General features: G+C 42.4%; 1 protein-coding gene and 1 long non-coding RNA gene across 2 annotated transcripts; one reads left to right on the top strand and one right to left on the bottom strand.

Annotated features, from left to right (window-relative positions):
- The first annotated feature begins 38227 nt into the window (after positions 1-38227).
- On the top strand, positions 38228-124821 carry HUNK (hormonally up-regulated Neu-associated kinase). Its single transcript, XM_075133151.1, has 10 exons — positions 38228-38993; positions 69596-69888; positions 79550-79605; positions 85382-85517; positions 90392-90519; positions 103979-104114; positions 109588-109756; positions 111994-112077; positions 118938-119118; positions 121413-124821. The coding sequence occupies exons 1-10, from the start codon at positions 38736-38738 to the stop codon at positions 122078-122080; spliced, it is 2109 nt and encodes a 702-aa protein (XP_074989252.1). The 5' UTR covers positions 38228-38735; the 3' UTR covers positions 122081-124821.
- On the bottom strand, positions 98413-115612 carry LOC142073410 (uncharacterized). The gene is made up of 4 exons (XR_012670284.1): positions 115526-115612; positions 114867-114981; positions 103905-104017; positions 98413-98597 (listed from the first exon to the last, which is right to left on the bottom strand). It is a non-coding gene; the product is annotated as an uncharacterized LOC142073410 (long non-coding RNA).
- Positions 124822-144179: the final 19358 nt, after the last annotated feature.

The following is a 144179-nucleotide window of genomic DNA, read 5'->3' as shown; positions in this document are numbered from 1 at the left end:
ATGTTTTTTCTTGATTCTCCATATTTGCCTTTGATTGTTACTCTGATGAATCATTAGATAAAGAGCAGTTATCACTTGAGGTATTGTCATCACTGTCATATTCTCATTTACGGGTGTAATTGATGGGGTATGGAGTTCTTGAGCAGGATTTCCTGAAATCCTATCTTCTAAAGTAAATGTCAAAATCAGTATGCATGCAATGTTGCTTTCAAGTTCTGTTCCAAGTATTTAGTCCTACTTTAAAGCCCTGGGTTCTAATCCATAAAGCTTTGTAAGCTGGCTACCCTATAGAGGGCCTCTTTCCCTGTGCACCATTACTATGACTGAGATCAGAGAAGTTGTTTTTGTGGACAGACCCTAGATCTGTGATGTTGTCACGTAAGGTTCTCCAACTGCAAAACTTACTGTCTCTAGTGGTCTCCCAAAGACTGCTTGCTTGCAAAGTGTATGGAGCAAAGTGTGTCTTTTTTGGTCAAGGATTTAGTCCCTCTGTGTTGGGTTTTACAGTTGGTTGAGACAGTGGGGACTTAGTGCTGTTTGTGTTGTCTGTTGTGAGCACTATAAATTATGTTGTGTGCCTAGATAATGCTATAATGGATATATAAAAAGTATTAAATAAGTAGCTTGATTTCTTTCTAGCTGTTGAAGAGACTTTGGGTCTCCTGAACTCAGCTAATGTGTATCTAATCATTGAGCATGTAGCTTACATATATCCAATGTTTAGTTTACCGGTTCATTTTAAACTTTGCAACCACGGTTGAGCCTCTGATCTTTCCTCACATAGATGTCACACCATCAAGATTACCAATAAATAGTATGAATTCACAGTCTTAAACCACATCTACGCTACAGAGTTAAGTCAACTTAAATTAAGTCAACAATCATAAACCACTGTGCATATTCACACAACACTCCTTGTGTTGGCAGAGCATGTCTACATTTGGTACTTTAGCACCAATAGAGCAGTGCATTATGGGTAGCTATCCCATTGTGCAAATCGCCACCTTCTCTCACTAGGAGTTCTGGGAATGGATTGCAGTGCACCATGGGGACAGGATCACTGCCCCAGGAGGCAGTGTTCTCCGTCCCATAATTCCAAAGGCTTTCAACTATGTTTTGTGCCATTTTTCAACTGCCCCTGTAAACTCTGAGCCCACCATCTGTGCCTGAAAGCATGGATCCTGCATTGATCACCTGTCTTGTGATGAGTGTTATGAACACAACACGACTGATCCTGCAGCATTTCATGAGCTGCAAATCTGAAGAGGAATCCATGCTGCCTGCCCTGCTGTGTGTCATAGTAAGGAAGAATTCAAGACTGATGTTGGCATTCATGGAGCAGCTGCACGCAGTGGACCATCGCTATTGGGCTCGGGAGGCAAGCACTGAGTGGTGGAATCGGATTATGATGCAGGTATGGGATGATGAGCAGTGGCTGCAGAACTTCTTTATGCACAAAGTCACCTTCCATGAATTGTGTGTGGCACTCATCACCACCTTGAGGCACAAGGACACCAGAATCAGAGCTGTCCTAACTGTGGGAAAGCATGTGGTGATTGCTTTCTGGAAGCTGGCAGACTGCTACCAGTCAGTCACAGATTAGTTTGGAGTTGGGAAGTCCACATGGGAGTTGCGATGATGCAAGCATGCAGGGCCATTAATCACCTCCTGCTACGAAGGGCTGTGACTCTGGGCAATGTGCAGGAAATGGTGGCTGTGCAGCAATGGGATTCCCTAACTGTGGTGGGGCGATAGATGGCATGCGTATCCCAATTCTGGCCCCAGACCATCTTGTGATGGAGTACGTCAACCGAAAGGGCTTTTTCTCTATGGTATTGCAGATGCTGGTGGATCAATGATGTCATTTCACTGACATCAATGCAAGGTGGTTAGGGAAGGTGTATGACACCTGCATCTTCAGGAACACTCGCCTGTATAGAAAGTTTCATGCAGGGACTTTCTTTCCAGACCAGAAGATTCCAATAGGGGATGTGGAAAGGCCGCTACTGATCTTGAGACCCAGCCTACCTCTTACTCCAGCCTTACACTGGAAGCCTTGCCAGCAGCAAGGAGCACTTCAACAGGCTCAGCAGGTGTAGAATGTGCATTTTGTAGATTAAAGGGTTGCTGGTGTTGCCTTTTCGGCCAGTTAGACCTCAGTGAGGAAAATATTCCCCTGGTCGTAGCAGCCTTATGTGCTTTGCATAACATTTGTGAAGCCAAGGGGGAAATGTTTCCTTAGGGGTGGAGCATCAAGATGGATCCACCTGGTGGCTGATTTTGAAGAGCCAGAGCTGTTAGAGGGGCTCAACTGGGGGCTATTCAAATCAGGGAGGCTTTGAAGCAGCATTTTGACAATGAGTGCCAGTAATGCGTCTTTCTGTAATGCATTCAGCCAGGCATTGTTTACTTGCCACCTTGAATGACCCTTGTAATGATTCCTGCCTGAGCATTAATTGTAGTTGGCAAATGTGCCAGTTGCCATTATATATGAATTTCTGCTGCAACCAAATGTGTGTAGGTCACAATAAAGAATCACTGTCTTTGCAAGACTAAATTTTTATTAAAAACCTCCAATACCCAGATTAACCTTTCTTACAAGGGACATGACAGTGAGCAGCACTCTTTGAAATGAAGAAAAGGAGTACTTGTGGCACCTTAGGAGACTAACAAATTTTATTTGAGCATAAGCTTTCATGAGCTACAGCTCACTTCATCAAAAGCTTATGCTCAAATAAATTTGTTAGTCTCTAAGGTGCCACAAGTCCTCCTTTTCTTTTTTGTGGATATAGACTAACATGGCTGCTACTCTGAAACCTCTCTGAAATGAGGATCTCACAGCTGAGTGTAAGTCTAGCTGTCGTCATGCAAAATATCCCCATGTCCGGGAACGTGCAAGGAATGTGTGTGGGGAGTTTGGGGAGAGCAAGGAATGCAGTTTTGTATGGGCTGCAGAGGGCGTCAAGCATGCATTTATTCCGACTACAGTGCAGTCAGAGACCCGAGCATCTCTGATTCATCCCCTCCTGCCCCTGTCTCCTCTCCTAGCTATCTATTTTCATAGGCACCGGTCAGCACCCACCGGCAGCTCCCCGCAGCCCCCCCAGCTCACCTCTGCTCCACCTCTGCCTCCTCCTTTGAGCGCGCCTCCGCTCCGCTTCTCCCCCCTCCCTCCTGCTCCAATGCCACGGCAAGCCTGGGAGCAGGAGGGAAGGGGGAGAAGCGGAGCGGCAGCAATGCGCTCAGGGGACGAGGCGGAGGTGAGCTGGGGCGGGGAGCGGTTCCTGTGTCCCCCCCAAGGGGTACTTCTTGAACACCCCCACCGTCTCACCTCTGTTTCGGCTCCTCCCCTGAGTGCACTGCCGCTCTACTTCTCCCCCCTCCCTCCCAGGCTTGCTGGGGAGGAGGGGAAATGCGGCACGCCCGGGGGAGGAGGCAAGAGGACCCACTGGCGCCAGCTAAAGTCGGCGCCTATGTCCAGTTCTAGTTTTTCGTGTCTTTCCATGTTCTATGCTTGCTATCGGCCTGATCTAATGATTGCAGCACTTCGCAAAACATGTCCTCCTTGTTCACTTCCTTATCTGATGGAGGCGTTCCACTGATGTGTAGTCCCTCAAGGGCACAGCTGCAGAAAGAAGCCAAAGAAACAATACACAGAGTCAGTATTGTCTGTGTGCACTCAGTCCTGAATTATAAAAGTTACATACATCTCTTTCTCACTTTCCCTTGGCAAGCACGCACCACAGAGAGAGTACTAAACATGGTGAGTTCAGCCCGTGTGTGTGTGTGCACGCTTGCAAAGTGTCAGGGTGGTTTCAGAAGTGGATCAGTAAAAGCGCCTAGGCCACTATTCTGAACACTGGCACCATTTTCCACAGGCAGGGGCAACTGAAGCTGAAATCTCACCACTGAGAGTAACCGAAGATGCAAGGGCATCTTCCGCATGTGTGCGGCTTCAGATCAGGCCTGTGTGCTGCTTGCCTGTGTGCTGCTTTGGTTCCTGCAGAAGTAATTGCCAATTGGCACAGCAAAGATTCCTACAACGGGGAAGAGAAACAAAGCAGCTCTGCCCAGGAATCTTCAGCAGAGGATTGCAGAGTATCTGCAGGAAAGTTTCCTAGTGATCTCTATGGAGGATTCCCAGGAGATCTTGGTGTGCATTAACAAACTTTTCCGCAGTGCCCCTATTGCGTAGCTGCACAGGGGAGTGAGAAGCAGATGCAAACAATACCTAGTTTTAATTTCAATCCCTTCTCCCATGTGCACCATGTAACAAAATAAAGGGCACCTCTGTCTCATGTATCTGTGCACTATCAAAGCAAATGAGTACTTACTGGAGCTCCCCTCTCCTGCTTCAGGCACACCAGAGCTGGACTGCTGGGACTGGCTAGACCCTTCTGGAATCAAAAAGAGGTCCTGTCTCACCACACCACTGGACGGGCCTGTCATCTGTCCAACATCCTCCTCCAAGTCGACCTCCTTGTCCACTGCTTCGTCCTCGGGGTTGACTCTAGTGGCTGCTATCTCCAATCCCCCCAAAGTATCTACGGGGCTCTTGGCGGCGGTGGAGGTGGGGTTGCTGCCAAGGATGGCATGCAGCTCCTCATAGAAGCGGCATGTCTTTAGCACTGCACCAGAGCGATAGTTGGCTTCCCTTGCCTTCTGGTATGCCTGCGTCAGCTCCTTGATCTTAGAATGGCACTGCTGTGTGTCCCTTGTGTACCTCTTGAGCAATCTGGCCGTAGGTATCAGAGTTCTTTGCTAATCTCCCTCCTTCCTGAGAAGTTTCCTGGGATGCTGCTTTGACGCTGCAGGGTCAGGTGATCATGTCACCGGGTGCTGGACACCATCTTGGACTTCTAGTATTTTTCCGTTAAAAGGGGGTGGGGGTCAAGCTGGGAAACAAATAGGATTTGCATATGGCGCGAATCCTTTAAGTTTGGGGAATGAGTTAATCTAGGCTCTTCTCCACTGTCTTCCCACCCAAGAAGGAAGACTGCTGAAAACACCTGAAGAAACAAAGGAACTAAACTGGGGGGAGAGGCTGAGTCCAGGTGATAAAGGTCTAGCCTGTGAAAGGAATATCTGGAGATTTAAGCTGCTGGCAGTGCAGCTTACCTTCAAGAAACTCTGCAACCTGTATAAAAGACATTTAGGGTAAGAATTTGTTACTATTAACCAGTTAATTTAGTGTATTAAGCTTAGTTTGCATGCTTTGTTTTATTTGCTGAGTAATGTGCTGTCAAAGTTCCTTTCCCACTCTGAACTCTAGGGTACAGATGTGGGGACCTGCATGAAAACCTCCTAAGCTTACTTTTACCAGCTTAGGTTAAAACTTCCCCAAGGTACAAACTATTTTACTGTTTGCCCTTGGACTTTTGCTGCCACCACCAAATGTTTAACCAGTATTATTATTATTATGAAAGAGTCCATTTGGAAACGTCTTTCCCCCCCCAAATCCTCCCAAATCTTACACTGCCTTTCCTGGGGAAGGTTTGATAAAAATCCTCACCAATTTGCATAGGTGACCACAGACCCAAACCCTTGGATCTTAAGAACAATGAAAAAGCATTCAGTTTCTTAAAAGAAGAATTTTAATAGAAATAAAAAGAATCACCTCTGTAAAATCAGGATGGTAAATACCTTACAGGGTAATTAGATTCAAAACATAGAGAATCCCTCTAGGCAAAACCTTAAGTTACAGAAAGACACAAAAACAGGAATATCCATTCCATTCAGCACAGCTTATTTTCTCAGCCATTTAAACAAACAGAATCTAATACATATCTAGCTAGATTACTTACTAAGTTCTAAGACTCCATTCCTGTTATGTCCCCAGCAACAGCATCACACAGACAGAGAGAGAGGCTTTGTTTTTTCCCTCCCCCCAGCTTTTGAAAGTGTCTTGTCTCCTCACTGGTCATTTTGGTCAGGTGCCAGCAAGGTTATCCTAGTTTCTTAACCCTTTACAGGTGAAAGGGTTTTTCCTCTGGCCAGGAGGGATTTTAAAGGTGTTTACCCTTCCCTTTATATTTATGACATGTGCTTTGATCTGTTTGCTATTCCTTATAATCAGTCAAAATCTATCCTTTGTAGTTTATAACCTTGCTTTTTGTTTATTCTAAAACCAGTTTGTGTAATTCATAACTTGGGAGAGGGGGGGAAAAACCTGTGTATATCTTCCTCCACATTGAGGGAGGGAGCGAATTTCATGAGCTTATGCTGTATAGACTTCTGTGCAGTGCAAGGCAATACAGTTTTGGCTTTACTCTCCAGAGGGGGTGTGGACTTGAATGCTGAGCAATTTCCTAGCTGAGTCTTCCCATGGAGAGCTGATTGAGGACTCTGTGATTCTACATCTGGGTGTGTCCCTACCTGTGTGTGTGTACTGGAGGATGCCGTAGAGCCTGGCTCAACAAAACAGTGTAAGGGAGCACAGGCTGGTGGAGCAGGCAGGCTCAGTGAAACCCTAGTATATCAGGTGGCACCCCAGAATGGGTGACAACCCCTCACAGTGATTATCATGAACAATAACTAAAGAGAGTCATGTTTCAGGTCTAGATGTGAATTACACAGAATGTTCTACTTAAAAACAATAACGAACACACACCATTTTCTGGGGCAAAACGGTTGGAGACTTTTGAAGTGATTTTGTTTGTGTGTAATTTATGTACATGGTTGGTTGTTGTACTGGAACTGTGTTTAAAAACTCCCCTACTCAGCATTACCAATCCCAGGCATTCAAAATTCATGAGTCAGGTCCTCCCCACAATCACAAGAATGGCTTAAAATAATTAAAAATAATAACTTTGGGGTTCTTTTTATTTGCCTTCTGGCTTTTGAGCCTTTAGAGATCATATATTCCAGCTTTTCCTCTTAATGAGGGAGACTAGAAATTTAAATATTTTTTTAAAAATGGTAGCTGAGATTCTCACATAATCCTAAAACTCCAGATGCTGGGACTTTAAGAAAAACACCAAATATTATGAGATTTGCAATAAAATCATGAGAGTAGCAACTATGCTGGATTTGTTATGGGAACATGGCCATCCAGTATTAAAGACGAAGGGAGAATGTCCAATTAATTAACTTTTGAATTGGTTACATAAAGATTTTGCAATTCAGTAGAACAAAGCTCTTCCTGTAACCGTCACTTAGAATCATAGAATCACAGAATATCAGGGTTGGAAGGGACCTCAGGAGGTCATCTAGTCCAACCCCCTGCTCAAAGCAGGACCAATCCCCAATTAAATCATCCCAGCCAGGGCTTTGTCAAGCCTGACCTTAAAAACTTCTAAGGAAGGAGATTCCACCACCTCCCTAGGTAACGCATTCCAGTGTTTCACCACCCTCCTAGTGAAAAAGTTTTTCCTAATATCCAACCTAAACCTCCCCCACTGCAACTTGAGACCATTACTCCTTGTCCTGTCCTCTTCTACCACTGAGGATAGTCTAGAACCATCCTCTCTGGAACTACCTCTCAGGTAGTTGAAAGCAGCTATCAAATCCCCCCTCATTCTTCTCTTCTGCAGACTTGGGTGGTATCAGCAAGGTTCTATGAAAATCAAGTTGCACACAGTATGCTGTATTTAAAATGATGTCATAACTGGGGAAAAAAGGATAATTGACAATGATTCTTCTCTGTTTTGGGCATATAAAATAAGTGTTATGTTATCATATAGACTCCGATCCTGCAGTGGACTGTATGTGGGCAGACTGCTGTCCTCGGTGTAGCCCTGTCAGGTTTCACGCAGCGGTAGCAGTCTGTCCACATGGTCTATACTACAGAGTTAGGTCGATGTAAGGCAGTTTACATCATCTACACTACAATGTTGCTCTGTCTGATGTAAGGTGCCCACTACACTGACCTAGTAACTCTCCCTAGCACTTAGGTCGATGCAATTAAGTTGACAAAGTGTCTGTGCCAGTGCGTTGACTGTTCCAGCTGTCAGCTGCCAGGGGCTAGCAGTTGGAGCCCCGCCACCTGTGTCTGACAGCCGGAAGCCGTCTGGGCTGACACCTGGAGCCTGGCTGCCTGGGGCTGACACTGAGGCTTGGGGCTGTCAGCCCTGGGTGGTGGGGCTCTGGGTGTCAGAGCCCCAAGCGTTCCTGGTGAGGAAGCATACCACAGACAGAAGAGTGTAGTGTGGATGTGAAGAGCCAATTTAATTACTGCAGTGGGTAATTTAAGTCTACTTAATTTTGTAGCGTGATCTGTTGCCGCATCAGGGCGACAGCATAGCAAATGAAACGTCAGATTTTCTGAAATTCCACTTATCAGAGTAACTGCCATGAAAGGGACTTTAACATTTGCTTTGGTTTCTACAGGGAAACAACACTGGCACAATAATTCTTGTCATTACATTAGTTTAACTTTTCATAATTAAATTCTATAAACTAATGAAGAGTTGTGCTTATGTGTTTAAACTTCATTTTTCCACTTCTGTGTACTGAGGCAATTCCCCCTGGTGACCAGTAGATGGCACTTGAGTACACACTGAAAAGGAGACACGAAGGTTTAAATAAATTGGTTAGTCTCTAAGGTGCCACAAGTACTCCTTTTCTTTTTACGAAGGTTTAAGTAATTTATTTCAGATTGAAATTTTATATCTGTGCAAAAATAACTTTTTGAACAGGAACACAAGTATAAACTATATTATACACATGTGCATTAAATCCCAAACCGGCAAGCTAATCTGTGCAAGCCTGCCCTTTGCACCGCATGAAGTGCCATTGAAGGTTAGGGAGTCTGAAGAAGTGCAAAAGTCTACCACACTGGATCTAATTGTAGGATCGTGGCCTAAAACATGATCCACTTGTGTGAACATAAACATGTGTACTACTTGCACTGTGAGTCTGGTAAGTATACTTATTCATTTTACAGATAGATACACTTCAGGCATACAGTGAAATACAAGATAAAATATCACTTCTGCCTGTAGTACGTTGGTCAGATGGCTAAATCCCTGCTTTCAAAGTCCAGGAATGTGTTATTCCACATAGAAACTTGTATTTTCCTTTCTACAGTAAGGTTTATTCTTTTAAAATAATGAAATTATCATATAGGAGACTGTCAGTTCAAAATTTTGTCAATAAAAAATAGAATTTAAAAGCTGTTTCCAGTGCTTTCACCACCCTGGGTAAGGTTCTGGGCTGCAACTGTAAGGCCTAGTCTAAACACAGATTTTGGACTGGTACAACTAAGTCAGTTAGGGGTGTAGTTTTTCCCCACCCAAATAATTATGCTGGTACAGTCCTTACTGTGGACATAGTTATACCAGCATAGTTTATTTGTCTTGGCTTATGGAAAGAAGACAGGAGGCTGGTATTGCTTTAACTATACTGGGATAGTTAAAGCAATGCTATTGTATATAGACCAGCAGTAAGAGGCCCAGTACAGAGCCCACAACCTAGGAACAGTGGGGGGCTAAGGTATGGTGGCAGTCACCTTTCCATCCTCTCAATCCTGGTCTGATCCAGGGCTCACAGCATACGTTAGGCAACCAGGGATTCCTGCCTAAATTACAATAGCCTGCCCAGACTGTGCTGTGGGCTGCAGTGCTGCCTGGAATCTCTGAAATGTTGCAGTACCATCTTGGCATGCCCCTCTCACCTCCTACACCAGGGCTAGCCCCAGGGTGGTGGCAGGACAGATTTATTACTTTCTATCACAGTGGTGTGCCAGAAGAATTCTCCCCTGGTAGGAACCAAGGTGTTTAGGGCCCCTTAGCACTGCTCTGGCCCTTTCACCTGGTTTACAGGATCCAGGATGGGGTGACCCATGCTGTTGCCCCCACACATGTTTTTTTAACACTGATTTATTTTCAAAGACTTCCTTCAGCCCAACTGCATCATTTTTTATAAGAACAGCAAAGATGGAGCACTTTGTACTGAAGTGAAAGTGTCAAATTGCTGTCAAGCCATCAAGATCCTTCAGTCCTCAAGTCTGCTATAATTAATGCAGTCCTGGAATGAGCTCAGATACTACAGTGATGAGGGTGGTATAAGAACCAGAATAGAATAGAATTATGAGTTTAGCATAGATTGTGGGACAGGAGACCTGATTTCTGTACACAGCCCTGCCACATACTCCCTGCTGCAGTGCCCCTTCCATAAAATGTGATTAGTAGATTACCTCTTTGAGGTTATGTATTGTTAAATTCACCAATGTTCATAAAGTATTTTGAGAACCCCAGCTAGAAGGTGCTAAATGACTGCAAAGTTTTATAATCTTTCTCTGGACCTGTTAACCTAAGGATCAGAATATATACCTTTCAGTGCAAAACAGCCAATAAAGTATAAAACATTAATGAACACCAATACATACTGAAAGCCCAGGTTTAGGGTATATTTTCATCTCAGAGGGTAGGATGGACAAGTGTAACTTCCAGTTCCATTAACTGGAAATAGGCATGTCAAAGTGACAATATGCTCTTGAGCTGAATTTTTTAATTAGTGACATAGCCTTCTACAAAATATATGCAGACGGTCTTCAGTTGAAAAAAAAAATTGTGTGCATATGAATTGAATGCTCGTGCAGGATGCCAGATAGACACTGCTATAGAGTGATATCCTATATTTTTTCCACAGAAAAGCTAAAATATAGTCAGGAGAAGTGCACAGTTTCTTCCAGTGTACCACACATCTGACCTAGAAGGCCCATCAGCACAGGTGAGATGGTAGTTCAGTCTCTGAGCCTTTTGTGAGATTGCCAGTAGTGTGCCAATTATAGCAGTGGCAGTTTTTTGTTTTGAAGACAAATTTTTCAAAGCTCCTAAATCAGTTAGGTGCCAAAATCCCATTTTCAAAAGAGCCACAAATTCAGATTTTCAAAGTGACTAAAGATGCATTTAAGTGCCCAATGGAATTTTCAAAAGTGCCTTTCAATAGGAGGAATCTAACCTGCTTAGTTGCTTTTGAAAATCCCACTAGCCACTGAACTGCAACTTTAGGTACCTCAATGCCTTTGAAAAATCTGGTCCTAAAGCACTCAATCCCACTGACTTTCAATGAGACATAGGCTCATAAGTGCTTAGGTGCTTTTGAAATTTTTTCCTGAGGACACTTGGACTGAGACCACATGGACCACCAAATAGCCATCAGATAAGTAACATTTTTTGGTAACTGTTGACCTGGGGCCTGATCTGGCATTGCTTATGCTAAACACCTCCATAACTAGAATTAAAATTCTGAATGTTCAAGAAATGCAGAACAGGGCTCCTGGATTAGATTTGAACAAAGATCTGGAAGTGAGAAGCTCAATAATCCCATTTCCTCTCACCTAAAGCATCTAGCTCCCCCTAACCTCAGCTTTGTGTCTAATGAAAATACAGTAATTTTGATTTTTCAGGAGTTTTACATTTTAAAATGAGTAATAATTGTATATTTTGTCTTTTTATTTTGCAGTGCTCTGTCTTTTGAGAGCTCACTATAGTAGTATAGCAATATTTTGTTTTCTGTAGCCACTCTGCTGTTGCCAGGCAACTAAATACTAATACCAATTTCCATAACCCATTGTTTGGATTATATTAATATGCAGGCATTGGTGTGGTCATGTAACCAATCACAAACAAGGATCTCCTGAATGGCTGCCTCATTTCCTAATGCTGCTTGAAGCTGCTGCTGAGTGAGCTACTGCAAATTATCTAGTATTAAATGAGATGTAGAAATGTTAGCACCAAGAAAAATATGACTTTACATACCCTGAGATCATCTTGATTTACTGAAGACAGAAGAGCATTCAAGGGTAGAGAAGGGAGTGTGGTTAGAGGTTTAGTGTGACAGATACGTTATTATGAGCAATAATTTTAAATATAGGATGCCATGTTAAAAATGATCTTTGTGATAACGTGTGCCCTAGTAATTTTACAATCCCACTGCTAAATCTAAAAGTGTTTGGCCACCTGTACGGAAACTATTTCTGGGAAAGATTCCAAAGCTGTGGTGACCATCTTCTTTCTGATAGTATTGAGGCAGATTTTCAGAGGCATAGATGGCAGTTAGGCACCTAACTCACGCTGATTTCCAATGGCAATTAACAGTTATTTGTGCCTTTGAAAATCTCCCTCATATAAAATAATTTAATGCAGATTTTTTTTTAAATCAGAAAGCTTCTTTGAAAAAGGCTAGGATACGTTACACTGATATAGGAAATATGGTTAGAATAGGGGATTGGCAATCAATAAACAAAATAGGGAAATACAACCTAGATGGAGCTACTATAAGGTGGGTGCATCACTGGTTGGAAAACCATTCCCAGAGAATAGTTATCAATGGTTCACAGTCAAGTTGGAAGGCTGAATCAAGTGGAGTCCCGCAAGGATCAGTTCTGGGTCTGGGTTCTGTTCAATATCTTCATCAATGATTTAGATAATGGCACAGAAAGTACACTTACAAAGTTTGTGGATGATCCCAAGCTGGGAGGGGTTGCAAGTGCCTTGGAGGACAGGATTAAAATTCAAAATGGTCTGGACAAACTGGAGAAATGGTCTGGAGAAAGTAGCATGAAATTCAGTAAGGAAAAATGCAAAGTACTCCACTTAGGAAGGAACAATCAGTTGCACACATACAAAATGGGAAATGACTGCCTAGGAAGGAGTATTGCGGAAAGGGATGTGAGGGTCATAGTGGATCACAAGAAAAATGAGTCAACAGTGTAATGCTGTTGCAAAAAAAAGCAAACATCATTCTGGGATGTATTAGTAGGAGTATTGTAAGCAAGACACGAGAAGTAATTCTTCCATTCTACTCTGCGCTGATTAGGCATCAACTGGAGTATTGTGTCTAGTTCTGGGTGCCACATTTTGGGAAAGATGTGGACAAATTGGAGAAAGTCCAGAGAAGAGCAACAAAAATGATTAAAGGTCTAGAAAACATGATCTGTGAGGGAAGATTGAAAAAACTGGGTTTGTTTAGTTTGGAGAAGAGAAGACCAACAGGGGACATGATAACAGTTTTCAAGTACATAAAAGTTTGTTACAAGGAGGAGAGAGAAAAACTATTCTCCTTAACCTCTGAGGATAGGACAAGAAGCAATCGGCTTAAATGGCAGCAAGGGTGGTTTAGGTTGGACATGAGGAATAATTTCCTAGCGGTCAGGATGGTTAAGCAATGAAGTAAATTACACAGGGAGATTGTGGAATCTCCATCATTGGAGATTTTAAAGAGCAGATTAGACAAACACCTGTCAGGGATGGTCTAGATAATACTTAGTCCTGTCATGAGTGCAGGGGACTGGACTAGTTCCTTGCAGTCCTATGATTCTATGGGTCTATGATTCCTACGTTCTATTCCCAATGTTGCCACTTGCTCTGTGAACTTGGGCCCATATTTTCAAGTGGGCTCTAATATTGTGTGTCTTTATTTTTATGTGCCGAACTTGAGACACTAGATTTTCAGAGATGTAATATTGTATTTCAAGGAACAATTAAGAAGTCTATATGTCAGAGGTGGTGTTAGGATATCCTCCTAAAATCTGTCATTAATTCAAGATTAATTGCATTATTTTGTGTAGGAATATCATAGATGTAGATGTGAAAATCGTAGTATAAAATCTGAAATATAAAGTTCTTAAAATTCATGAAACAAATGTAAATCAGATACTTCTATCTTTTAATTTGTTATACATTTATGTAGAGCATTTCTTGTAGCTAAAATAATTATTTTGGCCCCAATCCTGAAAACACTTAGAGACATGCTTGACTTTACTACTATTAGTATTTATAAAATTCTGGCCATGGTGTGGTGTTTATTTATATAATATATATTTTCAGTAAGAAATGTTTACATATGGATTTGAGAGATGATGTAAAATTATGATTATGAACGTAAAGTTCTTCAGAAAAGGTGTCATGTAAGCATATCAAACATAGTTATATGTACTGGGAAGTTGAACTCATATTGTGGTCAGAGTTAAAGATTGCTATGTAATTTTTTGGTTTCTTATTTGTACTTAAGTGTATTGATAGAAATAATATACGCTTACATAATATTTCAAAAGTTTGGGAGATAAACTTATCTCAGGATTTCCTTTATTTTTAGTAATGTGTTATTTAGAAATGGATGACAACCTTAACTCCAAGTTAATGCAGGGTTGTTTTTTGTTGTTGTTGTGTTTGTTGTTGTTGTGCTGACTGTGAAACTTTGCTGGAATCTCTTTTTATATTCCTTATTAATTAGAAACATTGGTGAAATCCTGGCCTCGTTGAAGCCAGCGGCCTAACTCCCATTGAATTCAATGGATTTCACACATAGAGTTGGATCCTTTAAACTTTTACAGCAGTAGTCCTTATGCACACAAGTACTGTGGTCCCATTACTTCAACAGGGCTACTTACGTGAGTAAGGGTTTGTAGAATTTGGCCCATTTTGAACATCAGCCTTTAAATATAATCATATTTGCTTTTGACCCCTTTAAGAATACTTACTCTGTTTATTTCTAGACAAAACTCTATTTTTTTTAATCTGTATGTGTTCTTAAGGTAGGCTATTATAATAGTTCAGGGGACTTGCTTTTCCATAAAATGCTTACGTATACTAACTGAAAACTGTAAGTGATTGAAAATGCTGCAGTGTATTTAATAAATAGATATTTCCTCATAATCTTTCTACATAATCTTTCCTGGCTCTGTCAGACAGGTGATTGGTTTTTCATTCTAATTTTGACTGTCATGTAGAGTCTTCCTATTTATGTGAGGGGCTTTCAGGTTTGCTGGAACTGTATACCTGTTCATGATGTTGAATATGCATGTGCACACATTGTACCATATCTCCATGTTCCAATCCAACTCCATTTTTATGGGCCAGCAGGGCACTAAAATTGCCAAGAATCATGCATTTGAGCGTTCCTTATAAACTCAGCCAGCTAGGTCATGGTGATGACGCTTTTCATCAACAGTGATTTTAAAGCTTGGGCAACTCTAGGCCTGAAGGGCTAATAGTTTTGCATGATACAATGCATTTATCTGGAAGCATCTGCCTTGAAAAACAGGACCTGCCTCACACCATGGCCAGCCATCACTCCTTCTGGTCTGTTTATAAACTGATGATCATCATATTGCACGTTCAACTAAAATTTTACTTGCTCTGATGATTTGTATTACAGAATGCATTGCACCTAAGAATGTGTGAAATTTGAATTACTTGGCTGAGGTGGTGAGCAGAAATTCCACCAAATCTGCTCGGCTCCTTCAGTTGCCATGTGAGCAGTGTGCATATGGGGTGAAGGGTTGTGGGAAGGAGGATTAGAACGGTTATCTTTCATATATCTTCCTTCTTTCAGAAGAAGCCAGGCTGATCTAGCCTTCCCCACTTTTCCCCAAATATCTATTCAAAGTTTCACACACTTATAACGGCTCATCATATTTTGGGTCATCTAGAACAAGAACTTGTGTACCTATTGACTGGATATTCAAATACACCAATATGTTCAGACCAATCTGTGATGGTTCTCAGGGTGCCCAGGCCTGTGAGTCACCTTGTTGCCCCCCTGCCTCCTGCAAAAGAGACTTGCTGATGCTTAACTGGTTGTCTGCTCCCTGATAACACCAGCCTATTAGCCACTATGACCGAATGCACCCCTACAATCAAACCCTACACATTATTGTAATAATCTTAGTGCAAAATATGCCTTGAGAGGTGTCATTTGAAAACTAATCATTCACTGGTCAATAATATCATGATGAAATGTATGTAGCAACATTATATGTAAAATTTTGAATGTTCCCTGAATGATGTTGATGGCACATGTTCAAACCCATCTAGTACCGATTAGGCAGAACTGGTTAAGCAGGTCTTGAGCAAAGGAATGTGTGTTTACCTCAGTTTACATATAAGTTGTAAACAGGGTCCTCAGATAGCTAACGGGGGAAGACAAGAGAAAAATAAAATCTTTACTTCAGCAAACAGAGGTGAGAAGAAACAGCGCACATCCTTTTTCACTACCAGACAACATTGCCTTCTTTATTGTTTGAATAAACTTTGCTTTGAGGGGTAACCTTCAGGAAAACATATCTCAAAGGGGGACTGGGCTATAAATGTGAGGGGCAAAAACACCCCAAGTTATCTCTCCCTATCCTCTTCTCTCTCTTTTCAACTAAAAAGATACAAGAAATAGCCCTGGGACTTGAGAATTTGTTCAGCAGTGTTACTAGAAATATGGTATGTGACTTCATCTTAAACCAAGTATGGTTTGTTAAGTAGAAAGCAGGGAGCTAGGGGTAATGAGTTTGTCAGACCTGTCAGTGAACCCATTGCCAGTTGGCACTGAGGGGTTCTTAGCGTCATACCATCAAAGAAACCCAACCGCACCCCACTTGCCCTCACTACAGTTACCAACCTCTTCTTACAGTACCAACTTCTTAACTTCAATTACAAGACTGATTCCCTCCCTCTGTAAATCTATTGATGGGACCATGACCAGCCTCCTAATCCCTTTCCATCATAAGCCACCCTCCTGACTTCCCCTCTTGTCTTCACTACAGCAAATAAAATAGAGTTAGCTTGAGTTAAGAACATGCTTTTTTGCAGTGATGACAAAGCCAAAGGTTTTGTGGCTAATACCTCTCATCTGCCAAACTTTTCATGATACCTCAGAGCCCACCCATCCATCAGTGCTTTTGCCTGGGGAAGAGTACATTTTCTACAGGATCAGGTGCAGGAATTATAATAATACCCTTATCTATGGGCATTATAACAACCAACCGGTTGTCTCCACATATTCAAATATGCCTTTGTGTGATATTGCAGTCAAATACATACACAAACACAGCACAGTTCTCTTCTCCTTCTCTCTTTTATTCTGCCTCTCTCCTGTTTTGTGGCTCTTATTTTTTTAAAAAAGGCAAATCAAATTTTAAAAAGTCTCCTTGTAATAATTAGGTTGACAATTTAAGGGCCTTATTCAATGCCAGTTGGAGTCTTTCCACTGACTTCTGTGGGCTTTGGGTCATGACTTGAATGTACAGAAGTCAGGAAATTTAGAAATTAAGGTTCCACATTAACATTAATTTGGTCATACTGTACATATTTAGGGCCTGATTTTGCAAAACCTCACTCACATGAATAGCGCAATTAAGTTTGACAGGCATACTCATGAGTAAGGACTTATGTGAACAAATGTTTGCAGGATCATATGTATTATGGACCACATTTAATGGCATAAACAACAATCCAAATACTACATATGACATATGTGCAATGGGTCAGAAGTAAATTTTCTGTGAGAACTTTATCTTTTTGTTTCCTGATTTTTCTGCATTTAAATCCCCAACTTTAAGCTGCATTCATGTAAATTTTTGCATTTAATTATTTAATTATTTAAACTTCTAATGTAAATAACAGACATAATATTTTAATGCTGGAAAATGAGTATTTTTTGACAAGTTACTGAATCACAGAATCATTGGATTGTAAGGGACCTTGAGAGGTCATCTAGTCCAGTCCCCGGCACTCATGGCAGGACTAAGTATTACCTAGACCATTCCTAACAGGTGTTTGTCTAACCTGTTCTTAAAAGGAGAATCCACATGAATCAGATCTATTGAACATAGGTGTAGTTAGAAAAGATGTAAATTTGTCACCAGCTGATTTGATGTAATATGTAGAATCAGATGGGCATACAAATTCAGACATAGAAAACTCATTCATATCCTCTTTGTTTTTAATATGTTAATTCATTGCTTTGGACTGTGCCCTGGGATGTTTCAAGAGATAAGAGGCTGTGTAATCAAATATTATTCTGTACAATGACCTTTTACCCTAAAATGAAGAGAAAAAATTTTATAGGGTCATTGACTCATAGCAAATGTAGGTTTCTAAACATGGAGACACTGCAGTTAATGCAAGGAAATTAACTTTCTTTCTGAACGTTGAGTATCTAACCCTGAGATATGAAACAATAGGAGGGCTAGGGACTATTGCCAATATTCACAATATTGTTGCAAGTTTTGTGTTATTTGGTGGTTTTCTCAAAGCTTCATTTCCACATGCATACTTCTTTCTTTTCTTTTTCTTTTCTTTTTCTTTCCTTTCTAGTTTCTTGCCACAAACCCAAGTGTACCTTAAATGCTCAGAAATCAAATAAAAACAACCCAACATTTATAATTTTTTAAACATCTACAGCTTTAAGCCAATCCCATGATTTTGGGAGCCCTGACTCATGATTTTTGAATGCGTGCAGCTGGCAATGCAAGGTAGTGTTAATATGAAGCATTTTTCATGGCATTACAGTGGGAGGAGGCTAGGTGGCCACAATAGAATGCCAGAGGAAGACATGCCACAGATCAGCACTGGAGGAATGTGGCGGAAGGTGATGCAGAACCTCCTGGACCCATGAGGTTTTTGGGATGAGGACCATGGAGCTTTACCATTTGCTATGACCTGTCTCAGTGACTTCTGACTCAGGAATGTTTTGGAGTTCTTTTGCAAACTCCTGCATTTTCCATGAGAAGTGGTAAGCTCCTTTACACACTCTTTTTCAATAAGGTGATTTATTTCATGTGATCATCCTATCAGCGCCAAAAGCACAGTGCAAAAGTTTTGCCATTAATTGGACAGTCTTGGCTTTCTGCTCAGGGATTAGATTTTCTCCTACTATCAGAGCAGTAGTTATTTCTAACCCCAACTCCTGTTTGGCTGGGGAAGGATCTATAAACATAGCTTCCCCCACTTTCCAAGGTGATGTTTGCTTGCTTGATGCCTGTGGATCCAGTCACTTCCTCTTGATGGAAATAATCCATGTGAACCATTATTCCACCGTAATCACTTCTGCATGCTCAGGTGTTAGCAAGCACCAACATAGTTTCTGTGGTAAAAATTTCAAAAGCACCTAAGTCCCATTTTCAAAAGTCAGTTAGGTACGTGGGAGCCTCATTTGTATGGATTTCCAGTGAGAGTCAGGCTACAATGTACCGGTCACTTTTGAAAATGGGGAGTTTGATGGTTCTGAACATTTTACCTTGTAGCTTCTGGGCCACCACATAGCAACAGACTCTAGGCAGATATTTCTGCTTGCAAAAACATCTCAGTACATTTCTTCATTGATATTTGGCGGTCCAGAATAGCAACAGCAGCTTCCAAGCCTGGGCTACCCCATCAGATATGAAGCCTGCTGGATTGCCCGCTGTTTAAGTGGTCAGCAAGACACATCTGGTAGTACTTATGGGTCTGTGGCATCTAGGACTGCAGCCTGCCCTTGCGGCAGCCGCTTGCTGTACCAGCTGTTTTCCATGGCTGCTGCTGCAATTGGCTGCTGCTGTTGCAGCTGGGCAGCCAACCATTGAAGAAACTGTTGTTGCTTCTGCTGAGTCTGGTTTTCTGCCATCCATTTTAATGTCCATTCAACTTCCATGTTGCCAGCATTGAGTGACTCTTCCTCACCCTCTCCTAGGAGCATTCAGCAGAAATCCCGCTCTTGCCCCATGTGAGTAGGAAAGGGCCGAGTGGCCACACAGGGGACAAAAAGGAAGACAAGGTTAGGAAAACCCATCTCTTTCTACTTGTAAAAATGAGAGAGATGCTAACAAAACCTTGGGGAAAGGGTTCCTTAATCAACCTTGGGTTATGGAGGTGGAGACAGTGGCCAAACATTCTAAATTGTATATTGTCCCACAGGTTTTAATTTCTGGTGCCATTGGTGTCTCTAAAAACTGAATGGGATAATTACAGTATTTGAGAATTTCTGGATTTCTACAGAGAATGAAGTTTATAGCTACTACTTCAGGGGATAAAATAAAAAACAAACAACCTGACGAGAGCCAGAGCGCAGATGGGAGTAAACTTTCTGCTGAGTAAGCGGCAAACAAGGGATGAGTTAAAGTGGTTTTGGCCAGGTTTTGCTGTAGTAAAATCCTGAGTAGCTTCACAATCTTGCTGCTACCACACTGTGGCAGTCTTAGTCACTGATGCCAGAAAGCTAGAGTTTGAGTAGACTGGTGGCTGTATATAAAAGAAAATCATCAAACGTTAAAAGATCCCAATGCAGACCACAATGTGACTTGACCATTGGCAGCTCGGAGCAGGATGCCAACAAGCTCTGTGAGAAAGTACTTTAAACGGTCTGTCTGAGCTATTGTAAAAAAAGGGATACTTTAAAAAAGGATTTTCATACTGGAGAAAACTTTCAGATATATCAAATTTGTATCTAAATGGAGTTACCCAGGAGCACCACTTCTAAGCTATATATATATAGTGCAGAATGCAGATACCCTGTTTATTTAGTAATGCTAGCCACAGAGAGTACATTAAAATTTTCCTCCAAAATCTACCTTGACTTCCTGTTTGGTTCTGGGAGCAATTTTGGGTACTGATTTTGACTGATGAACCCCCATGCGATTTGAGTCCTATCTGCCTAAGGAATTGCCCCTGCCATTGTGGACAATCATGACAGCTGAGACCAGTCAGGGTGCTTTTGTTGACATGCCCTGCATTTGAACATCTGGTGAATGAAAGCAGTGCATTCTTGGTGGAGAATACTCAGCTCTGGAATTTACTTCCCCCCTTGGTTTATTGACTGTCAGGGCACAGTATAAGGCCTATCTGTTTTCTCAGGGCTTTGCCTGAGGGGCTGGCAGAGATGCTTATATGTAGCTTGTTCTGGGGGAGTCTATTTAAGACTGACTTTGGTCAGTACATTGTGTATCTTATTTTTAAACTATGTACAGGTACTCAGAGTGTCTGAGAAATACATTTAAAAATAAAATTATTTTACCTTACGTTTCACAATGATTTTAGTGTGTATGCTAATTATCCTGGTGTTGTTTATACTTAGACAAGAATTTTGATTCCTCTTAGACCATCTTCTCTTGATGCTGCAGAGAAACCATCTCACAATCACTTCCATGACAACAGACTGTGATATAGTATATGCTCAGGATTATACCATCACTGAATCATTAAACAGAAGAGTTTGCCTCTGTGGTAGGAAGTCCTTAGTAAAACAAAATATAATTTTAAGGGAATATAGAAGCACATTGGCCAAATAAAGGACTTCTTGTCAAACGTTTTTTCTCTTTTCAAGGTCATTCTAGTTAGTCTCCCTTTAAGGCAATGGGTAGATGTCATAAATATAAAGGGAAGGGTAAACCCCTTTGAAATCCTTCCTGGCCAGGGGAAAGCTCCTCTCACCTGTAAAGGGTTAAGAAGCTAAAGGTAACCTCGCTGGCACCTGACCAAAATGACCAATGAGGAGACAAGATACTTTCAAAAGCTGGGAGGAGGGAGAGAAACAAAGGGTCTGTGTGTCTGTCTATATGCTGGTCTTTACCGGGGATAGACCAGGAATGGAGTCTTAGAACTTTTAGTAAGTAATCTAGCTAGGTATGTGTTAGATTATGATTTCTTTAAATGGCTGAGAAAATAATTGTGCTGAATAGAATAACTATTTCGGTCTGTGTATCTTTTTTGTAACTTAAGGTTTTGCCTAGAGGGGTTCTCTATGTTTTTGAATCTAATTACCCTGTAAGATATCTACCATCCTGATTTTACAGGGGGGATTTCTTCATTTCTATTTACTTCTATTTTTATTAAAAGTCTTCTTGTAAGAAACAATGTTTTTTCATTGTTCTCAGATCCAAGGGTTTGGGTCTGTGGTCACCTATGCAAATTGGTGAGGCTTTTTATCCAACATTTCCCAGGAAAGGGGGGGTGCAAGTGTTGGGAGGATTGTTCATTGTTCTTAAGATCCAAGGGTCTGGGTCTGTAGTCACCTAGGCAAATTGGTGAGGCTTTTTACCAAACCTTGTCCAGGAAGTGGGGTGCAAGGTTTTGGGAAGTATTTTGGGGGGAAGGACGCGTCCAAACAGCTCTTCCCCAGTAACCAGTATTAGTTTGGTGGTGGTAGCGGCCAGTCCAAGGACAACGGGTGGAATATTTTGTACCTTGGGGAAGTTTTGACCTAAGCTGGTAAAGATAAGCTTAGGAGGTTTTTCATGCAGGTCCCCACATCTGTACCCTAGAGTTCAGAGTGGGGGAGGAACCTTGACAATAGAGAAAACAGCAAGCCTGGTATCAAGATGTCCCCACACATGGGCTCTCAATAATATGAATGGAAGGTGATGGAATAAACAGATATCACTTCACTATTGGAAACATTTTTAATGGACCCAAAGTCTCTTCGGAATGTGGAGGATGTCTTTCTGCTCTCAGAACATCTCCAAGAGGAACTCCAGATCCTATAGGAAGCTCACTGTGGCCCATCCTGAAAGCTGTTACAGATCCTTGGAGATCTATTTGTCTACTTCCTCTGCTCTTGTCTTCGTGCCTTCCTTCATGTCACCCCCTGTACTTGGCACAGCCTCCTTCTTCCTGTGTGGCATCTCTCTTTCATCAAATCCTCTTTTAAAATGTACTACATTTGTCCACACTTCCACTGCTGATCAACTATGCCTCTGCCTGCTCCTGCTTTCCTCCTTTAATTCCTCCTTGCATAACTACTTGGAGCAGGGAACAGAGGCCAAAACTTTTCCCTTTTACTTGCACAATAACTCTATGAAAGCCAGTAAGAATAATCTCATTAATAAAGAAATTGAGATTTGGCCCCACATCTAACTTTATATTTGTAAAGCACCATACACTCCTGTGTTTGTTTTTATATATATATATATATATATATATATATAATAATTAATAATAGTCCCCTACTGTCATGTTTGTTAACTGTAAATTATTAGGAACATAAACTGAATATACCAAATCCCACCTAAATTAAACTATTTCAGCACTTAGTTGAATCACATGGAAATGATTCATATTTTAAACCTTGCCTTACATTCTTTGTTAATAAGCCAATGTCATTTGTAAAATATGGCTTCAAAGCAGGCAGAGTCCCATGTGCATGCAGAAATGTTCACATCTGAAAATCAACCGTGCACTTCATAATTGAATCCCTCATCTCCAAATTTTTCTCGTGGTTTCAGTACCTGGGAGAATTGCATAGAGAGACATGACTGCAGCAAGTTAACCGTGACTTGCAAATGAGATTTAACAATAATCGTGCAGCAAGTCTATCTGTATACAAAAGAAGACACAGAGAAAATTAATGTTTTCTGTTTCAAAGCACCAAGATGAATTTTCATAGCTTAGAACAAGATTGCATTCCTTTCAAGGGCTATAATCTGATTAAAAACTATAATGTGTCCTAAATTCTCACTTAACACTGAATTTATTAATAGGATTTGTATAGATATATATTATATTTTGGAATTTGTGCAAAACAATCAAACCAATGATTAGCTAAATATTATTTGCTGTTTTTTCATACCAGATAGAAATCTGTAGTGTTAGTTGATTTAAATATAATTTCATGGATAAGGTGCTGTCTTCCTGGCTGACAGACAACAAATCTGATTTATTATGAGCCAACAAGAATCCAAATGTCTGTTGGGTAAACAGTGAATAAATGGCACTCCTGCACCACTATAAAACTTGGGGAGAGCCCAGTCCTGCACAGGGACATGCAGACCGACTTGCTGTGCGCCCTAGTGATCTCTTGGTCCATAATTCCCAATATGAAAGCAGGCAACCAACTATAGCACACTGGCTATGCTACATTCTGCCCTAGGTTGGATAGCACCTGTTCACTCCTGTACGCTCCTGGTACAGCAACCTATATGGAATTTGAATGGAAGAGCACAGGAGGGAAGTGTTTGGATTAGGCACCAGGAAGTTAGTCTGTATGCACATGGCACAAGTTGCAGCCTCTGTGTAAATAGTTCTCTTAATAAAGAGCCAGCTTAGTTTTACAGGCATGCGGTACATGAATCACCTGGCTGCTATTGCCTGCAGAAAAGGAAACAGGTAGAGAAGGGTATGCAGCAGGGCTAAAGTGGAAATACTCCAGACCAGCTGTCATGCATCCATTTTTGAGTTAAGCATTTAATTCTACATACCCACCGCCGAAGTAACTGCCTTTACACAGTTCAAATATACTAGGATCTAGCTGCAATTCCATTATAAAACTCTGTTTTCCAAGAGTTTATAATTCAGTTACAAAAGTTTGCTTCAGGCTTTAAATGAAGCATGTAGCTCCTTAGCCCAGGAACGAATCACTTGGTTTGCTTATAGATTTTTTTTTCCCCCCCTATGTAAACAATGGGTTTGGGAAATTTGTTAGAAAAAGTATTTAAATGGCTGAAGTACTGAAATTCAAAGATCAGCTGTGGCTGTGGGTACAGGCATATGAAAGATGCCTCCTGGTTGTGGCTCAGCCCAAATACTGAGTCAACAAACCCAAACTAGGTCCTGAAAAGGTATATTAGGCTGGGATCCTTTTTTGATTTACAAATCAAAGCAAACAAACAAACAAAAAAACTGCAGGCATTCATGTTCCAGTGACACTGTGTTGTGGTGGGTCTGCCACTTGCATGTCCTCTGACCCATGAATATATTTTTAAGAGATAAGTTGTACAGAACCACTTAGACTTCAGTTCAGCACCAGCATTAAACCCAAAGCTTTTTTTCAAATATCTGCTCCTCCTTAGCTTTATGGTGTGTTTAAATATGCCCATATATCTATATTAGTAATGTACTCCTATACATAGGCGCTGACTTCCCCTCTTTTCCCTGGGTGCTTGCCCCTGCCCTGCCCCCGTCTTGCCCCCACTCCACCCCTTCCATGAGGCTCCGCTCCTGCCCCACCTCTTCTCACCCGTTCCCCACCCCCATTCCAACCCCTTCCCCATAGTCCCTGCCCCAACTCCGCCCCCTCCCAGCCCCTATTCCAACTCCTTCCCCAAATCCCCATCCTGGCCCCGCCTCTTCCCCACCTCCTCCCCTGGCACGCCATGTTCCCACTCGTCCCCTCCACCTCCGGAGCTTGCTAATGCTGCCAAACAGGTGTTTGGCAGGCTGGGCGGGAAATGCTGGGAGGTAGGCAGAGGAGGGGGGATGTGGCGCACTGGGGGGAGGAGAAGGTGGGGCGGGGGGAGGGGAGCTTGGCTGCAGGTGGGTGCAGAGCACCCACTAATTTTCCCCTTGGGTGCCCCAGCACTTGCGCAACCACAGAGTCAGCGCCTATGCTCCTATATCTACATTACCAATGTGTAAGTACCACAACATGAACTGACCCAGAAAATAAACTGGAATGGCTTTGTCTGCATACATAACACTGCCCAAACACTCCTCACGCTTTTCCCAGCGCAACTCCATTGACTTCAGCAAGGTCACTGTGTGACTGAGAGCAGAATTTGCCCATCCATGTTTTTAAATTTCTGATATTTATGTCAGATTAGTTTTTGTGTCAACTTTCCTGGATTTGAGTGAGATATTTTTCTTTAATATTGTTATAAAACTTATAATAAGTTAAATATAAAAATTTCTAATGAGCCATAACATTTAAGGTCTCCTTTGTTTCTCATATTGTTTCCAATATGTAAGGGCTTTCCAAAATCATGAAATGTACACATATATGCATAATTATACAAATTACTCTCTGGCTAATGGAACTTAAATTCAAGGTCCTTGTATTCTATGATACTCTGATGCATCAGACTAGAGGTTTTGCAGCAGCTTAATTTAAATGTTTACATAGATACTTTAACTTAATGAAATATGAAAATTAATAATGCAATCAGCAGCCCCCTGCTATTTACTTTGATATTAAATTTGATTTGTTTTTATAGTGTCTCCATGTTTTCAACATACTGTTGTCTTTTGTACTGACAATGCATAATTGCACCATTGAAGTTATTGGGCTGTGGGTGTGGGAGAGCTGGAGGTTTTGGTGGCTGCATAAGGACAGTTGGGGCTTTTGCCACCTGGGCAGGTTGTGTGGAATTGTGGGGTAAACCCATTACCTAGACATTTCTGTTAAAATCATCATCAAATGGTTTAAAATGTTTACATTTAATGTTATCTTGAGATTTCGGAATGAACAAACCATGGAGATGAATAGGTCATTTCATACCTCTCAGGTATTTTTTTCCAAGCTATTTGCAAACTCAGAAAGGAAACAGTGTATCTTTTTACACTCTGTGTGCTCAAGGTTTTCTTCATAACCATAAGGGTTAGAAACACAGGGCCTGATTTTTCCTTTCATTTTTTAGCCTGGTGTAAATACACTTTGTGACGTTGGACCCCATAATGCTTTATGGGAATATGCTTATGAATGCATATATGACATAACTGGGATATGTTTGATGCTACATATGCCATGTAACATATTTCTGTAAAGGTTATGATCTACTGAATATATTCATCCTATTTGTATGCATGTGTCATTTTTGTACTCAAAGTTATGAATATTGGCTGTGTACTTGCTTGATTTTAAGTAGCCTTAGTAAAACATTTGGTCAGCTTCTTGAGAAAGGAATGTGTAAATTAAGTGCTCAATCAAGAAACACTTAACGGACAATGGATCTCGGAAGGCTCCAATCCACATAAGAAGTCTACTTGAGGACATTCAAGGAAGCATGTGAACAATGGCTGCTATCTGTAAGTTCTGAGTCATGCATGGACATGTGACTTGCCCATGTGACTCCAAAACTCCATTTTGTAGCTGGATTCTAAACAGGGGGAGGGAGGGGTGTCCACCCACAAAAGAAAGTCTATTTAAACCCCTGGAAAACCCCTCCGTTTTGTCTTCAGCTGGCTCAAGAGATAGCCTCTCCACCCCCCAAAGGATACCTGAAAGAAACTGGAACAAAGGACAGTAGCCACAGGGGGTGTGAGTGTGATTGCTGAACCCAGACTAGAAGGAGACTAGTCTGTAAAAGGAAGCTTACTGGAACACCTCTGAGGGTGAGGTTTTATCTGTATACAGCTTTCTTACTGTATTAGGCATAGACTTGCATGTTCTATTTTGTTTTGCTTGGTAATTCACTTTGTTCTGTCTGTTATCACTTGGAACCACTTAAATCCTACTTTTTGTATTTAATAAAATCACTTTTTACTTATTAATTAACCCAGAGTATGTATTAATACCTGGGGGGGAGGGCAAACAGCTGTGCATATCTCTCTATCAGCGTTATAGAGGGCGAACATTTTATGAGTTTACCCTGTATAAGCTTTATACAGGGTAAAATGGATTTATTTTGGGTTTGGACCCCATTGGGAGTTCGGCATCTGAGTGTTAGAGACAGGAACACTTCTTACACTGCTTTCAGTTAAGCCTGTCGTTTGTGGGATGTGGTTCTGACCTAGGTCTGTGTTTGTAGCCGGCAAGTGTGTCTGGCACAACCAGGCAGGACTCTGGAGTCCCAAATTGGCAGGGAAAGCAGGGTCAGAAGTAGTCCAGTAGTTGGTAGCCCCAAAGGGGTTTCTATGATCCAACCCATCTCACAGTTCATATGGAATTTCTTCAGATTTACACTGGCATAAATGGGATTAGAATCTGGTTGATAACATTTTTCAAATTAAAATTTCACTTCTGGAGCACAGTTCTGTGACAAGGAGTAAACAAGAATGGATTCTGAAGCTATAGATTACATGTGGCTGTGTGTGTGAATCTGCAGGACAGATTCTAATACCCTTACTTACAGTAAGTTCCTTATTCCTTATGTATTAGCACTGAAATCAAGGAGTGAGGTACTATTCAATTTGAGTAAGGGTATTCAAAGCTGCCTCTTTGTAAATATATCATATCAAATGTCAGAGGACTGTTGTCATATGCATTTCTGTATGAGCATACAGGTAATACCATTATCTTATATTGCACATCAATAAAATACCAAAAGAGCTAAATTCTTCATTGCTGTCCTCATTAGGCACAATATGCAGGGCAAAAATACCTCTGGTGCTGCACCATGCACCTAGTATGTCACTGAGGAAGTGTCAATAAGTTGAGGATCCTATGAACTTAAACTTGGACCAGAGATCAGAATTTAAATGCTGTAAAAACAAGCTTTTATAAAACCTAAACCCAAACAAAAATATTTCCAAAATTGTTTTTTAAAATTCAAGAAAACAGTTGTTCCAAAACAAATAAACATTCCCCCTGCAGTGTTTGAAGCCCAAACAGTACGGCACTGAAAAGTTGAAAGAAAAATTAGCAATAAACAAAAATGACTTTATTGATTTTCATTGTCCATGCTGAAAGAAATAAGAGACAGCAAACAACGACAACTTGACTTTAATTTCTTTCCTCTTTTAATAATATAAGATGTTAGTAATATCAGTAAAGTTTTCAGCATATAGTTTTTAATTTGACAATGTCTCTAATAATATACTGTGGAGAATTGACGGCAAGTGGAGGGTAGACAGAGTGTGCATGGAAGAAATTAGAGGGAAAATGAACTTGGTACTCTCAGTGATAGAAAGGCTGGAGAGAGCATGTTTCAGGCACGCTGGACATATGATAAAAATGGGGAAAGAATGGCTAGCAAAGAAAAGCATAGGAGGAAGAAGACAGCAAGAAAGGATGTGGAAGGAAACAATGGAAACACTCTGTCAAGAGAAGTTTGAAGAGCAAAGAACTGGATCTCAAAGATCTATGAACCTGTCCATGGACCAGAGGAGTGGTGAAGAATGTGGGCACGTCTGCCCCCATGTAAATGGGAAAAGGAGTCAAGAAGTGAAGTGAGTGTCTCTTTAATAATACTTGGGGTGAAATCTTAGTCCCATTGAAGTCAATGGCTAAATTCCCATTGACTTCCATAGGGCCAGGATTTCACTGTCTGCACTCACAGGCACAGATCCTCAAAGGGATTTAGGTATTTGGTTCCTTCACTCTCAGATCTCAAAGCAGATTAGAAAGGCAAGTAAGAGCTATTATTGTATGCCTTGTCTACAGATGGGGAAACTGAAGGTATATCTACACTGCAATGCAAGCTCTGAGTTAATGGGATTTGAATCTGAAGACCCTGGATTTGAAAGCCTAGGACTTGAGCATCCACACTCATTGGTGACTCTCGGATAAGTATTTTCAAGTCCGCACCCCACACTGGTGCTTCAGCATCCCCACTGCAGTATGCAGACCCAAGTTCAACTAACCATATCCCAGACTGCCTATTGCCCTCCCAAAATGTGGTGATGTAGGCGCCCTTTGCTTGTGGTTCAATGTGGCAGAACCAACACATTCTGCTGAGACATCATTTTGGTCTGAACACTCCCAGCAATCGGAGCCAGCAACATGGAGGAAGAACTTCCCTTGCTTGGGCTTTTGCTCCTGTTTCAGGAATCGGGGAGAGATTCCATGAGATACTGGTGGACACTTTGGCAGTGTTTTCTGACCCACCGAGTCCGTGATGGCTAATGATGAAACAGAAAGAGGAGGAGGAAGATGATACAGATGGAAGACTTGAACTGGCTGATGTGTCTCATGACTCTCAATATAGCTGCTGATGTCCCCTACATTGACTGGCACTTCTGGAACAGGGTCATAAGTGTAGGCTGATGGGATCACATTGTCATACGGACCTAGGATGACCATCCATGGGTCCAGAACCTGCCTTGCTTGCCCCAACCTTCCAGCATCACAGCATACACATGAGGGTGGCCATATCAGTTAAGAATAAGGTTGCTATAACTGTCTGGAAGCTAGCTATCCCAGACTGTTGCAGGTCCGTTGCTAATCAGTTCGGTGTTGGAAAGTCAACTGTGGATAAAGTGGTGGAAAGGATGGAAGTGGTCAGGTGTGGGATGTACCCAGTGGTGGGGGGCATAAATAATATTCCTGAAGTAATTGCTGCTTTTGAGAAAATGGGCTTTCCAAACTACACCAGGGCCACTGGTGGGACTCATGTGCCCATAGTTTGCCCTCCTCAGGGAGCAAATGAGTACATGGACCATAAAGGATATGCCATTATTATGCAGGTCCTTGTGGATGATTTACGGATATCAGTGTGGGCTGCACTGGAAAGGTTCATGATGCCGAAGTTTTCCATTGGTTGGCAGTCCACATTCATGGATAGGCTGGGGAAACTATTCCCACCAAATGACATGGTCATAAATGGAGTTATTGTCCCCATCGTTATTCTGGGGATCCCATGTACCCCCTTTTGCTTTGTCTTTTGAAACTACATCCTGAGCTCAAAGGCCCTGGCAAAAGAAGGTGCAGAATGGTGGGTGAATGTGCGTTTGGCAGATTGAAATCCCACTGGGATTCCAGCGTTATCAGTGCTGTCTGCATTATTGTGGCTTGCAGTGCTCTTTGCAATCTTTGTGAAGCCAAGGATGAGCCATTTGCCCCTGAATCATCCTATGACAGTAGTGGATTGCTGAACTACTGATCATAAAGAGCCAGAAAGAGCACTGATCATAGCTGGAACAGGATGCACCTGGGCAACAGACATCAAGGATGCTCTGTGCTCCCACAGTATGGACTGGAATGGGCCAATGGAAGAGGGAGAATAGTATGTTTGTCAATGTTTTTGTACAGCAATGTTTACAGTAAATGAGGTATTGTCACATCATGCAATGAAATGGGAAGGGTACTGTCAGTGTACGTAGAGACTAGGGGGGTAGTGACTGTCCCACATTTTTATTTTGGATGATATGACTGTTAATGTAATGAGGGTGGGGGACCAGTGCACTTTCATTAGTGACTGATGTACACAGATGTACTGAAAAAAGAACAGGAGGACTTGTGGCACCTTAGAGACTAACAAATTTATTTGAGCATGAGCTTTCATGAGCTACAGCCCACTTCATGCTCCTTTTCTTTTTGCGAATATAGATGTACTGAGGTATTGTGGTTGAATACAACTTGCCAATTGTGCCTTATCCTGTGTTTATCTTCATTATTCAAAGTACACATTATAAGATGTGATGCAGAGATGGCAATAAATTTTCTTAATAAAATAAAAGCTTTTACTTGTATTACAAAAATAAAGATATTAAAGTATTGCCAGGCAAGCCAGCTGCCACTAAAACACTGGAATAGCAGTAACAAACCAACTTCACAACTAGTAATAAAACAAAATGCAGAAACCAAACACTGAACAGGGCAAACAATGCAATCAAAAAATCCCCTAATTTTAGGTGTGTCCCCTGGCATGTTCTCCTTTCCCTTTCTTGTGTGTTTAGCATGCACTTACCGCTGCTGCATGGGTCTGGAGGCCTGCAGGGGGGTTGTGGACTGCACAGGGGAGGGGTCTGTGCCGGGGCGGATGCATGCAGTTGGGTGTGGGGGACAGCATGGGATAGAAGTATGCAGAAGAGTGGGGGTCATTGCAGGGGTAGAAGTATGCAGGGGGGTAGATATGCCCTGTCCAGCTGCTAAGTCCCAGTTGCGTAGGCCACCTAAACATGGAATTGTCCAGAGTGTTCCTGGTATGCAGCACATGGTACCACGGAGGTGACTCAGTCTCAGGCCACAGTGTGGGGGCAGCTGGAGCCTGCACTCTTGTGGCCATTAGCAAAAGCAGCTGTTCAAACAGGTCTTTCTGCTGCACTATGTCATCTTCCCTCAACCGACATTCCTCGAATGGCAATGGAAGTGTCTGTTCCCACACTGCAATTCTGTCCTCAGGCTTTGCAGCCTGCCTGTGCCTCTCTACTTGCCTCTCCCCTTGCCATGAATCCTTCTCTTTCTGGCATTGTACATGCTTGTTGGCCATGTTCAGAATGTCAACCCTAAGTTCATCACGGAAATCACTTCTTCTTGGACTGGTCCATAGCTCTATGGTGACCCAGGCTTGGCTGGAGTCTGTGCGATAGAGCTCAAGCAGACATAAAACAGAGCATTATTGTCTCCGTTATTTAGAAATGGTTCAGTGCAAGAGCACAACCCGCTTTCACCCGACCAAACAAAAAACAACAAGCCAATCCTTGTAGAATCTCAGGGACAAAAAATGATACTTTGCAAACCTGAATGTCAGTGTATTGTCAGAGGAATGCTTCAGATCCCAAAAACTCCGCGAACAGAACTGGGTTAATCACAACGAAAAGAGTGCCCACAGAATGGTAAGTTAAAAATCACAATTTTGTTTAAAAATTGCGACCACTCTGGGGGAAGTGGGTGGCTGTGGTGTCGTATGTAAGCCTTCTCTATCATTTCAGGCATTCCACATTTTGGAGGACAAAACAATTCTTGTGGTTCCTGAATGACAAAGAGAGACTTTATTCCCAGCTTCTGGCGGCAAGCTAGCCCCATGTATGCCACCAAAATATTCAAACTTATGGTAACTGAAAAGCACAACTACAGTGGAGAGGGCTGTCCAGCTACCACAGTGGCCTTGGAAAATACACCCTTCCCTAAAATGTGACTATCTCTCTGTAGTTCCCGCTAGGGGCATATGTTTGCAGTTGTCAGCACCCAGGATTGGGATAAAGTTTCTAGAGGAATCAGCAGAATGCTCTGTTAGTGTCCACATGGATTACTGCCTCCCCATGGCTTCTGACAGAGCCTTTTATGACTGCATGCAAACACACACACTAATGTGGACTTGCAAAGAACTCCACAGCGACAGGATTGGCCTGGAGTCCCCAGGAGTAAAGATTAATCTTTAATTAAAGATTATGTCATGTGATGAAGTCTCCAGGAATACATCCAACCAAAATTGGCAGCCCGAGCACGGTAGCCAACACCCAGTCAAACGCTGCATAAAAGGGGCAGGATGCTGGTGAGTTTCTAGAGGTGCAGTTCTCATCTCTAACTTTCCAGTAGTCAGTCTTGAGTCACTTAATCCTCTTCCTGCACTGGTCCAGTGAATCGCCAACACTGCCAGCTTCTTTGCTGTCTCTTGGTATGTGTAGTCATTCCTGGTGCTCTTAGTAAAATCACGCTTGTTGCTTGCCTCGCACCAGAGATACACCATAACCCCCATGACCAGGAAGCAGCACACTTGGCAAAGGTCTTCCTCTGGTAGGTGGACATTTCAAACGCAGGAGAAGGTTCATTGTGTTTGCAGTTCAGAGGTCAGAATAAAATGGACGCTACTGTACTTGAACAAGGGGGGGGCGGGGTTTGCTACCATTTCTTGGGAGTTGATTGACTACCCTTGCAATAGAGAGGACAAACAACACCATCAGTACGATTGTAGGATAGCATTGGCAGACTCTTAGGGCCCGAGTCCAGAGGACATAGACCCAAGCTGCATCCACACTGCAAAATAATGGAGTTTGGGCCTGAGTCCTAGCAGGACCCATGCTTGAACCCACCCATCCTGCGCGTTGTTGAGGTCAGGGTCTAAGTCATACAGAGCTCTGTGTAGCTAGAAGGGCGGGTTTGGGCTCAAGCCTGTGTTTGAGCCTGTGCTTATATTGCAGTGTAGACATACCCTGAGGCACAGAAAGCCTACATATCTCAGCCAAAGTCATGGAAAGAACCAGTGGCAGAGTTGGGAATAGAATCTAGATGTCCCAGCATCCAATCTACTGCTTCAACTGCTAGATAAAAGTGCTTAGAATGCTGCTTTTACAAGTGTAGCAAAATGAAGTAGCTAAGAGGTTAATGATTAAACTTTGTGCTAAGGCTCCCATGGGGTTTGACCCTGCAGCGGTGTCTGCTCTGACCCATGCAGTTCCTTTTGCAGGACTGAGGCCTAAATGACCCAGTTGTTCCTAGCTGTTATAAAGATCTCATAGCACTGACTGAGGCATATTCTACTGCAATATTGTAGAACAATGAAGTTAGTGAAGGACAAAACAACTTTGAATTTCTTTGCATTTGTGGGAAGAAATCTGGATCTTACTTATTTTTAGTAGCTGGTTATAACACCTTTTTCAACCTGTAACTACGCTGGTACCTTTAATTCATTAGTAATTTCAACAGTTAGTCAGAAAATGTCATTACCTAGGACAACTACAGCTCAGATTGAAGCACACAGGAGTTAAATTTAAATTAAAGCACTGACAGAAATAAATGCAGCCTTTGATCCCAGCAATCCCCTTACATCCAGACTGCACCCTGATGGGCACAGCTGGATAGGATAAAAACCAGAGAGAGGTGAGAGGCTTGCTTGTTTAAAAAGAGACTGTCAAGCTATTTAGTTCCCAAGTTTAGTAAAATTTAAAAACAGTCACCAGGCCCTTTCAGGGTTCCTCTCATGGTCTCTGCAACATTCATTTAAAAAAAATATTTTTGAAAGTTTAAATGACTGTATATGCTTAACATCTATTGAACTCTCTATCCACAGTGACCAAAACTACATTTGTTAGCTACATACATGTTAGCTGACATGTATCTTTATCTTGTGTGTACAAACACAGTAATATATGCCCCTCCCTTAAAGTGTATCCCAATGGCCAGATGGGTTTTCCACCTGTTATGCTCCTGACTAAACCTGGGTGAAATTTTTTGGCTGAAACCTTTTTTGCCAAAAAAATGCAGATTCACGTCAACTGAAACATTTTGCAATTTCTTGTTGATTTTGGCAAATTGTTTCAATCAAAACAAAAAAAAATTCAGAAATGTTGATGCATTTCCAAAACTAAATGCTTTGATTTTCTAGGCTACAGTCACAAAGGGGTTTAGGTTTCAGAGTGGTAGCCGTGTTAGTCTGTATCAGCAAAAATAACGTGGAGTCCTTGTGGCACCTTAGAGCCATGGTTCTTAACCTAGGGTGCATGCACCCCCAGGGGTGCAAGATGCCCTTTCTGTGGGTGCGAGACATGCTAGATTTTTTTAGAAGGTAAATCATCGAAAACACAAATTAAGCACAGGCACGTAAGTACAACTACTTGGTTTAATCACACCTATGTATTTATTAACATTATACATTTTTTAACGATTACTGCAATATACAAACAAAAATATATCTAGGTTTAAAGAACTGACCTACTTCAACGATTTTTGATAAGGGACACAAGAACAAATTTGGTTTTTGATAAGGGGTGCGAGAACATATTTTGAGAACCAAAGGGGTGCAGGCTGCAGTAAAGGTTAAGAACCACTGCCTTAGAGACTAACAAATTGATTTAGGTGCCATTTACAAAACTGAGGAGGAAGGAGAGGTTCTACCCTTATTATCTTTAGCTTAGTGGTTAGGGCACTCACCTGGGATGTAGACCCAGGTTCAAATCCCCATTCTGGAGCAGGGCTTAGGTCTTCACCTTTCCAGGTAAGTGCTCTAAACACCTGGCAATTGCCTGTTTCTGGCCCAATGACTACTCCACTATTCAAGTGGAACGGCTGCCCCAAGAGAGACTGAGCCTCACTCTGGAATACCCTCTAGCCTGGTAGTAAGAGTATTCACTTGGTAGTAGTAAGATCTAGGTTCTGCTTCCTGCTCTGGGTTGGGTCTGTGACAATCTCAGGTGAGTACTCTAACGACTGGGCTAGAAGTTAGGAGGGAGGTTCTTCATCCTCTTCCAATTCTGTGTGTGTAGTTGTTCGTTGCCTTTGCCTATGTTAAAAATGCCTGAAACAAAATGTTTTCTATGACCCCAAATGAAAAATTTCTGACATTTCAATTTGCTGAAAATTCAGAAAGGTTTCAATTCGACCCAAACGGAACCACTTTTTTTAGATGTTTCAGAACGGCCAGAAAACTAAAAAATCAGTTATTTGGTCAGCTGTACTCCTCACATGTTCAGATAGTGGGTAGTTCTCCTAATGCCTGCTGTCAGCTGGGAAGTGGTTTCCTAAGGCCATTTCCCTGAACACAGCAAGTCCCTAAGGCCTTGTCTAACCTCATCTACACTGGACTGCTTTTGCTGGTAAACCTTATTACAGCTGCCCAAATAAAATGAGCTGTGCTGCAAAAGCACTTCTATGCCAGCATAACCACATCCACATTGGCTTTTGCCAATATAAAAATGTCACAAAAAAAATCACAGCTCCAGCCAACATTGCTATACGTGCAAAAGTTTCTAGTGTAGACCTGGTGTCAGTCACGGAAGGTGTCCCTCCTCCTGACAATCTGTTCCCAATGGTGGAGCAATCAGGGCTTAACACTTTTGGTGTGAATGAAGAGGATGGTCCTGAAGCATTCCCACTTTCTGCTCCAAGTCAGGGAATAGCTACAACACTTATATCTGAAGTGGGGGAGGGGGAAAGGGAGGGGAGAGTTTATCAGCTCCATGTGATTTGCTAGGGTTGGGTGGAACTGGGAGTGCTGTGTGGTTTGTCTGAAGTGTGGAAAGTTGGTCAGGGCCAGATTATTTGCATGGGCAGAGAATATCAATCTTCCTTGTTTTTAAAACCCTCCATGAATTTACTGCTGCCTGTTCCATGGACTTTATCTTTCTCTCTACTCCCTTTCTGCTCCTCTGCTCATCTTGCACTGACACCTTCTGTGGACTGTCACACAGATTCTCTCCTATTTCATACCACCACAGTTGAGCTAACTAGCTGCATTCAAGATATCGTCTCTCTTGGTTTAACTGAAAGGGGGCATGAGCAGGTCAATCTTGGTGAGATATCATCTGCAGTGGAATTTGTTCCCTGGTTTGGCATGCCAGAGCCTGAAAGTGTTAAACTTCAGGACAAGCTGAAAGAGCCATTTGTTCTCCCAGACTTTTCCTTAAGGGAAGGATATAGTTCTGGAAAAGGGGTGGGAATTGAGAGCTGGTGGGTAATTTGGTTGTTATTTTCTGTTCGGGTATATTGTAATACTGTAAATGTATCCAGAGCATGGATGTGTGTATATTTTAAAACCAAAAGGAAACCATCAAAATAAGCTCTATTGGTGTTAGACCCTTCTGTTCAGTTCCTGTCCATATTTCCCCTCATTACTTTTCCATCTCATTTGAAATCTCAGCTGAAAACTTATCTTTTCACCAATAATATAATATCTGATGTAGCCTTGTTGGGGGAATGACTCTACCCTGCACACAGAGGGGGAAGGGTTTTCTCAGTATTCATTATTTCACAGTCTCTAATACTATGCTAAATTGGGGCAGTTTCTTATTTGTACTCTGAGGCAAAGAGCTTACAAATCAGTTTCAGACACATAACACAACATAGGGGGCAGCAAAACAGCAGGGTGTAAATGGATTGGAGGAAGCACTGGGGTAACAACTAAAAGATTATTCAGTTACTTAGCAAAGGTTAGTGTACATGGTGGAGCAAAGCTATTTTGACTTTTTAAGTGTAAATAAAGAGAAACATCTTTGATTTCTTGTGGGTGTCATGGTACAGGGAAGGTTTAGGTAAGAATTTAAATGAGAAGAGGTCAGTGACCTTCTGGGCCAGCTCAGGAAGGGCTTTTATGTGTACACAGGAATTCAGCCCCTGAGTGAGGTACTGAATGTCCTCAACTCCCAGGGACTTCAGTGTAAGTTGAGGGGTGCTTAGCTTTAGGATCAGGACCTCAGTGCATTGCTGATCCAATAGGTCTTTTAAATCTCTAGATTCTATTATCCTCCCTTGTATATGTCCCTGATTGCCTCTGTAAATACCTGCACATACTGTGTACAAAAGAGGGGAAGGGAGGAGAATGGAACAGTCTGATTCGTTTTCTCCCTTTGCCTGGGATGGGGAAGATCTCTACAGAAAGGATTGCCCTCTCTCCACGCTCCACTAAGGGGGCAGGGGATCAGAACCTATGCCTCCATGTCTGTCTGCCCTCTTGTTTTACCTAATACTGCAGGCAGGTGTATTATGAAGCACTGAAAAACATTTTAGGATACAGTTTATAGGAAAGAAACTATACCAAATAAAGTTATGTTGTAAAATGCAACTTTGAATTAATTGGTAAAAACAAAATCAGGGTAGAGAACTTAGAAATGTAGAACCCACCTGTAAATAAAGTAATAATTTGAACTGAAGCAAAAGGGTGGTACATCGAAAAGCTGCATAGGAACTACATTGGCACTCTCAGAATTTTTTAACAATTCGTGGGTGGGGGGGGGGTATTCATGCACTCAATAGCAGAGCTGTCACGATCTCAGCTCTGGAGCACATTCCACCAACAAAGGAGTGAAAAACACACCCACCCTGAAGTGTTCACAAGTAGAAAGGTGGGGAAAGCGGCGCAGGATACAAATATTCTCAAGCAAGAATAAAACATAACGAGAAAACAAAACCACACACATACATGTCCAGAAAAAGAACCACGTCGAATGTCTGTATCCGGCTGGGAGCTGGGATTTGTAGTCTAATTATCCAGAGAGAGGTGCACTGTCATGACTTTCAGGTGGCTTTTCTCTCTGGGAGAGGGGTTTGGGGGTGTTCTGTTTTGAGAGCCCTGCACTAGCAGAGGGGGAAGGAGGGGCGACCAGGGTTTGAAAATGTTCAGGCTGCTGTGCTGAGTTTAGATCACATCTGTTCCCGCCGCGTGTGATCGGATTAAATTACTGCACATTCAAACGGAATTAGGCTCCCCCCCCTCCCCCATCCGAGAGGGCGCCTCAAGCAAAGAGAAAGCACCTCTCTCGGCACAGAGCGAGGGAGGGAGACACACACAGACAGAGGGGAGGGGTAAAGCGAGACAGACCCAATAGGGAAACCGGCTTGCACGGGGACTGGAGACAATTGATCTGCGGGAGCTGGCTCTCGCTTGCTCTTCAACGTGATGCGCTGTGTGCCAGCCTTGCACGCTCGCCTTCAGTAGCTGCTGGGCTGGCTGCACGTTGCATTGTTGCCGGCGCTCTCCGGAGAGGATCGTGCTGGAGCGGCCGCCCCACCTACCCCCCAATCCAGCCCGCGGCTGGTCGGAGGAACTTTTCTCTTTGCCTCAAGCAGGCGCCTGAGCGGCCCCCTCCCCTCCCAGCATCCCGCCAGCCCCACGTGCGCTCGGGAGGCGAGCGCCTGGCCGCAGCCTCTCCGCGGGGCTCGCAGAGCTGGGAGCGGGCGCCCGCCGCCGCTGGCCGCGGGGGGACTCTGCAGGGGCGGGACTGGCCCCGATGCCGAGGGAAGGTGCCCGGCGGCGGCGGCGGCGGCAGTAGCGGGCAGGGCAGAAGCGGAGCCGGGGCGGGAGGATGCCGGCGGCGGCGGGCGACGGGCTGCTGAGCGAGCCGCCGGCGGCGGGGTTCGGCGATGGCGGGGAGCCGAGGAAGCCGCCGCTGGGCTCGGAGGGAAGTTTCCTGCCCGCCTGGGTCAGCGCAGCGGGGGCGCGGGAGCGGCTCCGCGATTTCCAGCACACCAAGCGCGTCGGCAACTACCTCATCGGCAGGAAGCTGGGAGAGGGGTCCTTCGCCAAAGTGCGCGAGGGGCTGCATGTGGTGACCGGCGAGAAGGTACCGACCGCTCCGCTCCCCCGCCACTTCCCTCCAGCTACCCATCCTTCCCAGCCCCGGCCGCTCCCCCGCCATGCACCCCGGCCCCGCTCCCCGGGGGGGCAGCTCCCCCCGCCATGCACCCCGATCCCGGGGGGAGCTCCCCCACTATGCACCCCCGACCCCGCTCCCCGGAGGGCAGCTCCGTCCATGCACCTCGACCCCGCTCCCCGCGGGGCAGCTTCCCCCCCGTGCACCCCCGACCCCGCTCCCCGGCGGGCAGCTCCCCCCGCCATGCAGCCCGATCCCGGGGGGAGTTCTCCCACTATGCACCCCCGACCCCGCTCCCCAGGGTGCAGCTCCCCCCCGCCATGCACCCCGATCCCGGGGGGAGCTACCCCACACTATGCACCCCCGGTCCCGGATGCAGCTCCCACTATCCATCCACCACACTCACCCTAACCACTGGGTAGCTCCCCACTGTGCACCACCACCACGGGTCAACTCACCGCTGAACACCCCATCCCAACCACAGGGGCAGCTCCCCACTGTCCCTCCCCAGCCACACCCACCCTGGGCATAGGCACAGCTCCCTTCTGTGCACCCCAACCAACTAGACTCCCGAGGGCAACTCCCCACTCTCATCTCATTCCAGTGTGCTCAAAGGGCTGGCGCCACTCCATTCCCCGCAGTCTTACTAGAAGGGGCAGCTCCGCCAGTTTACTCTCCCCCTCCCCCTCCAGAGGAGATCCCTCTTAAACCAGCCCCTCTTCTGGCAAGGGGTATTGCAGTCTCCCTATAGCTATGGCCCCAAAGGCTTCCATTTACAGTTGTGATACCGCAGTGTTACTTATTTGTGTTTAAATTCTCCTCCCCTCACTCCCCCCTCCACCTCGCCCATGGGCAGCTTCCCTCCACACTTGGAGAGCAGCTCTCCTGCTAGCCGCTCACAAGGAGAATGCACTTTTCCATTTGAGTTTTGGGTCAACTCCACTTATTTAAGGGCGAACTGAGGCAACTTCCCCCTCTCCTTGTTGCTTGCATGTTTGTGGACAGCTCTCTTGCAGATTGTATTTGTTCCTGGGATTTGGTTGCGGTATGTGAAATGAATTTGGTATTCCCAGTTCTGCAGGGAGCAGATAAGGGTCTGCCACGCCATTCCCTCCCCACATCCCAATTGGTATAATTGCTGGCAATCTGAGCAGAGAGATGCTCCCACTAGGACTGAAGTTACCTGTGATTGAAAGGACAGCAATTGATTAAACTGTCCTTTTTGCTAGAGGCAGTCTCTCTATCTGGATTGAGGCTCATTGGCTGGGCATTATGCCTGTGCTCTACTATTTAGATAGATGGGTACTTGTGTCTGCAGGAGGGCTATTAATCCAGCACCCAGAGGTGCAAAACCTCTGAGGGGTCACTTCCATTGATAGATAGCATTTTATGCCTAAGAAAAAATAAATGTGGTTCTATATGACAGTGAAAAGAAAATATCTGAATTTATAGTATACTGAACTTTGTGACTAGTTTGACTCTCTAAACATTCAACACAAAAATAGTATTTTCAGTTTGTCAATAAACTAAGAGCTTTGATAATTATAGATTTTGGGTTTTTTTAATGTCTTAATCACTATAATACAGTATAGATTATTCAATTCTCTGTCTTCCCCTTTTGCTTTTAGTTATAAATATGCTTTAAACATTGTGGTAAAGAACACAGCCTCTTAAACTGTTGCAATATTGGCCGCTCTGTGTAATTTCGTGTGTCTGCAAGCAAGACAGATACTATTTGCTTATTGAAATGAGAGCTAGGGTTTTTTGGGTGGACTGTATTTATGATTAGAAGTTGTTGACATTGTCACACACTGGAAGGTGTAGCAGTTTAGTTTTTAGAGGACATTAGTAAGAGATGAAGTCATCTCATGGAGACTCACTTTTGTTTGTTTATTACTATCTTATACAGAATCTTTTAGCATAAGAATATAAGAATGGCCTTCATAACATTCTCTGGCAATGAGTTCCACAGGTTGACTGTGTGTTGTGTGAAAAAGTACTTCCTTTTGTTTGTTTTTAAAGCTGTTGCCTACTAATTTCATTGGGTGAACGCTGGTTCTTATGTTATGGGAAGGGGTAAACTTCCTTATTCATTTTCTTCACACCATACATGATTTTATTGACCTCTATCATATCCCCCCTTATTCATCTCTTTTTCATGCTGAATGGTCCCAGTCTTTTGAATTTTTCCTCATATGGAAGCACTTGCATACACTGAATAATTTTTGTTGCCTTTCTTTGTACTTTTTCCAATTCCAGATCCTACAGCGATCAAACATGTAGTTACTTTCTTAATAATATTAGTGACCTCTTGGTTTGTCAGTACTAGGAGCATTGGAGAAAAACTAGCTTGTTGACAAAGTGCAATACAATTAGTCTGCCCTTTTCTGAGCCCATAAGTCTCTGCCTTTTTCTCGCCAGTTTGTCAATGGAGAACACCCAGACTTGTCTAATGCAGGACACTTTGTGATAACCCTCATTGGACTTATTGAGCTGAATTTATTCCTGACGTAACTCCATGAAGCCAAAGGAATTATTCATCATAGGTGTATTGGGCTATTGCATAAAATGTGTCCTGATAAAATGGATATGGCGGCAAACACCCAAAAAAGGAGCACCTTCCAGCTAATGCAAAACTATTAATTTTGATATAATCTGGCCTTTCTAGTTATGTGCAACAAGTGATGAAAAAATGACTGTTGGTGTCCCACACCGACCTGAAACATCTTTCGAAGGAAGGTTTTCACATAAGCCTTTTAAAATCTTTTTAATTTTTACAAGCAGCCTGTAGAAATATAGTTAAGTAACAAAAATGGAGGCTTACTTTGGAGACACAGTGGTCTAATGCAGTGGTTCTCAACCCATGGCCCAATCAGCACACAGCTGCGACCCGTGTGACATCCTCAGGGCCATACAGGTATAATATACATTGTGTGGATGTGGCCCCCATAATACACAGAGAGCCGCATATGCGGCCCATACTGGTAAATGGGTTGAGAATTAGTGGCTAACATACTACATGGAGTTTCAGGAGTCTTGGGTTTTAGTCCCAGCATTGCTACTGGGGGTTGTGGGCAAGTCACTTCATCTCAGTAAGCCTCTTTTTCACTTCCTAGCCTTCGACTGTCTATTGAGACTGTATACTCTTTTGGGGCAATGGCTGTTTTACTGTGTATGGTGCTTCATGCAATGGGGCCCCAACCTGCATTGGTGCCTCTTAGTGCTACTGTAATGAAAACAAATACAAACAATAATAAAATGGATTAAAAAATCCTAAAAAGGGTTTTCTCTACAGTTGTTCAGAGTGGGTTTGACAGCTTATTTTAACCAGTTAGATCACGGTAAGCAAATGACAAGAGTATAATGTACTCTAATTTTAGTGGCACTGTAAATGCAGCTATCATTAAGATTGTCATAATTTCCATTATAAATTCCTGTGCTCAAGTTTTTAACTCCAGTTGTAAAAGAAATTTGTTATGGGCTGAAATTTAACATGAGACTTGCCCTGAAACTCACCATGGGAACAATAATAGGGTTAGTGATTATGATATTATAGGAGTGCAAAAAAAATTCCTTCCCTGCTCTCTTCTGTTACCAACCTCATGCTTCTCCTCAGTAACAAATTTATCAACCAGAGGATTAGATGTAAGACACCTACACATGCATGCCCTTCCCACCTCCCCTTTTCTGGATTGCTATATTTACTTTAGTCTGTTAACAAAAAAAAGAAGAAGAAAAAAAAAAAGAGAGAGACCCACCATTGGCCACGCTGTCTCAGTTTCCAGACCCACAGTTTCTTTATTGTCTTGAATAACAGAAATTATAACAAAAGAAACAAACAGTGAAAAGTGTTGGAGAAACAGCTTTTTCAGTTATGTGGGCTAGTGTCCTTATTTGTGGACAGGCAAGTTGCTTTACACCTGTCAGGGCCCCCAACCTTGAGTCCCCAAGTTGTTTTCTGGGATCAGCATCTTTCATACAGTGGAGAACTAGATGTGACTTTCTTCTGAGCCTGTCAGTGTTGCCCTCAGATTGGACAGAAGCATTGGTGTTGAGTGTTCAAGACATCCATCTTTCTTTAGAGGCTGAGCATTCCACCTCCCTGGCATTCTAAGCCCTGGCTGGCTTGTGTCAAGTAAGCCTCTAAAGTTATTATCCAAAACTGACGCGAACCTCTTTGCCTGAGTAATTGGAATGTTTTGATGAGAATTGGAGTACATTTTGGAATACTGGAGTTGGAAGTACAGGGAAAATTCCTGTGATATTTAGCATTTCCACTTTTTATTTCTGGCTGAAACTAAGGAAGAGCAGGAGTGTATGGAAATAATAAAAATGATAGTTACTTGAACTTCTCTGAACCCCCAAAAGGTTGAACTTTAGCCAGATCAGTTTTCTCATATCTACTGTTTGCCCTGGGAACAAAGAGCCGCAACACTGTTCCCTTTCAGGTGCACACATGACCCCAGACCTGAACTTCAGCCCCTATATGGAGCTGATGAACACGCAGCTCTCCTGTTCATACTCCTCTACTGAACTTCTGATGTAGCCTCCAGCCAGCTTACACAGTGCCCAGCCTGCAGCATGAGGTGGGAGAGACAAACATCTGCTTTCCTGGACTCCTTTGCTTGGTGTGTGGGGTTTTGGGGAGGAGATTAGAGCAAACACCTCCATGAATGAGATTGGAAGAGAGTATCACTTGGGGAGGAGAAATAAAAGTGGGAAGGGAATGACACCAGTGCACAGGAGATGGGTTAGTAAAAAGGGAAGTTTTACTTAAGTAGTTTGTTGCTATGTCAATGTCCTTCCCCACCTGCCTGGTAATATATTAAGAGGCAGATTAATTTATTCATTCATCAAGCCTTAATTTTTTAGGGCTGGAATCTACCAGCCTTATATTGAGTAGTTCCTTGAGAATTCTCAGTAACTGCAGTGGGGCAAATTGAGGAGCAATATACTACTCAACATAAGGGTACCAGAATCTTGCCCTAAACGACTAAGGGTTCAATACTGCACTCCTTACACAGATCAGACAGCCAAAGCCACATTGAAGTTAATAGGAGCTCTATTTTAAGGCACATATGACCAGCCTCTATATGACAGTTACTTTATTGATTTCCCCTTGCCCCTCCAAATTGCATTTCTGATTGCTTAGCAAGAAATGTTCACTAGGTGTGACATCTTACTTGTCTCATTGTACAGTTAAGAGGGAATGTTGAGCTGGGGTCTGGAGTCTGGACTAATATCCAGATATTCTACCTGGCAGTGCACAGCCCTCTCACTCGGCCAGAAGACCATTGTGTAAAACCTTTTAGCCCATGTAGATTTAAAAAAGAAATAATTTAGGGCTCAAAGCTGTAAGCTGATCTGTGTGGGCAGACATGTGTGCCTGTAGATGGAGTCCCACTGACTTCAGAGAGGCTCCTGCTGGAATAAAGGTCTTCTCATGTGGAACAGTTTGCAGGATCATGGTAGTTGCTGTATTTTTCTAAACTGACATTTTTCAGGCCTATGATTCCATGATGCTGATTAGTGCCCTTAATATATTTTAGAAAAAGGAAAAATAAATTGACAGTCGATTTTGTTTTTTAAAGCAGTTATTGAGCAAGGGCACTGACTTAATTTCAATAAAAATGCCATAAAAATGTGAACGCTTAGTGCTAATATTTGGTGGCTGCATTGGCACAACCTGAGCCTATTACAGTCTTTCAAATTCCAAGTAAATTAAGGTACCCAAAGAGGCACGATGCAGGAGACCCAATAGCTCTGGAGGAGTTAATACATATTATTGTTTCATAAATGTATGTACTTAGGCATTACATTTTTGAATTAATGAGGCCCCAACTAGGTTCAGATGCAATTGTGTTATAGCACAAGATCAAGGCAATACAAAGTAAATGCCAAAACTCTGCGGTTACCTCACCCCATCATCGGTAGGTGTTGCAGGGACCTTCAGGATTTGGCCCAAAGTAATAAAATATCACAGGCTGTCTGGTTACCCTACTCCCTAGAGTAGTCTTGCTGAAACTAATGGGACTACACTTATGAGTAAAATAACCTGGATTTGGTCCTGTACTTCTTGCAAATGCCTAGGCACAACAGGGTGAATTAAGGTTAAATTTTACAGCTTTAGCTATGAATGTCTTTACTTTTTGAGGGTTTTAGGTCAAACCTTTTACTGTTCTTTTTGTGGTTTAAGGTTTCCATAATAACAGGCATGTGATTACTTTCTGGTCTTGAAAAAGGAGTGGTTATGCTTAATGCAAGTAAATGCATTTAAGCTGAGCACAGGAGAATACTGAACAGATTATTTTTTTCCATTGCTGTTTAGATGAAAATATCACAGCCTACAATCTGAAAATTTTTTGGGAAAGGATTGATTTGTAAGATTCCTCAGTTCTGACAATCTTTCTTGCTACTTCTAAGGAAGCAGTCTCTCTTTTGGTAGCGTGCTAATTTAGATTTATTCTTAAATTGTGATGATGAAATCCTTGTTGAGTTAGCTCTTTTGTCATTCAGTGAATGATAGGAGGCTCACTCATGGTATTTTCTGAGGTAGTCTCAAACTCAGTGTCTTTAGACTCAGAATGGCCAGCCACTGAGCAATGAAAATTTGCCAGAAATAGATTTCACAAGATATTATTCCTTATGGCATTAATGCAGACAGAAAAGGCTATGTCCCTTTGAATATAATTGAGTGAGACTGTTTGTACTTTCAGTAGATTGAGGAGGCTGGATGATCTATTATGTACTCTAATAAAATATATGAAAGCCTCTGTGTCATATCACAGAATGACAATATATTAGGGCTAGAGAATGTTTTAGTGCTGAAGGTTATATAAAGGAACTTGAGCTGAAATTACATTTAATTTCATTCTGGGATAGATCTAGGCACTACAGAAGTAGTTGCAGAAATTGAGTTGCTTGATTCCTAACCCACTGAAAAACCTATTTATTGGTTTCTTTAGAGATATTGTTGATCTTAAAAAGGTGCATTTTTAGGTCCTGGTAATCAAGTGTTTTCCATGACAATGCTGATTACCCAGTGGGAAGTAGCTACTAAAAATATAGTTTTCTAGGTTCCGCCATAGAGGTAAAATGACTAATATTAGAGGTGGCCTTTTCACGGGAAGTTCTGTTTTCAGAATACATTTTTGTAGCAAACAAATGCTAACTTGTGTATTTTAGAATCCTGGAAATGCAGGGGTGGGATACGTGGGAAGAACAAGCACTCTGTAGAGAGCTGGAAACTCCTATTAACCCTCAGCAGGTACTCCGTGAATGAAGCAAGTATTTGTAAAAAGCACCTGCATAGTATGTCCTGTAGAATCTGTCATCTGTCAATGACAGATTGCTCTGCATACAGATTACAAAATTACATACTACTGTAGCAGGCACATTCTCTTTTGAACTTCATGGCCTGCTTTACCTTTTGAAGTGCTTATGAATGATTGAAATAGGCGTATAGGGAATAGTACGGCTCTAGATTTTCTCAGCAGGTGTTGAGTCATAGAAGTGCTATTTGGCTTCCATAGAGTCTAAATGAGGCTCACTCAGAGAGGCAGTTACACTGTCTGTTCTAGAGCAGCCAAGGCAATCATGTGCCAAGAATTTACTGTGACTGAAAAGACATAGGCTGCTATATTAACATCCATTTACATTTAAGTGTGTGTGGATACTAACACAGCTGCTACTCTGAAACCTAAGGATGTTGGGAGATTCAGTATATAAGAGGGTAAGTCTCTCTCTCTCTCGTATCACCTAAATATCCCAACACCACCCTACTGTTCCATATGCAAACACTTGAAGAGGCTGTAGATTGCAGCCCGTCTTTTTCTGGGTGAGACAGACATAAGAATGACCATACTGGGTCTGGTCAGTCGTACATCTGACCCAGTATCCTGTTGTCCGACAGTGACCAATGTCAGATGTGTCAGAGGGAATGAACAAGACAGGGCAATTATTGAGTGATCCATCTGCTGTTGTCCACTCCATGCTTCTAGTAGTCAGAGGTTTAGGGACATCCAGAGCATGGAGTTGCATCCCTGACCATCATGGCTAATATCCATTGATGGACCTAACCTCCAGGAACTTATATTTTTTGAACCCACTTATAGTTTTGGCCTTCACAATATCCCCTGGCAATTATTTCCACAGGTTGACTGGATTGTGTGAAGAATTACTCCCTTATATTTAGTCTGTGCGTGAACAGTTCAGGAGTGGGGGTTCTCACAGCAGAGCAGGGTAAGGCTGGCTCCCAGAGTCAAGGATTGGAGTGACGTAGCAGATCAGCAGTCTCGATAACACCAGGAGAACGTCACAGTAGTGCAGCGAGCAGGGTAGGAACTCTTATCATCAGGGATTTCATATATTACGCACTGCCTTTCGAAGGTAGTCAGATATTCAGCAATATCGTCCTCCTTACTGTATGCAGGACATAAGTGTTCTGATTTTTGGAGTGATGGGAGTTGTTGCAATTGGGGGGGTTCTGGTTCTGCAACTCTAGCATGTCCAGTTGGTGTTTTCGCGCGCGCTCTCTCTCTCTCTCTTTTTCTTCCCGCTCACTCTCTCTTTCTTCCATGGCCCTTTTGTATGTAGCCTCCTCTCTGGCTGCCTCTGCCTCCATAGTTTCCCTGGCTGCAGCTGCTTCTTTGAGCCTCATTTCTGCCTGCCACATTTGAAACTTGCTATCCTTTTCCTTCTCTGCAGCTTCCAGTCTGGCCAGCTCTAGTTTTGTAGCTGCCTCACTGGTAGTCGTTTTTCTGCTTTCTTGTGCTTATTTCCCTCACCCGAAATAAACAAACAGAAAATAACAAAACTTTGACCTCTTCCTGACTGTTCTTAGCCATTGTACTTAAGACTCACTTAAAATCACAAATATCAGTGCTTAAAGTGTGAACTTCATTTGGAGTAACAAGCCACACATACACCCTGCTCACTGTGCCACTGTGATGTTCCCCTGGTGTTATCTGGACTGGTGATCTGCTAGGTCACTCTAATCCTTGACTTTGGAAACCAGCCTTACCCTGCTCTTCTGTGAGAACACCTACTCCTGGACTTTTCACGCACAGCCTCTAGCGTGTAAGCTGCTCCTTGGATTGTGCAACCGAATGACACTAGCCAATATCTCCTGCCTCAGACACAACCCTAGGAACCTCCGTCTTGCAGTGTCCAGTTATGCCCGCTGGACGCTGTAAGTTTATATGAGTTCATCAGTTTAACAAAGAAATTGATATGTACCAGGCTTGTTATCCCAAGGGGAGTCTGACATGTTTCAAACCAAACTCACTGCTTCTGGTAGAATAAACACACACATTTATTAACTACAAAAAGATAGATTTTAAGTGATTATAAGTCAAAGCACAAGTCGGATTTGGTGAAATGAAATAAAAGCAAAACGCATTCTAAGCTGATCTTAACACTTTCAGTGCCCTTACAAACCTAGATGCTTCTCACCAGAGGCTGGCTGGTTACCCTTCAGCCAGGCTCTCCCCTTTGATCAGCGCTTCAGTTGCTTGGTGGTGATGTCTGTAGATAGAGGTGGAAGAGAAAGGAAGAGCATGGCAAACATCTCTCCCTTTATCGTGTTCTTTCTTCCCTCTTGGCTTTGCCTCCCCGCTTCAGGGTCAGGTGAACATTATCTCATTGTAGTCCTTGACTGACCAAGGAAAGGGGGGTGAATCTCTCAAGAGTCCAACAGATCCTTTGTTGCTGCCTAGGCCAGCGTCCTTTGTTCCTGTAAGGCTGGGCTGGGTTTGTCCCATACATGCCCTGATGAGGCATGAACTGCCCCTCTGCTCTTGGAGAGTTTTTTCCTGGGCTTGTTTTAAGCCATGAGGACACATTTTCAGCCTCATAACCTATAACATTACTTCCCACAGCCCCCTTTGGCCTGTAACGGCGAACTGCAGCCAGTGGGAGCTGCGATCGGCCAAACCTGCGGATGCAGCAGGTAAACAAACTGTCCCAGCCTGACAGGGGGTTTACCCTGGCGGGCTGCGTGTGAAACATTGCCGATCCCTGATCTATCCCTTTCCTAATGGTTCCTAATGTTCTGTTAGCTTTTTTGATTGCCGCTGCATATTGAGCAGGTGATTTCAGAGAACAATACATGATGACCCCAAGATCTCTTTCTTGAGCGGTAACAGCTAATTTAGACCAACATTTTGTATCTAGATTTGGGATTATGTTTTCCAATGTGCATTACTTTGTACTTACCAACATTGAATTTTATCTGCATTTTCGTACCCAGTTTTGCGAGATCCCTTTGTAACTCTTGTCAGTCAGCTTTGGACTTAATTATCTTGAGTAATTTTGTATCATCTGCAGATTTTGCCAGTTCACTGTTCACCCCCTTTTTCATTTATGAATATGTTGTGCAGTACAGGTCCTGGTGCAGATCTTTGGGGTACCCTACTGTTTACACCTCTCTGCTCTGAAAACTGACCATTTATTCCTATCTTTGTTTCCTATCTTTTAACCAGTTACTGATCCAAGAGAACCTTCCCTCTTATTCCATGACAGCTTACTTTGCTTAAGGGCCTTTGGTGAGGGACCTTATCAAAAGTTTTCTGAAAGTCCAAGTACACTAACTGAACTGGATCATCCTTGTCCACGTATTTGTTGACCTCCTCAAAGAATTCTAAGAGGTTGGTGAGGCATAATTTCCCATTACAAGAACCATGCTAACATGGGTTTTTTCACACCCCGACCAACATGACTATGTTGACAAAACATTGTAGCATAGACCTGTATTAAATGTCAGATCATCACCATTGAAACAGATAACAAGAACCAATAGCTGGAAGTTCAAGCCAGAAAAATTCAAATTAGAAATTTTAACAGTGAGGGTGATTAACCATTGTAACAAACTACTAAGGGATGTGGTGCATCCTCCATCTCTTGAAGTCTTTAAATCTTCAAGTCTCCACTGGATGCCTTTCTGGAAGAAATGCTTTAATCCAACACAAGTTATTGGGCTCAATACAGGGATAAATGTGTGAAATTCTGTGCTCTGTGTTATATAGGAGGTCAGATTAAATGATCTAATGGTTCATTCTGGCCTTTAAAATCTTTAAATTGACAACACCCAGGTCTTGCTTAAAATATCAGTTTAAAAAAATCATCTTTGTAATGAGATTCCAAAGAACAGCAAGTTATGCTAAAAAAAGGTATGAACCAATTTTCTTTTTAAATGATCTAGGGAGTGTGCCAGTGGAGGGAATGGGCCTGGCCAAAACATCCTGGACCCCAGCTGTTGCAGGCTGGTGTAAATTTGCACTGGGGACTGATGTCAGAATATGGGAGATGCATGTTGCTGTCCTACGCACAAGAACAGGAAGCAATGGGAAATCTGGCCTGTGGTCTCTAGCTTTCTAAGGAAAGTGTGCACACTCATGTTCTGATACAGTAGTATCTCTGTCTTGGAGAATGTAAGATTATACTCAAAACCATTGCCTCTGTGTTGAAGACCATACATGTCAAAACCTGCAAATACATTGTGTCAGATTCTCTGCTACTGTGAGTTGGCACAACTCCATTGACATCAATGGAGCTGTACCAGTTTACACCAGCGAAAGATTGTGACTCTGTGTCAAATACTACAAATATTATACATTTAGATTGTTAACCTGTTTGTTCTGTACTACAAGTGTCCTTCAGAGATCAATACTTTTGGTTCAGTTTTAAACATGCTGGGTCAGACCCACTGGATGTGATCACTTGCACTGCAGGAGAAATTCAAAGAGGCAGGGGTGGTTGTGGAGTCACTCTTTGACTACTTGCAACGTCTTGGAATTCCGTCCAAAGGAGGGGAGCTTTCATTGATGGCCAAGACCCTACGAGTATTGCCAGCAGAAGCTGTACTGAGTCAGTGCATCTCCTAGTTGTACCGTCTCCCCAGTCATTGTTGCCATCTTTTAGAAATTTAGGGCTTGGTTCTTGCAGGTGTTGAGTGCTTCAAGCAAGGTGCTGTGCACCCAAATGAGTCATTGCCAACCCCAAGTGTTCAAAAGTAAAGAGTCAGACTCCCTGCCCCCCCCAAGTCATGAGATTAGCTTTAAAACCATGAGCTTTTTAAAATATGGTTTGGGTTCTTTTTCTTTGCCTTCTGGTTTCGGAGCATTTAGGATGCACTCAGGTCACGTTTTCAAGCTTTTCTCCTCAACCATTCAGGCTAGAAACTTACTTTTTAAAAATGAAACTGAGGAACACATATAATCACATGACTCCTGGAGGCAGGGCTTTAAGAAAACCCCCAGATATTGTGTGCCTGAAAATTGTGAGAGTTGGCAAGACTCATTGCTTTTAGTGACTCATGGCATTAGGGCACAGATCCTTAGTTAGAAATTTGGCTTATTCTTTTGCCTTTTTCCCCACAGTGCTGCGTGTATAATGTTAGTTTTCTAGATGCATTCTGTTTCTCACCATGAACATTCAATTAGTGGCTTTATTTGTCAGTGGGTTCTCACATTTTTAAAATTTTATAGATGTAGAAGAGCTTGTTTTGAAAAATACTTACTGTAAAATTGGTACAGTGACCTTCCAGGAACTCTTTTTTCCATTAAAAGCTACCACTTGTGAGAAATCTTTCCTTTTCTTTCGTAAAAGCTTAAGTTAAAGCAGCAAAACTTAATTCCCCCATCTCATAAATGGAAATATACAATGTTCAGTGTATATAGCCCCATAGGTGTACATGATGTTTTACATAGTAATTAAAGAAATTTCTTTATCCTGAGGACTTTACCATTTAATTAAAGCCTTGATTGTGTAAGAATTCATGTGCTCAACTTTATGTACCTTGTGGTCCCGTTAACTTATCACATGAGTAAAACTAAGCAATTGTGTGTTTGCAGGATCAGAACCTAAGTGGAGTATAACAAAGACAGAAGAAGTACCTAAAATAAGGTGTGGGGCTGCTAAGGAACAGTTCATGACAGGTTAATTCTTTATTGTAGCTAGAGCTGGTAATGCTACCCAATATTACGTTTCCCTAATGCTTTCCATTATGAGATGCTGTTTTCAGTTGTGTAGAACTTTGCCAGACTTTAACCCAGAGGTCCCCAAAGTATGGGGCATGCCCCCCCCCGGGGGGGGGCATGGAGGAATGTCCAGGGGAGTGAGACCAGGGCCAGCATCTCCCCCCGCCCAGAGCCATGACCCTGCTCCTGGCTCTGGGCAGGCAGGGGAGGGGCATGGACAGAAGTAAGGGGGAAAATGACCCTCAAAAGTTTGGGGATTGCTATTTTAACCATTCAGGATGAAATTTTTCCATTCTGGGTGTCTGCCTGAGGATGATATTTTGAGAGGAAGATTCAGCCAAAATGATTCAGATGTTTCTGAGAACAGGGATAGGAAAAAATGTTATTTTCCCCATTGTGACCCTAAAAGCATCCGTGTATCAGGAGGCAACTGCCTCTCTGGTAGTAAGTATCAGTTGGCCTGACTGGCTTCATGTACCCCAGCTCACCAGCGGGGGAGAACACAGCATGGAATATATATCAGACAGCATGGCATCCACACCCATACAGGGAAAGGAACTTTATCTGGGGATACATTTCAGAAGAATGTATTTCGAAGGTTTATGGGACTATAAAAAGAGAGGGAGTGACCCTCCCCTAAGTTATCCTTCACCTGAGGAGACATGGAAAACTAGTGCTTTGGGAATCCCTGTGGGGCTCCTGATCAAAAGCTAATCAGCCATTGCTGGAAAAGGAAGACTGCTGAGGAAACCAGCTTGAATAAAGAATGTAGCTTGTTAAGTTAGCTCTTAGCCATTAGAGCTACTGTTTTTTTCTAACCCCTTCTATCTTTATCCTGTATATTTGAATTTCCTTAAAACCAATCTCTTTTTAATTAAATAACCTTTTAACTTTTTATCTAGACCAACCCAGTGCTTTGATTGTATGGAAGTGATTGTTAATTCCAGTCAAGGCAACAAGTCATTATTTATGTCTTTAAAGGAGCAGCAAACTTAATCACTTTTGTTATTGCACCATGGTAAGGGCTGTGCACTGCTGAGAGACATCTCTGAGGAGCTCGGGGGCTGGAGTTCACTAATGGTTATATGCTGGGCAAGGTTTGGGCTGGGAGAGCCCTGAAGAGTTTGTTGGCAAGGCAGACAAGCTGGTGTGTCAGGCAGTTGTCACATAGCTTAGGTGCCACAAAGCTCCCACTTACTGAGGCTGAGAGGGGTAGCACAGAGTCTCACAGCTCTGGGTATTCCCAGCAGCTTTCCAGACCCATATTAGTAAATTATGGTGACCTTTTCTTTGAAAAGCTCTAGAGCCCCCATTCTTTGGAGTACTTGTGGCACCTTAGAGACTAACCAATTTATTTGAGCATGAGCTTTCGTTATTGGTTAGTCTCTAAGGTGCCACAAGTACTCCTTTTCTTTTTGCGAATACAGACTAACACGGCTGTTACTCTGAAACCTGTCATTCTTTGGAGCAAGAACTTGGAATTTGGCAGGGGATGGGAAAAATCACATACCTGACATAAATGTTTGTGAAGCACTCAGATACTGCAGTGATGAGCACCATAGAAAAACCCATGAGGAAATTAATAATTCTTTTGTCAGAGCAAGATTTGTGGTGGTGGGCCACATATACATTAAACCTTTAGGCTAAAACAAAATATTGAAGAGCTGCTCTTTAAGTGAGGACTGGCCATTCTGCGCATGGAATGAAGCAGAGGTCCTGTGGAACAAATTCTAGGTGATCGTATAATTTAAGATCGTATAATAACACAGATGTACAAGGGGGCCAAATTAATGTTCACCAATAATTTTAATTCTGCTTAGGTTTTGAGTGCTTGACTTTTCAGTTGTAATAATGTTCTTTTAATGTAGTTTTCTTGTATGTAATTTTTATTTAAATTATTGAACAAATGCTTATGTAAATGTGAAATACTTTATCAAATAATTTTATTTAGAATATAATTGGAAGGATTTTAAGTCAAGGTTACAGTAACTTCAGTAGGAGTTTTGCTTGAATGAGGACTGTAGGAGTTGGCACTTTGTCAACACAGTGTGGCGTAACGCATGTTATGGAGCATTTAAGGATTTTAACATAAGGCAGGATAAACACCAGGCTGCTGATGTTCAATCACCTGTTCATTATTTCTTATGTAATCAACTGCTCGCAATGGATTCATCTGGAAAATAACTAGTTTCAACAGGAGCCTATTACAAAGCTGAACTCTTCCTTCTAACCCCCTATTGTTCTATGTTTCATGTTTGGAGTAAGTAAAATGGTCTTTAATAGTCAGAGAGGCTGCTCACTATTCCAATCTGTCTTCCAGGAAGCTTGTTTTAATATTTTTCAGCTGTAGCTCTCACATGTTCTGCAATGATCTGAATTGATGCACATGTGGCAGTTGCTTATCCTCTTGAGATAATCTGCTTTCAAGTTTACATTCAGCAGTTTTAAAGGCATCGCTAACAGTGCATGTCAGTAGTGCTTGCTTCTCATATATACCATCATAATTTTAGTTATTGGTGGCAAATGGGGGTAATATCCAGTGTTGAGATTAAATTGACACCAGGTGTAAGTTTTTGTGTGATTCTCACATCTGGGTCCTTGTATTTGCTCTTGAAAGCTTTGTATTTTTAACATTTTTAATGAAGTGTAAAGCTGTGTGCCTGGTTTTGGTGGCATATGTTAAATATAAATGTCTTGTTAATTAAAGTGTGTCCTGCTCTCTTTGTCTCAGAATGGGCCTTATTCATCCCTGATATATGCTCTTGAAGTTATACCAGGATTGCTTTTGCACTGGTGAATAATGGGATGCTTCTATTTATCTTCATACATTTCAGAAGACATAAAGCAACTCACTTATATTCCCCCTTCCCTTTGCAAGTTGTGTGGTTATCCCAAACTCAGGAAAATGGAAGGTAATAGCGTATAGCATTTATCTTATTTAGGGGGATGATGTAAATTCCTAAGTCAAGCAGCCACTTAAATGTTGTGACAAACCATCCTGTAACAAGTGAATTGTAATAGTCTATCTAAAACTGAGTAGTTACATGTTGTATAAACAGCAATATAAAAAATGATCTGTTAGTTATTATGTTGATTACACCCTTCTCCAAGTTTTTCAAGGGAATATCTACAATTATCTGAAGCGTGTCAGTGCCAAGGTGGAAGAGGAATTATGCAGGGTAGTCTGGGGTGTTTCAGTAGGAATAAAGGGATACAACAGAGCAAAGGAAAACTTGCATTGGCCTTCAGAAAATACTTCTTAACAGCGCGATTTATTTGTCTGTCCAACTGTTTCCCATGGGAAGTGGTGGAAGATTCAGTACTAGGGTTATTTAAAGCTGCATTGGACAACCTCTGTCCACCTCCATTGAACACTTTTTGAAATTTGAAATCAAATCTCAAACAAGATCGAGATGCTGAAATCTAATGTTTTGAGGGTAAACATTTCAAATAGACAGTATAAATAAATACATTGGCTTTCTTATCCCTCCCATCAGTAGCAACCTCAGGAAGAGGCTGAGGGTTGTATGGTCATAAAGGTTAGAGTTGGAACCATCTCCTAACTACTGTAGTGTGTCTCAAACACTTTCCCTAATGCCTTCTGAAACAACATTGTCTGCTGGTGGGCAGTGGGTTACAGCCTATGACTCTTCTAGCTGGCTGGTTCAGGAAGTGCCAATAAAGTGAATGAAAATGCTTATTTTGGTATATTTCCTGGAATCACTGATCTCAGTATGAGCACCAGTAAAAATGTGTGTCCACACTAGGGGTTTGTACTAATTTAATCAGACCTGTTTTAAACTGATATAGCTAAAACAATACAAAAACTGTGTGGACCAGCTCTTAATGAAGGGAACTGAGTCTAGCCCTTCCTTCACTATAGGGGAGGTTAATGCAGTAAAGATCCTAACAGGGCCTGTGAAGAGGACTACCTGTTAAAAAATAAACAGAAAGCTGAAGTTGCACTTACTAAATAAAGATTCCTTTTTTTATGAATGCTTCACTCCCTTACCCTGTCCTTAGAAATGATTTTTAGTTTTCGATCATGTAATGCTGTTCTTTCTTTTAGTATAGGATCAGAAATGTTAGTGCTTTGGAAAAGGTTTCCAAATGAAGAGACTAGAAAAGAGTAATACACAAATAAAGTTTCATGGCTATCTGCCCTTTTTTTTTTTTTTTAAATATAAATCTTCCATATTCGGTTTTCTGTGTGTGATATCCAGGGAGCTGTGAGAGACAGAATATGGAATCATTGTGCTGCCTTGAAACACTTCTCTTGGTTCTCAACATTTGTGAACTTTCTGTCACTCAAGTTATAACACCACACAAATAATGGTGCTGAGACTTAAACCTTCTGTGCATCAAAAGCAGAAGCATTTATTGCTCTGGTAAGTGTAAGTTTTCCTCTAGAAAAACTATAAAGCTACATCAGTATTAAAACCATTTATTATATGAGGGACCCTGACTCTTCTGCATACCTAGTTATGCATTTCATCACTGAAATGTGAAACTGGGACAGTTTAATGTGTAATGTATTACAAGTCCATGAATGTGGATATTAGAAGATTCGTAAGCAGGGGCTCTCATGCGAGGGTTGCTGTTAACGCAACATTATCATCTGGTATCAGTTCTCTATTTTTGTTTCCCTACATGTAACTTGAGAGCCTCATCCATCTCACTATGACAGACAAAATTGTAAGCATTAAAAAGGCAAGTTTTACTTTATCAGAAACAGCTGTGTAGGATATGGTTCATTTGTGACTGAGGCATAAACGACGCTTTGCTGTATTTTAGACATAGCTGTTTTATGTTGTTCTTACAACTTAAAAGGGCCAGGTTTAGTTCAAGAGGACCTCTGTTTTGTAACAGTTGTCACACTGGCTTCCCCCATGACCAGTCATGTGTAGCAATCAGTTTGGTCAACACAGAATAGGGACCACACTTGCCTTAACAAGTTTTCCATCTGCCATGGTGATCACATATCACTCCTCATTCATTTGTGTAACAGCCCCTGAAAATTCCTTTCCTCTGACTTGATTATACTTTGTGCTCCAACTAGTTTTCTTGCTGAGTGACAGAGTATTATAGCAATGTGAGCTTTACCTTATGTATGGGGAGAAATCTTTCTTTGAAAAATATTCAATATTTGGAGAGTGATATTTGATGAACACTTTAAATTGCCAGGCAAATCATGTTGTTTCAGACATTCAAGTGTGTGTTTTCTCCTTGCTTTGCCTAATCTAGGGCTTAAGGCTGGTTTTGACAGGCTGGTAAGGATTTCCTGTCCAGTCTATATCATTATGGAGCCATCATTTATTTTTGTCTCTGGCCTTCTTCCTTCTTGACTTCCATCCATCTCTGCCTAATCCTAGTCTTCTTGTATATAGCCTTAGATACCCAAGAGGTGAAAATTTGCTGATGTCACTGGGGACACCATTAGGGCCACCCCATTCATTGGTTGACCAGGAGAGACTGAGAAGTCAATGGAACGACCTTCTGTCTAAGACTGAGTAGATCTCTTCCATGATTCTTGACTTGTCCATGGAGAGTCACATCATCCCTCTCATACCCAGGTTTACAATGTAGCAGCGCGAAATACTGCTTTCCAGTCTACTGGGCCATACACTGGCTATGTGACACCAAAATATTGCAACTCATTGCTCCTGCATCAGATCCACATATTCGTGGATATTTGTCAGTCCATCAGAGTGGAGGCAAAACAGACAGTGATTATACTTGTGGACAAGTCTGCTTTTGCAGATTGCTGTTGGCCTGGCTTATCTCTGTTTTCCTTGAAATGAACAGCTAACCTGTAAATAGGGTGAATAAAGAGTTGGTTAACTTTCTGTGGATACTTTTAAGGATTGTCTGCAATTTCCTCAGAAATCATAACTTGAAGGATGCATAAAAACATAAAGCACTAATATTTATTAAGGAGACTTGTTGCTAGGAAAAATATGATGTTACACAGGATGGTCGAAAAATCCCTTAGAAAATTGTAGTAAAGGGATTCACAAAATATGCCACTTTAAAATTTACAGACACAAATAGTTAATAATGCTGTATGAATTGGGTGCTATAAACCTCAGGGTATTTAAGTACATGCCTGACTTCAAGCACATGAGTATTCTTGTTGATTTCAGTGGGCCTACTCACATGCTTAAAGTTAGGCATGTGTTTAAGTACCTTACTGAATTGGGGCCCTGAGGCAAGAAGTCTTACTATGATACAGCAAAACTCTGAATTCCATCTCTTGAGAACAGATCAGTCACAGCTGGATGTACACTTTTCACATTTTGGCAGCTTACATGAAAGGATTTTCTTTTTTGTTCGAACAGTGGCAATGTCAGTCAATTTCAGTAATGGATTTGCTTGAAAAAAAATCCATGAATCTGCACACCTATCTTTTAAGACCTTGGAACCTGTCATCTGAAAGACAACATTTAGCAACAAGTAACTAAAGACACCACAGAGCCTGAACAGTCTACTAGAACAAATGGTAAAGACCCAAAACTTAATGAATCTGACATTTTCTAATCCTTCAATGCTTCTAATTCATTTGTTGAAAGCAGTAGCCATTTTACTGAAGAAAAATCTGAGTAACAGAGACCTACATTTTCAAAAGTGACAACTAGTCAATTTGGGTGCCTCAGTGTTTGGGTGCCCAACCTGAGATACCTTAAAAGGGCCTGATTTTCAGAAAGCTCTGAGCATCCTACAGTCTAAAAATCTGGCCTTTTTAACATGTCTCAAGTTGGACACCCAAAAATCACTAGTCAATCCTGAAAATGTCAGATTTTTTTTTAGTTAAAGTAGTGTTAAATATAAAGCAAAGCTACAGGTGATGTAAAATATGTAGCCTAAAGAAAATATACAGGGCAAAAAAGGGCATACATCACAAAGACATGCTTTGTGTGTATCTTAAAAAATACAAATGGAGATGAACTTACATAAATGTTTGTAATATAGTCTATGCTTACACGGTGGGCCTCTTTGTTTCCCTCTAAACTGACTCAAACCTCTAAGAAGTCCAGCCACTATAGAGCTGCGTATTTTACCTCAGTCAGTAAAGGTTCGTACTTTCAGATCTAGAGGACCTAGTTCTCTGCTTCTCATAAACCATCCGGGGGTGCCGTGCTACATCTACATCAGCCCATAACTGCAGCCCATGAAGTTTCTTCTCTCAAGTTATATTTATTACTTAGGGCCAAATCCTACAATGCTTATTTGGCCCTTACTAAGACATACCTCCTTTTAATTCTGTGGGAGTCCTGCCTCAGTAAAGGACTGCAAGATTTGACTCTTATTTGAACTTATAAGATAAAGTATGTGGGATAAAGGGGAGAGTCATTCAAAATTATTTTTACTTTGTTAGGCCCCTAGCCTGCAAATGCACGTGCGCACTTTTACTCAAAAAGAAAAGGAGTACTAGTGGCACCTTAGAGACTAACCAATTTATGCTCAAATAAATTGGTTAGTCTCTAAGGTGCCACTAGTACTCCTTTTCTTTTTGCGAATAGAGACTAACACGGCTGCTACTCTGAAACCTGCTTTTACTCAAGTGTAAAGTTACACATATGCTTAAGTTTTTACAGGATCAGGGCTTAAGTGTGCCACTGTTTTTCTTTTGGTAGAGGGGAGACTCTTAAGCATCTCACCTCAGACCCTATCCACTACACCCTGACCCCAGCCTCAGGGCCAGTCCCTCCAGGGATTTCGTGTTCTGCAGCCAGTAGAAGATGCTTCCATTGATGTGCATTACACCTTCCTGTCTGACAACCAAACCTGTTTTTTCCATATACTAGTGCAGAGTGTTACTGACTAGCCACTGGAATGTTTTATAAGAGGTTCCACGTACTTATTCAGGTAGAATGAGAGCGTGTCTTAACTGAAGCAAGTCTTTGAGATTTGTCATGGAAAGTTATGTAGAGGAATTGGCATTTTTAGTGTAAAAACATCTCAGATAAAGCTTTAGCTGCTAAAAATACTAATGCCTTCTAGCAATTTTGTATGTATTTGGAGATCAACTCTGCAGTGAGCTTGTCTTCCTTTTTTTTTTTTTTAAAAATAAACTTTTTTTGTTAGCATCCTACTTTGTGATGGAGTCCAAAATTTGGTTTCCCACCAGCAGGACATTTCAAAGATGCCATGACTTGAATTACTTATCGAAATAGGACTGAGGTTTAGGCATAAAGAATACAAATTTTTTGGCAGCAAGTTGCTAGCATCATGGGGTGTTTATATAGAACTGGCTTAAAGAAAAATCTGTCTCTAAATAAGACTGAGCCCCTTGTTTAAACAGAGCTATATTGCTTTCATGCTAGCATAGAACAGTTAATAAACAGTTAGGAAAATACCTAATTAGCTCTGTGCATTTGTACTGTCCCAGAAAATATTTGTCTTCAAAAACAGAAGCACAACTTTTTGGCTCCCATTTTTCCCCAATTCACTGTTTGATTCAAAAGGAAGGGAGCAAACAATAGCCAGATATGACAGTGGCTGGCGCACCCAGAAAGTCGGGGAGAGGGAACGGCTTTCTGGCATACATCCATTGAGCACGTGGAAGTTCCTCATCTCCAACACTATGTAATAGCTCAACTGCTGGGCTTTGGGTTGGTGTCAGAGGGTAGTACCTGATCCAGGCAGCGTGCTTCCCTCACAACCTGGTAGATTCTGTGCTGGGATTTCAATCAGGAAACGGTGAGACTGGCCCAGGATAAGACACTTTTGTTGGACTCTAGACTGGGCCAAGACAAGATGCTCTGATGTAGGGGCAAGGCATTTTGAGCAGCTGGGCACTGGATGTGGAACACCTGATTAGGTGAGATCAGAGGAAGCCTGACTGCTTTCAAATCTAAATGCAAGACCTATCTGTAGGATAAGACATTCCCCCAGAAGCATTCCACACTTTGGGAGATTGGGTGGGGAGGAAGGAGAAGGTAGGATGGAAAGAAAAGCCTCTCTTCTCCTCCCCAGACACATACACTGGAGACAAAGGAAGCTGTGAGAGCACTTCCATTTCAGGCATACTCAGTGCTATCTTTACAACAACTGTTGTATGGCGTTTAGATATGACCAAAGAGGAGCATTTCTGACAAAGAACTTTTGGGCCAAGTTTGTCCCTGATATAACTCCATTGACTTCAATAGGACCAGTTAAGCTAGGGATTAATTTGGCCCCTTCCTTTCCCACTACATGCCATCCTCAATACACACTCACCACAATATTTTATTGCCACAATCCCAATAAGCAGAATTTACTCATATGATGTGTCACAGCACAGAACAAACTTCAGGAAAGCGAGTGATTCTAACAATATAATTCTGAGAAACTGAAACCCAAATATGGCCTGTTACTCATCTGTGTATCTCAAAACACACAGTAACCCAAACCATTTGTTTGTTTGCATGGCAAAGATTTAACCAGAAGTGAAGTGTGGGATGTCAAGAACTACTGTTTCTACCGATTCACTTTAATCTCTTGCTTTATTATTTATTAAGATTTCTGCCATGATACACCTTAAGGACTCTGATCAGGGCTCCATTGTGCTAGGCACTGTGCAAGGCACTGTGCAAACAACACAAAGACAGTGTTTCAGAGAGCTCCCAGTCTAAGGTTTGTGAGAGCAAATAAATAAAATAAAATAAAAAGAAAAGACCTTCCCTGAGTAGATTTTGAAACCTTAAATTTGTTTTGTTATTTAGCTAATATCTGTGGCACATGCCTTTTCCTTTATAGGTGGGTGAGGTTTGCAACATGTCGGGGAGGGGGGAGGAGGGAATGGTGTATAGTGAATATGTAGGGCCATATTCTACTTATCTATACTGTGGTAAATATGGAGTAACCCCACTGTAGTGAATAGGATAATTCCATATTCTCCCTAGTTTAACCAAGAGCAGAGATTGGTCCTTCAATTTTCTTTTACATGGTACAATATGAGGACGCGGGGGGCGAGAGGAACATGTATGTTCTCTATATAAAATATCAAAACAAAAACAACCTACCTCATGGGAGGGGACCCTTGCTGACCCCTTGCACCAATGGGGTTTTTCTTTGAGGAAAGGAAAGAAACACAGGAAGGAGAGCCACACAGGAAAAAAGAATAGAGTAAAAGGGGCAATAAAAAAAAGGAATGGGCTAGCCAGAAACGAGAGACAAAAGAGCTAGAACTTTTATAGGAAAATTCCCAGATGCCAGGGTAGGTGTGTATTTTATTCTGTTATTTCTTTTTAAGTGTGTGCAGGCTTATTTAAACACAGGTTTCTGAACAGTCCATGTGGTCATTTCTTTTTTCCCCTCCATCAGTTGCTGGCTTCATTTCTGCTGATCACTGCTTGCAGTATCTGCTCAGTGCTCCCCCATTTCTTTCCATCTCTCTCTTCTGGTGGCAGTGATTGAAATGTGTTACTTCAGTGAATGCTGGTTAGACTTTGTTGCCCTTTGGCCAGGCCTGCCCTGTTCATGGAAACAGGTGAGAGTGGGAGGCGCTATGTAATCAGGTGTTGCAGATTCAAGATCATGATTTTATAAAATTAAGTCAAATTTTATTTTGGGCCTCTTCCCCAGACCAATGGCACTGGCCTGCACTGGATTCCAGATGTTAGATATGTATCTTCCAAATGGCTGTTTGAGCAGTCCCACTCTCGCCCCATTTCAGGGGATCTTTAGGAAATGTTAACACATGCATCTTAAAAGTATCCTTTCAGGTGGTGGGTGCCAGGGTGGAGCCGCTGGGGTCACAGTTACACACATCCACTAGCCCAGTGTTTCTTAAGCTTTTGTATTGGTGACCCCTTTCACACAAACCACAAAGGAGTGCACCCCCCTCCCCTTATAAATTAAAAGCACTTTTTAAAAATTTAACTCGATTATAAATGCTGGAGGCAAAGCGGGGCTTGGGAGTGGAGGCTGACAGCCCGCGTCCCCCCATGTAAAAACCTTGTGACCCTCTGAGGGGTCATGACCCCCAGTTTGAGAACTCCTGCACTAGCCATACCCCTCCAGGTAGGGGTTGTGTAGGTATTGGGGGCCCCCTGTTTCAGCCCAGGAGTTGTAATAGCTTCTGCAAAAGGGGCTGCAGAACTGCTACTGGCAGAGAGAAAGATTCTGTCCCTGCAACCCCTCTTTGCGGCACAAAGCCTGTTTACTCAGATTGTGTATTTTACCCTATGGGCCTTCTTTCCTTCTTCACATGGAGCCATAAATCCTGCCACCTTCTTCCCCGCAGTCTGTGCCATTTGCATTTTCCCATCCAGAGTCTCCTTTTCTCTTGACTCTCTTCCCCACATCTCCTTTTTCCACTTCCTCTACAGAGTGTCTCAGTGCTGTGCTCTTTGACCTCCCTGCTGAAGTAGGTGTATGCCCTGAGGTCAGAAGCTGGCCCCTGGGCAGGAAGGCATTCTAGCAGCCTGTGGCTGGGGTGGGGCAGCAGGCTGCAGAGGGTTTGCAGGGGTGTCACTGTTTAGAGTGGACTGGACTTCTGCAGTGCAGACGGGAGGGAAAAATGCATGGGGCTTGCTTGGCCTAATGTTCTTTACAGTGAGCTAACAGGGACGCCTTATGCCAGGGGAAAACCAAACCAAGGGAGAATAATGGAAGCATCTAATAGCAAAGCACCATATATGTAGGTATTTCTCTGGTGCCCTTTGCAGTAACTTGGTGCTAGGAAGGAGGATGCACTCTCTCCCCAGCCAAGAGAAAAAACAGTAGTGGTAGTTTCCTCTGAGCTGGGTGACTCAGTCCTCCTTATTCTTAACTTATTCCTTTCTCTTTCTCTCACTTGTGTGGGGGTGTTGCTGAAACAAAGCTGCCAGTGCCTCCCTTGTCTGCTTTACATCAGCCATGGCTGTTAGACTCTTACATTATAGGCCAAATGCAAGGGGGGCAACTAATGTGGACGGGATGGAGCTGATAGAACTTAAATGTGAGGGAAAGGTGGCCCAGAATGAAGGGATGGACTTAAAACAACCCTACAATTCTGTCTGAATAGGTGGTGTGCAGTCATACCAAGGGTCTGATCCAGCACCTGCTGAAGTCAGTGGCAAAGCTCCAATTGACTTTAATGGTGCAGGATCAGGGTCCAAATTCCTAAATAAAAGTGAAAGAATATGGCCAAGTTGCTGTCTAGGAGTCCCACCTTCACATGGCTTTCTCTGCCTCCCCATAGCAAATATAGTGAATGTGGGAGTTACACATGTGCTCAGCAATGTGCCTTTATATTCAATGAATTAGGGATGACTTGATAGGAGTGAGAGATTATTCACAATACGCCTCAGACAACAGATTTATGTTCCATGTGGTTAATACTTTGTATCTTTCAATTATGAAAAATACCAGCATCTTTTCTTCTGCAGATGTTGTTTCCTGCTGGTATGATACAAACCAGCACATAATCTTTCTGTATCAATGAATTTGTTTGTCCTTAGCTGACTAACTCTTGTAGTTTGCTGTTTGAATAGTTTACACTAGTCTATGTTATTGCTCTTATCTCATTAGGTAGAGAACAAGCTGATTTCTTGGTGAATCACCGCAGGCTTTTAAAAGTTGTTAAGCTCTGATTTCCTGTTATCTTACAATGAAATGATTTTTCTTTAATTTGACGTTAATGTGTCAGGAATGTAGCTTCCAGACCTTTATTGGAGTGTTGCCACAGTCCTAGGCTATACGTTTCACCTGTGCAGCACTTCACTGTATCTTTATACTATAGGCATTCAACTTTTTTTTTTTTTTAAAGTCAGCCTTCTACGTGAATAATTTATCCAGATAATTTAAGGTCAGTAGTTATTTCTGATTAAGTCAAACTTAGTGCTTAATTCTTCAGTTTCTTATGAACTTGAATTAAATGGGAATTTTGGCTGTGAGAACAGTAGTCAGGTCTTTTTTGGGTCTATTTTTGTTGTAAAACTCTCAGATCATAGCATTCCCCCTCCGCTCCCTCAAAAAAAGTTAATGAATTTAACCTTTTTTATCTGCTTATTTAATTAATGTGAGGCTAGTTATACCTAGTGATGTGATTTAATCTAATTACAAGCAATTTTCATGTTTCTAGTCTAACAATTCAAAGCATTTATTTATCATAGCATAGAATGATAAAGCCAATGTTCTCTAGGTTGGTTAAGAAGTGGGCTTAGAGCGCTTTCTGAATAAGGCAGAAAGCAACAAATTTCTAGGTCTATTTTTTTTCTTCAAGATAGAAATAAGCATTTCTTTATATCCATTATTAAATATTATTATATGGTGTGAAGGCCACTATGGTTCCCACCACATATGGCCTAGTATGCAGAGAAAAAAACCCTTGTAACAATAAAGTATTCCACCCACAATAATTACAAACACCTCCCCATACACCTTACCACCACTCCCTCCTAATGTGGAAGTAATGTAGGCTGTGTTATATTTTCTGGAGCTACAGGCAAGATACCATCTTCACAAGCGAGTGAGAAAGCATTTGCAAAAGTGTTTGTGATACTTCTTGGGGATACCCAGGGTTGTGTGAGGCATATCACTACCACCTGACCTTCATGTGAGGAAGCTTTGTCTGTGCCTGCTGTGGATCAGTTCCTCAACTTCAGCAGCCACAGTCAACACAAGCACTGGCTTCCAGGCCTCTGTAGGCCCTGCTCTTTCTTCGCAGGTCAACAATAGGCACACTCCAAGCCCTGAGTCCTCTGAGCATCTCCCTGGAGTGGCCAGCCTCTGATCTCCAGAACACTCACAATATGTGTAGGTCCTCTGTTCCCAAAGGTACAGTACTCCACAGCTTACCAGTTACATGGTAGAGTCTGGCTCCACTTAACACACAGCACTTAGATTTGATTATAGAGAAAGCAAGGATACATTTATTTAATAAAGAACAGAGATTCAAATGGTAAGCAATGTCACAGTGTGGCAACTCACCCCTGCTGCACCTCCTGCTGGTCTCTCAGGGAATTAGCTCTTCCAGCCTCTGGAGCACTCCTGCAGGCCAATGTCCCGCTTGCCACTGGCCCCCATGTCCCTCCCAGATCCCAGTGCCCCTTTGTCCCAGGGTGCTGCCCCCTGGCAGTACCCCCCCAGGCTCTGGGTCTCCCCTCCCCAGGGAACCCTAACCCACTATTCCCACCTCAGCCTTTGGCTAATGCCAGTCTCCACTGAGCCCCCACACACTGGGGTGGACTGCATTGTATAAGCCAATCATCACAGGCAAGGGGAGTTTGGACCTGCTGCCTCTGAGCTGCCCCCTTTAACCCCAGTACCTATCCGGCCTTACACTAGGCCTACAGGGTTTCCAGGCTGGAGCTCCCCAGCCCTTCTCCACCTCAGGTACTCTGGTACACTCCCCAGCAGCCAAGCCAAGCCCATCTCCCTCCACAGCTAAAGGAGACTCTCTGTTCCTGGCCCACTGCCCTCTTATAAGGGCCAGCTGAGCCCTGATTGGGGCGTGGCCACACCTGAGCCTGCTTCCCCCAGTCACCCTGGGAACTGCTTGCTCCCAGCCACAGCCCTCTTCCCAGGCCTGATTTCAAGTCCTTTAGGGCAGGAGTGGGTGACCACACTCTACAAGCAGAAATATTAGAAACAAAGAGTTTTTTTATAAAATCAAATCATAACGTGCTTTCTAGAGCCTAAACTTAACTAACAAGACATTGTCCTGTCATAGAGAGCAAAAGCTCACCCAAAATCCTTCCAGTGTATTACAGGCTGTGATCTTCTGTTCATGAAACAAGCACATTGTCCTCTTGCCTCCTCAAGGGAAAGATCCAGAATATGTCTCTGTCCCTACAGTTATAGTCCAAAAATCCATTGTCATTACTTGCGAACAGGGTTATACCCTGTTGCTTGTGTTTGCCTGTCTAGACTCTCCCCTGGAGACTTTGCAATCACTTGATTAGCATTTTGCTCAGACAGTAAATCGGTGTTCATTGTGAAGCATACAATACTCAGTTTACATGTAGACAGATACATAAACACATCTTGCCTGAAAGAAACCTGTTTCTCACCTTTTGGTGACCAGCCCCAAGTCAGAGACCTTAAGAATATAATGTTCAGTATATAGACATAACTCCTTACATATTATCTGTACTTATATTTCACAATGATTATGAGGAGCAGTGTGACACAGGCTTTCATTGGAGACCTTACGTGACATTCTTTGGTGAACTACTATGTAGATACTAGGGGATCCCTACGCCCCCATGCCCTCTGCCAGTTGGCACCCAGAGGTCCCTGGATCACACACATACTTAAGTAAAACAATACAGAGAAGTCTTTTCCCCTCAAGCAGAACACATAGCGGTTGACTGTGGGAACCAACAGAACCACTGGCTGAAATTATAAGCCATATGCTGATCCAGAGAAAGAAAGTTTTAAGATATCTTAGGCATTTCTCGGTGGTCCATCATCATAGTATCTGACAGCCAAATACAGTAATTAAAATTTGCATACTTGTCCCTAGTGGACTTTAATATTTGTCTCTCTCAGGTATGGTGTATATTTCTAGTTTGTGCCATCTTGTTGTAATTCCCTGTCTTTGGTTAGTGCAGCCCCTGCATATCTTGAAATATACTCTAACAATGGTTAGACTTTGGCTTATCCATACCTCTTCCAGCAGTTGGCTTCACAAATGAACCCCTTTGACTATATTATTTTCAGCTCTTGAGAGCTTCACTTTGGGCACGGTTAGCTGCATCATCTCAGAGGAATGCAGCTGTCTTCGTAGTCTGTGAACAGAGAGGTGACTTCTGTGAAGGGTCCAAACCTGTTGAGAATATTTGTACTAGGGCTTTGTATTGAAACTGGAAGCAAACCTGGAGCCATTGGAGGATATGTTTTTGGCACTGTTTCCAGGTAGGAAAGTGATCTTATGTGATCTGTATAAGGTACAAAGAAAAGGAGTACTTGTGGCACCTTAGAGACTAATAGATTTATTTGAACATAAACTTTCGTGAGCTACAGCTCACTTCATCGGATGCATGCAGTGGAAAATACATGTTCTCTGTGTATATAAAATCTCCCTACTGTATTTTCCACTGCATGCATCCGATGAAGTGAGCTGTAGCTCACGAAAGCTTATGCTCAGATAAATTAGTTAGTCTCTAAGGTGCCACAAGTACTCCTTTTCTTTTTGCGAATACAGACTAACACGGCTGCTACTCTGAAACCTGTACAAGGTACAGTATACTTGTTGCCTTAATCATCAGCCCCAACTACCATGAGTTATAATAGTTTAGTTGGCAGGCAGTTGAAAGTATGAATTACTATGGCTAGATCATCATCCCGGAGGAGGGATGGACATAGTTGCCTGCTAAGCTGGAGGCAGAAGGAAGGTCATTTTCACTACCATTACTGTCTGGATTAATGACTAGTCCAGTAAAACTCAGATACTTGTCCTGCATTGATTATTTCTGCTCTTAATAGGAATAGACAAGGCAAGGTAGTGCACACAAGAGTTGCGTGTGACTCTCATACAGGCACACAATAATGCTGTTTGTGGCACATGTGTATGCCACTTTGAGGGTACAGATGCCACATTTCACACGCTTGCCTGAATTTGGCCCTATGTAGACAGGAACCTTTCAAATAAACTACGTATAAAATTTGTTGGCATGCAAAAACACCAAGCTCTTTTTTCTGAAAAGTTAACAAGTGTCGCAGTAGAAATGGTTAGTGAGCTACTTGATTTCAGTGCATGAGTTAAAAGAACTGTTGTTGCAGAGGAAATGTAGAACATGAGGGAAGGACTGAGCATAGCCTTTTGTTGTTCAGCTGACATATGTTGTTTAATCATTGGCTGGTGCTAATGACCTGGAAGTCTGCAGCCCTATGTCTAAATGGGAAAGCTTAAGAATTAAATAAATATCTAAAAACACGAAGCAACTAAAGGGGTGACTGGGTTTTTACTACAATGAACCTGCCAACACAACAAATAGAACCAGTGCCTCTCAATGTGTAAAACAATGGCATCATAGAATGCATCCAAGGCTTTTGTTCGTGGAAGACACAAGTGGTTATTGTGTTGTGGAGGTAATAGAGAGAGTGGTTTTAAGTGTATATTTTTTAAGAGATTGTCAAGGTTGACCAGGGGCTGGAAGCGGTGCTCTTTTTTATTTTTATTTATTTATATATTTATTTTGGAGTACATAACCAGCTACTTTTCCTTGTTTGGTTAACTTTTAAGAAACTTGTGCTGGAATTGTGACATCTCAAAACGTAAGCCCAATGCCATACGCATGTCTAAATCACTTACAAAGGTCACATTCATGGTTGCATGTAAATCTGATCTTCAAAAACTTCTGAGCAAATAGACAAGAAGAAGACTAAGTACAGCATGTTCAGACTAAGCTTTCAAGTCTGCTTAACGGAAGTGTTTTCGCCCCTTTGATAGCCATATTTTTGCATCAACTTTTGTCTGTCGTCCCATAAAAGGAGCTGGGAAAGCAATTAGGTCTCAGTGGAAAAAAGAACAGCTATTTCTCTGTGCTTGGCTGTTGTGCCCCAAACAGCTTATCAGTTGGTACTTACATCCCTTGATTTATTTTGAAGTTATTTGTACAAGGTCAGAGCTAATAAATCATTGGTCTGTATGATGTCAACCATGCCTCCTTTGTTTCTTATCAGGTGGCAGTGAAAGTTATTGACAAGAAGAGAGCCAAGAAGGATACCTATGTCACCAAGAATCTGAGACGTGAGGGGCAGATCCAGCAAATGATCCGACATCCCAACATAGCTCAGCTGCTGGATATATTGGAAACTGAAAACAGCTACTACCTTGTCATGGAGCTGTGCCCTGGAGGCAATCTAATGCACAAGATCTATGAGAAAAAAAGACTGGAAGAATACGAAGCACGTAAATATATCAGGCAGCTTATTCTAGCAGTGGAGCATCTTCATCGGGCCGGGGTGGTTCACAGGTAAGGTAGAAATAGCTGCCTGTGAGAATTTACCCAGGAGCATTTAAATGATAATTTATATATTTATTATTTTTTTTAAACTTTGATATAAAATTTTCTTTTCAGGTTTGTAGCTAATCTTGATGTTCCTCTTATCCTAGACAATAGTGAGCATCTGCCCACTTGAGCCCCAGCAAAGTTCTTAAGTATGTGTGCAACTTAAGTAAGCACGAGTAGTCTCATTGATTTCACACACTGAAAGTTATGCACGTACTTTGCTGAAGCAGGGCCCTACTTCTACTCTTTATAGCTCGAGCTTTGCATCTTCAAAGCACCGTACAAACATAAGTTGTCTTCCAGCCATCCCTGGAGGTAGGTAGGTATAGTCTCACTTTAAAGATAGAGATACTGCAACACAGAGAGGTCAACTGACTTGCCCAAAGTCTCACATTGAGCTAGTAGTTAAAACTGAATTAGAACGTGGTAGTTCCTACTTCTCTACTCACTCCATTAGATTGTGTTGCTTCCCAAAACTTCCACATGATTTAAAAATAAAAAAAAACACAGAATTTGGCACATTTCAGTCCATGTCACAATCTCTTCTGAGGATAAATCCAGAATTGGCATGGCAAGAGCATTGCAAAGAATCGAGCAGAGCGCTGTTAGAGAGGAAGGATGATCTTGTTAAATATACGTATGGGTTCAATTCTTGGCTCTGCCTCAGATTTCCTGTGTGACCATGGGCAAGTCACTTAGACCCAGGCCCTCCAAGGTATATAAGCTTCTAAGAGGATCTGGGCCCTAGTGTTTCTAGGTCTCAGTTATCCATCTGTCAAAAGGGGGATAAATATAATTCCTTTCTCCCACTTGTTGTCTGTCCTGTCTATTTGTGTTGCAGTCTCTTTGGGGCTTACGGTGTGTGTATACAGCATTTGGCACAATGGGGCTGATCTCAGCTGAAGTTTCTAGCATTACTGTAATATAAATAAGTGTGGGAAAAGTTATTTCCTCTACTGGTTTCATTGCAATAATTAGGTAAATTGAATGTACTGACTCAAGTTGAAATAGAGCCATAACATGGAGTATTGTCCTTGCCCTTGTGAAAAGTGCCACAATTGGTCTGGGCCTTGATTTTTAAATTTTTTTTCTAAAAGTATAGGCAGGAATTGAGGCAGCACAGTATCCCTTCACACTGCATTGAGGTCCACATTGTGCCCTTCAAGGATAAAAGTCTCAAGTGGGGGCTTTGGGCGAGGAAAACTGCAAGGATTTCCTCACTGAGATTCCTGTGTCATCTTTTTCTGAGGGGGAGGGGTTTGTGTGCCCCTCCTGTCCTCTTGTGTCCCCCTTGTGTCCCTCTCCTGCTCCAAAACCTAGCTGATCTCAAGGATTCATGGGAGGCCAAGGTTATCCATGAAGAGACTCAGTGGTGGCTCTGGCCTCATTTCCCCTCTCTCAACTCCTCACCATCACACATCAAAGGGAGTCATGCTGCTATGCACCATCTGGCTGCAGCGCCCCCAAAGAGGGGAGATATGACCTGGGGTATATTAACTTTTCCAGACAGGTTTCATGGGACTGAAAGGAGGAGGACTCTTCTGCACAGAGAACTCTCCAGGGGGGCTAGGGAAAGTGGGGGAGCTGCCCTGGAACCACCCAAATTCCCATCTACATGGAGGGGCTGAGCTCCATGCATGGACGTGCAGTTATTGGAGGGCATGATCTGTCCCATGACATTAGTCTAGTGTTTCCTTAGAAGAAAAAGTGCCACCTACTGCATGACTAGTACCAATATACTGCCTATAACTTTTCCTTGGAAGTCTCCTATAGTAGTGACCAAGTACTCCAAGTAGTGACCAAGTCCAAACCTGCTTAACTGATACAATTTGGCAGGATCACAGTCAGTATAGTTGTAAGTATTTTCTGTTGAGGCTTAACTATTCAATATCTTGTCTTTCATTAAGAATGTGATATTTGGAGTATCATAAAGAGACAAGAAAGCCCACTGGAAGGATAATTAGAATTTGTTGCATTGGATCTCTGTTTGCATAAGAAAGAGAAATGCTAATAGCTGCCTCTGGAGTTGTCATTCAGCCTGTTGGGCTTTGGGCTACAAAAGCTCTGAAAATAGACTGCTCAATCAGAAGCATTAAAAAAGCAAGAAAGCAAGCAAGAAAGAAAGAATCAGTGCAGAAGTCTGATTCATTCTCACCCTGAATGCAATGACAATATTCTCTTGTTGTTGTTGTTGTTATTTTTAAAACTGTTTCAAAAATAGCCGCACTCAAATCTATTCTGTGATCTGTGGGTGTTCACATTCCCTGTTTGATAAAGAAAACACAGTCGCTGGGATCTAATGTGGGCTGACATTGTTGGTGCCCCTTTCAGAACTGGTTCTTTTGATCATTCATCCTCTTGAATGGAGATGGGCATTTAAAGCAAATAAGTAAATTGTTGAATATTTTGTTCCAAAAATTCACCAAATTTGTCAGCTAAATTATTTACTGAATATAGTCACAAATTATTTTCCCGGTTCTGTAAGCTGGGTGAAAAAAATTAGTTAAATAACATATTTGAAATAGTATAATGAAACTCAGCTAAGCTATCTGATGGATAATTTACCGAGATCCACTGATTATGATAAAGTCTCGGTATGGTGAGAAATCACTCTGATCTCAGGATCAGATATGGGACCCTGAATTCAAAGGAAATGTGTCTTTTAAGAGTATGGTGACATGCAAACAGTTTATAATTCAGAAACTCCAAGCAGCCTCATTTATTTTAGAGATAAGTAAATTGCTTGTGTATATGTATTGTAAGTGATGTGTGTTGCCACAGACACATGCTTTCCTACACCTTTCTGAGGCCAATACTGACTGTGAAGGATGTAGATGGTAAACTCCTCAGTGCAGGGACTGTCTTTTCCTGAAGGTGTACCCAGCACTGAGAACTCTCTAGCTGCTACAGGAATACAAGATAATATATACCCTAAATATAACTGTGTAAAAAAATTGTGGATCATTGTTATGATGAGAAGAGCTGGTTGGTTGTTAAAATTGTGCAAGTAGCAAGCTCAAATATGATTCAGATAGGAATCTTTATCTTTCCCTCTGACAGAAGAAAACAAACCCAAATGGCAGTATATGGTGAAGCTTTCTCTTTTCAGAGGGTGTTTACACAGGCCTTCATGCTGTCAAAAACCAGGATGAACATTAAGCCCCTTGGGAGCGTAAGGACAACAAAGAAAATGAAGTGAAAGCCTGGGTGCTTGCAACAGCATCCCACAGGAAATTCTCAACAACCTTTTAAAAGTAATTTTAACAAAATTCAATCCTATTCAGTGCAATTACTGTCAGAATGTCAAAGAAAGGAATTTAATAATGTACTGGGAGCAAAGATAGCTTTCTGTATACCCTGTTTTTTCTATCTTTTTTCTTCATGGAAATATATTCAGACCTTCTGTTAGGATTGTGCAATTTAAAAAGATCAGAACTGTTGAAGACAAGAGAAACATATATGGATGGGAATGGAGTATCTATATTTTTTCATCCACTCCCCCCCCACCCCCCACCCCCAAAAAAAAAGCACATTGAGAAAGAGTAGAGGTAGAGTCCTAGGATTTGGTTGTTTAGGACATCGTAAGATTCGTGCATTGACACCCCTTGCTTGATGTGTTAGCTTTGATAACTTTCATCCTATTAATTTTAAGTACAAGTAATCCGGTGGCTGGTGCAATATTTATGACAAATCTTTGCACTAGAAAACAATGTGTCCTTTTGAAATGCAAAGCTGGTTTGTCTTTCTATTTTGTGATATATTTCAAAGTTGCCATTAGTCATTCTCTGTTGGAGCACAATGTCATTAACAAACTAAGCATTGCTTTAAGGATGTCAGTCCAAATTCCCTTTTCACTTACATTGATACTGCCACATTGACTTCAATGGTCTTGGGCACAATGAATATTATTTGGTAACGAAAATGGTCTCTTTGGAATGTATATAAGCATTATAACTGACACAGATCCATGCAGTCTGCTGCCTATTTCACCTCCAGCTCTTCTTGTGGCTATAAAGTGGTTGAGGGTGCGTGGATTAGTGTTGGGTTGGTTCTTTTCTTATCTTGTGATGGAGAAGGTAATGCAGGATGCATCCACCATTACTGCTGCTTTGCAGCTGCCTGCTGATAACAAAACATTGGCTTCCAGCAAACACATTGACTCCCTTCCCCCCACCTCTCATAAAAATAAAATGCAAAAGAAGCCTGAGTTTTGCTGTGTGACACCTGCAATGGTTGTGAATATTTATAAACTTATTTTAAGCTGCCCAACTAAAGACTTGAACTACTGGCTGGAATAAGGATATCAAAAGTTGGCCCTAAAGTTATGCAAGAAACAAACAAACAAACAAACAAAAAAACCAAAGCAAGGAAATGTATTTTCAAAACCAGGGAATGATGACAGCATGTTCGTAATTTCACAGTGCAGGAAAATATAAATATACTCTATTTCTCGGTATTACAGTAACATAGCTTGGTCTGTGCTGAAGGTCTGACCATTTCTAGACCTTAGTAACTAGCAGTATTGCCAGCACCAAGTGTCGTCTCAGCCCCTGCAAAATCAGGAGATTTCAAAAAAGAATGCTGGGTTCTTTTACTGAAGTCTCCTGGTTTCTGAACCTGGAGGGTGCACCCAGGCCATGTGTTCAAGCTTTTCACTCATGAAGGCTGGAAACTTGAAACAAACCAAAACATGAAAACTGATATTTTTCCATAATCTTATGCCACCACTCCAGGAACCTAGCCTTTAAGCAACACACCAGAAAGCGTGAAACTCATGCCAAAATTGCAAAAGTCGCAAAAATTGCAGCATTGACCTTGATCTTGCAAAGATTTCTGCACGTGCTTAACTTTACACACGCTGGGTAGTCCCATTGATTTCAATCAGGGCCAGATTGGTTTCTGTGTCCGTCCATAAGTTGTATATGCGCTGTGTGTCTTGGCCATTTTAAAAGCACCCTTGGTCAGAGTAGATTAGATGTGTGTTTGTTTTTATTTTTGTTTTTTACTTTCTGTAAATCAGCACAATACGTTTTCCTACTTTCTCTCTCTCTCTTACAAATACAGCTTTGAGTGTCCTCAGTTCAAATGAATTATCATGAACCTTCTCAGCTGAAGATATAATTTGAACACACATATTCACTCAAAACTGAATTAAAGGAGCAGAGCAAAAGAAAACAATAAAGAAACTTCAATGCAATAACAGTCAATCCTGTTCCTGGAGGGTGAGCCCAAGCCAGGCATAAAACCAGCTGTAATCAAACAGAGATAAATAGCATGTCAACTCCACCTCTCCCAAGGCACTGACCTATTCATTCACTAATATTCTATTCTGTAAGTGCTCTGTCTGCTAGGAAAGGGCCACACACTGACTGTGTGGCTCTTTTCCTGAAAAATTTCCCATCATTACTAACACCACTGCAGCTCCGTTGAAGCATCAGAGGTCAAATGCCAGAGACTGCCTGGAGCCTTAAGCACCATGTTATCTAAAGCTGCTTAGAGTAGGTCTGTGTGGTATAAATGCTGGCGGGTGCCTTGTCTATGTTAATGCTAACACTCATACAGCATAAGCAATGGTGGGATATCTTCCAGCCAAAAGATATAGTGTAGACAAGGCTCCTCTGGGGTACTCTGCTTCCTTCTGCAGCACCTCAGACATAATTTACTTGATGAGAAAGGCGTGTCTAACTAACTGGAGCCAAAGTTCACTTGTTGGTAGATAATAAGCTGGATGTTTTTAAAAGTTATTTTGTTGTTGATTTTGAGTTCATCCACTGAGGTTAAAAAAAGAAACATGCACTCACTGGGCCTGATCCAGCATCTCCTTTGGTAAAACCCCATTCACTTCAATCACTTTTTAAAAGTGATATGCTTGTAATAATCTAAAATGGAATATTAATGAAAAAAATCCTTGTTGGGAACTATCCCTTTGAAATATAAACAGACTATAGGGACAAGAAGGGGACCGTACCTCAGTTACTACCACTTTCTATTGACCATATTCCTTTTAAAATATTCTCCAAACGTACCCCTCTCCAGATTTGCTATATTGTTGTCAAAAAGACTGATGCCAAGGGTGTGTATGCATCTCCTCCATGCATATTGAACAGGGTCATTGTACACCAAGTGGGCTTACTCATTCACATGCTCAGAGTCCACATCCCTGAGAGCAAAAATGACTGTGGGTGTCTGGCTTGATTTGGCAGGGAGGTGGGTGTTGCATTGGTTTCTGATTTTACTGGTTTGGGTTTTTGTTCTTTATTTCAAAGAAGGATTAAAAAGAAATAGAGCAGCTGTCAGGTATAAAAGAGGCAATAATCATTTCCACTGTCATAATGCTGAATTGTTCACCAGGTAAGGGCCGGTCTACACTAGAAAATTAGTTTGACCCAGCTACGTCACTCAGGAATACGAAAAATCCACCCCCCTGAGCGATGTAGTTAAGCCAGCCTAAGTCCCCATGTGGGCAGTGGTAGGTCAATGGAAAAATTCTTTCGTCAACCTAGCTATTGCTCTTGGGGAAGTGGATTAACTACAGTGATGGGAGAATCCCTCCTGTCGCTGTAGGTAGTTTCTACACTTGAAACGCTAGCGTTTAAAGTGTAGGCAAGCCCTAAGTAGAAGTATACTGATCTAGTTCACAGTGCTGCATTTTAAAAAACTTTCAGATTAACAAATTAGTGGTACATGTGGACTACTAGATCAGTTACCACTTACCGGTAAATCTGTTGAGAATGCAGATATATGGGTAAACAGCATGGATTAACCAGGTCTGACTGCACTCTATGGTATAGCCTGTCTATTTTTAGCTACTTTATTTTTCTCTCTGTCTATGACACTTTTACTTTATTTGTTTTTATTTTTCTTAAACTTTATTTCTTTTACATGTCTTTAGTTGCATGTATTTTTAGTCTTTCTATTCTTTCACTCATTTATCTCATTATTCTAATTACCTTTGTGGCTTTTTTATTCCTTCTGTGGGCGTTTTGTCTGCTTTTCACTGATTTTCAGCTTTCATTTCATCTAGCAATTCTCTCTCCTTTTTAAAAATCTTACCTCTTTCTCGCTAATACTTTGTCTTAATCCTAAAACTTCCTTTTAAGTTCCAAATCATTTCTCTCCCTGTTCAGAGATGTAGTATTGTCTAGTACTGGACAATTCACTTTACTGCATGAAATTCTGTTTGCTTCTGCTGATTTCATACCAGATCAACCTTTTTCCTGGTGCTTTGCCCCTGTTAATTCCCAGTGGTCAGTATCTACCTGGTTGTTAAGCATATGACAGCCTCTCTGAAAGTCTGTGTGTACAGGCTATCAGACAAAGAAGAAATGAGATGTAGATATCTAAGGCCCAAAGGGTAAGGGCTATAATTTTGGAGAGGAGACACTGTATTCTTTATAGGTTTCAGAGTGGTAGCCATGTTAGTCTGTATCAGCAAAAAGAACGAGGAGTCCTTGTGGCACTTTAGAGACGAACAAATTTATTTTAGCATAAGCTTTCGTGGGCTAAAGCCCACTTCATCAGATGCATGCAGTGGAAAATACCGTAGGAAGATATATATATACAGAGAACATGAAAAAATGGGGGTTGCCATACCAACACTAATGAGAGTAATCGATTAAGGTGGGCTATTATCAGCAGGAGAAAAACAACTTTTGTAGTGATAATCAGGATGGCCCATTTCAAACAGTTGACAAGAAGTTGTGAGTAACAGTACAGGGAAAGTTAGCATGGAGAAATTGTTTTTAGTTTGTGTAATGACTCATCCACTTCCAGTCTTTATTCAAGCCTAATTTAATGGTGTCCAGTTTGGAAATTAATTCCAGTTCTGCAGTTTCTCTTTGGAGTCTGTTTTCGAAGTTTTTTTGTTGAATAATTGTGACTTTTAGGTCTGTAATTGAGTGTCCAGGGAGGTTGAAGTGTTCTCCAACTGGTTTTTGAATGTTTTAATTCTTGACATCTGATTTTTGTCCATTTATTCTTTTGCGTAGAGACTGTCCGGTTTGGCCAATGTACATGGCAGAGGGCCATTGCTGGCACATGATAGGATATATCACATTGGTAGATGTGCAGGTGAACGAGCCTCTTATCGTGTGGCTGATGTGATTAGGTCCTATGATGGTGTCCCTTGAATAGATATGTGGACAGAGTTTGCAACTGGCTTTGTTGCAAGGATAGGTTCCTGGGTTAGTGTTTTTGTTGTGTGGTGTGTGGTTGCTGGTGAGTATTTGCTTCAGGTTGGGGGCTGTCTGTAAGTGAGGACTGATCTGCCTCCCAAGATCTGTGAGAGTGAGGATTCGTCCTTCAGGATAGGTTGTAGATCCTTGATGATGCACTGGAGAGGTTTTAGTTGGGGACTGAAGGTGATGGCTAATGGCGTTCCGTTACTTTCTTTGTTGGGCCTGTCCTGTAGTAGGTGACTTCTGGGTACTCTTCTGGCTCTGTCAATCTGTTTCTTCACTTCAGGTGGGTATTGTAGTTGTAAGAACGCTTGATAGAGATCTTGTAGGTGTTTGTCTCTGTCTGAGGGATTGGAGCAAATGCGGTTGTATCGTAGAGCTTGGCTGTAGACAATGGATCGTGTGGTGCGGTCTGGGTGAAAGCTGGAGGCATGTAGGTAGGAATAACAGTCAGTTGATTTCCGGTATAGGGTGGTGTTTATGTGACCATCGCTTATTAGCACCATAGTGTCCAGGAAGTGGATCTCTTGGGTGGACTGGTCCAGGCTGAGGTTGATGGTGGGATGGAAATTGTTGAAATCATGGTGAAATTCCTCAAGGGCTTCTTTTCCATGGGTCCAGATGATGAAGATGTCATCAATGTAGCACAAGTAGAGTAGGGGCATTAGGGGACGAGAGCTGAGGAAGCGTTGTTCTAAGTCCGCCATAAAAATGTTGGCATACTGTGGGGCCGTGCGGGTACCCATAGCAGTGCCGCTGACTTGAAGGTATACATTGTCCCCAAATGTGAAATAGTTGTGGTTGAGGACAAAGTCACAAAGTTCAGCCACCAGGTTTGCCATGACATTATCGGGGATACTGTTCCTGACGGCTTGTAGTCCATCTTTGTGTGGAATGTTGGCGTAGAGGGCTTCTACATCCATAGTGGCCAGGATGGTGTTTTCAGGAAGATCACCGATGGATTGTAGTTTCCTCAGGAAGTCAGTGGTGTCTTGAAGATAGCTGAGAGTGCTGGTAGCGTCGGGTCTGAGGAGGGAGTCTACATAGCCAGACAATCCTGCTGTCAGGGTGCCAATGCCTGAGATGATGGGGCGTCCAGGATTTCCAGGTTTATGGATCTTGGGTAGCAGATAGAATACCCCTGTTCGGAGTTCTAGGGGTGTGTCTGTGCAGATTTGTTCTTGTGCTTTTTCAGGGAGTTTCTTGAGCAGATGATGTAGTTTCTTTTGGTAATCCTCAGTGGGATCAGAGGGTAATGGCCTCTTTTTATGTAAGAAAATGCTTTAAGTGTCAAACTAAACTCAACTTTAACCGTGGAACCATGTCCACTGCTTCCATACTTCATAACATCGATCACTATTTCTGACTCTTATAAGGAAACAGTTGAGAATGACTAAAAGTTGTTTCATCATTTCAGACGCTCACCCAAAACATTTTATTTCTTTCAGAGACTTGAAGATAGAAAATCTGCTGCTAGATGAAGACAACAATATCAAGCTTATTGGTATGAAACTCTTTTGACCATTCCAATAATTGAAATCTGTGCAATCATATAAAGGGAATTTTTGAGTCCTCACAATCCTCCACGTGACAACACATAATGGTGTTACAGAGAGATGCTGAGAGAGTGCAAATAGCATCCAAGCTGTTGCTGAAAGAACCCCGTGAAAAATGTTCCAGTGAATTCAGATTTATTTATTAAAGGCCTGATCCGGCAGCCTTTACTTAGGCAAAGCTGCTATTGAAATCAGTGGGAGCATTGCCAGAATAAGGATTACTGAAGAGACCCCACAAAAATCATTTGTTTTATCCTGTTAATTTTATATTTATTAAGTGCTGGATTCTGCCCCCAGATGCACATGCTTCTGCTGAAGTCAGCAGGAGCTGTGCGCGCACACAGCAGCTGGCAACATTTGGTCATCTGTTTATAGACAGTAAACTCATTTCCAAAATCAGATGAGAAATTGATTTAGAAGTGTGTTTAAAAAAATAAAATCAACAATGGACTCTTGATTGTGTTAAGGCACCCATTGTATGCAGTGCTTAATTCATTCAAGTCCTGCAGACATTGTAGATTAATCATCTATGAATATATTCTTTTCTCACTGCCTGTGTGTAACTCCCATTTATGTTAATGTGGACATTGAAAGGAAAATATGCCCCTTATTAAAGAACATCTGTTTATATTTATTTCCATGCCTACACATTTTATAACAGCAGTATCTTTAGTTGTCTGCTTAGAAGCCAGATTCTTTCTTTCACTCTGTCTTTGAAAGAGAGGTTTCGTCATCTCATACTTGATGAAAAGTGTTGACTAAACTTAGGTCAAAAGGTGCGCCAGGTCATCTAGATGAATGATACACATCTCTGTGCAAACAAGAAGGGATATTTTAAAATATCCAAAATCCACTTAGGAATTCGGTGTTTTGAAAAATGGCCATGACTTGTTAGTCACTACATTTTAGTGAATCAAGTAACTCTGGAAAGATAATAGCAAAACAAAATGTTGCATTGCCTCAATTGCAGGTCAAGAGGATATTGATATGTTACCATGAATCATTCATCAGTAATGATGGATACCACCCATTATCTCAGTTTAGCAGCTAAGTGAGACCAGATGGTTTGTAACACTGTAATGAGAACATCTGATGGATTTAAAGAATTTCTATAACTTTCTTGTTGTTCGGTTTTTGATTACCCAACAGTACATACACTTGACATCCAAATACAGACACAGTCAGATGATTCATATACAATATAAAACTGGTGTGCCAAAACAAAAGAAAAATTTTCCAAACTGTTTCCACAGTCTTACTTGCTTCAGTTGCATAAGTAAGGTGGGTGGTGTGGAAAGGATAGGGAAGGAGATGTTTAGATCTTCCTTAGACTAGCTAGCATTAAAGTAAATTGTCCTCTAGTCCTCACAACTGACAACATCTTAACAGTAGCAGATTGTGCTCAGTATGTGTTTTTAAAACAAGGCAATTAAATCCCATTGTCCAACTGTATATGTTATAGAACATAAAGAGCTTTTTATTAGACTAATAGTTTATTAGACTAAAAGTAAAAGCAGATTTACAGTCAATCCAAACAGCTCTTGTTTCAGGTTCTCCTATTCTATAAGGAAATCCTTGGATTTAATTTTCTTGAGAAGGCCACCATTTGATGAAGCAATCCAAAACAGATATGAGTTATCTTTTAAGTTATCCACCAGTTTGTTGGCTAATGTGTCTCCTCTGAACAATTCTTTATATGACACCTGTAGTGATTGGTCCTGATACCTTAGTGACACCAGTTCAGGGCAACTGCACTTGTATTCCCCCTCTATCGTCCAGCAAGGACGTCCACTTTCAGGCTTCTGGCTCCCAAACTGTTGACTCTCTTGGGTGGAGACATGTGTCTCTCTTCCTCTTGACGAGGGTATTTCCTGGCCACACAGCTCCCTGCCTTCACTATAAATTCCCTAGCAAAGTGAGGCGTCTAAGCCAGCCTGCTTTACTTTTCTCTTTAGAAAGAGTACACAGTGTAATTGCCACATTAGTTACCACACAGCTCTTTCTAATCAAGCACATTTACTCTTAAGGTAAAAGCACTACAGAGAAAATGGATTAAAAACAATAAAAGAACCTACATGCATACTAATCAGCTTACCAGAGATCACCCCCTCACTCTAACAAGGCTTCTGGCTGGTGAACAGTCCTTCAAACTTTAACCCCGGGGTTTTCCTGTGGTTACCCGTTCATAACTCCTTTAGCTCAGAACAAGCACTCCCATGAATCTGTGAGTTACTCCTTTATTTCGTTTGGGCCCTTTGATCCTGGGAATAGGTGATTTATAGACACAGGTCCCATCCCCATGGTAAAACTCAAAAGATCAGGTCAGGAGGTAGGCATTTGCATTTCCCTCCTCCCAAGTATTTCCTAGGAAACCTACTCAACTAACAGCTCATTCTTATCTTAACCCAAGAGTCCTTTGAAGCTTATAACGCTTCCCAAGGTTTGAATTAGTCCTGTGTCCTAGGCAAATTACATACAATCCCATAACAACACAAACATTTTTAATACAATGAGCTCCTAAATTACTTAAACTTAATTCAGTAAGTTTTGTCCTGGATATTGCGGGAAATTGTCATACCTCTTACAACACGCAGACAAGCATTTCTGAAAATTTTGTTCTGAAACCCTTATGGCAGTGGTTTTTAACCTGTGGTCTGCGGACCCACTATGTCTAAGATTTCCAAAGGGGTCCACACCTCCATTCGAAATTTTTTAGGGGTCCACAAATGAAGAAAGGTTGAGAACCACTGCCTTATGGCCTTGATTCGTCATTCCATTGGAACTACGTTTTGGGTGGAACAGAGAAAAGGGACCACCGGGAACTGGTTGCAGCTCCCTGATTCAGAACCCCTGGCCCTGGTCCAGGTTAGGGCACAGAGGCAGCTCTAACTTACACCAAGTGGAGGATTGAGTGTAGTGGAGATCCCTGTCCTGCCCCGGCCATGCCCTCACATTTCCCTTAAAGGAACTCTTCTGTGTAGGGGAAATTCTCCACCAGCTGTCTTTGGCTGGTTGAAGGCTGACGTGTGTTGCTTGTGCAGCACAAAATGGCCTCAGTGGACAAGAGAATCTGCCCCTGTTGGCTCCCCTGTGCACTCTCTCATTTAGATGATACATGATAATGAAATGTTTTATACCTCCATAACTATGGAAGGTCTCTCAGCAGAGGCTGTCATTGAATGGATGGCTCCCAGCAAGGGCTTCTGAGTGGCAATGAGTCTGATTTGGAGAATTAAGTTCTCCTTTGTATGCATGAATATGCAGAGGTAACTTATGTTAAGCTCCTTGGGGCAGGGACTGCAGTCTGATGTGGAATAGGACTCTGGAAATTCAGTTCCCATTGGAATGCATGAGTAAACAGGAACTTTCAAAGTCAGATGAATGTATTAGGTCATTGGTCTTCAATTAACCAAAACATTTTTTTTTTTTTTACTTTGACCAACATAAGAGTTATATTCTGTATTAGGTGCCAGTGTGCTTGGCATTATACAAAACACAGACAAAGACAGTGCCTGCCCCAAGGAACTTAATACAAGTTATCTCAGTAACAGAACGCCTCTACTTACTCATGCATACAAATGAGAGCTTAATTCCTTGAGTCTGACTCCTGTTCTGCATCACACTGCCAAAAGGATGGCTTCTGATTTTGTCAGTTCTTCTTTGCTCCGTATTAAGATGATTTAAAGTAAGTTGTTAGTGATTTGTATTAGGTGCATTGATTATAGTCTGTTATATATATTCCTTTTATTGCATGAAGTGTCGCCCTTGTCAGCTGCTTGCTAAGACTCAGATCTGAGAAGTGGGTTTTTGAGGTCTTGGTGAAATAAATGTGCTTCTCTGTAGCCAGCAGCCCTTGATCACAGGTATCTGATAAAGACACAATCGTAGTGTTAGTTGTGGGGCTTGGGGCATTCTTGGTACCACAGGTTGGCATTCTGTTCAAGAAATAATGGGCCAAAAGCAGCTCTTATGTAAGTGGATGCAACTCCACTGAAGTTGCTGCAGCTTTGCCTGCTTGCACAAGAGCTGAAATATCCCATAAGTTCTTATATTAAATGTCTGAGAGTACTAATGGCCCTGTTATTTAGTAACATTCCCATCACTGGTTTCAGAGGAACAGCCGTGTTAGTCTGTATTCGCAAAAAGAAAAGGAGGACTTGTGGCACCTTAGAGACTAACCAATTTATTTGAGCATGAGCTTTCGTGAGCTACAGCTCACTTCATCAGATGTTCCCATCACTGTAACAGTCTAGTTTAATCAGTAGCCCATATGCTGAGCTCAGTATTGTGTTCCTGAAGGTGTTACAGCATAGAAGTGTAATGTGATGGTTCCCTGGTTGAGCATTAACAGGAACAGTGGGGGAGTTTCCCCATGCCATAATATTTACTTTGAGGAACCAATCATGGTCTTTGATCTTAATTCTGCAAACGGCAAAGGTTACAAAAGATATTGGATAAAGACAATACCAGCATTACAATTATCAGTGTTTGTGCCAATTACATTCTCTCATTAAGATTAAAAGTAAATATTTATTTAAAAGCCCACTGCATATACTACCAATATTTTAGCAAAGAGCTTCTTCAAAAATGTAGACCAGAAGTAATCTGGTCCAGTCTATGCACAAAATAATAACACTAACAACAAGAATATTCAGAAGTATTTGTATAAACTCGAGGGATAAGTCATCTCTGGCAGGGATGATTAATCAGTATCCAGACAGGGTAGGATTCCATCAGAGGCCAGGAATAGTGCCAACCCTTCCTTCAGTTTTAACAATGTGCTCCTGCAGACTCCCTCCGGCACATTTTGAATGCTCAAATGTAGGGCAGTGTACATGCATTCTGTGCTTGCCTTCCTCCCAAATAGTCAGTCAAGTGGAAAGTATTCATGTGCATTCACTTAGACACTTCAGCTCACATGGTAATCTTTATAATTTTATTTTTTCCTAGGCATTATTCAGTTTTCCTGTCTACACTGATTTCATTTAAATCACCCTGAGATCCATATGTGTTGTATGCATTCTGGGAATTTGTAAGAAGCATGAATCAAATAAAAACACTCAACTGGAAATGGAGACTTTACATGGATAGATCTGATATCACTAAGGGCTACAAATACATTACTTCAAACAAACAAAAACCGGAAAAAAAAAAACCCATTTTTTTTTCCTCCCATATTTTCCCCTATTTGCCATTTTAGAGTCAGAGTGCTGACTCTGCAACCTTGTGTTTATATATTACCACCACAGCCCTAGAAAGCAAAACCTCTTGTTAAGGTTGACAGCTCATTTATGCCATTTAGTGGAAAAGTTTGAAGCCATAACATTTAGACTTTGCCTTTTAGCAACGTTTTGCAATAATATAAAATATTGGACAGTCTTAAGGTCATCTTCTGCCCCATACACATGAACACACAGGCCAAATTCTGCTCTCAGCTGTGCTCATGCAACACCCATTGAAATCACGCAGTTGCAAGTGTGCATCTGACAACAGAAAGTATCCTAAGTTTTGTTTCTCCGATAAATTAAAAAATTACTTGACAAAAGCTTCTACTCTTTCAATCCATAAAGACAGCAAACTCTTGAAAGTTTCTTTTTCAGGACGATTTCTTCTTATGGCAGTAGACTGCATATGTCTGGAAAACCTGTGCTCTTTTCACTAATGTTTCAGTGCATCTGTGTGTGAACGTGTGTGTATGATCTAGTATTTCCTTCATTTTCACAGACTTCGGCTTGAGCAACTGTGCGGGTATCTTGGGTTACTCTGATCCATTCAGCACGCAGTGTGGCAGCCCGGCCTATGCAGCCCCAGAACTTCTTGCAAGGAAAAAATATGGTCCCAAAATAGACGTTTGGTCCATGTGAGTTATGTAGCTTGTAACAGCTAATTTTTTATTTTTATTTTTTTACTGTAGCTCATATCAGATATATTAAAGTGTTTGGTTACCGTGATCAACCAAACTCTCTAGGAGTAGCATGACCCCACTGCTTTATGGCCTGGGGGACGTCTGGATTAGAAAATGGACTCTATTATATTTTATATTTATTATTTAGATTTGGAGGAGCTGAAAATGTGCTAAGAACTTTCCAAACACAGAAGAAGATATGGTTTCTACACTGAAGGGCATAGAATCTACTGTATGTAGTTCCTTTTACACCAAAGGATCTCCAAATGCTCCCACTAAATCCATATATTGTGTACAGTCAGCTCTGGCATGAAGGCTGGAAGCTACCCGGATCACTGTATAAAGAGCATAATAGTAAAGGGAAAAGACATTTCAGCTGAGGAAACTTGGACAAGCCTTTTCTCATACAAATACAAGAAATGTTGTGAGATTTTTAATGTCCATGCAGTGCAGACAAAAGACTCCATTGCCGGAGGTAGGGGAATGCTAAGGATGTTTGGGGCCGATGTATGTGTCTGCATTACTGGAAAGGCTTGTACTGCACTCCTCTGTTTGCCCTCCTGTTGGCCCGTATGTGGTGTCAGCTGTATATATAGAACCTTGTTTCTTCTCCTGGTTGGAAATAAACACAATTGTAGTCTACGAGCAGGAAGAGGTGGGAAAAAATGGCATAAGGTCAAACATTAATGAGGTAGTGCCTTTCTGAGCACTAGAAGTCTGGAGCTCTAGCCTTGCCCTGCTACTGACTGGCTGTGCAGCCTCAGGCAAACCATTTAACCTCTCTGTGACTCAGGTTCCCTGTCAGTAAAATGGGGATCATAAAACTTACATGCCTGAACTGTGAGCATTCATTAATTAACGTTTTATAGCCCTTTGAAAATGTAAAGTATTATCTAGTTGATTACTGCTAAGAGGGATAAACCATAGATATACATAGCAGTAAGAGAAACAGTCAAATGTATGCTTATGTACAATGGGTAGAATGGGTTAATTTCTTATATAACTCCATTGATGTCAGTGCACCAGGGCTGAATTTGATCCAGTCATATCTTTTTACAACTAACCACTTTTTAGGAGCTTTACAAGTTGGAGCCTAATTTGTAGTCCCTGCTCTGAGGAGATCCAGAACTAAACTATCATACAGCTACTTAATCTCTCACTCCTGCACAGGGTCATCCATCTACATCAGGGATGGTGGGGGTTACCAGCACTGTGGAATGCAGGAACTCTTACTGTGATTGGAATGCAGACAATCAGAAGCCTGCCATTCTTCTAAACCCTTAACCTTTACCTGCAAAAATACCCTGTGCCAATATTTTTTTTAATTTAAAAAATATATATAGTTAGTGCCTAGCCTTCCCTGTATCTAACCACACTAATGCTAGGGAGTGTGACTGACCTTATAATATACTGACTATAATATACTAATGTTTGTGAGGGGAGGGCTCCTACCTCATACTGAGACTGAGGGGCGATCAGCAGGTTATCTCAAGTGCCTATATACAAATGCGCAAAGCCTTGGAAACAAGCAGGGAGAACTGGAGGTCCTGGTGAAGGCAAGGAATTATGACGTGACTGGAATAACAGAGACTTGGTGGGATAAATCACATGACTGGAGTACTGTCAGGAAGGTTATAAACTGTTCAGGAAGGACAGGCAGGGCAGAAAAGGTCGGGGAGTAGCACTGTATGTAAGGGAGCAGTATGACTGCTCAGAGCTCAATTATGAAACTGTAGAAAAACCTGAGTGTCTCTGGATTAAGTTTAAAAGTGTGAGCAACAAGAGTGATGTAGTGGTGGGAGTCTGCTATAGACCACCGGACCAGGGGAATGAGGTGGATGAGGCTTTCTTCCAGCAACTCGCAGAAGCTACTAGATCGCACGCCCTGGTTCTCACGGGCGACTTTAATCATCCTGATATCTGCTGGGAGAGCACTATAGCGGTGCACAGACAATCCAGGAAGTTTCTGGAAAATGTAGGGGACAATTTCCTGGTGCAAGTGCTGGAGGAGCCAACTATGGGGAGAGCTTTTCTTGACCTGCTGCTCACAAACCAGGAAGAATTAGTAGGGGAAGCAAAAGTGGATGGGAATCTGGGAGGCAGTGACCATGAAACGGTCGAGTTCAGGATCCTGACACAGGGAAGAAAGGAAAGCAGCAGAATACAGACCCTGGACTTCAGGAAAGCAGACTTCGACTCCCTCAGGGAACTGATTGGTAGGTCCGCTGGGGGAATAACATGAGGGGGAAAGGAGTCCAGGAGAGCGGGCTGTATTTCAAAAAATCCCTATTGAGGTTACAGGGACAAACCATCCCGATGTGTTGAAAGAATAGTAAATATGGCAGGCGACCAGCTTGGCTTAACAATGAAATCCTTGCGGATCTTAAACAAAAAAAAGAAGCTTACAAGATGTGGAAGATTGGACAAATGACCAAGGAAGAGTATAAAAATGTTGCTCGGGCATGTAGGAATGAAATCAGGAGGGCCAAATCGCACCTGGAGCTGCAGCTAGCAAGAGATGTTAAGAGTAACAAGAAGGGTTTCTTCAGGTATGCTGGCAACAAGAAGAAAGCCAAGGAAAGTGTGGGCCCCTTACTGAATGAGGGAGGCAACCTAGTGACAGAGGATATGGAAAAAGCTAATGTACTCAATGCTTTTTTTGCCTCTGTCTTCACTAACAAGGTCAGCTCCCAGACTGCTGCGCTGGGCAACACAGCATGGGGAATAGGTGGCCAGCCCTCTGTGGAGAAAGAAGTGGTTCGGGACTATTTAGAAAAGCTGGACGTGCACAAGTCCATGGGGCCGGATGCGTTGCATCCGAGAGTGCTAAAGGAGTTGGCGGCTGTGATTGCAGAGCCATTGGCCATTATCTTTGAAAACTCATGGCGATCAGGGGAAGTCCCGGACGACTGGAAAAAGGCTAATGTAGTGCCCATCTTTAAAAAAAGGAAGAAGGAGGATCCTGGGAACTACAGGCCAGTCAGCCTCACCTCAGTCCCCGGAAAAATCATGGAGCAGGTCCTCAAGGAATCAATCCTGAAGCACTTACACGAGAGGAAAGTGATCAGGAACAGTCAGAATGGATTCACCAAGGGAATGTCACGCCTGACTAATCTAATCGCCTTCTATGATGAGATTACTGGTTCTGTGGATGACGGGAAAGCAGTGGATGTATTGTTTCTTGACTTTAGCAAAGCTTTTGACACGGTCTCCCACAGTATTCTTGTCAGCAAGTTAAAGAAGTATGGGCTGGATGAATGCACTATAAGGTGGGTAGAAAGTTGGCTAGATTGTCGGGCTCAACGGGAAGTGATCAATGGCTCCATGTCTAGATGGCAGCCGGTATCAAGTGGAGTGCCCCAAGGGCACTTCATAAATGATCTGAAGGATGGTGTGGATTGCACTCTCAGCAAATTTGCGGATGATACTAAACTAGGAGGAGTGGTAGATACGGTGGCAGGTAGGGATAGGATACAGAGGGACCTAGACAAATTGGAGGATTGGGCCAAAAGAAATCTGATGAGGTTCAACAAGGATAAGTGCAGGGTCCTGCACTTAGGACGGAAGAATCCAATGCACCGCTACAGACTAGGGACCGAATGGCTAAGCAGCAGTTCTGCAGAAAAGGACCTAGGGATGACAGTGGACGAGAAGCTGGATATGAGTCAACAGTGTGCCCTTGTTGCCAAGAAGGCCAATGGCATTTTGGGATGTATAAGTAGGGGCATAGCCAGCAGATAGAGGGACGTGATCATTCCCCTCTATTCAACATTGGTGAGGCCTCATCTGGAGTACTGTGTCCAGTTTTGGGCCCCACACTACAAGAAGGATGTGGAAAAATTGGAGAGAGTCCAGCGAAGGGCAACAAAAATGATTAGGGGTCTGGAACACATGACTTATGAGGAGAGGTTGAGGGAACTGGGATTGTTTAGTCTGCAGAAGAGAAGAATGAGGGGGGATTTGATAGCTGCTTTCAACTACCTGAAAGCGGGTTCCAAAGAGGATGGTTCTAGACTATTCTCAGTGGTAGAAGATGACAGGACAAGGAGTAATGGTCTCAAGTTGCAGTGGGGGAGGTTTAGGTTGGATATTAGGAAAAACTTTTTCACTAGGAGGGTGGTGAAACACTGGAATGCGTTACCTAGGGAGGTGGTGGAATCTCCTTCCTTAGAAGTTTTTGAGGTCAGGCTTGACAAAGCCCTGGCTGGGATGATTTAATTGGGGATTGGTCCTGCTTTGAGCAGGGGGTTGGACTAGATGACCTCCTGAGGTCCCTTCCAACCCTGATATTCTATGATTCTGTGATTCTGTGACTTCATTTCTATACTGTGCACGAGTTACTGAGATTGCCAGCAAAATGGAAAAAGTAAATTCTCCAAGGGAATTCAGTTTAAAGGCCCTTTTAGAGTGAGGAGAAATAGAAGGAGTATAACCGAGTTTTCATCAGTGAACTGGCCAGTTTTGGGGAGTTAATACCAAGAATTGTTCAGCTCTTGTTATATAGCTGCTTTGTGGGCCTGATCCAAAGTCTACCAAAATCAATGGGAGTCTTTTCAGTGGCATTGGCTCTGGATCGGGACCTTTATATGAAACTCCCACTGACATCAGTGACTATTCCACATGCACAGCAGCAGTGAAATCAGGTTCCTATTCCAAGGTTCTAAGGACCCTAGAGAAATGAAAGTTGCACATTAGTTTTACAGTTGTTGACCGTTAAAGTGAAAGTATTGCAGATAAGTACAACATCTATGCTTTTCTACATGCCTTTCCCAACTCCTGATGGCATAGTTTTAGTTCCTTAACTGTTTCTTCTCTGCTTCTCTTTTCAGTGGAGTGAATATGTATGCTATGTTGACTGGGACTTTACCTTTCACTGTGGAGCCATTCAGTCTGAGAGCTTTGTACCAGAAAATGGTGGACAAAGAAATGAACCCCTTCCCTGCCCAACTCTCCACAGGTAATCAGCACAGCATCCCCAAGTCTATTCATATTCATTCAGGTGGAACCATCGCATTTAACTGTGGATTTCAAGATTTTGCACTAGCATAACATGTTAACTGTGAAAGAATGTAGGTATTTTTTTCATTATAGTTAAGGAAAGATGTGCATGTCTCACAATAACATAGTGCTTTGCTTTCTGAACACAAGGTAGAGAGGGACAATGTTGCAGTGAATCTGAGGTATGAGCATGCTGCAATATTGTGGAGAGGAATTTGTGGAGTTGCTCTGCTTTTTCTGGTGTGTTTGGTCTATTTTTCTTTTCAAATGATTCAAATGAGTTAGATTACAAAATTATTAGTTGTTATTATTATTAATAATCATAATAAAATATTTGTTCCCACAGTAGATCCTTGCCATTTGCAACAGTATCATTGCTAAACTTCAGTACAAATTGTGTCAGCGTGTGTCAAAAACCCTGCTTTTTTCTTAGGTTTTATTTGCCTGGACAGAATTTAGTCTTTCCTCTTATTCTCCAAACACATGTATTTTGAGACAGAATTTTAATTTTTTCAACCTCCTGTGACAATGAGTTCCACATTCAAAATATGCACGGTGGGAAAAAATATTTCATTTGATCAGCTCTGAGTTTGCAGCCTTTTAATTTCATTGAATGTTCCCTTGTTCTTGAGATATCAGAGATGAAGAACAGATGCTCCCAACCTGCTTCTCTGTATCAGTCATCATTTTATATATTTTTATTAGGTACTGCCCACCTTTGCTAGTTGAGGGACAGGTTGGAGAACAGAGGGACTTGCTGAACCTTCACCAGCTCTCAGCATGGGAATGTTGTGGTGGGGATTGGGAGCGTTGAGTTGAAAATTGGAGGATCAGCACTCTGTGTGCGGGAGTTAGGATAGTCAAGACACTAACTAGGGAGAAGTGGGTGATGGTACCGAGGGGGAGTAGTACTGGATTGTTGCTGGGTGACGGGTAGTGGGTAGAGTGTAAGGATATGCAGTTGGAGAATCCTGATTGGGGATCGGTTGCTGATTAGGAAGTGGGTCTGATGCTGCAGCTGGGAGGGGGACTATTGAATCTGTGCAGGTCATTGGAGGGACTGTGAAGGTAGAAAATGGTGAAGGGGACAGGAAAATGGTGAACAGCAGGGAGGGCTGTAAGCAAGGACTGCCTCCCACAGATTAGCAGCATACCAGCTAAGGCAGAGGTGGGCAAACTATGGCCTGCAGGCCACATCTGGCCTGTGGGACCATCCTGCCCAGCCCCTGAGCTCCCAGCTGGGGAGCCCCTGGCCCCTCCCCTGCTGTCCCCCTTCCCCCGCAGCCTCCTGCCGGGCAGTGCGGCGGCGTGGCTGGCTCTGGCCGGGCGACACAGCTGCCAGACATGCTGCTCTGAGCGGCATGGTAAGGAGGTGGAGGGGGGGGGGTGTTGGATAAGGGGCAGTGGGTCCCGGGGGGCAGTCAGGGAACAGGGGGCGGTTGGATGGGACAGAGGTTCTGGGGGTGGGGGCGGTCAGGGGATGGGGAACGGGGGGGGGATTGGATAGGCATGGGAATGCGGGGGGGGGGGGGCTGTCAGGGCGGGGGTGTGGATAGAGGTCAGGGGACAGGAAGCAGGGGGGGTTGCATGGGGCAGAGGTTTGGGAGGGCAGTCAGGGAGCAGGGTGGGTTGGATAGGCGTGGGAGTCTCGGGGAGCCTATAAGGGGGTGGGGGTGTGGATAGGGGTCGGGGCAGTCAGGAGACAGGGAGCAGCGGGGGGTTGGATAAGGGGTGGGGTCCTGGGGGGGGCGGTTAGGGGCAGGGGGTCCTGGGAGGGGGCGGTCAGGGGCAAAGGAACGGGGGGGTAGGGATTGGATAGGTGTGGGGTTCTGAGGGGAGCAGTCGGGGGCAGGAGCCAGGCTATTTGGGGAGGCACAGCCTTCCCTACCCAGCTCTCCATACAGTTTTGGAACCCCGATGTGGCCCTCAGGCCAAAAAGTTTGCGCTGATCTAGGGACATGTTGAGTAGGTGCTCCTTTTGCAGTTATCTGTGTAGAGTTGGGGAGAGAAGGCATGTTGGCAGTTGCAGAGGAGGAGCAGCTAGGTCCTACATTCAAGGATGGATAAGGAATGTAGATAGAGAGCATGTTGGAAGCACAAGTAAGGTGTGGATTTTCCACTGGTTCCCTTCCTCACAGTAGAAGGTGCCCACGATCACTGAGCCATTATTTTAGATGATTTGTTGCATTTAGGAATCACTGGGTAAAATTCAATGGCCTGTGTTATACAGGGGCCAGACTAGATGATCATAATGTTTGTTCCCTTCTGGCCTGGAATCTATGAACGTGTGTAATGTATGAATGTGTTTTGCTTTTTCAAATGTAATCGTACTTGTTCCTTCATAACGTGCAGTTGGTTGGAACTTTTCGTGTTCACAATCAGACGTGTATAGGTGAAGGTATTTAGGTGAATTTCACTTAGGCCTGGTCTACATTAGGAAATTAGGTCAGTATAACTACATCGTTTGGGTGTGTGAAAAATCCACACCTCTCAAGGAGGTGGACACCTTCACCCTTAGGAGAATCCCTCCATTGGCATAGGTAGGGTCTGCATAGAAGCACTACATTTACAGCGTTTACTTCCCATTCACTATAGAAACTCACTGTAAAAGTGTTTTGCTCCTATGGAGATTTCTGTGTGCCCGAGAATCCCCCTAGTTATTGCAAGTTTGTAGAAGTGGTAAATACTGTATTATTACCACTGTTTACTATTAAATCCCTTCCATCCATGCTTTCCAGGCCCTGAATCCCAGCCTCTGTCTTCTGACTGAGGAGAATTAAAGAAGGCTCCCTTTGGAGTCTGTCAGCATTGCTCCTTGTTCATCCCGGACCTGTGTGTGGCCCTCCTCTTCTGCCCAAGATTCATGTGCTAGTGTTTTATGAGTGAGCTGGGATGCTGCAAGTCTCAGTATCTATCTGATACAATTAGAGTGTTTGCTATTTCCATTCCAGAGTCTTCCTGGTAGGATTCTGTTGCATTAAATTGACATTTTTATATCCTAGTCCACTTTCTAAAGCTCCACTGAGTACTTGGGTTATGAGTAAGTTTATAATAACTGCTTTATGCTGTACTGGATGAGATCCCAATTTTTGATCCTCTTGAAGTCAATGACAAAAGCTCTTATTGACCTCAGTGGGACCAGGATGTGGAGCTAAAATCATACAAAGCCGGGATTCAGAGAGGCATCTGCCAATGCAGGTCTGTTTCTTACTGGGTATTTTCTGGTGTACTTGGACCAGTGGGCTTTGTCCATTATTCATTTTCATTGTAAGGATCAGAATTCTTCCAAAAATTGCATCTTTGTGTAATTTGTAGCTATCTGACATGAGTCTCTACAGCGAAAGTAACATTTCATTTATCCAGTGGGAGTTACAGTAGTTACTTTGAGCTTTCAGAGATAGAAGATTAATGGAACAGACTTAAATCTGTTAGCCTTTACCCTACTGTACATAAAGGTATGCCTCAGTTCTTGATTTAAGGCAGGGGACCTGTACATTCACTGATTTGGCAAACCGTGATTTAAGATGACATTTTTCTTGCCACTATTAGGCTGTGGGTCAGTAGACAACAGCTGTTCTGCTCCTCTGCTTGGCAAATTATTGAATTTGTTAACTCTTTAGGGAGACAGCCTTTTTTCTTTAGCCATGTAACGAATGGCTTAAGTATTTTTCTGATGCATGTAGCGGTCTGAGGAGAAATTATTTGCAGAAGATTGTCTTTAACTGTGCAGTATATGTTGTGTCAACATATAATTTCATGAATAGAAAGTCAGTTACATCAAACGAGCAGCCACTTCAATCTGCAAAAGATAACAAATCATCTATCTAAAAATTAAAATTTTCAGTGACCATGAGCACCCAAAGCAACTATATGGCAACAATGGGCCAGAATTTGGTGTTCAATCTTCCTTCTAGGAATCCTTTTTTCATTCGGCCTCTTAGACAACAGAGCCATCCTGGTATTGGTTTTAGATGAACAATATTTCCATGGGTAAAGAGCTTGACAGCAACCTCACAGAGACTCTTGGCTTCTCTCTTTACTTCTTCTGTACCTCAGATACTTTCCTTTGGGAATAGAGAGATGAAGTGAGGACTACAGGAATACTTCCAAAAGGGTGTTCATCAACACAATGCTTTCCAAACTGTGAGCCATACTTCCCTTGGAGAGCCACAAAGGGCTCATGAGGATCCCATGAGTGTTTGGGAGAAAAATGGAATTGCTACACCCATTTTTTGTTTTCTAGTTAAGAGACTATTAAACGTGCCTTAAAAATCACCTGTGGTTTAACTAAGGGTTCTGCTTCTTATGCTGATGCTGCTATCAGGGCTGGGAGTCTCTCTGTGTATATCTACAATACAGTTGGGAGCAAGCCTTGCAGCCTGGGTAGACAGGCTCGTGGAAACTCAAGCTAGCACATTAAAAATAGCAGTGTAGATGTTGTGGCATTGGTGGCATCTTGGGCTAGCACCCGATCAGGTGATCAGGTGGGCTTGGATTTGGGTGGCAAACCTGAGCAACCATCCATGCTGCAACGAAGTTATCTGGAGCGAAGTTAGCACAAGTCTGTCTGCCTGGGCTGGGAGACTCTGTCCCAGCTGTAGCATAGACACACCCGCTGTGCCCTTCTTTCCTGCAGGGAGCCTTCTGCAGAGAGACTTCCTGCTGGAGGAGTCAGTCAGCTGGAAGTCTCTCAGCTGAAAGCCTACAGTTGGAGCGGAGGACAAAGAGAGGCCAGCAGCATCAGCCCTAGCACATGGGGTAAGGGGGCTGAGGTAGAGATAGGTGCATCTCGTCTTTATAATGGAATGATTTTTGCCAAATGCTCAGCCTATATGTAACAATCGTTGGGCTGAAGAGGAAGATAATTTTCATAAAGTTAAACAGAAAAGGAAGCAAAGTAGATAATATGACAAGTTACGTTATGTTTGGATTTTTATGTCTTGCTATTACTGTGGAAAATCCACAGCCACAGCGTGTCATTTGTTTTCAAGTGTTCGTAACTAAGAGCGCAAGGCCTGGGAAACTAGAGACATTTAGAAACCAAACACCCAGAATATGTAAACAAGAGCTGTGATTTTTTCCTTCAGAAACCAGAAGAATTAAAGTGGCCCAAAAAAAAAAAAAAAGTAATGTCTAAAGAAGCAACTGTTCCTCAGAAAGCCGTAGAATCATCTTTTGGTGTGGCCACGTGAATTGCGAAATGCAAACAAGCACACACTACTGGCAAGTCCCATTGATTTCCAGCAGCAATAGACACGTGTAGAATTATGATTGGGGAACATGCAGCCATGACACTGCAAACCATTCCTATGCCAAATAATACCATCCGTCGACCCACTGATGCTCTTGCAGAGAATGTCCAGGACCAGTTGATAGAACAAGTTAAAGAAGAGTTAATATTTTGCATTGCAGCTTGATGAATCTGCAGACATAGCCAAGCTTCAGGCTCAGCTTCAGTGTTATGTGAAGATTTGTCAAAGTAGGTACAGTATTGAAGAAATTTTCTCTTCCTCAAAGAAATCCCAATCTGAACAACTGGTGAAGAAATGTTCAAAATCCTCAATTAATTCATCATAGATGAAGGTCTCAACTGGTCTATGTGTGTGGGGCTATGCACTGATGGGGCAGCAGCCATGGCTGGAAAGAACAGTGGGCTTGAAGCATAAGTAAAGAACGTGACACAAGCAGCAATTTGGACACACTGCATGATTCATCACCAAACTTTGGCTCAAAGAAGTTGCAACCTGAAGTACATGAGGCCCTCAATGTTTAAATCATTAATGTTATAAGCAGGGCCCCACCAAATTCACGGCCATGAAAAACACATCACGGACTGTGAAATCTGGTCTCCTGCCGTGAAATCTGGTCTTTTGTGTACTTTTACTTTATACTATACAGATTTCATGGGAGGAGACCAGCATTTCTCAAATTGGGGGTCCTGACCCAAAAGGAAGTTGCAGGGGGGGTCATAAGGTTATTTAGGGCGGTCACAGTATTGCCACCCTTACTTCTGCGCTGCCTTCAGCGCTGGGTTGCTGGAGAGGGCGGCTGTTGGCCGAGTGCCCAGCTCTGAGGGCAGCGCCCTGCCAGCAGCAGCACAGAAGTGAGGGTGGCACTACCATACCAGGCCACCCTTACTTCTACCCTGCTGGCGGTGGCTGTGCCTTCAGAGCTGGGCTCCCAGCCAGCAGCCACCGCTCTCCAGATGCTCAGCTCTGAAGGCAGCGTTGCCGCCAGCAGCAGCACAGAAGTAAGGGTAGCAGTTCCGCAACCCCCCCTACAATAACCTTATGACCACCCCCTCCACAACTCCTTTTTGGGTCAGGACCCCTACAATTACAACACCATGAAATTTGAGATTTAAATAGCTGAAATCGTGAAATTTATGATTTTTTTAAATCCTATGGCCATGAAATTGACCAAAAATGGACCATGAATTTGGGAGGGCCCTACTTATAAAATCCTGGGCAGTGAACACATTGTTTCAACATTCTGTGTGAAGCAAAGAGCTCTGCCCACACTTAGCTTCCGTTTTACACTGAAGTTAGGTGGTTGTCACATGGGAAAATGTTACAATGTATCCTTGAATTGCGTGACAAAATCAGAATTTTCCTCCTTCGGAAAACAGACCTTGCAGATTACATGTATAAATATGGACATGACTATGTTAGTTTACCTGGTGGACATATCTGGCATATTGAATATATTGAATCTAATTCTTCAAGGAAGGAATACAAGTATACTAGATATATTTGAGAAAATATACTAGAGAAAATCAGGGGATTCTTGAAGCTTTGTCTTTGAAGATGCCACATTTAAAAGGGAGTTACCAAGATGTTTCCAGTGTTGTCAGACTTTTAAAAAGAACAGAGTGAAAGTGATGAAAACCTCTTAGACCAGATATTAACTCGTGTCTGGATTGTATTCCCTTTTGGATTAATATTTTTCTGGAGTTGAACATGAATCTCCAGATACTTGACTCCATTCCAACCTCAAGCTTCTGAGCTCAAGAAAATCTCTTGGAATGGACAACTGATCACACACTGAAGACCAAGTTTTCAAATCTAACAAAGCAAAGAATTCTGTTAAAGGAGAGCATGAGAAACTCAGTAGAAGCTATAAAAGTGCTGCTTCCTTTAATCTCTGTGGGTGCGTCTACACTGCAATTAAACACCCATGGCTGTCTCATGTCAGCTGACTCAGGCTCACAGGGCTCGGGCTACAGGGCTTTAAAATTGAGGTGTAGACATTTGGGCTCAGTCTGGAGTCCAAGTTCTGGGACCCCACAAGGGGGAGGGTCCCAGAGCTTGAACGTCTCACCTCAATTTTACAGTCCCGCAACTCGAGCTGCGCAAGCCCAACTCAGCTGACACAGGCCAGCCATAGGTGTTTAAATGCAGTGTAAACATACTCGGTGAGTCTGGGCTTTCAGCAATGATTTCTGTGAAAATTAAACACAGAAATAATTTAAATTGGAAAAATGAGTTACGTCCGGTGCCATCAGAGAGTCAACCAAACATCATGCAACTGTGCAGTTTGAAACAGACCCAATCTTCTCACTAAAATCTTGGACTATGTCCAAACACACCCCAAAATCCATATTTTTAATTATAGTTTTAAAAACATGGATTAGATTCGATTATATCATTAAACAAACTGTATGTGGTTGAATAAAGTCCCCAAACTGTCCAGGCTGTAGTGTCTCTCTTGAATCTAGTGTCCTGAGTTGATTAAAAAACAAAGGTATTTGGTTGTGGGAAGCCACCAAGTTTTAAAATATCTGTAAGTAAACTGCAGTACTAAAAAGTTTGGGAACCACGGCTGCAGAGCATTCAAGTTTAATCTCATTTTCTTTTATTTTCCCTCTCTCTGCTTATTACAACTTATTTATGTTACAGAATTCTAAGTTTTTCACAGCTGATAGTCCATAAATTCACTGATATTTTACCTTTTAATCACTGCATCCCAACGATTGTTTGTAAAGCCTATCAGACAGTATCTCCAGGGTGTGTAAGCATATGCGCCATTAAGCAAACCCTGTGAAGCAGAAAATGAGGTGTTAGCATTTATGACGGCTGAGCAACTGATAATTAAAATTCCATAAATGAGTTGCATCATGTAATGACCTCTATTGCTAATACAGTTATAAGGGGTTTTAAAAATTGGGTCTAACTTATGGCTCAGTGGTATGAAATTGCCTTAGCTTGTTTCATGTGGTCAGTAGTACAGACAGCAACTCTATGCATAATTTCACCAGGCAGACACTCACATTCGGCATTCTCTAAAAACAATAGAAACCAAATTGTTTCTGACCACTGCAAGGAATGTGGCTTCTCAGTGTCAAAACAGAAGAATGTTTGTATTCCTATTAATAAAACTCATTTTACAACTTTTTAAAACTGAGCTTGGTCTCAGAATGAAATTTAAAGAGAAACTAAATTTCCAGTGATGTTGGTCTTGAAACTGTAAAGAGAACAAACATTATCCCAAAATTATACCACAGAAAGAAAATTCTGCCAAGTGTAAGGTGATTGGCTAACCAGATTAGCACCATCCTTGATTTCATAGATGAAGCCCCAGCTTTGTGTATATAGACAACTGTTGGCTGGATAATTCAGTTATACCTTTGTTAGCTCAGCGACTTTGTTCAGCATGGACCAAGGGAATGATATAACAGTTTTATTTGCATCTGACTTCATATGTAACATGCTCCACCTCCAAAGATTGATCTGTTGGCTTCATGTTTGCTTTTCCATACAATTCATGGTGTTAGATCTTATGCCTAGGGCCCTACCAAATTCACGTTCCATTTTAGACAATTTCACGGTCATAGGATTTTAAAAATCGTAAATTTCATGATTTCAGCTATTTAAATCTCAAATTTCATGGTGTTGTAATTGTAGAGGTCTTGACCCAAAAAGGAGTTAGTGGGTGTGTGGGGGGGTGTCACAAGGTTATGTGGAGGGGTTGCATTACTGCTACCCTTACTTCTGCTGGCGGCGGCGCTGCCTTCAGAGCTGGGCAGCTGGAGAGCGGCGGCTGCTGGCTGGGAGCCCAGCTCTGAAGGCAGAGCCGCTGCCACAGCAGCTGCACAGAAGTAAGAATGGCCTGGTAGGGTACTGCCACCTTTGCTTCTGTGCTGCTGCCTGCAGAGCTGGGCCCTCAGTCAGCAGCCGCCGCTCTCTGGCCACCCAGCTCTGAAGGCAGCAGTGCAGAAGTAACGGTGGCAATACTGCAATCCCCCTAAAATAACCGTGTGACCCTCCTGCAACTCCCTTTTGGGTCAGGACCCCCAGTTTGAGAAACGCTGGGCTCCCCCATGAAATCTGTATAGTATAGGGTAAAAGTACACACAAAAAAACAGATTTATGCAAAGAGACCAGATTTCACGGTCCATGATGCATTTTACATGGCTGTGAATTTGGTAGGGCCCTACTTATGCCTGTAGGGTTTGGATCCTGGCTAACTGAGAAACTGCCTCTCTCCATCTGTGCCATCACAACACTTAAGATCAGCTGAGGTACTTTTTCTAGATACTAGATGCAGAGCAATCTCAGTGGAAGGTTCTTGGCTCTGGAATTCATTTCATTCAGCCTGAATCTTTTGATCTTTATAGTATGGCAGAAGTCTCATCCACTTAGTCAGTCATTTGCTGGAGGAAAAGGGAGCTTGTATAGGGAATTGAACTCATTTGGAGACTGAGTTTATTTACATAACACTTTCAATAAGCATTGTGCACTGTTGTTGTAACTGTGTTCAGAATCTGTTGGGAGGTGCATTTTATAATTGGGAAAATGGGAAAAATGGAAAGTCATAAGCCAAAACAGAAGAACAATGGATTTGTTGTTCTTGACAATAGAGAATTCTTTATCTAAGAAACGTGACATGGGGCTTGCAGCACGCTCATGGAACAGCCATAACATCAAATTCCAAAAGATTTATGGACAGATTTCCAATCTTTCCCTGCTGTTACTGCAATATTATTGCTGTATGAAAATACGGAAAAGTCAGGAGAGATTTAAGCTAAAATAGCCCATGGTAATTAATGATTTATGAAGATAGAAATAACTCTACAAAAATTTCATTCATGCTTAGGTGACCTGGTAACTGCATAATCGTAATTCTCTCCGTCTGCCAAATGTAAACTTCTTGACAGTAGGCCTGTCTAAATTGGATAGTCTCTCAGGGCCCTGTCCAGGAGATATTTGGTTTCTGTAGGATGTTGAACACAGAGGCTCCTCAAGTTGGTAGGGCTCAGCACCTACAGAACCTCCTCCTGACTTATATAATACAAATCTCTCCCTTCCTTGTGTCACAAATCTACAGGATTTGTGCTGTGGCCCAGCTTTTAAACAGTCCCCCATTCAACGTGCTAGACCACATGGCCTCAATGCCTCTAAGGGCTTGTCTACATTACCCGCAGGATTGAGGGGAAGCAATCGATCCAGTAGGGGTCGATTTATTGTGTCTAGTCTAGACGCGATAAATGGACTGCCGAGTGCTCTCTCATAGACTCCGGTACTCCACCGGAGCGAGAAGCGGAGGCGGAGTCGATGGGGGAGCGTCAGCTGTCGACTCACCGCAGTGAAGACACCGCGGTGAGTAGATCTAAGTACATCGACTTCAGCTACGTTATTTACGTAGCTGAAGTTATGTAACTTAGATCGATCTCCCCACAGTGTAGACCAGGCCTGAGACTCAACCCCTGGGCTCCAGCACTCCTGCTTCTCACTGTGAGCTCTGTCCAGCAAGTCCAACTGGGAAAGATTCCTATTCAGAGAGGGTTGCACCCTCTTCAGGGATCAGTGCACCTCTGCAAGTATTTGCGGTGACACCAGGCAGTCTTTTCAAAACAGACTAGGGTTTATCAGTCAACTGGAATGCAGCACTGGGAAGTCCTTAGCTGGCATAGAGAAGCAAAGGTTAAGACAGTAGCCCACACCCAGGCTCCCTTGAGCCATCCTGCTATAGGAACCATCAGGGTTTCTTTTCTCTGTCTTTGTCCATTCTCAGTCCCAGAGAGCTTCCTGTGTCTCTGTGAGCTCAGCTCTTAACGCAGACATCTGACACCTTTTGGTCCATTGTCCTCCTCCTGGGGAGCGCTGCTGAGTTCACATGTTCCATCTGCTGAAGTTTCCCACTGTTAAGTGTCAGTTGTTCAGTAGCTGGGGTTCCTGTTGTCTTTCTGGATCCTTCCTTGATATGGGTTGGTTCTAGTCAGCGCTGAATGAGCCATTCCTATCATCCCAAATGCCTCATGTCTCCTGCAATGGCCCAGGAGCATCTTAACTTCCTGCACCCCCTGGGTAGCAATACTAAGTCAAGAAAGTCACTGCCATGCATAAAAATATGACAGAAAATTCACACTTCAGTCATCCATTGTCCACTGATCTGCTTTAGAACATAGGCACACACTTCCTCTTCTTGACCCCACATAGACCAGGCTTCATGGTGACTTCCTGAGCTGAGCATGCTCAAAAAGGACCAGTGATGTACATAAGGGAGGGGACTGGATAACAACATGACTGCAGACAAGAGCCTTTTAAAGGCAAGTACACTTTATCTTTAGTTAACATTTTTGCCCTTTTCAAATGGTTACATCCCAGCCTAGAGAGCAAACATGCTGCTCTCCAAACACAAGGGAGGGTACGAAAATAACGAAGCCTATCATTTGTGTTTCTGGCCCCTGAGATGCCCATTGATTACTGTGTAAATGGCAGTCCATGTAAAGCATTTGAGACGATGGTGAAGAGGATATGCCATTGCTACTCTAGTGCAAAGATGGATTCAGTTGTAAAAGACAAAAATGGCATAAAACAATTGGGTGGTATCCAGTGACCCAACATTAATGGTCTATAAACTAGAAGAGAGTACATGTTTTTGGTGTTTGCTATGGAATTCATCCAGAATTCTTTTGCAGCTCGGCTGACTATTTTTTCCTTAGTACGTAGCCCATGTGTGCTAGCCACATTATTATATTTGGTGGCTTCTGTGGTGTGTATGATGTGTCCAATTTCTGCGTATGTGAGGCTGACTGCAAGCATTTGGGTGATCTCGTGTACAAAATCTTAAAAAACCCCAAACTCCTCCAACATTAGGTTTCTGTGCCTGTTCCATGAAGAATTTTAGAGAGCATATTAAATTCCTTAAGATTGCACCAGCAGAAGGCAGGTTTTAGTCATGATAGTTTGGAGATTAAAATATAGGACTAGTCAAAATGGAGATAAGTTTCCAGCTTCCTGTGTGGCCTTGGGCCAGTCATTTTCTCTCTCCTTGTAACTAACAACTTTAAAGGCATGATGTCAACGAATGTTTGTAAAACACTTTGAGATTCTTTTATGGAAAACTTTGAAAGGAATGGAGTCACGTAGGCCCACTTCCGCCCTTAGAAACTCCCTTGCAACTCTGTTGCAGTCAATGGAAATACAGGGGTTCATATCTGAAAACAGAAATGATCCCACTAAGTTTACTGCTCTATTTTAATTGGGTCAGCGTGTCCTATCATTGATTTCAGTATGGATGCACCATTTTAACTGAGAAACTAATTTGGTCCCCTGGGCCTGATGCTATGTGATACTGAGCACTGGTGCTGACTGGAAGTTAATGGGAGTTGAGGCTGCTCAGCCCTGCTCCAGAGGCATGCAGTTCCTTTTTTAGATTGCACCTTGGGCCTCTAACTTTATACTTCTGCTGATTTTTTGAAGGGATGTATAAGGAAGAAACCCTTATGTTGTTGCCGAGGGAACATTTAAATAATGAAGAAATGATTGTAATGCTAAGGGCCTGATTCAGGAAAGCACTTAAGAATGTGTTTAGGTCCCATTGAAGTAAATAGGACTGAAGTATGTGCTAAAGTGTTTTACTGATCTGGGGCTACGTTCTCTCATCTCTCATGTTTAACATTGGGCCAAACCTCTAGACAGGTAAAATTCCAGATACTTCTCTTACTGTTTGTCCCACACAATTTGCTATTGAAATATGTTGCACAGGGTAGTCTCTAGATTAGATTTGTATCAAAGATTTTTTCCTTTTTTTAAAATGTAAAATCAGATCTGGTGCATGTTATGATCCTCCTGTCTAGAATTGTATTATCTGACCAGAGTCAGGGTCTGGGGATAATTTGGAACAAATGCCTCTCACCGTGCTGGGTTTTTTTCCTGGAAGCATGAAGGTTACCTTCAGAGCACACACAGATAATTTTCCCTCTTCTCATTTATGATTCTATAAAACATTATTTATTTTACATATGGATTAACTCCTTAGCAGATAATTTTCTCAGGGACATTAGAGCATATCATAAAGGAAACCGTTGCTTGATAGTATATTTTTGGTAAGGTTACTTACCATAGTAACTCAGTTGCTAAGTTAAGTTGTAAAGCATATGACATAGCTGTCGTCTTTTCTTAATATCTTCACAGCGGCCATAAACTTTCTACAATCTCTGCTAGAGCCAGATCCTGCAAAGAGACCAAACATCCAGCAAGCTTTAGCAAATCGTTGGCTTAATGAGAATTACCCTGGGAAAGCACCGCATAATGTCACGTATCCAAACAGGTATTGTAATTAATACAATACTTCGCAAATGTGAGAACACATTAAACCATTAGAGGCTTGATCCTGTATACCCTTACTCACATAACAAAGTCCCATTGAACTCACTGGGATTACATACATGAGTACGGATTGCTTATGCTTATTTCAGGACTGGGCCTGAAATAAATGGGAGATGGTATCAGTTTTGAGGGAGTTCTTAGTGCAAAAGTCAAAATTACTTCCTTAAACTAGCAGAGAGATGCCATACTGCTGCATGGTGACCCAGAATCAAGACCACATACTTAGTTGACTCCTCGATCTTCTCAGAATTGATGGGGGAAGCCCACTGTACATCAGTCTTGGCACCCCTTTGTTTGCTGTTGGAGTGATATTACTATGTCACTGGAAGTTACTGCCTTTCTAAAACTCCAGCTCAGATTCTGTGTGATAAATACAACATTATTATGGTAACCGTTATGGCGAGGATCAGAGTTAGATGAACTTGCTTAGATGAGTATTAATCTTGAACACCTCAACAGACACAGAGACATATGACCAGGGTCAGGTGGATGACAGATCTCATGGCAAAATGCATATGCAGCCAGGAAAAAAAGAGTGCTATTTTTGATACACTTAGGGCTTGATCCACCAAGGGATTTAGGTGCTTAAATGTCACTTTACGCACCTAAGTCCAAAATTTACATCCTCAACCCCCTGCTGCTTACACTGTTGGCACCTAAATTCCTATGGCACCTAAGTTTCGGCCAGTGGACATGTGCAGTGCCAGCTATGTCCTGACACTGCTGAGTTGCTTGGTGTCTAGCTCTCACCTAATCCATACTGCCTGATGCAATAGGTGTTTCCAAAGGCTGTCTGTCGGATTGAGCCCCACACAAAGCATTCGATCAGAGGAGGAGTGGGTGGTGTGTGTCCCGCCTCCCCTCCCCTTTGCCTTGTGCCTTATAGCTCAGTGGTTTATATGTTCACCTAGGGTGTGGGAGGTCTAGAGTCACATCCCTGCTCTGCCTGATATGGAATGGGCATTTGAACCCAGGTCTCCCCACTCCCTGGTGGGGCTCTCTCTTGCTTAAGCTGTTCAGTTTTTGTACAATATACTTAAACATTCATTGGGCCAGGCACAGACTGAGAATGACTCTGTAGCTAAGTGGTTAGCTGTGCCCCTTCCCCCCGCCTCCCAGAACAGTGAGAATCTGGTTCAAGTCTTTGGGCTTGTGTACATTACCTGCAGGATCAACGGGCAGCAATTGATCCAGTGGGGGTTGATTTATCGTGTCTAGTCTAGATGTTATAAATCAACCGCCGAGTGCTCTCCCGTCGACTCCGGTACTTCACCGGAGCAAGAGTCGCAGGCGGAGTCAACGGGGGAGCATGAGCTGTCAACTCAGCGCAGTGAAGACACCGTGGTGAGTAGATCTAAGTATGTCGACTTCAGCTATGTTATTCACATAACTGGAGTTGTGTAACTTAGGTCGATTCTCTCCTCCCCACCCCCCCACCCCCCCCGCCCGCCCAAGTGTATCCCAGGCCTTCGTTCCAGATCAGGCAGAGGGGAAGATTTGAATCTGGCTCTCTGACATTCTGGGTGAAGGCTATACGGGGCTCCTCCTTATTTTTGTGGAAAAGAGCAGATCTGGTTTTGGTTTAGGTGCCTAATTCCAGGAGAGGGATCGTGGGGAGAATCCTGAGTGGAGACAGGCAGATCCCACCAGCCTACAGTTAGGCACCTATCTGATTTTGAGCGGCTTGGCCACACCCTTCTTCTCAGCATTTCCTACTGGCTTGCTTAAGCAGCTCAGCGTGGTGACTTTTGTGAATACCATTCTTAGATGCCTAACTCTTCGCATGCATTGCACAGGAAGCCTGGGTACTTACCTCAGACCTACGGATTCTTTTATGTGGCAGGGCATCTAAACATTAGGTGTTGCAATCACGAGTCTAAATCCCCTTTGTGGATGTAGCCACTAGTCAAAATGCAATAGCTTTTGTGTAAAACGCAATTCAGCACCAGCTGTGGGCTTATTTATGCCCAGGGATTGCAAGCCTAGAGTCACATAGAGAATAGCAGCTTCTAGTTCTCAGAAAATGGGAGGATCAAACTTGAGTGAGACTGAGGGCTTTTATTCTGGAATGGAAGTTCATAAGAGAGATTTGGTGAAACAATGAATCATTAGGCTGGTGAAACAATGAATCGTTAGGCTGGCATACAGGGGAACACAGAGTTGTGGTGCAGGGAAACGTGATTGGCTACATTAATGGATGGACTATAAAGAAGGAATAAAGAAGTGGTTGGTTTACAAGGGATGTGGTAGAGAATGAGATGAGTCATTGTCTCAACATTTTTGTCCCGATACCAAATCTAATTGAGCTAACACAAAACACACACAGCAGATTTGAGGAATCTTGGTGCATTGGACTGTACTAAAGTATGGTACATATGAACATTTTGTGTTAAAAAAGGGAAAATAAGTGTAAACTGAATGAGTCATTATGCTAATTAAATCACTGTCATAATGAGTCTAATCAATCTACTAAACATGGCATCTGTTAAGCAAATGTAACTGTAACTGAGAGCTGTGTGGGTAACTTAATACTCTCACTCCTAGTCTTATCTCCAGTAAACACAACACAAGGGCGGCTTGGAATACGTTTGATTTCAAACTCTTTTCCATTTGCACGTGCAAGATGCACTTTTATATTGATATATATTTTTAAATCCCTGGCATGCACTTGAGTTGCACTTTGTCAGATTGTATTGGAAGTGTTCTTTCTGAGTTTGCTCACAGGTGTAAATGATTGTATGTATAATTATTTAGGTGACTTGTAAAGGAAGCTAGAGTCTAAAATGTTAAAGAAAAGAGCAGTGCAATGTCCTTTATTTCTCAAGTGCCCACTAATCATTCTGTCTTGAAGGCAAAGGAACTAGCTGGGAAGGGAAGTATTGTACATAGTCTAGTTTAAAGGGATATCCCTTTTTTAGAAAAATCACTCTTACAATAAATATTACAGTAAAATCTCAAAGTTACAAACTAACCAGTCAACCACACACTTCATTTGGAACCTGAAGTGCGCAATCAGGCAGCAGCAGAGTCCAAAAAAAAAAAAAAAAAAGCAAATACAGAACAGTACTGAGTTAAACGTAAACTGCTTTAAAAAAAAAAAGGGAAAGCAGCATTTTAATTCTGCATAGGAAAGTTTCAAAGCTGTATTAAGTCAATGCTCAGTTGAAAACTTTTGAAAGAACAACCATAATGTTTTGTTCAGCGTTACAAACATTTCAGAGTTACGAACAACCTCCATTCCTGAGGTGTTTGTAACTCTGAGGTTCTACCATATGTACAGAATCATTTTTTCTCATCACTCGCGTCTCTGGAAAATCAGAAAATTAGACCCCTGTGTATTTTGACCCACATTTTGTGCTGAAGTCAGTGGAGTTCCATAGGATTAAAGTCATGTAGATTATTGCCTTTCTATCTTTGGGCTATAGTGCTTTTTTGTTTTTAACTAGCTTAGGTCCCAAACTTCACCTACCTACAAGTTGCTATACAATAGTGTGATAAGAAAAATCCTCTTGATTGTAAATATTTAGGGCCGTATTTTGCTTTAATTTAAATTGGTGTAAATTTGGAGTAACACAATTAAATTCAACTTTGAAAGAGTTCCTCTGGATGTATGCCAGTGTGTGTGAGCAGGAAATATACCGTAGTTCTTATCCACCGCTTAATCACCAAGAAATCTCCACTCTCATCCCAACCACTATTTTTATTGAACTAACAAAAAGCAATGTATTGTACTCACGGGTACCCCTTCTGCCCTTTTATGGGCATCACTAAATGCTCCTTAGATAGGGAGTTGGTAGAAGGAGTGGAAGGGGGAGGGTGTAAAACTGAGATGCAGGAGATTTCTCATAAAATAATTCTGCCTGGCTTTTTATAAGCTTGCGTTTATTAAAGAAATACTCTGAAGACAAAAAATACTTTACATTTTACAGACTACTTCCAGCAACAATTGCCTGGGTTCTTTTTGCTATCCGAAGATAGACTTACTTACCATACAGCAGCAGATACAGTTTGCCTAGTAACTTCTTTAAAAAAAACCCTAAAAGCAGTCCCTAAGTACAAAATGAATTTTAATAAGCACGTTGAACAAAAGTAAACATTTGCTAGTCAAGATTTACCAGACTTGATTTTGAATATTATTTAGAGTCCTGCTATGGCCAACCCCATCTCACGTGCAGTAACGGCTGAATGTAACAGACATTAAAAATACCAGTGCAGGGGGTGAGATGGGAAATGATGAACCTATTAAAAGTAGAGGTCAGATTTTTTTAAAAAGCTCAGCACCCAGCAGTCCTTAGTAAGGCACCTAAATAAGTGGCTAAAATAGCTATTGGAACAAGGAATAGCTTTTTTTAAAAACAATTATTTTTGAATATAATGGGAGCTACTGGGTGCTGGGCACACCTGGAAGTCTGGCCAATTCATTTAGAAGCCTAAATGAGCTCTTTGGGAAATTTGACCTTCCAATGTACTGTTAAAGGCACTGTTATAACTGCACAAGGCTATTGCCCTCCATTCCTCAACTCAGATAAGTCCATTATTGAGAGCGTGCGAAAACACACACATATGTTATGTATAACTTAGCTTTATATAGTGCCTTCTACCTCAAAGCACTTCTACAGATTTAACAAACTGCTATAGAAATGTTACATATAGCTCACTTCACCTACTGTTGAAATATACCGATCTGTGGGATGAAACACTCTAGCTAGCTACTTAATGCAAGGAGAAACACCCAAGCAACAGTTAACGATTGCAGATGAAGAAGTACCGTATCTAATGGAAAGAACAGAAACATATAGGTAAGCAGAACGTAGCTAGCTGAGCGGGATTTTAGCTCTTCTCCTCCAAAAGGAGCCATGGGATGTTTAATGACTACAGTGGTCAAGACCTTGGGTTTTATGTGTTAATCAGACTGTGGCATCTGCAGCACTACAGTGCCTCTTAACACCATGCTGGGCCATTGGTTCACGATTGACTCAGAGGGAAGAATGCCATCTATTTAATGATCAGTGTCACTTCCCGCAGCGCATACTGTAGCTGTTCCTTGGCAATCTACCATCCAAGTAATAACTAGCCTTGACCTTTTTTAGTTTGTCAGATCTGAATGGAACACAGTGTAGGGTGGTAGGGCTGAAAGCCACATAGAAAACTGTATCCAAAATCCTTGAGTACAGAGTGTATGCTGAGTTAAAGTATCAGAAGGTATTCTTTATCGCTAAAATAATTTTTGGCTGCTTTTTGAACTAGAGCTACCTTCACAAGAACGTAAGGCTAGTCATGTTTACATTACTTAGCTATATAATGGCCTTCAGATCTCTAGTGCATACTCTGCAGGTGTCCTCATTGCTAACAAGCATTCTCATGTCTCATCTGGAGGGTTGTAAGAGTAATTTGTTCGGTCTCTCTTTGTGTAGAATTCACCTAGAAGACCTCAGCCAAAGTGTGCTGCTCCATATGACTGAAAAGCTGGGCTACAAGAACAGCGATGTGATCAACACTGTCCTCTCTAATAGGGCAAGCAACACTCTTGCCATCTACTTTCTACTTAATAAGAAACTAGAGCGCTATTTGACAGGCCTGAGAGTAAGTATTGCTTGATATTGATTCTTGAAGATGACGACGACGACAATAATAATAATAATAATAATAATAATTATATAATAAATATAAAAAGAGTGCTGTAATATACAAAAATTTTCCCACGCACTGACATTTGATTCAGAGTCTTTAACTTAGTGAAGTGTAGCCCCTTGAGATTCACTGTTCATATAACATTAGTTGTGAAAGGGAGATAATGCTGGTAAATAGATAACATTAGTTCAGATCAGAATTCCCATGCATGGGAAGTAATTGCTTGTAGGTTGTATGTACATGGTTTTCAAATGTAGGCATTGGACAAAGAGGCTCCTGGGAAGGCTTTTGGCTTACAGAAACAAAATCCTTGCCATGTAAGGCTTTATTTTTGTCCTAGTGTTGTGTCGGGTTTATGCTCTTTAGATACAATTATTCTGTTATTAAGAAACATTCGTTAATGTAATGTGATTCTTGGCAGGAGAGGTGGGACAGTTGAATAGCCATTAAAATGTGTGTGTTTGTTGTGAAGTGAAAACTTTAAGATAAAAGTGGTACTTAAAAATAATATGTATGTAGAGTTTGTTGATTAGTTTTTGACCCTCTTGGCCCATGGCACAAAGCATTAATACCAAATAGCTCTTGCATATGACCTTGGGTCAAAAATCCTGCTGTCCAATTTGCATTGCAGGCTTCTTGCAGTGAAGATTGTTATTGCATATTCTGCATTCAGTTTCTGCACAAACCTCCCATTGGCATCAACAGATGTCTACTCTGGGGATGAGAAGAGCAATAAGTGACTTAAGAGACTGACAGTGCAGTTGCAGCCCAGGCTCTCCCTCACATAGATTATGAGTAGGGTTGTGTGAAATTTGGCAGTTTCACTTTGTAAGGGTTCTTGCAAACACTTTTCTTTGTTCTTTGGTGTCAGTCGTCTTAGGTTTCAGAGTGGTAGCCATGTTAGTCTGTATCAGCAAAAACAACGAGGAGTCCTTTTGGCTTAGAGACTAACAAATTTATTTGGGCATAAGCTTTCGTGGGCTAAAACCCACTTCATCAGATGCATGGAGTGGAAAATACAGTAGAGAGGTATAAATACACAGCATATGAAAAGATGGGAGTTGCCTTAGCAAGTGGGGGGGTCAGTGCTAACGAGCCAATTCAATTAAGGTGGAAGTGGGCTATTCTCAACAGTTGACAAGAAGGGAGGAAAAATCACTTTTGTAGTGCTAATGAGTTCAATGTAATCAAGGTGGCCCATTTCAAACAGTTGACCAGAAGGTGTGGGTATCAGCAGGGGGAAAAATTAGTTTTTGTAGTGACCCATCCACTCCCAGTCTTTATTCAGGCCTAATTTGATGGTGTCCAGTTTGTAAATTAATTCCAGTTCTGCAGTTTCTCCTTAGGGTCACTTCTACCTTCCCATTGCATTGCCCCCCTTCCCATGTTTGACTTTGAGGTTTGGATTCAAAGCAAAGGGCCATTGAAACCAGCAAATTTCTCCTATTTTCACATCAAAACAATGCAGAATTCTGTAGTCCACATAGTTGTGATTTGAGCCCATAACAGTGGGGAAGCATGCACTGGAGTAGCCATCCTAACACTTTTCTTTGAACGAGTACAGTCTGTGCACTCTTTTATGCTGGCTAAGGAGGGGGGGGGGGGCCATCATCCTGCCCCCACCTCACCTCAGCTTACCCCTCCCTGCCTGCTTAAGGGAGCCTAGCACTGCCAGTGCGGGTAGTTTCGTGCTCTCTAGCGACGTAATGGGTGGCCCCTGTACAAGTGTATGGGGCATGCAAGGGGCTGAGGCACCTCGTACCCTGTCCTCCCGTGGCATCTGTGCGTAGCGAGACACGAGCTGGGTCTGAGATGTAAATAGTGAGGAAGCTGTAAGCATCTACAAGGCTGCTTATAAGGGGGCAGGGTTTTATGGGTTTTTCCTTTCAACTTATTAGTTTCTGTTTTATCTCAGAGGGATTCCTTGTCTGATGAATGGCCATGGATTCTTCACTCCTCCTCAGAGCATAGTTATATTAGAAAGACCATTCAGATGTTTTAATAATGATGTCTCGCTGGCCATTTGCAGATGAGCAAGAATGATATTTAAATATAATGGGTCAAATCCATCATTGCCATAAGCCGGTGCAACTCCGTTGAAAGCCACAGTGAATTTGGCCCAGCAGGTTGTAGTTTATCAGTTTTGTTGATTCAAATTATCTCACATTATTTTTTCCCCTCTTCAACAGAAGTCAGATGTCCATGACAACGTTTGCTATAGGAACCAGCTATACCAGATAGAAAAATACAAGGTGAACCAAGATGCCTATGAGGTAGAGCCTTTTATAATGATACTTTGATACCGGACTGAATTTAAGAATTTCCCACTGATTGTGAATACAGTTGATGGGTTTCTGGCCCTGGGGGGGAAAACAGAAATAATTCCAAGCCCAGAGAAATAGGGAAACTTGCTTACAAGAGAGAAAGTTACCAAATGACTCATTTCAAAAGAATTGCCAGGGAGGTTTGGGCATCTTCATTAAAAAAGTGACTGATCTGCTTGCACAGAACAAATGGACAGAAAGGTCAGAATAATACCCCCAACATGTAAGCCTAAATGTGAATCTCAGTGACAGTGAAGAATAGAAGTTAGAGATGCGAATGTTCTAGACAGCAAATTCCATTTGTCCATCTAGGTATTCTGAACCCCACAATTTGACTTTGAGAACACTCCCAACACTGATGAGTTCATAATAACTGCTAATCACTAAAGCTATTGTGTTTCTCCTCAGATATATTCTGCTGTAATACAGGCTGCATGGGGCTGTGTGAAATTTTCTTAGGGATTTAAAAAAACCACTGTAGCTCCCCTACAACATCTTCTAGCTGATTCTCTCCAAGCACTTCACAAGAATTTATAAATTAAGCCTCACAATATTTATGAGGGCTAGTCTCCAACTCCAAGATACAAGTAGCTCCCATTGAAGGCAACTGGTGTTGCATGATTGAAGGCAATCGGTGCTGCATGTATCTTTCTGAGGAAGAATAGAGCTCTCTGGGAGGTAGATGGAGTATTATCATCCCCATTGTACAAATAGGAAACCAAAGAACCAAGAACTTAAGTAACTTGCCCACGGTCACAGCCTTCATTGCATTTGAGCAATGTAACTCAAAAATTAGACAATGTTCAGCCCAGGTTCATTGACAGGCTGTGAGCAGAGCTGTTTGAAAAATGGGTATTTTTCCCGATGAAAAATTTTGGTGAAGATTTTTTTTTTTCAATTTTTTCTAGACTTGATTAAAAAAAACTAGAAAACTAGCCGTTTTAGTCAAGCAAAAGCCAAAAAATGTCATCCCAAGCCCAGAACATATTTGGTTTTGCATCAATGTTTATTAACATTGAGGAGAAGTGTTTCAGGCAGGGCTGGCCCGAGGTGTTTTGTGGCCCGGGGTAGAAAACTGTGGTGTTCATCACTTCATTCTGCACACCCAGCTCCCCACAAAACAAATGCAAGCAAAAGGAACAAGACAACAAATGGGGATTTGGCACTCCTGGATGTTGGCTGCCCGAATCGCCCGCCCCTCAGGTCAGTCCTGGTTTCACAGGAACACTGCTGGCCTGTTATATGCCCAGTCTTACTATCCAAACTTCAGTGAGAGCTCTGTGTAAGAAATGCCTGTCTGGGCCTATCATTGCATACCAGTGGCTTTGATGATTATTTATTGTTTGTATTACTGTAGTGCCTAGAATTCCTAGTCACGTCATTGTACTAGGCACTGTACAAATGTTCTCTGCCCTCAAGAACTGTGCTTCATCCTTGAGTTGGGACCTAGGAGTGTAAAAAAACACTATTGGTAAAAGCCACTCTGGTTTTATTGTGTTCTGCAATCTGCTAGTACTGTTCTGTCTGGAGACAGAAGACATGGGTCATGTAAATTAGGATGCTGACTGATGAGGAGTGCCTACACTCAATGGTTCCCTCTCAGTGATCACAAAGATACTGTTCATTCATTAGATAGAAGGTGTTGCCTTTTGTGTTGCCTGTCTCTATCCTTTTTGCCTGGGTTTTAAAGGAATCCACTCCAGATATCAGGGCCCTTTGATTTTAGGATTTCCTTCTCCTTTCCTTTCTTTGCCGAAGGGAGGAATTACAGTGGTGCAAGCATTGTGCAGGTCTAACAACCATATGATAAATTACAGTATTCCCAAAAGATCACCTCTTTCTAAAGCTGCTTTTCACAGTTATGATGGTGGTGGTCACTGTATTATTAAAAATGGTTTCCAAGCCCAAAATTACATGGGCACATTTATATTGTGTCTGGTTTTGTTTGTTTTTTTTTAAAAATGCATTTACCAATTTAATAGACAAGTTGAATTGCAAGCCAGATGGAAGTATCAGGGCAAAGCACGTGCTGCATTTTATTTATATAAAGAGCACATACTTTATTTGAAACATATCAGCTGTGGATAGATTGAGCAAATATATTTCAAGATGTGCCTGAGGGCTCTTTAGAGCCAAATTCTTCTCTGTATACACATAGGTTCCCAGTACAATCACTGGGAGCCACTTATGTGTTTCTAAGATGCGAATTTAGCTGTTAGCTTATTGTTTACATGTGTGTATTGTGTATATGTGTATGTATAGTAATATATAAGAACATACAACTTGTATTTCTTCACAAGTGAAAGAAAACTTATTTGGCAAATAGTGCAACGATAGAAACACACAGATTGTTTTGGTGTTATTTTTAAAATGGAAGTGCATTTGCTTCTGCAGCCCTAAAAGCCAATTGCCACCAGAGAATTGATGTATGACTTCTATACGAAAAATTAAGAACTAATGACAGTGCTACCACAATTGCCTATTTTGGCAGTATACATTCTCATGGCTAAGGGGTCGCTGCTTATTCCCTCTGAAGCCTGGTCTGGAGACAAAGTTTTATGTATATCAGTATCACTGTTTTGGTTAGGTGTGTGATTTTTTTTTTTAACTGGAATAGCTATATGGATGCAGTTATACTGATATAGCTTCTTCACCTTCCCACACAGGAATAACTATATACACCTTTATAACACTATAGCTGTGTCCACACTAGGTGGGCTGTATCGCATTTACAGTACCTGGATAGTTGAAACAGTGCAGCTTTTGTCTGTGGACAAACCCGATGATATTGTTGCAACATGTTTTGAAGGTGGACATGGAAACCTTCTTCTCTCCCTTCTTAAATTACTGTACCTTATAAATATTAAAATCTGTCTTATAATGAGGGAAAAAGACATATCAAATATATTCTTAGTTGTAACATAAAAATTACTGTCTAAGCCTGCAAAAATGTCTGTACGTGTTTACTTTTGAGCACATAAGTAATCCCATAAACTTCAAATCCTGCAGGAGCAGGGCCTTGGTACGTACAAGACGACAGATTATAGAAACTGAAGTTAGCTTGTAAAATCTTGGGTAGTCTTTCTATGTGTTTGTACAGTGCCTAGCATACTAGGGCCCAATCCTGACTGGGGCATTTGGGCAGCAATACAAATAAATAATAATATTCTAAAACAGAAGATGAACTGTTAGCACACTGAAACAGAAAAAGAAATGCTTCAGAAGTAACCTACCTAAAAATAATCACTAGCCTATAACTAAACCTGTTTCTATAGGGACTCTTAACAAATGCTTTGTGATGGAGACATCCTTTGGGTGTCTTTTCAGATTCTTTGGGAAATTTCCAGGGTCCATCCCCTTATTCTCTCAAGAAGGAAAGGTTTACTTACAAACTAACCTTTGTTAGGCTATTTGGGATCTCCCAATTTGACTGTGTTCTTCCACCACTGCTGCAAGTATCAGCATCCCTCTCAGTCTGCCTTTCAGCTCCAAAGAGAAACATGGGAGACTAGTCCCTAGATAAATGATGTAGCTGTGTTGCCATGGAGATGCCATGCAGACGTCTCCTAAGGTTCTGCAGCACCTGGCTGAAATTCTTCCACATCACGTTAGCAGCAATGTAAAAAATGCAAATGTAAGTGACTGTGACCATAGTGGTTGTGGCTCGTAGTGCCCCATATTGCTAGTGAGGAAGTATTGTAATAGGGCTGTAGCTGTTAGCATGGCAAGTCCCCTTTCCCATAGGGCTCACTGGAGGGGGAAGTTAGCAGCAAGCTCTGCAGTGGTGTCGCTAAGACAGCTGTGAACTGGGGTGCAAAGAGCTCCAAGATACAGGTTCCCTACCCACATAGGGTCTTTTAAAGCCTTGTTTCATATTTATATTTAGCAGAGGTGTGTAGGCAAGCAAGAAGGGGTGTTGGGAGGACTCGGGGGATTGGGAACAGTAGTGCTAAAGTAGTGCCCCATGGACGGGATCCCTGGAGGCTGGATTGGGTGTGATGCTCCCCATGCAAAGTAGCTGCCGGAGTCAGATTCAGGTTTGGAGGGAGCTGAAGGAATTCTAGCACAGAGAGCTAGTGCTGTGGTCCTATCATAACAACAGACAAAGACAATATAAACACCAGTTATCTTCCTTTTAAATCTATTGCTGGGATTAGGGTAGCTTTTGGGGTTGAGGTCAGGACAGGAAATAGCATAGAATGAGGTAATGCCAAATATTCCCAAGTATAGCTTACTGGTACAGCTCTTTCATTGTGTGAGCTGGATGTATACAGTATGTTGAAGGCTGAACATTTATAGCTCCGCTAAAGAAAATCTTCCTTTCCTTTTCAAAATATAATGGCATTTGGCACCTTGGGACTCAGGTTTTTTTTCTTTTTAGAGGAAATAGTCCTAATAAATTTTAAAAATAATTAAAAGACCATTTCCAGCATGTCACCAGGATGAAGTAACTCACTGATAACACAGGATATGTGGGTTTCCTTTTCACATGGGTACTTGAGTCTGTACAAGACAGCTGTGCTACTGCTCCATGAAAATGTTACAGCAGCATGAATGTAATATAATGTCAGGGTCACTTGGAATGTGTTTCAGAGTAGGGCAGAGTTCTGGTTTAGCTCTGTCTGTTGTACCACTAGACTAAAAATAATTGCCGTATGGAAATGTTCTCGCTGAGGCTGTATCAACCAAAATGCAAATCCTTCCCTCAAAATACCAAATAGCTGTTGAGAGTCTTGATGGCCTTTTTGTGTTGATATTTCACCATCTGGTCCTCTCATCCCAAGTACCTTTAAAAAAATGCTTCTGAAAGAAGCCCAATTTCTGCTGGGCTTGGCATCATAGCTGCAGAGCCTCATGTAACTATTCAACATGATGTGCAGGGAATTAACTGCACAACTTCCATTGACTTTATTTTTATGATCTATTATTTATATAGTGCCATGTGTGTGCATGGTATTTTGCAGATATGCAAGAAGGCCAGGTATCTGCTTCAAAGAATTGACAGAATAGACCGAATGAGAGATGTGCAGCTAAAACCACATGCAATGCATTATCCATGTAGGAGTTAATCTGATCGTTTGCACGTAATCCACAGCCTGTGTGAAAGAGGTTTTGTTGCTCAGTAGAGATTTTCAGAGATGCTTTAGATTCTAAGAAAGATCTCTTTGCCAGCCCTAAAAATTCCTCCTTTACAGCCTTGTAATAGGTCATAAAGCCTAAAGAGTGCTGTTCTTCTGTGAGTCACTGATGCCCTTCCTCAGGAGTATTTAACCTTCCAAAGTTCAAAGGGCAGCAAGCATGGGGAAAAATCTGAGAGCTCCTTTTCTTGGTCCATGGATGGCAACAATGAAGTACCTGAGCCATGGGAATGATTAAAATGGACTTTGCCCACCTATTTTCCTAATGTGTTGGTCTTATAGTTGTTAGTTTCAAATCTTCTAGGGGTTATTATAACAAATGTCTGTTTCTTCATCCGAACTGGTTTTCCTCTATTACGTGAGTACTGATTTGTTACTGTAGGGATGGCAATGAAATGAGTGCTCAGCTGGTACCATTGATTTTTTTTTTATAATGAAATCTTAAGATGGGCTCCTTTTAGTTAATATTTTATCTATCAAAATGTATACGTAAAGACTTAATGGGGGAAAGAGCTCTGAAGCATTTCTTTAAAAAAAGACTTGTAGTTTTACAGACTTTTCAATTGAATATAACAAAAAAGGTGGCTAAATAGAGAGTTTATAACAGCGTGAAGAGTGTTGCTTCAAAAACAACACACGACTTTTTTTCAGCCCCTCCCCCCGAAAGAAAGAAAGAAAGAAAGAAAGAACAGATAGGTCCAAAACTGGACCAGGCAAAGTCTTCCTAGGAAAGTGTAAGATTCTTGCAGTCTAGCAACTAAATCTAAATGTGAATTGCAAATCTGGAGCCTGATTTTTCCAAGGTAAAATAGCATCTGAAGCTTCCACTAAAATCAAGGGAGTGGAGGCTCTCTGTGCCTTGCAGAATCAAGCCCCTTGTGTTAGAAAAAATGCTAATTCATTTACATTTTAAAACAAAATTTTGAAAATTAGGGTGTTTTTACTTACCTTCTGAGTCCTAAAGCTCAGTATGTGCTTCCCACCCCCCACTGTCAGTTGATATAAAATCGTTTGTTTTAAGATGTATGGCTCTGTCATGTTTAAAGGGCAAAGCCCCAATCATGTAGTGAGTGCTAGTCAGGCACACAGCGTTCATGGCAGGATTGAAGCCTACGGGCTTAATTCTCGACTCTCGTTCATCTTGTGTGGACTCCTTTGCGTAACAGCTTTAAAATGTTACCAAATCTGAATGGCAGTATTTTATATCCTGTTGGACTCATTTTTCACAGGTGTATGTGGCTATGCAAGGTGCAAGACTATGGAGTATCAGACCCTAAATCTGCAGTATCAGGTCCATATTCTTCAGGTCAGGGCCCAGACAGACTGTAAATGACTTGGAAGTTTAAACTTCTTCAAAGCTTCATAACTCACTTTTTAAAATGTCAGAGGATTGAGTGGCCTCTGAAGAAAGAGCTTTTCTTTTGTTTGAGTTTCTGAAAACAGTTTTCACACTGCATGAGTTTTCAATGTAGATGAGAGCCATGAAATCATGTTTAACTGATCAGAAGAAAATGTTACATGGAAGATTTAGTTATTTTGGGTAGCCAGATGTATTCCCGTTAAATCTTTGAATTCAGCTAGATAAGCAGTGTTTTTAATTCGTTTTGTTCTTAGGGCACATAAACTTTCTAAAATAAACCAAACTATTTTTGTTTGTTTTATAACTTAAAGGACAAAAAGCAAAAAGAACAAGAAAAGAAAGGGGAGCTTCTCCACCGCCCACTCCCAAAGAAAACAGAGAAAAATTCACCTTCTTACAGACAGCCGTCCTCCTGCCTTATTGCACAGATACAGAACCCCAAGGCACTGCTGAAAGAGCGAAAAATCACCAAGACTGGTGTTCCCGAGAAAGGTTAGTAAAAGAGTTTTGTGTGGGTATGGGTGTGTGTGTGCGCGCTATCTACCACACGTAGAAGGAAGTTGTAAATAAGAGAGGATTGAACAAAAAAATCATGCTTAAACACAATTTCTGAAAGACACAATGACAATTTTGGATAATCATGAAATCTTGGTTTTGTGTCTCTTCTGATTTGCCTTGTGATAGAGTTGCCATGGCTTTGTTTAAAGTCTTCCTTCCTCTACACACATAAATGCATGCAAAATCACCTTTATTTTATACCAGCACTTTAAAAGCAACAGCACCCTCCCCAGCACCCTGCTGATTTAGTCAGCAGATGAGTGAACCTGACAAAGAGATTTCTTTTTGCTGTCCATGAAATGTAGTAGGAGTGGAGTAGAAGGGAGCAAGGAAAGCAACCACTGAGCCAGAGGAGGAGAGTTCCCATAACCAAGAGCAGCTGGAGAAAACAGAGGGGAATGACTGGGTGATGAAGGAAGGATAAACAGCCAGCCAACAGGGAAGGGGAGGGAAAACCCAAACCACAATAAACCTTTGAAACAAAAACAAAGGGAGAAAGCAAAATATGTAGGACTAGGGAGAGAGGTAAGAAAAAGTGTTAATCATGCTGGAGGGGAGGCAAGCTGGAGAGAGAATAGGTGGGAGGGAGCACTGCAGGGTGTGACAACACAAAGGAATTGAAGCGAAGAGCATTCAAGAGGGAAAATGGGATAGTGTGTATATGGAGCAAGGACTTTGGGGGAGTGGCAGTGAGAGAAGGGAGTAAATAATGTGTTTGGGAGAGGTTAGACCCAGATGTTTGTGGAGACACACATAAATTTAAACCTGTGTTTATCATACGCTTTCCAGTAATCTGACATTTTATTCATTTGATTATTTAGGTTTCATAACAAAACAAAACAAAAGTCCAATAAAGGGCATTATCAGGCCGTGGCACTGTCTGCCATAAGGTAACAGTAATCCATTGGGCTGGTCAGAAATGGTACATATTTTCCATGAAAAATTTCAAAAGTAATGGCAAATTTTAATGTTGTTGAAATTTTTAATAGATTTTTTTGCAAATAAAATTATTTTTTCCATTTATATTCTTTCTCTTTCTTTCTCCCTTTTCTGAAACTAAAATCTGAAAATCTTCCAGATTTTGATAAGAATGAAAATTTTCTACTCACCAGACAAATATTTTGACAAAACGTTTTGACCAGCTTCAGAAAGCAGACCAATCAGACAAAACTCCATCAATGTATTCCAGATTAAACTCAACACAAGTAATGAACATTCACACCCACCCACAGATCTCAGCCCCCTGCCCAGACTCCTCCCTTCCTAATGTCCCAAAGAAATAGATATAAACTTTGCAGTGTGTCCTGAAGATCAGCAGACCTGAGCTATTTCAGACTAAGGATACTTTAAAGCATGGGATCCTTATGGAGAGTGCTTTATTGCCAGTCCTCTCTCCTCTAAATCAAGGGGAATCCAGCTAAAGAGTCTCTGTGGATTGATTTTCACAAACACAAGAAAAATTTGTGTTGCCTCACATTGGTTCTAGTTACAATCAGTTTGGTGTAGGTAGATGCGAACATTCAGCGAAAACCAAGGAGATCTCATGATTGCACTGTTGTTTTATTATTGGGCCAGATCATGAAAACCTTATTCCATTTGAATTCAGTCCTTTCTCAGGCAAAATTCCCTCTGAAGTCAACAAATGAAATTCTGCTTCCAGCTATAACTGTGTAAATCTGGAATGCAGTTATTCTATATGTAGACCTGTGAAACTGAGGACACATTTCGTCCAATGGGAGTAAATACTTCAGGATTAACCTCATTATTATTACATGTATCTCTAGGCATTTGATAGGTAAAGTGTTCCGTTCCTGCTAAGAATCATGCAATGCTCTAATAAGATTTAAAAAAAAATAAAAAGGAAATATCATACTTCCTAGACTTTGCTCAGAAGTTCATGATTAATTCAAACGATTAAGACATCATCAGCATGTGGTTGCATATTTCAAGCCCTCTTCTTACTAAGTCAATGCACTTGTCCTGCCACTGAGATCACTGGCAGGTAACAAACCCACAGAACAACCATGTAAGTACAAAATAAAAATCAGAGTATCAGCTCCATATACTGCACTGAGTATATGCTGCAAGGCCATTTGGTTTTTATGCTGCATCCATCCTGCCAGCTAAACTTCTGTGGAATGTGAGGTCAAACACCCTCTGCCCTAGGCCAGAGCAAGTATTAGAGAATGTCATTCACTTTTCTGATTTCTTTTCCTTTTGTTCTGTAGATTCTACCGGTGGTTTAAGCCCTTACCATGAACCCATGGCAACCAAGACGGGCTGTGTCACTTCCTGTTCTCTGGAATATCTGGAAATCCAGCCACCTCTTCCAAGGACACCTAGACTCCTTAAGAGGCAAGATTCTCCTCAGCAAGAGTCTGCAAGCATCAGAAGTCAGACAAAGGATGCTCCTTTGATCCTGAATATTGTGCATTCTTTTGAATCTGTTGATAGAGAGGACCAAATAGATCAGATTTCCCCCTCTCACCAGTATAGAATTTTAAGTTCACCAGTGAATTTTAGTTATAAAAGCTCAAGTGAAAGGACACTATCTCCACTTTTCCAGCCTGGAAGCGCATCTCCTGCCAAAACTCCAGTTCATGGCACTCAAGTCTCTTTCACATATGAAGAAAAGACAAGTCCTTTGAGAGAAGAAGTCGTGTCTCCTACTCAGCCAGCTTCAAATAATCTTTCCAATCCTTTGGGGAGCCCTAACTGTGTTAAAAGCAGAGGCAGATTCCCCATGATGGGGATTGGACAGATGTTACGGAAAAGGAATCAGACAATGCAGTCAACCACTGACAAGTTGCTGGAAGCAAGAATGCCTCAGTTGCAGCAAATGAACCCAGCACAGATTTCATTTAATGCAGCAGATACTGTGAACGGCCAGTGTTAATCTGACGCTCTTGAAAGCCAGGATTTGCAGTGCTGCTTTCTAGGGCTTCAGATGTTATAGAAGAAGACAAAACTGCAGGCATGTTGGTCTCCCTATGTAATATATTATAGCAGCCAGCCTGGCAAATCAAAGGTCTACTTGTAATGTTTTGATGGGTTCTAGTTATTGAAATTGAAAGAAGAGGGCCCAACTTAATGCTGTTAAGAAAATTTAGCAAAGGTGACATTCATTTGGCTTGACTCTACAGTGAAATGCGTCTTAAAAGATCTACTGAAAATCTACATAAGGAGATGCTATAATCTAGTATTACATTAAAATTTTTAGCATCAAAAGAAGAGCAAGCATAACAGCTTGATTCACCAGTGTTACCTGCATTAATAAACTTGCCCTTGGCTTTCTGCTGCCGTGACTGCTGGTCCCAGCTAGGAACTGTGATTGAGACTACAGTCGGTCTCGTATTGTACTGACACAGGTATTGTTCATGTGGCTGAAGTAGAAGCAAAACACTAGAGATTGTATTGTTGAGACCAAGAGCTACACTTCTAATTCAAGAACAGGCTCCACCAAGAAGGAAAAGCAGATCAGTGGGAACTTGGATAACAGCATGAGTTCTAGACATTCAGAGCAAGTGAAGGCTTTGATTGTCAAAGCAGATTTTACTGTTAATCTTACAAACTAGATAATAGTTGAATTTTTTTTTCTTAAAGAAAATGTTCATTTTATAGGAGGTATTATGGAAAAGAAACATTGTTTTAAAACTAGTTTGGTCAAATTGACATTTTCCTGCTCAACTCATAAGACAGGTCTGCAAGTGGATGATTAAAACAATAGTCAAAACTGTAACTTGGTCGTTTAAACAATCCAGTCACCTCTGACTTTTGTATTTGTACTAATTCTGTGGAAGACATAACGGGAGAATTACATTAACCTCTGTTTTAGCAAAATAGCATTGACCATACGTGAAGGCTTCTCTGAGAGACTGCAGTAAATTTAAAAGAGTTAAAAGGACACACCAGTGTCATTTCAGACTGCAAGGATGGTAATGCAGTGGTTACCAAAAATTTAGTAGTATTCTGAGATGTGAAGATTAACTTTCCTAACAGGCAACATACTCTACACACTGGCATTCTTTTCCTAAGTAAACAATACATCTGAATAAAGGGGGTAACATTTTTGGTTAATTTTTTTGCAAACCATTTGCTATAAACTTAGACGGTTTAACCAAAGACTATTTTGTGGTTTGTCTGTACTGTGCTGGCATATGAGTTGTGTGTACAGGATTGTTTGATAACTTCTATCACTAACCCGGGTCAGTGGCAGGTAACCACCAATTATGTATGTGCTTCTCCTTCCCCCCGCCCCCTCCACATGTAGTCAATGGGTTCTAATGCCTTTTTAAAAGACAAGGCAGAAAAAAGAGCAAAAAAAAAATGGCTCAGGGGATTGGTAATGAAATATGGGGACCTTCATCTCAAGATCATCATTTTGAATCCAACCCATATCTTTTTGGCCATAGTTATTATTTGTGTTACGGTAGCAGTAGAGGTCCCAGCTGACACTGGGGCCCCATGGTGTCAGATTCTGTGCAAAAGCATAGTAAGAAACCTTACCCGCTCTGAAGAGCTTTTGGTCTAAATTGAAAAGACAAAGGGCGGGTGGGGAAATAGGAGCACAGAGAGGTGAAGTGACTTGCCCATGGTCACACAGTAGGTCAGCGACAGCCATGAGTAGAAATCTGATGACCTGACCCCCAACCCAGCACCCTGTTCTCTAGGCCACACTGCCTCCTAAATTATTACCCCTGCTTGATGGCCTATGTGACCTGAGGTAATGGTTAGTCCAGCTACTGATGAGATAGATAGCCCTCTCACTCAAATAATCCCCACATTGGGAACCATTGCTGGCAATGCCAACAGAGGATCAGGACTTGAATGGGCATGGAGGAGGAAACACCTTCTTACCCCTGGAGATGAGCCGTTCAGGTCACAGCTAAAGTTATGTGGTACGTCAGTATAGGGAGCCTTGCTCTGTTTGATGTACAGAGGGTTCAAGTCTCTGGGGCTGTCAGACCAGCACTAGAAAATATATAGATATATAATGTCCCCCAGATAGTTCAAATGGTATTTTTAAATATAACTAAAAGCATTTTTACACATTTTTGGGTTTCAAAGTGTCCTATTTTATTTGCATCAAGCACCTGTGCGTCTTCTGGGTCCATTTTACCGCTGCCATTTGTGTAAACCATCAGGTATCTTTTTTTTAAAAAAACAACAACAACATACTTACACTAAGAACATGAAAATGCTTGCATTCAAGTCCAGTGTAGTGAGAAGAATCCTTTGCATGCTTCAGAGTTGTGTACCTAAATATGTTGCAAATACTAACTTGAACTATAAACTCAGGTTTCTTTGAAACCCAATAGAAGATTGGGGGAGACAGGAAAGAGAAGTGTATTTTTGTGAACTCACAGTAAATATATGTAAGTAACAGAATGAAAACAAAAAATGTTAAATCTTTTATTATTTTATTATATTTATATAGAATATATGAGTATTACATTGGTAAGCATAAATATGTATCCAATTTAGCCAGCAGCTATTTACCATCAGTCTGCAGTAACAACAGAAGAAAGTTACAGAACTATAGTAGTGTAAATTACAGGAAAAAACGACTGATCCATTTTCTCATTTTTTAGCAAAGAATGTATTTACTATCATTATTAAATATATGTGCTTTTTAAATGAGATCTCAATGGAATGCTGATTTTGTGTGCCAGGCCACCCAGCAGCATATGTACCTAAATGTTTACATTGCAAATATCTACACTACACAAAAAATGAAGGGATCTAGATGATTATCACTTACATTAACTTCACCCATCAAAAGCTGTTGCTTTAAATCCTGCAGTTGACTGGTGAGTATAGGCCCTGATTCAACTAAGAAGCGAATTAAGCACATGCTTAACTTGAAGGACATAGGTAGTCTTGTTGATTTATACTTAGGCATGTGTGCTGATCCACTTTGCTGGATCAGCATCTACTGTGAGCATGGCGTCATTGACAGTAAGTAAGTGGGATTACTCACATACTTAAAGTTAGTGTAAGCTTAACGCTTTGCTGGATTGGTCCATACAGCCTGGCTGTCAAACTTAGTATTTCATTCAGAATATTTCTTTGGTTGTTATTCCCACAACATTTTTTTTGTCATAGGGCCTGATCCAGAGCCCTTTGAAATCAGTTGAAAACTTTCCATTGACTTCAAAGGGATTTTCATCAAGTCCATAATGAACTTGCGCCATAGCTGAAAATATACAGTATGGTGACTTTGTCCAGATTCGCCTAACCTAAAATAATAAATGTCAGATTTATTCGGCAAGGCAGAGAAGGCTGTTTAGCATCTGTTTCTAAGGCACTTGGTCTTCACTTTCTCCCAGGAATGAATAGTAAAATACTAGGGAACATGAGTGCTAAAGGAAATGCTGCTCTTAAAGCCAACATTGCCTCCATACTTCCACACTTAATGTTCCAGACTTTATCTTGACATAACATGGCATAATGCAAATTAAAAGAACGATTTCAATCTGTGGGCCAGAGGTCATGGCCCTTGTGCACCACTAAGGTAATCTGCCTTCACATTCCCAACACACAGCAGGATCTGCACCTATGGCTGGTAACGGGAGCCTTTTTGTGGAGGAAAAGGGTAAGGCCAGGGTAGGGCAGAGCATAGTTCCACAATGTTAGGCCTCCACTTAGCATGGGGGCCATTAAAGACCTAATGTCAGTGTCCCATCTTATTGCTGCTTCCTCGTATTGGGCAGGAGCTGTGACTTAGGATCAGGGAGCTGTAACTAGCTCCTTGACACAGACAACTGCATTGCTACACAGCAGCAGTTTATTGCCTTTTGGCAGCAGACAGTGCAGTATGACTGGTAGCCGTCGTTGACGTAGTCCTGGGTGCTCTTTTAACCGGGCGCCTGGGCAAACATGGGAGTGACTCAGCCGGGTCATTTCCCTTGTTTCGTCTCATGGTGATTCAGTCCTACCGGCAGTGCACTGTCTTTTAATCAGCAGCCAGCAGAAGACTATGGCCAGTAGTCATACTGCACCATCTTCTGCCGAGCACCCAGGAGATGACTATGGCTAGCAGTCGTACTGAACAGTCTGCTGCCAGCAAGATGTATAAAGATAGATTAAGTGGCTCAAAACAAGAAATAGACCAAATTTGTTTTGTATTCATTTTCTCCTCCCTCCCTCCCTCTGTGAAATCAACAGCCTGTTAAACCCAGTTTTGAGTTCTGTCCTTGAGGTTTTGAGTTCTGTCCTTGAGGGGACCATTCAGTTTCTCGCAAAGCCACCCCCTTTGTTGATTTTATTTCCCTGTAAGCCAACCCTGTAAGCCATGTCGTCAGTCACCCCTCCCTCCGTCAGGGCAACAGCAGACAATCGTTCCGCGCCTTTTTTCTGTGCAGACGCCGTACCACGGCAAGCGTGGAGCCTGCTCAGATCACTTTGGCAATTAGGAGCACATTAAACACCACACGCATTATCCAGCAGTATATGCAGCACCAGAACCTGGCAAAGTGATACCGGGCGAGTAGGCGACGTCAGTCCGGTGATGTGAGAGATGAGGACATGGACACAGACTTCTGTCAAAGCATGGGCCCTGCCAATGTGGGCATCATGGTGCTAATGGGGCAGGTTCATGCGGTGGAAAGCCGATTCTGGGCCCGGGAAACAAGCACAGACTGGTGGGACCGCATAGTGTTGCAGGTCTGGGACGATTCCCAGTGGCTGCGAAACTTTCGCATGCGTAAGGGCACTTTCATGGAACTTTGTGACTTGCTTTCCCCTGCCCTGAAGCGCATGAATACCAAGATGAGAGCAGCCCTCACAGTTGAGAAGCGAGTGGCGATAGCCCTGTGGAAGCTTGCAACGCCAGACAGCTACCGGTCAGTCGGGAATCAATTTGGAGTGGGCAAATCCATTGTGGGGGCTGCTGTGATGCAAGTAGCCAACACAATCAAAGATCTGCTGATATCAAGGGTAGTGACCCTGGGAAATGTGCAGATCATAGTGGATGGCTTTGCTGCAATGGGATTCCTTAACTGGGGTGGGGCCATAGACGGAACCCATATCCCTATCTCGGCACCGGAGCACCAAGCCGGCGAGTACATAAACCGCAAAGGGTACTTTTCAATAGTGCTGCAAGCTCTGGTGGATCACAAGGGACGTTTCACCAACATCAACGTGGGATGGCCAGGAAAGGTACATGACGCTCGCATCTTCAGGAACTCTGGTCTGTTTCAAAAGCTGCAGGAAGGGACTTTATTCCCAGACCAGAAAATAACCATTGGAGATGTTGAAATGCCTATAGTTATCCTTGGGGACCCAGCCTACCCCTTAATGCCATGGCTTATGAAGCCGTACACAGGCAGCCTGGACAGTAGTCAGGAGCTGTTCAACTACAGGCTGAGCAAGTGCAGAATGTGCATTGGACGTTTAAAAGCGCGCTGGAGCAGTTTACTGACTCGGTTAGACCTCCGCGAAACCAATATTCCCACTGTTATTTCTGCTTGCTGTGCGCTTCACAATATCTGTGAGAGTAAGGGGGAGACGTTTATGGCAGGGTGGGAGGTTTAGGCAAATCACCCGGCTGCTGGTTACGCACAGCCAGACACCAGGGCGGTTAGAGCACAGGAGAGCGCGGTGCGTGTCAGAGAAGCTTTGAAAACCAGTTTCATGACTGGCCAGGCTACGGTGTGAAAGTTCTGTTTGTTTCTCCTTGATGAAACCCCCCCACACACCTTGGTTCACTCTACTTCCCTGTAAGCTCACCACCCTCCCCTCCTCCCTTCGATCACCGCTTGCAGAGGCAATAAAGTCATTGTTGCTTCACATTCATGCATTCTTTATTCATTCATCACACAAATAGGGGGATAACTACCAAGGTAGCCCAGGAGGCGTGGTGGAGGAGAGAAGCACCGGGAGAAGTAGTGGAGGAGGGAAGGACAAGGCCACACAGCACTTTAAAAGTTTAAAACTTTAAAACTTATTGAATGCCAGCCTTCTGTTGCTTGGGCAATCCTCTGGGGTGGAGTGGCTGGGTGGCCGGAGGCCCCCCCACCGCATTCTTGGGCGTCTGGGTGTGGAGGCTATGGAACTTGGGGAGGAGGGCGGTTGGTTACACAGGAGCTGTAGCGGCAGTCTGTGCTCCTGCTGCCTTTCCTGCAGCTCAACCATATGCTGGAGCATATGAGTTTGATCCTCCAGCAGCCTCAGCATTGAATCTTGCCGCCTCTCATTACGCTGCCGCCACCTTTCAGCTTCAGCCCTCTCTTTAGCCCGCCACCTCTTGTCCCGGTCATTTTGTGCTTTCCTGCACTCTGACATTGTCTGCCTCCACGCATTCGACTGTGCTCTGTCAGTGTGGGAGGACAGCATGAGCTCAGAGAACATTTCATCGCGTGTGTGTTTTTTTCACCTTCTAATCTTCGCTAGCCTCTGGGAAGGAGAAGATCCTGTGATCCTTGAAACACATGCAGCTGGTGGAGGGGAAAAAAAGGGACAGTGGTATTTAAAAAGACACATTTTATAGAACAATGTGTACACTCTTTCACGGTAAACCTTGCTGTTAACATTACATACATAGCACATGTGGTTTCGTTACAAGGTTGCCTTTTGCCTCCCCCCAGCGTGTGGCTAGCTCTTCCCCCCTCCCCTTCCCCGTGGCTAACAGCGGGGAACATTTCTGTTCAGCCACAGGCAAACAGCCCAGCAGGAACGGGCACCTCTGAATGTCCCCTTAAGAAAAGCACTCTTATTTCAACCAGGTGACCATGAATTATATCACTCTCCTGAGGATAACACAGAGAGATAAAGAACGGATGTTGTTTGAACGCCAGCAAACATACACTGCAATGCTTTGTTGTACAATGATTCCCGAGTACATTTTACTGGCCTGGAGTGGTAAAGTGTCCTACCATGAAGGACGTAATAAGGCTGCCCTCCCCAGAAACCTTTTACAAAGGCTTTGGGAGTACATCTAGGAGAGCTGCGAATGCCAGGGCAAATTAATCCTTTCACATGCTTGCTTTTAAACCATGTATAGTATTTTAAAAGGTACACTCACCAGAGGTCCCTTCTCCGCCTGGCGGGTCTGGGAGGCAGCCTTGGGTGGGTTCGGGGGGTACTGGCTCCAGGTCCAGGGTGAGAAACAGTTCCTGACTGTCGGGAAAACCAGTTTCTCCACTTGCTTGCTATGAGCTATCTACAACCTTATCATCATCATCTTCCTCATCCCCAAAACCTGCTTCGGTGTTGCCTCCATCTCCATTGAAGGAGTCAAACAACACGGCCGGGGTAGTGATGGCTGAACCCCCTAAAATGGCATGCAGCTCATCATAGAAGCAGCATGTTTGGGACTCGGACCGGGAGCAGCCGTTTGCCTCTCTGGTTTTCTGGTAGGCTTGCTTCAGCTCCTTAACTTTCACATGGCACTGCTTCGGGTCCCTGTTATGGCCTCTGTCCTTCATGTCCTGGGAGATTTTGACAAATGTTTTAGCATTTTGAAAACTGGAACGGAGTTCTGATAGCACGGATTCCTCTCCCCATACAGCGATCAGATCCCGTACCTCCCATTCGGTCCATGCTGGAGCTCTTTTGTGATTCTGGGACTCCATCATGGTCACCTCTGCTGATGAGCTCTGCACGGTCACCTGCAGCTTGCCACGCTGGCCAAACAGGAAATTGAAATTCAAAAGTTCGCGGGCCTTTTCCTGTCTACCTGGCCAGTGCATCTGAGTTGAGAGTGCTGTCCAGAGCGGTCACAATGGAGCACTCTGGGATAGCTCCCGGAGGCCAATACCATCTAATTGCGTCCACAGTACCCCAAATTCGACCCAGCAAGACCGATTTCAGCGCTAATCCCTTTGTCGGGGGTGGAGTAAGGAAATTGATTTTAAGAGCCCTTTAAGTCGAAAAAAAGGGCTTCGTCGTGTGGATGGGTGCAGGATTAAATTGATTTAACGCTGCTAAATTCGACCTCAACTCCTAGTGTAGACCAGGGCTTAGTTTCCTCATCTGGTCAGTTTTCCTTCCCCCATCTCAACTCCAGAACACAATGAAACTACTGAGTACACTGCAGACACGTGTTTTTCCTACTAAACAGTCATCATAGTTCTTTGGAATAAAACATATAAATCACTTGGTATGCAGAAATATAACAATGTGTGGCAAAATCATAAAGTACTTGTGACTTCTGTGGTCTGTAAGTCCCCCCTGCTTATACTATTTGTTTTTCTTCTCTCACACTGAAGACTCAGTAAGGATAATTCAGAGGAATCCTGGGAGCTGGTTCATTTAATATCTCTTTTCAAGGAGAAAAACATGCTCCCTCAGCAGTAAATGAGTGTATTATTTGTAGCAGTTTTCTGCAACAGAGCTTCTTAAGCATTTGATTTGAAAGACAAATGGGTTATCATTTGCACATCTTTCCATGGACATGGTTTCATTACACACAATTGTCTTTCACTGTAATGACTTGCAGACTCATGGTGGGCGGGAGATAGGTTAGATCACTTGTTGTCCTTTAAATATTTAGCAGTAAAAGAAACTTTTAATATTATACATTCTATTATTTAGGTAAAGACAACTAACACAATTCCAAGGGACAGAAGGATAGAATGCAAAATGTGACCAGGAATTAATTTGACTTTCTCTGCTGTGGCTTGCTAATTCTTTGGCAATGGTATGCCCCCGAGAGAAGGAATAAGGAAAACTGCCTTGATTAAAGGTGAGCTGCAAAGCTTGTTTAAAAAAATAAGGTTAAGATCCTAAGCAGTACCAGAATGATTGTGCAGACTTAGTTCATAAAGAAATATATTTCAAAATTTGTATTTGAATATCAAAATCTGAATGAAGCAGGGGTCCTGTGGAAAAAATAGTATGTGATCATGTAATTAAAGACTGTACCATAATACATACACACAAGGGGACTGAGGTTGCACAGGCAATCTTAATTCTGGCATTTCCTAATTTTTGAGTGCTTGACTTTTCAACCTTAATAGTGTTCTTTTAATACAGGGGGTTGTGTGTGAGCGTGTGCATGTAATATTGTATATGCTGCAGCAATCCCCACATATATGTAAGATAAATAGGGTTGTCAAGCAATTAAAAAAATTAATTGCAATTAATTGCACTGTTAAACAATAATAGAATACAATTTATTTAAATATTTTTGGATGTTTCCTACATTTTTAAATATATTGATTTCAGAATACAAAGTGTACAGTGCTCACTTTATATTTATTTTTGATTACAAGTATTTGCACTGTAAAAACCCAAAAGAAATAGTATTTTTAAATTCACCTAATACAAGTACTGTAGTGCAATCTCTTTATCATGAGAGTTGAGTTACAAATGTAGAATTATGTACAAAATAAACCTGCATTCAAAAATAAAACAATGTAAAATTTTAGAGCCTGCAAATCCACTCAGTCCTACTTCTTGTTCAGTCAGTCACTCAGACAAACAAGTTTGTTTACATTTGCAGGAGATAATGCTGCCCGCTTCTTGTTCACGATGTCACTTGAAAGTGAGAGCAGGTGTTGTCATGGCACTGTTGTAGCTGGTGTCACAAGATATTTACATGCCAGACGTGCTAAAAATTCATATGTCCCTTCATGCTTCAACCACCATTCCAGGGGGGATGCGTCCATGCTGATGGCTGGTTCTGCTCAATAACAATCCAAAGCAGTGCGGACCCACGCATGCTCATTTTCGTTATCTGCGTCAGATGCCACCAGCAGAAGGTTGATTTTCTTTTTTGGTGGCTCGGATTCTGTAGTTTCCACACTGGAGTGTTGCTTTTTTAAGTCTTCTGAAAGCATATTCCACATCTTGTCCCTCTCAAATTTTGGAAGGCACTTCAGATTCTTAAACTTTGGGTCAAGTGCTGTAGCTATCTTTAGAAATCTCACATTGGTACCTTCTTTGCATTTTGTCAAATCTGCAGTGAAAGTGTTTTCAAAAATGAACAACATGTGCTCGGTCATCATCCGAGAGTGCTGTAACATGAAATATATGGCAGAATGCAGGTAAAACAGCAGGGGACATACAATTGTCCCACAGGGAGTTCAGTAGCAAATTTAATTAATGCATTATTTTTTTAACGAGCATCATCAGCATGGAAGCATGTCCTCTGGAATGGTGGCCAAAGAATGAAGGGTCATATGAATGTTTAGCATATATGGCACATAAATACCTCGCAATGCCTGCTACAAAAGTGCCATGCAAATGCCTGTTCTCACTTTCCGGAGACACTATAAATAAGAAGAGGGTAGGTAGCATTATCTCCTGTAAATGTAAACAAACCTCTTTGTCTTAGTGATTGACTGAACAAGAAGTAGGACTGAGTGGATTTGTAGGCTCTGAAGTTTTACATTGTTTTGGTTTTCAGGGCAGTTATGTAACCAAAAAAAAAATCTACGTTTGTAAGTTGCATTTTCACGACAAAGAGATTGCACTGCAGTACTTGTATGAGACGAATTGAAAAATACAATTTCTCTTGTTTATCATTTTTTCAGTGCAAATATTTATAATCAAAAACAATATACACTTTGATTTCAATTACAACACAGAATACAATATATATGAAAATGTAGAAAAACATCCAAAATATTTAATAAATTTCAATTGGTATTCTATTGTTTAACAGTGCTATTAAAACTGTGATTTTTTTTTTGAGTTAATCACGTGAGTTAACTGTGATTAATTGACAGCCCTAAAGATAAGCAATTTCCTCTCTCTTGGTATCTCTGACATGGTAGTGGAAAACAATTAAGTGAAAACTGGGTAAGAGATTTTGCTCATTTGAGAAGTATGACTTTTCAAATGATTAGATCAAATGGGTTTTCAAATCCATTTCTGAGTTGATCTGACTGAGTCTGATCCAATACCAGCTGCAGTCTATGGAAAGACTCCCAAGTAACTTCAATGGGTGTTAGAAAGAGTCTACTGCGAGGTATTTTTTTTCATTTGAAAGATCAATATATTAGTTTGAAGAAAATAGGTGCAGTGTCCCTTTAAAAGCCCAGGAAATAGAAGACTGGAATTCTAGCTGTCCCATGAAGATTATATGGAATAAACTCCAGAGAATATTTTAATGGACATGGGACAGTCATCAACGCTAATATTTTAATTAGGGCCTTCATCATCACTCTCCCAGCTTCTTTCTCGCACTTGACCAATTACCACATTCCAAAGACCAAGTTAGAAAAGCAATAGTGCAAAACAGTTTCATAGAAGTGAAACACGTACTTTCTCACAGTGTGCTTTCCATAGTGAGAAGTCAGCCACCCCAAAAGTAAATTGCTTAAATCACTTGTCCCAGTAGAAGCCACCAATTTGCTGTGATTTATGGATTAATTAGATTTTACTTGGAACCCCATGGCTACTGCTAAAATCTTCAGGCTTTTTACTTACGGTTTAAGGCTTAACTTCTTAATAACCACATGCATGACATAAGCCTTCTTATTTAGTAACTTAGGCATTCAGCAAAATTACAAATTACAAAACCAGCTTTTATTTTAAATCCTTTTTGTTAGATGATGTTGATGGGGTTGCAACCGAAATTCTAACTTACCCAGCTGTTAGTTTTATCAACTCCATTTGGCAATGAGAGAAGGAAGAAGGAATAGGTATCTCTTCTATTGTTAGGTGGGGGGTTAGTGTTAGCTTTCAGCTGACTGTGGGGCTAGTTCTTCATGCAGGCAGGGTTCCTGGACCATTTGAGATCAGGTTGGAGGCTGGATTGGAGGCAAGGTCCAATTGTGACCTGAAGATTTTGTTCTGTTGGGTGGTGGTCGGTACCAGTGGTCTCTAGTGCTCTGTGCAGTGACTAAAACTGGCATTGTGGCAAGCAAATTTTATATATGTATCTTAATAATTTTCATGCCAACTCTGCACTGTTTACATGTACTTCCCTACAGCCAGCCTTGCAAACTCAGCCTGAGATCTGAAAGTCCAAATGAATTCTTTCCTCCTTATGTATTAGCAGCAGTAATAAAGGTCCCTCAGTCCAAGCTCTTACATCTATGCAGCAACCTCCTTGACTTCAATGGGCTGCACAATTCCAATGGCAGGGCCAATTTTATTGATGACGCAACATAAGGATTAGACTCAAGCTAACTCTCACTCTTAGCAGTTAGTTCTGCAAGTTCAATGGGAGTAAACATTTAATTGTCCCTGAAGGCAGCACATATGACTCTGAATACACAAAGAAGCTGATCTGATGAGTAAGAAGGTGCCGTTTTTACAGACTCTTTCTAGAGTAGAACCACACTTTAAGCAGATGGCACGGTGTGCATACTTGTCAGTAACTCACCAAGAGTCACCCATCACATTAACAGTATCAGTAGTGCCTAAGGGAGAAATGGAGGCCAGCAGAGAAAAGTTAATGAGTAACACCTCCCAGAGAGGCAGGCGTCCAAGGGGAAAGAAAAAAACCTGTTCATTTATTGTTGAGTGTAAATGATATAAGGATATGACCTCCCGCTCTGCGATCACTGCTAGTTGATGACTTTATTAGCAAAGGGAGAAGTAGCTCTGTCTGGTTTGGGCTTATTTTCTGTGTGCTAAGTGGAAAGATCTAATTTTAACCCATCCTATGACAGGCTTTGCTGGGCAGGTCCATATATCTTGGTTGTGGCTAAGTAAATCAAGGGAACAGCAGGATCCATCTTAAGGCATACAGTAACTCCTTGCTTAACATTGTAGTTATGTTCCTGAAAAATGCGACTTTAAGCAAAACGATGTTAAGCGAATTCAATTTCCCCATAAGAATTAATGTAAATGGGGGGGTTGGGTTCCAGGGAAATTTTTTTTTGCCAGACAAAAGGCATTATATACATTTTAAACAATTTTAAAGGAGCAATTTAATACAGGTACTGTACTATCATTGGGAGGTGCCCTCGCCTTACCCCACACAGGCACCGCCCACTGGCACTGCAGACGATGAGGCAGGCAAGGAGGCTGAAGGTGCCATCGGCTCGGAGAAGCACCTTGTGCAGCAGCTGCAGCAGCTTCCCAAGCAGAGCACTGACTTTGCCGGGGGGGGCTCAACCCTAGGCCAGGCCGCTCCACCCCTTCCCGCAAGCCCCCACCATTACCCTGCCTCTTCTCCTCCCCCGCTCCACCTCCTCCCCCTTTGCTCCACATGTCGCGTCCTCGCTCCTCCCACCTCCAGATTCCTGAACATCACAACCCAGCCGATTGCTGCGGGCAGGGGAGAGAGGGGGGATGCTGCGCGCTGCATCCTCGCTTCTCCCCCCAGACTCCTGAATGCCGCAAGACAGCTGACTGCTGCGGGCAGGAGGCGGGGTGAGCAGGGGGAAGGCGCTGATCCACGGGGTCCACCGGAGGGCAGGAGGTGCTGGGGGGGCATAGTGGAGCTGATGCGGGGGCTGCCAGCCGTGGACAAAGCAGGCCAAACGACATTCTCGGGGAGCATTGCACAACTTTAAACGGACATGTTCTGTAAGGGAGCCGGGATGTAAAATCGAAACAACGTTAAGTGAGAGGACGTTAAGTGGGGAGTTACTGTATTATAAACCCAGCAGAAGATGCAAGTTCTGCTTTCCCACTGTTTATTGTACTGGCTATTAACTTGTAGAAAAAGATTGGTGTCATTAACAGAGAAACCCTTCACATCCACAGCAGCAGTCAGAACAACAGATAGAAGAAAGAAAAATAATATTTTATGGGATTTGCCTCCTCCAATTTGAGGTTTTCTTGACAGTTAAGAAGTGGTTTGGGTAAGATTTCTCCACTTTGCCTTGGGCATTGAACTTTCCCAGCCAGTCATTATCTTCCAGATAATGCTGTCTCACTGGGTCATTATTGCTCATTTTAGTACCAATTGTTCAGCCTTAGGGGCAAATCTTGCCCAACCCTGCCTGAGTGCACATGGCCCTAAAGGTAGCAAAACTATGTGGAGCCACTGTGCTGGGGAGTTCGGATGCAGAGACAGCCTGAGCAAAGGGATCCACGTACCTTGTCTGCAATGAAGCAGTGCTTCATTTGATGCTAAAAGTATAGTAATATGGGATGAGGAGGGGGGTGGATTTAGGGCCGGGTAAAGGTTTGGCCAGCGGATCAGAAATCATGAAGTTCCACCAACTAAAAATCTTCCAGGGAGTTCTGAGGCTGTAATAGAGGCTGCAGAATGACGTCAACTGGGAATCCTCTCACCCATAGAGTTCCCCGGTGCAAAATATGTTCACTTAGGTAAGCTGTGCACAGGGGAAAGGATTTAATGTTTAGATTGTGAAAAAACCCAGGGCTTAAAGTGAAAGGGGTTGCAGACTCAGAAAAGAAATCAAGCTGGGTTGTTCAAGGACTCACTTTAAGCACTCTCTTACCAAAGTTGCTGCCTCCAGGTTATGATAGGCCCTGCCATCTTGTTCAGACCACTTTAAGCACAGCACAGGCAAAGGATCCCAATTATAAAGACACTGGAACAAATTGCACTCTGATTCACAAACTGTTCAGCTCCACTGTAGTCAATGGAAATGCACTGGGTGTAAACCAGCGCAGAATTTAGGCCATATTCCAGTTTAATCATTCTCTTTCTTATAATTCAGATGGGCAACATCATTCTGTTTGCCACCCCAGTACAACCAGAATAAAGAAAGCATAAAGGCCCAGAACCTCAAAGGTATTTAGGCACCCAACTTCCATTGATTTAGGCACCTAATACCTTGAGGAGCTAAGCCAAAATGGCCACAAGCCAAATAGAAATGGAAAACATGCATGTTTGCATGTGTCACAATATAGATAACAGAGTGAAAGAAAGTTGATCTCCATCTTCACCTGCAGCCCCGCTGCTATCCTTTTCCTCAGTTTCTCTTAGAATCATAGAATATCGGGGTTGGAAGGGACCCCAGAAGGTCATCTAGTCCAACCCCCTGCTCGAAGCAGGACCAATTCCCAGTTAAATCATCCCAGCCAGGGCTTTGTCAAGCCTGACCTTAAAAACCTCTAAGGAAGGAGATTCTACCACCTCCCTAGGTAACGCATTCCAGTGTTTCACCACCCTCATAGTGAAAAAGTTTTTCCTAATATCCAACCTAAACCTCCCCCCCTGCAACTTGAGACCATTACTCCTCGTTCTGTCATCTGCTACCATTGAGAACAGTCTAGAGCCATCCTCTTTGGAACCCCCTTTCAGGTAGTTGAAAGCAACTATCAAATCCCCCCTCATTCTTCTCTTCTGCAGACTAAACAATCCCAGCTCCCTCAGCCTTTCCTCATAAGTCATGTGTTCTAGACCCCTAATCATTTTTGTTGCCCTTCGCTGGACTCTCTCCAATTTTTCCACATCCTTCTTGTAGTGTGGGGCCCAAAACTGGACACAGTACTCCAGATGAGGCCTCACCAATGTCGAATAGAGGGGAACGATCACGCCCCTCGATCTGCTCGCTATACCCCTACTTATACATCCCAAAATGCCATTGGCCTTCTTGGCAACAAGGGCACACTGCTGACTCATATCCAGCTTCTCATCCACTGTCACCCCTAGGTCCTTTTCCGCAGAACTGCTGCCTAGCCATTCGGCCCCTAGTCTGTAGCGGTGCATTGGATTCTTCCGTCCTAAGTGCAGGACCCTGCACTTATCCTTATTGAACCTCATCAGATTTCTTTTGGCCCAATCCTCCAATTTGTCTAGGTCCTTCTGTATCCTATCCCTCCCCTCCAGCGTATCTACCACTCCTCCCAGTTTAGTATCATCCGCAAATTTGCTGAGAGTGCAATCTACACCATCCTCCAGATCATTTATGAAGATATTGAACAAAACCGGCCCCAGGACCGACCCCTGGGGCACTCCACTTGACACCGGCTGCCAACTAGACATGGAGCCATTGATCACTACCCGTTGAGCCCGACAATCTAGCTAGCTTTCTACCCACCTTATAGTGCATTCATCCAGCCCATACTTCCTTAACTTGCTGACAAGAATACTGTGGGAGACGGTGTCAAAAGCTTTGCTAAAGTCAAGAAACAATACATCCACTGCTTTCCCTTCATCCACAGAACCAGTAATCTCATCATAAAAGGCAATTAGATTAGTCAGGCATGACCTTCCCTTGGTGAATACATGCTGGCTGTTCCTGATCACTTTCCTCTCATGCAAGTGCTTCAGGATTGATTCTTTGAGGACCTGCTCCATGATTTTTCCAGGGACTGAGGTGAGGCTGACTGGCCTGTAGTTCCCAGGATCCTCCTTCTTCCCTTTTTTAAAGATTGGCACTACATTAGCTTTTTTCCAGTCATCCGGGACATCCCCCGTTCGCCACGAGTTTTCAAAGATAATGGCCAATGGCTCTGCAATCACAGCCGCCAATTCCTTCAGCACTCTCGGATGCAACTCGTCCGGCCCCATGGACTTGTGCACGTCCAGCTTTTCTAAATAGTCCCTAACCACCTCTATCTCCACAGAGGGCTGGCCATCTCTTCCCCATTTTGTGATGCCCAGCGCAGCAGTCTGGGAGCTGTCCTTGTTAGTGAAGACAGAGGCGAAAAAAGCATTGAGTACATTAGCTTTTTCCACATCCTCTGTCACTAGGTTGCCTCCCTCATTCAGTAAGGGGCCCACACTTTCCTTGGCTTTCTTCTTGTTGCCAACATAGCTGAAGAAACCCTTCTTGTTACTCTTGACATCTCTTGCTAGCTGCAGCTCCAGGTGCGATTTGGCCCTCCTGATGTCATTCCTACATGCCCGACCAATATTTTTATACTCTTCCCTGGTCATATGTCCAACCTTCCACTTCTTGTAAGCTTCTTTTTTATGTTTAAGATCCGCTAGGATTTCACCATTAAGCCAAGCTGGTCGCCTGCCATATTTACTATTCTTTCGACTCATCGGGATGGTTTGTCCCTGTAACCTCAACAGGGATTCCTTGAAATACAGCCAGCTCTCCTGGACTCCTTTCCCCTTCATGTTAGTCCCCCAGGGGATCATGGCCATCCGTTCCCTGAGGGAGTCGAAGTCTGCTTTTCTGAAGTCCAGGGTCCGTATCCTGCTGCTTACCTTTCTTCCCTGCGTCAGGATCCTGAACTCAACCAACTCATGGTCACTGCCTCCCAGATTCCCGTCCACTTTTGCTTCCCCCACTAATTCTACCCGGTTTGTGATCAGCAGGTCAAGAAAAGCTCTCCCCATAGTTGGCTCCTCCAGCACTTGCACCAGGAAATTGTCCCCTACATTTTCCAGAAACTTCCTGGATTGTCTATGCACTGCTGTATTGCTCTCCCAGCAGATATCAGGAAAATTAAAGTCACCCATGAGAATCAGGGCATGCGATCTAGTAGCTTCCGTGAGCTGCCGGAAGAAAGCCTCATCTACCTCATCCCCCTGGTCCGGTGGTCTATAGCAGACTCCCACCACTACATCACTCTTGTTACACACACTTCTAAACTTAATCCAGAGACACTCAAGTTTTTCTACAGTTTCGTACTGGAGCTCTGAGCAGTCATACTGCTCCCTTACATACAGTGCTACTCCCCCACCTTTTCTGCCCTGCCTGTCCTTCCTGAACAGTTTATAACCATCCATGACAGTACTCCAGTCATGTGAGTTATCCCACCAAGTCTCTGTTATTCCAATCACGTCATAGTTCCTTGACATCACCAGGACCTCCAGTTCTCCCTGTTTGTTTCCAAGGCTTTGTGCATTCATATATAAGTACTTGAGATAACCTGCTGATCGCCCCTCATTCCCAGTATGAGGCAGGAGCCCTCCCCTCACAGACATTCCTGCCTGTGCTTCCTCCCGGTATCCCGCTTTCCCACTTACCTCAGGGCTTTGGTCTCCTTCCCCCGGTGAACCTAGTTTAAAGCCCTCCTCACTAGGTTAGCCAGCCTGCTGCCAAAGATGCTCTTCCCTCTCTTTGTAAGATGGAGCCCGTCTCTGCCCAGCACTCCTCCTTCATGGAACACCATCCCATGGTCAAAGAATCCAAAGCCTTCTCTCCGACACCACCTGCGTAGCCATTCATTGACTTCGACGATTCGACGGTCCCTACCTAGGCCTTTTCCTTCCACGGGAAGGATGGACGAGAACACCACTTGCGCCTCCAACTCCTTTATCCTTCTTCCCAGAGCCACGTAGTCCGCAGTGATCCGCTCAAGGTCATTCTTGGCAGTATCATTGGTGCCCACGTGGAGAAGCAGGAAGGAGTAGCGATCCGAGGGCTTGATGAGTCTAGGCAGTCTCTCCGTCACATCGCGAATCCTAGCCCCTGGCAAGCAGCAGACTTCTCGGTTTTCCCGGTCAGGGCGGCAGATAGATGACTCAGTCCCCCAGAGGAGAGAGTCCCCGACCACCACCACCCGCCTTCTCCTCTTGGGAGTGGTGGTCGTGGAACCCCCAACCTCAGGACATCGCATCTCATGCCTTCCAACCAGCGGAGTCTCCTTCTGCTTTCTCGCCCCAGACATATCATCTGGTCCACTCTCCGCAACGGTACCTGTGGAGAGAACATGAAAGCGGTTAGTTACCTGTGTCTGTGTTACTGGAACCCGGACATTCCGCTTACCTCTTCTGGAGGTCACATGTTGCCAAGCTTCTTCACTGGCCTCTTGGCTCCTCTGTGCAACCTGCTCTATATCTTTAGAGCTTTGTGCCCCTAGAAGCATATCCTGAGTTTTGTCCAGAAAATCCTGTTTCTCGTATGCAACGCAGGGTTGTTATCTGTTGCTCCAGACCTTCAATCTTCTCTTCCAATATGGAGACCAGCTTGCACTTTGTACAGACAAAGTCGCTTCTGTCCTGTGGAAGAAAGACAAACATGGCACATCCAGTGCAGGTCACAACAGCTGAACCCCCCCCCTTCCATATCACCTTCCTACTATGAGCTTCCTCAGAGCAGTTTGCAAGACGTAAGCCTCACTGGGCTCACTCCAGGCGAACTCCCAGGCAAACTCCTGCTGTGAGCTGCTCTGCTGTCCCCCGCTGCTCAGCTGGTTCGCCGCCGGTCGAACCAGCTGAGCAGTCTTAAACCAAGACTGTTGATCATATTATTCCTTTATATTTAGGCTAGTTTGTGGCATAGACTAGGGATTCAAAAATTATTACGTAACTTACTTTTGTTGGTGACCTACCATAGGACTGAAACCGAGGTTGGGTGAAGGGACTCAGACAAAATCAGAACTGACCCAGATCTTCAACCCAGCTCCAACCCTAACCTCTTCTGAGATTTGAAAATGTTCGGTTGATGATTTTAATGTTGTGCCTCTGCATGTGTAGAAAGTGTTCAAATACCATGAAGGGGGGGGACGTCATATTTCAGACACACAAGATTATAAGAGTCTGGATAAACATCTACATTTTGGGTGCTCTTCTGAACCATCAAAGCTTTTGAGGTTTGCTGCCTATTGCTGAATAAAGCCAATGGGCCAGTTTCATTAGTAGACTCACATTGAACTTGATGCAGGACCCAAAAGGATGGGAGGCAAAGGTGGTTTTACACCTCCTTTACATTTACTTTAGTCTGGGATTGCCCAGTGACTGATTCAGCCCCTACACAAGTTAGAGACACCTTGGGTCTGCTCTACCTTGTGCCTGGCTGTATATGCCCCAAGGGGCCTTTACAGCAACCAGAGCTCAGCATAGCCAGACCTCAGCAGTGCTCTGACCATGCCCCTTTACATTCCAAGCTGTTATGTCGATATTGTGTAGTCTCTGCCACACTGGGGGAAATTCTTCTACAGTGGGGAAATTATCCAAGGATTGAATGAGGCCCATGTGCTGAATGAGGCTCAGTGTCTTCAATAGTTTAAGGCTAGTTCATTAACAGACTTCAAAGCCCCTTTCATAGTAATCTATGTAAACATTGCATCCCTGAATTTATCTGGACCCTTCTGTATCTTTCAACTGGTTGGATAAGTATCCCAATTGCTGACAGTGCTGCAAGTTCCATATGTTATAGTGATGATGGCTTTAAATCAGAAGCACCTGCTGATGAAATGTTTGACTTACATAGCCATGGGGCCTTTGGATGCATTTATTCATCACCCTTGCCTGTCAGACTGTAGTTTCAGCTGTTCAGGGACTGCTGTAGTGCAGAGGGGATTCATCTGCTTTTCATACACTGTAACGCATATCTAGAGCTCTCCCACTCCTGCGGGTCATATGTCAGATTTACTTATATAGAGGGGGATGGGGAGGTGGAGGACTTCCTAGTGTGTTTAGCGTGAAGTTTAAAATTTATTGGCACAGTAAGTCACTAATCTTGTAAATCCTGTGGATGTTCAGCATTTTCTTTAGCTCAGACGTGAACCTTCTTGTCCAAATGGAAAAGATGACACATTTAGCTTTAGTCTCCAGAAGGACAGTTTAAACTGCTTGGAGCTGATTACTGTTCTGCAGTGTGCACTCATTGGCAACAGGCTGACTTATTGCTCAGGCTGAGTCTGCAGGAAATAAGTCAATTTCAAAGTTAAATTCTAATCTCAGTTCTCTGTAATACAAAAGTATGTTCACATCAAGCTTTGTAGTTTAGATTCCTTTCACGAGAAAACTCATTCTCCTAGCTGTAGGTGGAGAGATGAAAGATGTTCCTGCCCCAGCCCCTGAGTTAAGAGGTAGGCTAGCTGGTGGTCTGAAGTTATAATTTAAATGGGATGGTACAGTCATGTGCGTAAAAGACAACAAGGGGACCAACCTTCTCAGTGTTTTTCTAGGGAAAGATTGTATCCTTGCATTTTGGACTTTAAACTAGATCCAGGGAAGTTCTGAATACTTCCAACCCACACTGACTTCTGCACCATTTGAGATCAGGCCTTGAATAAGCAGCTAATGCCTCACAGAAATGATTCTGCCTGTGCACATATTTTCAAGGTGATGGGGAAGGGAAGAGAGAATTTCTCCCTTCATTTGTTATTACTAAGATCACCTGCATGAAAGTAATATTCTTGTTTCCTAAGAGCGCCTCTGGGCGGCGTATTAGAAAGTTGAAGCCCTCGTCCTCTGTTTGTGACATTGCAATAATCTCCATAGCAATTCACTGAAATATCACAAACAGAGGATTATGACTTGGACAGGTCAATAAAAAGTCAGAGTAGAACCCCTAGGATATAAAGGTCTGGAGATGGGTATCCCCCTGTCAGAGACAGGACATTCTGTAGCCTTTGTGGAATCACATTGTATTTCATTTTCATTCTTCTTTGATTTGTCCATCTTGAATTTGGTGGAGACTGTCAAAGTATTAAAAAAAAAAAAGTCTGACACTGCCATGGAAACTTTCTTCACACCTTGAGGTACTGACGTCACAGAAGGTGACACTTGAGCCATCTTTCAAGTCTACTGTACCTGTACCAAAAGATTCAGTAATGAAAAGGCTGAGACTGGCAACTCAGGAAGAGACTAGGCTTTCCTAGCAGGTACTGAAGGAGAAGTTTAAACTTCATTCTAGAAAGTAAGGGCTTGAAGCCCACCTAGGTCCACTGGTTAATTAGTGGTTTTGTCTTGCTATGATGAGCACTTCATTAAGATGACTGAAGGACAGTAAATCAATAGCCACGAGATCTGTTAGAAAGCAAAGAAGTATCTTAAATCTGTATCTTTGTGGACTATCTGGGAAAGCATAGGGTCTGCTTATTTTGACAGCTGCCTTCCACTACATTTTGATTAAGTATTTCCCATTTCTGCTCAAATTGTGGCTTCTAGGATGTAGCCTGTTAGAAAAGTGTCATTTTTGATAAGTCCAGTTAAGTCCTTATTCAGTTACCTTTGACATTTTTTGTATGAAGAAATCAAATCCTCAGCATACAGCCAGATTATAAAACCAATTAGTTACTTGCGCTTCCCATGTAGAAGTGTGGGTTATACTGTGATTATAGAGGATTATACTGTGGTTCTAGTTAAAGGGACACTGACATCCTTGAAATACTCTTTTAAATGTTTTTACACTAAGCTTTCTTACTAATAAATCCCTGAGAATTTAAACAAAATCGGTTTTCAGATCAAAATTTATCTCTCCAAAACTATACAAGTCTATTGTTGTGATTATATTTGTTGGTGGAAATAAGAACAGACTTGCTGG

The sequence above is a fragment of the Caretta caretta genome, chromosome 1, assembly GCF_965140235.1.
Source record: "Caretta caretta isolate rCarCar2 chromosome 1, rCarCar1.hap1, whole genome shotgun sequence".
Classification (NCBI taxonomy): Eukaryota; Metazoa; Chordata; order Testudines; family Cheloniidae; genus Caretta; species Caretta caretta.
This window is presented reverse-complemented; position numbering and strand designations above follow the sequence as displayed.

Coding starts and splice junctions, on each gene's coding strand:
- HUNK (XM_075133151.1), top strand. CDS start 38,736: ATGCCGGCGGCGGCGGGCGACGGGCTGCTGAGCGAGCCGCCGGCGGCG. Junction 69,889..79,549: donor CGGGCCGGGGTGGTTCACAG/GTAAGGTAGAAA, acceptor TATTTCTTTCAG/AGACTTGAAGATAGAAAATC. Junction 104,115..109,587: donor AATGTCACGTATCCAAACAG/GTATTGTAATTA, acceptor CTCTTTGTGTAG/AATTCACCTAGAAGACCTCA.